This window comes from Spinacia oleracea, chromosome 6 (assembly GCF_020520425.1).
Source record: "Spinacia oleracea cultivar Varoflay chromosome 6, BTI_SOV_V1, whole genome shotgun sequence".
Classification (NCBI taxonomy): Eukaryota; Viridiplantae; Streptophyta; class Magnoliopsida; order Caryophyllales; family Amaranthaceae; genus Spinacia; species Spinacia oleracea.
Window position 1 is genome coordinate 140,508,455 of NC_079492.1, and position 132,053 is coordinate 140,640,507.

Consider the following 132,053-nt stretch of genomic DNA (forward strand, 5'->3'; position numbering starts at 1 on the left):
AATTTGTACCTATTGGGGCGGGGATGGGGATGAATTTTGTACCCGTCATGGGTGATGGGGCGGCGATGTGGATGAAAACTTTAGGCGGAGATGGGATGAAGGGGCCTACATCCGCCCCTCCCCGTTAACATCCCTAATCACCGTATCATATTTTGATATGGTACTCAAAGTGGCATCTCAATTTAGGTGCTTGAAGTTTGTTACAAAACATAGGTAATATTACCAAATTCTAAGACTTGTTTTAACCTATCAAAATGCAGCTGGAGAATTGGGTTAATTTGGTTTCCAAATTTTGTCAAAATAAAATAAAAACCTAATTTTAACTCATCAATTTCTTGTTGACGAATTATACAATTTTTTTTAAAAAATTAATTGATTATTGTAATGGTCCACCTTTGAAGTTAGATCGAATTCTCCCTTGAATCAATCAACAACAAAAAAAACCAAGACCAAAATTCAGAAGGACTAACACATGGTTGGTGTATTTCGTCTGTAATGACATCTTTTCACGTGTCGTGATAACTTGGCAAATGACATGGTATGTGTTGATATCCATCATCGAATTCATAACCTCTCCTATGTTAATGTAGAGTTTTATCCATCACTCCAACAATACAACTTATGATTGTAAAATAATTAAAAATGAAAAAAAAAAAAAATCATTCTTATAAATGTATAAAACTCCCCCCAAATCTAGTGTGAGAAAATCTATCTTTTTTAGAAATTTATTTAGATCAATTATGAAAAATTAATAAAGAAAAGGACAAAAAATACTTTTGTGTTTTCTTTTAGTTAATCAAATGTGTTTTTTCCCTCCAAAATATACTTTGATTTTGTAATCTACATATTTTCTTAGAATTTATAAGTAAAATACTACAAAAATAAAGTTTTACGCAACTAATGTAAATTACTCAAAATTTTAGTTTACCGATTATTTGTTAACCAATTTGATTTTTCAACTGCACACATAATGAAGTACAAAGAAATTTATAAATGAATTTGAAATTAGTAAAAAAAAAAAAAGCTATATACAATACTATAGGAATACCGCTCGGGTCACTAACTAATTTTCATATCATATCATAAGTTAGGTAAAAAATATACTTCGTAAATTTGGATTAGAAATGGTAAATAGTATTGCCCCCGTTTCTTAAATTTACAAAGTTAGACTTTACGCTTATCAACACGAAACTTTGAGTATAAATGTGACAAAAAGTTGATGTTGGAAAACTATTCATATTAAGAGGATTCTAATAAGATCTTATATATTTAGTGTTACCTTACGGATAAATCACCAATATTATAGTAACTAAAAAAATAAAAATTCACCAAATGGGCGGCAAGCCAACGAGCAACGAACAACAAATGGGCTGCGAGCTTGGCGTGAGAGGGCGCGGCAAGTAACTTAGGCCACAAGCTGTCCGTTTTCCTATTCTTACATACTTAAGAGTTTTATGATTATCTTAATACCTAACCTGGGATTATCCTAAAGTCTAAAGAGTTTGTGATTCACCTAAATCCTAATTCTACGGGTTTTGGTTATCCTAATTCTAGTAGGATACGACTACCTATTTTCCTATAAATATATAGGTCAAAAATTTAACACACAACTTGAATTGCCTATCACTAATAGTGAGATCCCGAGATAATACCTTAGACGATATCGTAGTTGGTTGAACCTTGCTGTGGACCCCGCAGAGGGGCGGCATTTGGAGCTCTGTATTGATTATGTGGCAATTAATTTGGATTATGGCAATTTATGGTTTTTTCGTATGCAATTAGATTGTCTATAACCTTATACTTGTGCTGTAAGACATGTACGATTCTCCTTGTTCCGTAAGACATGTACGGTTCTCCTTGTGCCGTAAAACATGGACGGTTCTCCTTGTGCCATAAGACATGGACGGTTCTCTTTGTGCCGTAAGATATGAACGATATTCTTTATGCCGTTAGACGTGGACGGTTCTCCTTGTGCCATGAGATAGGGTTCGACTCTCCTTAGACAAGGATTAGTTCTCCTAGTGCCAGGAAACAAGGCTTAGTTTTTCTTGTACCTTGAAAAGACATAACATTATCTTGAAACGACAGGACAAACATATTTGTTTGGTTTTCCTTGTACCTTGAAACAAATGGTCATTACCTTGAAACGAATGGATAATCATATTGGTTTCCTTGTACGAAACGAAACGACATGACAAAGATATTGGTTCAATTTTCTTGTACGAAACGACATGACTCTTTGAAACGACAGGACAACCATATTGGTTTAATTTCCTTGTACAAAACGACATGGCTCCTTGAAACGACAGGACAACCATATTGGTTTAATTTCCTTGTACGAAACGACATGACTCCATGAAACGACAGGAAAAGCATACTGGTTTTCTTGTACAAAATGACATGACAAACATATTGGTTTTCTTTGTACGAAACGATAGGACTCCTTATAACGACAAGACAAACATATTGAATTTCCTTGTACGAAATGACACGACTCCTTGAAACGACAAGACAATCATAGGACATAATTTTTTTTTATATTTCTCCAATCACAACGTTCGTGAAACTGCCGTTTCGATTACGGGAGGGTATTGCATGAAGATAACGTAGTTATCCTATGATAGATTATCGTATGTGGTAGAGTTGTGTTATATATGAGCTATATGATATAAGATAGAAGTATATACAAGTATGACTTTAAAAACCTACGAAAAGTAGGTTATATAGTTTGTAATATAAATAGAGGCGTACTCCCACGAATAACAACACAACAACGTATTTTCACTCAGTAATAATTTACATAATGGTTGTGATTTGTGAAATAGTACTGCTGGCCTAGAGACCGAATTAGTCCGTAGTTCTCTAGTCTATAATTGATAATTTCAGAGTATGTAGGTGTATAATATAGTGGACAACTGCACTACAACTGGGCTGCAACTTAACTTGCCCACTTGTTGCTTTTAATAAAGATGTCAACTTAATTTGCTAAAGCAACAGAAAAAATAAAAGTCTGATGGATGATTGTGATTATTGTAATGAAGTTGTGTACATGCCTTGAAGATTTCTTCTGAAATGCTTACTACAAGTCTACAACAAGTTGATTGCCTTTCGCTTGTTTCATAACGCGTTTCTGATACATTCTATTTTATGTTGATTTGAATTATTTGAGAAGGCAAATTTGTCAAAAACCACCTTATAAAAATATTGTAATTAACTACATTTTAAAAAAATTATGTTGTAAATATTTCCTTTGACCGAAATATAACGTTTGACTCAAAATTCTGGAGTGCACTTTATCATATTCATCTTACGTGTCATTTAATTATCCATTTACTGTAAGATATCATATCACTTGAAATGCACCTAGTAAAGTCATCATTCCTTTGGTCAGGTCATTCGTTGAACAGGCCAAATCATAACTAGCATTTTTTGTTACCCATTATCAAGTTCGTCTTGGTATGTGAAGTATTAAAGTAGTCTATTTTTTTACAGTTAGATTGAGTACTCCTTTGAATCAATCAACACTTATAGAACACAAGACCAAAACTCAGAAGGAAGGAACGTACTTAGCTTTGTCATTATTATTATTATTATTATTATTATTATTATCATTATTGTTATTATTGAAATGCAAATATATACTAGCTAGTTGGAAAGTTTCATCTGAAATTTCAGATATAAAACAAGCTTCCTTTATTGTTCTATAATGCATTGTAATAATTAAGGAGCTTTTTCCAAAAATAGAAAATGGCTTCCACCAGATTGTTTCCATACTATTCATACATTATCCTCTCTCTAACTATCTGCTTATTATGGCTTAATGCACCCATGAGTCAAGCTCATCAACATCACAGAAAGGTAAGCATACATCTTAATTAATTGATTATTTATCATACTAATCTGCAGATTTCTTAAATTCAATTATATTTTCAAATGTTTCGTTTTATGTAATTTGAATTGTACTTCGTATTTGATTTATGCAGACGTATATTATATACATGGGCGATCGAACTTACTCTAATCATATCTCTGCTAAAGACTTCTATTTGGGAATGTTGAGTACTATTCTTGAAGGGTGAGGTGCACTTAATTAATTACCATTTCATTTTTTGTGCATATCTATCATATTGTATAACAGACGAGTCCGGATCCTCTATTTTAATAAAACTCTACAAGATAGAGTTGTATCTAAACCATACATTTTAAAATCAATGGCTTATATCGATGAAAAAAAATAAGGGAAATTTTGGAAAGATAATATATGAACCATTGATTTTTCATTCAATGGTTGATATGCTCAAACTCTACCATGTAGAGTTATTTTACAACTCTAGAGGATCCAAAACCATAATAGACATGAAAGACAATGTGGATGTTACCATTACCATGAGTATATTCCCATGATATTTTCCTGAATTTTATGATGAGTGTACTTAACTAGACTTATAATCCTGTTTAGATTAATACATACATAATGTGACATTTTAATGTTCGAGATTTAAACAAGTACATCTACACCGGATATTAGAAAGCGAAATTTTTTGCGAAAGAAGTATAATTCTTGGATTTTGACTTGTTTAGAAAATTAGAATACATGAGTAGACAAATTTACCATGTGAGTATCAGGGAAAAGGCTACATGTACACCTAGTGTACAAGATTCTGTAGTACACCTAACACCGCCATTAATTTTTTGATATATCATTAAACCCACTAAAAAATGAGAACGAAAGACAATAAATATGCACCAATTTTTAAATGGACTTGGTCCACACTAAATTTATTGTGGACCATGCCTTAAAATAAAGTCAACAACTTGTTCCTAATTTATTTTGACATTTTATTAGGAATATTATGAAAAAATTATCAAATTAGTGTCGTTAATACATGGTGTGCTTGAATAATGTAATTTTAAGTCACTATTCACTTTTAAAAACATAGGGTTACTATGCTTTAAAAAATGGTTATTACGTCTAAGAAATTTGATGTTTAATTTATATAGTTACTATATGAACAATAAATGTCACTATGAGTACAATAAAGGTCACTATGAGTGTAAAAAGGTGCTATAGAAAACTGTTGAGTTTTGAGTCCACACTAATATTATTGTAGACTAGATCCACGCAAGAATAATCCATAAATATGTCATTTCAACCAATAGAAAAACATGGTGTACAAGATGCCTTGTACATTAGATGTACATGTAGTAGGATCCGAGTATCATGTGACAAACTAGCTTACGTCCGTAGTTGTAAATTTTATATAGGGGATTTTGTTTTAAGTAAAAATGGGCGTCCTTCAAAAAAATCAAAGGACATGCATGTTTGTTGAATATATACTGATTTAAAAAAAGGGTCATACATAATATGTTATGTATATACTGCGTACTCCGTAAAAAATTAAGCTGGATATAGTAGATCTGATTTCGTTGAGTAATTATCTTTTATCTATACTACGGTTCAATTGTCCTTGAATAACACGTAGTCGGTAGTACTACCTCCGTTTCAAAAAGATCTTTACGGTTACTATTTGCACGAACTCCAGTGCAACATTTGACTACTAATATATCCAATTTCGTATGTGAAAAAATTATAAAAATTTGATATTCTGAAAATACATCCCAAGACCAATCTAACAAGATCTTACATGTAACGTTTTGATGTATATAATGGTGAGAATTTACGGTCAAAGTTTTTATACTTTGGACACATTTTCCAAAGCGTAAAGAACTTTCTGAAACGGAGGAAGTACATGTTATTTCGGTATGATTGGATCCTATATTCCTATATACACTATGGTCTTCTGTGACTTTCTAAACACGTACCAAAATACATATATGTACATTACACCTTTTGTTTCTAAACTATTTTCACTTTATTTTCACGAAAGTATAATTGATAGAAATATTAGTATGCTAGATTTGTATCTTCATAATGAACTAGTGCATGTAATCCTAAATGGGTAAACTACATTATATTTGCAGTGTGCCTTCAAAACATACTTCAGAATATCTACTTTACACTTACGAGAACTTCCAAGGATGCGTCGCAAAACTAACCAAAAAGGAAGCAAAGAAAGCATCCAGTAAGTTAGCCTTGCTTAATTATCCATATTTTTTTATACATATATTACTATATCACTGATCCACCGCCCGGCCAATATTCTGTCAAACAGTTAAATAGTTACTTAATATGAACAAATATACATTGAATACTTATGTTCTACTATAATAGTACGTTATAATATCGATCCAACCCAACAGTTATGCCTTTTAATCAAATAGTTATCCCTTTTCATATTGACATTATCGGTCAAATGTGTATGACAGTCTTAAAAAAATACTACGTACGTAATTACTTATTTTCAATATTCGATCAAAGGTTTCAAATTAACCGTGATATAAAAAAGTAAAAATATAGTGTAACCATTATTTCGAAAAGATGAGTACCAAAGGAGTAAGGAGTGACCAATGTTTTCTTTTAGCCACCTCCTTCTATATTTATATTGACATAAAAAATTAATGATAGGGATCAAAGGCGTGGTTTCGGTATTTCCCAACAGGAAGAGCCATCTTCATACAACAAGGTCTTGGGATTTCATGGGTTTCCCTGAAAATGTTGAGAGAAGCATGATGGAGAGCGATGTTACTATTGGAGTATTTGACACTGGTATTTGGCCCGAATCCGAGAGCTTTCGAGATGAAGGTTTCGGTCCACCACCCTCCAAATGGAAGGGCTATTGTCAAACTTGCCATGATAACTTCACTTGCAACAAGTAAGCTTAGTTCTTCTATTTATGTTGTCTTTACTGTGTAAATGAATCGATACGTTTGTGAACAACTCCCGAACAAGCTCGTTCATTAAGAAAATAAACAAGATCGAGCAAATATTCAAGGCTCGTTTACTAAACGAGCTTTAATCGAACACCATCGTGTTTGGCTCGTTAGTATTCACGAACATCTCGTTTATAACTCATTAATAGCTCATACCACATCCGTTTCAAAATGATCTTTACACTATCCGTTTAAGTCCGTTTCATGATGTTATTTATACTTTGTTTTATTCGATCTATTTTGAACCTGAAAATAACTATCTTACCATTCTTACTTTACAATATTTACAATTTTTTACTCACTTTCTCTTACTTTTTTTTTTTACATCCACCCATCTTTTTATCCATTTTCTTACTTAATCTATATTTTATTATACACATTTTTCATTTTTGTCTTAATATATAATACTTGTTCAAATAATAACCATAAAAATCTTTATGAAATGGAGGTATGTAGTATATTCTAATAGAATAATACTCCATCCGTTCCTAAATAAGTGTCACATTTGGGCCCGGGCACGGTAATTAATAAAATTGTAAAGTGTGTAAGAGTTAATGATTGAGAATGCTTTTTTTGGGGAAAAGATAAAGTAGATAATTGTTTAATTGAATAAAGTACAAATAAAAGTGTATGTGGGAATTGAAAAGTGGAAAAGTGTAGTATGCGTAAGTAAAAGTAATTACTCCCTTCGTATTTTTTTAAGAGATACACTTGGTTGGGCACGGGTCTTAAGAAGAATAAAAGAAGTGGGGTTGGGGTAGATATTTTAATAAATAAGTACATTGGGGACCATGTCCTTTTGAACAAATGGAGGTGGGGGTGGGGTGGGTGTAGTTGTAAAATTATTTTTTAATTGGATGGTGGGTCATAAAGTGTAGTAGATAATATTATTTAATTAGGTGGTGGGGTTGATAAGTTACCAAAAATGGCAAGTGTATCTCTTAAAAAAATACGGCCGGAAAAGGCAAGTGTATCTCTTAAAAAAATACGGAGGGAGTATGATTTATAGAAAAGTGGGAAAAGTGTATGAAAAAGTGTGAAAAATGTATGAAAAAGTGGGAAAAGTACATGTTTAAAAATAGAAATGTGACACTTATAAGGAAAGGCTAAAAATGAAAATGTGACACTTATTTAGATATAGACGGAGTATGAAATATATTTTTTCCTAAAATCTTATAACTAAAGTCCAAACTGGAGTACTTGTTCAATTTTTTTTAATCTTCGTAAAAGGAGGATGAGTTGTAAAGTTGATTTATTAAAACTCTTTTTAAAGCTCGTTCAATTTAGAGATCGAACACGAAATACAAAGGAGCAGGCTCAGGCGGTATCCGAACAAGTATAAACTCCCTCCGTCCCGGAATAATTGAAACGCTTTTCTTATCGGGTTGTCCCGGATTACTTGAAACGCTTCTAAAAATGGAAACTTTACATAATATTTTATTATTTTCTCACCTTATATAAGGGCCCACCAACAACCCTACTATCCCAAATAAACATTAAAAAGTACCCCACTACCCCACACATCCCACTATCTATATTAAAAAAATACCTCAATACTAACTACCTTTCAATTAAATAAGAAGTCAATTATAATGAATTAAACTCCGTGCCGGTCAAACGGTTTCAAGTATTCCGGGACGGAGGGAGTATTTGCTAAAACAAAAATAAATAAAAGCATGTTCAAGCTGAGGTTGTTTTTTCGCATATCAGATATGTGTGGTAACATACATATCAACTAAAAGACAAATAGATAAAAGACAAAAAAGGAAGTACCATTCATGTTAAAAAAAGTATCATTCTGTAAAAAATTCTATAAAAAAAAGTACAATTTTTGTTTAAATAAGTACCATTTAATTTCTTTTTTGTCCTTTTGCCTATTTTGTCTTTTGTTCTGATATGTATTTGCCCATCTATATATTATACTAAAAGAGAGGAAATCAATGTGGTGATGACAAATGTCACTCATTGATTGGCCTCTCTTTTAGAAATAAAAAAATTATAAAAATTAAAACATTCTATAGTTATTTTGTTAACTTTCATCTCATAAGAATATTTGATTCTATTTTCCTTTAAAAAAAAAAATCACTCTATACATGGGAAATATTGTGTAAATTATATTTTCTATACTTTCATAACAAATATAACCAATTTAAGATTATCTTTTTATAAAAGGAAACATTACTATTGTATAGACATTTAGGCAACGATATAAAATCTCGATTTAGGTAGTACATCATATAAATAAAGAAATACGGAAACTCATTCGTTAAAATGTATACTAATTTATTTATAATATATTCAGTATCGATTAGAAAATTCTTATTTTAACACAATTAAATGACACATAAAAATATGATCAATTAGTACAAAAGATGTATTTATTTCATCAAAATAAACCAACACATACTTAATCATTCCTATAATAGTATATCAAGCTAGCTAAATAAGGTAAAACAAAATTGAATTGAAATATATAGCTAAGTCTAAAAAATAACTTAAATTTTTAAAATATATATTACCATTTTACTTAGGCATGTACTATGTATCTACTAATGTTTTAATTTCTAGCACCATTAAAAATTCGTGAACTTTTTATCTTACAAAAGTATGTACTCTTGATTTATTAATTTAATAACCATTTCCTAATTATATACTACGAACGTTTTATAGACAAATTTATCAAAAGTTGGTGGAAAAATTTGCACAAGGAAGTGTCACGTGTCACTCATGGTGTTTGTTTTAGTATAATGTAATAAACATTATACTACGAATAATTAATCCATTATATGGAGTACGTAGTAGTATTTTTATAAAAATTTAAGAGTAGTCTATTGATTTGTACTTACATAATTAAAATACAAATAAATAAGAGAATCAACCAAGTCTGAATAAGATTATAAGAGTGTATAAAAAAATTACTATAGTACTCTATAATATTTAAACAACTAAATTCGATAAATATAACCGCCAATTATTTTACTATTTTAATGTAGTATATTTAGAAACTAATTTCAATAATTATCACCGTCGTTGATAGTAATTACGTAACTTTCTTAAACATGAGTAAAAACTTGCGTAATCTAATCTATCTACTACTCTATTGCGCAATAATTAATATAATTCATATATATTTTTTCTAAAATCTTCTAATTACTTATGGTAATAATCGATCATACTACGAACTACGTACTTATTTATTTATGTCAATAAATTTCTTAATTTAAATATATATATATCTATATACTCCCTCTGTTTTTAAATATTAGTCATCTTTTGACTTTTTCACCCGTTTCAACTCAATATTTAAACGTAAATATCTCCAAATACGTATGTTAAAAAAGTATAAAATTTTGATATTGTACTAACCAAACATTGAGAAGAACAAAATAAAATATCATATAAATATGTTTTGAAATACGTATTGGAAATAAATTAGAAGATTTTCTTCGATTGTGAATAGTTAAAAGATTACAGATATGACTAATATTCGAGAACGGAAGGAGTACTCCATATATTATAATAAAAGAGAAGTAAATCGACGTGGTGGTGAAAATGTCACTCTCTAATTTTCCTCTCTTATAACGTGAATAGCCGAATATCATGTTTTGTTTAGAAATTGTGTCATACTACGTATAATGGATGTGAATAATGTATAATGAACGTTTACCTTTGATCGTTTACTATTTGTAATCCAAAGAAATTTTTTTGCATGAAATTTATGATAACCGATCGACATAGAAAATCTTATTATAGTTGAACATGTACTATCAATTAAATTATTATAATACTATCAACTTTTTAAGAATTTGTGTCATATAATAATCAGGATATGCATAACAAACGATAACTCTTGATTTAATATATTTGACAAGGTTGTTTCAAACATTTTATAATCCCGATGTTGACTAACAAAATGAGATCCCTAGCCACATACTTTTTCATGACGGGCCCTGACCTATACTTAATCTTAAATATCAAAAACAAAATTTGCCACATTCTCATTATCGTAATACTTTTATACGAAGCACGGATCATAATTTATCCGCTCATATTATTGAACTCTTAAGGGCATATTGATTATAATTAACTAATCGTAATCAATTATTTCCAAAATCATAAGACTTAGATGATTAACTTTACTTATTATTAATATGTTTGCAATAAAAAATATATTTTATATCTTAATGTAAATGATTGCAATGTCACATTAAAATTTTGTGCAAAATTAAATTTTTATATGTAAATGGTGCATCCCAATTGATGATGGCGCGAGTTTCAATTTTAGATTGGGCTGACTAAAAAGATAAACGTAGATGATTGCCTAATGTTGACCCAATGCTGACTAACAAATAGAGATTTGTTGTTGGCAGACGGGTATAAGGATAACATGTACACACTTTACTGATGGGGCGAGTTTGAATTGATTTGACTTGGGAACACTCACCCAATCTTAATTATTTATGTCACTTTTAAATATATTTGTTTTATCAATATTATAGCTAATACAATCAATTAAAATACTTTGTAATAAACTAATGTCAATACATTTAAAGTTAGTTGGAAGAAAAAGTTGATTGTTTATCGAATATAGGGATGTCAGATTGTTAGTGGGACGAATCTTTTGGAAGATCCCCCCGTAGATCCTCTCCAAGTGGGCAGGGATGGAGGAGAATTTGGTGGGTGGTGGGGGGTAAAAATGTATACGGCGTGGTTGACGGGGCAAAAATAAATTTTAAAATTGGACCCGCCTGCGTCTCTAATCTTTCATTTAATTGATTATGAATATATTAAATAAAATTTACTACTAACTTATATATTATATGTTTTTTTATTTACTCAATGTAATTACTCTAATTAGACAAATAAATTGTCAAATAATCTAGAATAGAGTTGTAAAATTCAAAACTCCTTTACCAAAGTTTAGTCTAGGTGTGGGTTTGAGGCGGGTGTAGATACACGCGAGGGGGGTGATGAAGAGGGGATGAATTTTATTTTAATTTGTACCTCTCGAGACGGGGATTGAGAGGGGTGGGTATCGTTCCATCGTGGATGGAAAATGATGGGTATGAGAACTTTAGGGGGGCACGAGTGTGCAGGCCCCGCTTCTCCTAAAAGTCATCTTTAACTTAGTAAAGTAAATGGTGTAGGTAGTTGTTAAGAGATCAGGTAATGAAGTTGATTGGGATATTTTGTGAGTATTAAGTGCGCATTACTATCGAAGTAAAGAGTGATGAGATAACTTATGATTGACACAAGTGGTGAATGAGAATGAAAATAATTTTATCTGTGTACTCTAATTTGTTTTAGTTGGTTTGATAAATGAGCAATGACAAACTTATCAGTAACTAATTTTAATTTGGAAAATATATATAATCTCTATTTTGTTATAATTTCCTAACATATTTCATACAAATTTATGTATAGATTATAAAAACCGTGCATCGCACGGGTACTATACTAGTACATATCTAATATGCGCAAAGACTTCCTCTGTTCAAGCTCGTGCAACAAGCATATTGTTCAAGTTAATTGGCTTGAGATTAATTTTGGTGCCGTATCTCGGGACAGTCCCAATTGTTAATTTTGATGTTCGAAGAAGAACGACTTTGACATTGTTAAAATCTAATGTATAAATGCAGCAAGATAATAGGCGCACGATATTTTCGAGCGAATGGAGAATTTACAGAAGATGACATAGTATCACCTCGAGACACAGACGGGCATGGAACACATTGTGCCTCCATAGCCGCAGGAGAAGCAGTGAAGAAGGCAAGTTTACTAGGACTAGGCCATGGAACTGCTAGAGGTGGTGTACCATCAGCTAGAATTGCAGTTTACAAAATATGTTGGGCAGATGAAAATTGCTGGGGAGCTGATATCTTGGCAGCATTTGATGCGGCTATATCTGATGGTGTCGACATCATATCTCTTTCTGTTGGAGGCGATGCTTTACCATTCTTTCAGGATGCAACTGCTATTGGAGCCTTTTATGCAATGAAATATGGAATTTTGACCTCCAGTGCAGCTGGAAATGAAGGTCCAGGCCTTTATACAGTTGGAAACTATGCGCCGTGGTTACTCTCGGTTGGAGCTAGTACTATGGACCGTAAATTTACTACACAACTGCAACTTGGTAATGGCATGTCTCTTGAGGTTAGTCAATCATTTTTTTGGTTAGCTTCTTTATCAAGTTTATTTTTCAAATTGTACCATTAACGACGGAAAATTTCGTCGTTGCGAACCCGCCATAAAAGAAATGAATAATCTCGTCGTTAATCTGTCATAAAAGACATTTACGACGGTTGTACCCGTCTTTGTTTGATTGTTAGCCCCGTCACGAATTAACACTTTTACGACGAGATTTTTGACCCGTCGTTATTAGTTTGTTATTGAAAATACAAATTTTTGTAGGGTTCGTTGAATCAAAATTACATGAATGGTACTTACTTCCTTCGTTGTGAATTAGTTTCGAGGCATAAGGGCAATAATTATTATAAATGGGGGAGGGGGTTAAAACTTAAATGGACAAAAATCCAAGATTAGTTTTATACTCTATCACACCCCTCACATGAAAGTTCTTAGGGTTTGAAGTGTGGATGATGCCTCTCAATATTCAGCGCTAAATATTCCACTTTGAAAGAAGGAGTTGATGAGATTTGAACATGTGATATTTGTGTCACGCTGGCTCGGATATCATGCATGTCAAATGACCAACTGAGTCAAAAGCTTAAGCAGATGGTCAAAGATTCAATATTGATTTTATACTCTACAATGAAGGATTAATGTTGTACAACAATAGTAGTGACTTCTAAAAAATAGAAGTTAAGTACTAATAATTGAATGTTTCCTTGATGCAGGGAGTTTCACTTAATACATTTGATGATAAGAGTTTCCCCCTAATATATGGAGGCGATGCCGCAAACACATCATCTGAAAATTCATCATATGCCCGGTAAATGATTAATTACAAAACATGCGGATGCAATTTTGCAGGTTTTGATCGAACAAGTAATCAACAAAATTGACTAATTAACTAATCACGTGTCACAAAATTGCAGGTATTGCTATCCAGATTCATTAGATAGAACATTGGTAAAAGACAAGATTGTGTTATGTGATTATTTTAGAGATGGGGAGGAGCCCTTTCTTGCTGGTGCAGCTGGGATGATAATACATGATATTTTACCCCTAGATGACCCGTCTTCCTTCCCTCTCCCTGCATCTGATCTTCGTGTTGATGATGCTGAACGTGTTCTCTCCTATACTAGAAACTTAGCAAGGTATGAACTCGATCGGATTATATATAATCTAGCCAAATTAATTACTTGATGTAACATATTAATTTCTCATTTATATATGTAGTACGCCAATTGGAACAATCAAAAGAAGCGTTCAAGTAAAGGATACATCAGCCCCTAAAACAGTCTCATTTTCTTCAAGGGGTCCTAGTCTATTCTCTCCAGGAATCCTTAAAGTAAGACTAATTACTGTGTTTAATTAATTTGTACCTTCAATTCATACGTCGTATATTATAAATACAAAATTAAAGGCATGCCAAAATTGTAATTTCTTAGCCAGATTTGACTGCACCTGGAGTAAACATACTGGCGGCATATTCACCGATTGCACCTGTTTCCAGTGTTAAGAGTGATCAAAGGTCCGTCCCATATAATATGGTGTCTGGAACTTCCATGGCGTGCCCACATGCCACAGCAGTAGCTGCTTATGTTAAATCATTTCACCCTACTTGGTCCGAAGCTGCTATCAAATCTGCTCTCATGACCACTGGTATACTCTACTCCCTCCGTTTCATAATATCCTTCTTATTTGAGAAAAATACAGGTATTATAGAAAAAACAAGTGTGTGGGGAAAAGTAATTATTAGGATATACTTATTGGGAAGAAGAGAAATTAAATTGTTTCTTTTATGAAAATAAAAGAGTGGATGTGGGGATGATCGCGTTGTACGTTGTTGTATCGGGAAGGGGAAAATTAAATTGACGTTTAATAAAAAAAAAAGTAAAACACAAAATGAATTTGGGAATCATTGGTGCATACCTGTCAAACAGGTCAGTCAGATCGGGTTATAATAAATCACTTTTGGGTTCAGGTTAGTTTAAGTCGGTCACTTTTGGGCTCGGGTTAGTTTGAGTCGGTCACTTTTGAGTTCGGATAAAATCGGGTTACATGTCACATAATTTTGTTAAAAATATAGTATTTTCGGGTCGAATTGATTTATAAAAGGTCTAATTGGGTGGGAAAGTACATGGCTTAAAATAGAAACAGAAACAACATTTTGATTTTTGATTGTCCCGATTAGGAAAACAAGAATCATATGATACAGTACGTATACATGAGAATTGTATCATTATAACTAATACTTTCAATCTTAATTCAACAGCCATACCAATGAGTAGTGCTAAAAACGACGAAGCTGAATTAGCCTATGGTTCAGGCCATATCAATCCATTAAAGGCTAAAGACCCTGGACTTGTGTACGACATTGACGTAGGCGACTACGTGAAATTCTTGTGCAGTCAAGGCTATGATGAGATTACAATCGGATACATCACAGGAGAAACTAGTTGTTGCCAAGGAAATGGTACAAATTGGGATCTTAATTACCCTTCTATTGCACTCCCTACAAGTTTAGGCCCCTTCGAAACCGTGTTTACCAGGACAGTAACAAATGTTGGTTCACCATACTCAACTTACAAAGCTATAGTAACAATGCCTAAAGATCAGGCAATTGTAATCAAAGTGCACCCATCAGTTTTGTCATTTAAATATGTAGGGCAGAAATTGTCCTACACTGTGAGAGTTTATGGGACTATTGGTAGGAGAGCTTTGATGTCTGCTTCTTTGGTGTGGGATGATGGTCAACATCAAGTTAGAAGCCCTATTGTTGTGTTCAATTTGTCTTAACATGGAAAAGATTTTTGAATTCTATTCATGTACAAATTATTTATGGAAGAGTCCTTGAATTACATTATTTTTTTATGTAAACAAAAAGTTCATGTGAAATATTGGATATTTGGACTCCTTTCTTTTTGTTGTGTTTGAAATGAGGGAATTCTGATTAGATGTGTAAAATAGTTTAGTGTGTAGGAAAGAATACTGTAAAATCCGAAAATGTGAATATAATGTGGGCCGAATATTTAATTTATGTAAGGCTGTGACGTGTTATAAAACACTGTCTTAGAAGCAAAATTCGCCTCGACTATGGTGCAATCGTAATAGGCGTTGCCCCCCAAGATTTTACACAGCAATTCGTTTTAACGTGCACTTGAATAAAACGAACTAGGAACTCATAATATGCTCAGAATAAAACAGAGAAGAGATGAAGAGGAGAATTGTATTTCGGTGTATCTCAACTGATTCCCAAAGTTGATTTATATAGGAATCAAAACTCGTAACCGAAAATCAGAATTTATTATTGAAATAAAAACAAAGGATCAGAATTCAAATGGGACATTTAAAACACTTGTAACCGAAAATCTGAAGTGTAATTCGTAATTAAAACGGAAGCGAGAATCAAGGAACCGTGTCCGTAATAAATGCGACCGTTACGTTTTTAATTGAAGAATGTGGAGTGAGCTACGTAACTGAACGGTCTCATAATTACTGGACCGTCAGTTACGACTTGGCCCAAAAAGAAGGCCCCACCCCACCGTGCACGTGCCACGAACACGGACACGGACACGGACACGGACACGGACACGGACACGGCCACGGCCACGGCCACGGACACGGACACGGCTGCGGCGCGCGTGGGGATTCCCTTCCTATCCCAAACCACTAGGGGAAGCACTTCAAGAAGTAAACAACACTTCCCTATATTTAAACAAGGAGAAAAGTTCATTTTCTTTCCATGTGGGACAAAACCCTTTTCTTTAAATACTCCACTTGAAAATGCCACTTTTCATTTCCACAAATGTGGGACTTTTTCACAATATGAAAAACACTCTTTCTTTGCATTGTTTCCAACATAGTGTACATGCATCAAAGCTACTTATACAGTTATGTATTGTATGGTTGATATGAAAAAAATATGAGAAGTGTAACTTCCTTAGAAGTGGAAGATCGTGGTGTACGTTGTTGGATTTGCAAAAAGGAAGTCACACTACTACTTCATGTAAAATGGAGAAAGTTACTTACCTTTATGATAGAGTATAAAACTAATTTTGGGGCTTCAACCGGGTATGAGGAGGCCTATGCTGCATCCACACTTCAAGTCCAAAGAACTTTCATGTGAGGGGGCGTGATAGAGTATAAAACTAATCTTGGAGCTTCAACCATCAACTTAAGCTTTTGGTTGAGTTGGTCTTTTGACTCCCTTTAGATAAGTGGAACTTCCCATATTCCATCAAATAACATTTTTTATTACACAAACAATGCATGTCATCATCTATTTCAAGAACAAATTATTCCCTAAACCTAAAACATCAACTTCCCACCAACATAATCTATTTTGCATTTGGCATGTCTTCCTACCAAGTTTGTTTTGTAGAATTTCGTTTGACTTTTAAGAATTGGTAAAACATGAGGGAGACGTTGAAAAGGACATTAGGGGTACTAGATCGATGGATAGAGTCAATTAATTCCCTTTGGTACTATTCCCTCCTTGCTACGGAGAATATATTTATTTATTGTTCGACAACGCTTTCATGACATTATTCTTATGCATTGATGATCACTTCCAAGCTTAGCCTTATACAAGTAGTCTACTTTACCGTTACAGCGCGTCTCCTGTGAGACCAGTCACACCATCAACTTGATGGTGTGACGAGCGCGAAACCAATAGCGTACCTCCCCTAAAACTATAAAAAAAAAGTAACAGACCTAAACTATAGAAGTAACATACATAAACTAAAAAAGTACCTCCTCTAAAATTATATATATAAAAAAAAAGTAACATGTCTAAACTATAGAAGTAACATACCTAAACTAAAAAAGTACCTCATCTAAAATTATTAAAAAAAAGTAACATGTCTAAACTATAGAAGTAACATACCTAAACTAAAAAAAATACCTCCTCTAAAATTATTAAAAAAAAAAGTAACATGTCTAAACTATAGAAGTAACATAACTAAACTAAGAAGGTATCTCCCCTAAAACTACTCCGTATAAAAAAAAGTAACATGTATAAACTATAGAAGTAACATACATAAGCTAAAAAAAGTACTTCGTCTAAAATTATAAAAAAAAGTAACATGTCTAAACTATAGAAGTAACATACCTAAACTAAGAAGGTATCTCCCCTAAAATTACTCCGTATAAAAAAAGTAACATGTATAAACTATAGAAGTAACATACCTAAACTAAAAAAAGTATCTCCTCTAAAATTATATAAAAAAAGGTAACATGTCTAAACTATAGAAGTAACATACCTAAATTCGCAAGTGTAAACTGGTCTCACCATCAGTTGATGGTGAGGACAGTCTCATATAAGAATTTGGGTTACCGTTATTATTTGCACAAATATAAAGACAAATAAGATAAGTGTATAAAAAGATTGGTAAATATAATCTAATATACATATATAAAGGAGGCATATTTGCTGAAAGATTAGAGCGCCACCTAGGATTACTAATGGTTTCGGCCAATGAAAAATAAGATTTCAATTTCTTTTTGAATTAAAAAAATCAAGTGCCACGTAGATAATTAATTAGGTGTCACGTAGATATTTTAATTAATTAATTACTAATATATACAACTCCATCGAAAAGCAAACACTCTAATAATTAAAAAATAATCGATTGCAACGTAGATAATTAATTAGGTGCCACGTAGATATTTTAATTAATTAATTAATTACTAATATATAGAACTCCATCTAAAATCAAACACTCTAATAATTAAAAAATGATTCTAGAATAAAATTCATCCAAAATCAAACAATAATCTAAAATAAAATAAATAAAATTCAATTCAAAATCAAACATTAATCCAATATTAGAGCGCCACGCAGAAAAATCTAATGGTCCGGCCAATGAAAAATAAGATTTAAAAATTAATATCGAATTAAAAAAGTCGAATGCCACGTAAAGAAATGATTAAGTGTCACGTAGATATTTTTTATTAATTAATTATTAATATTACGCATATACAATTTCATCCAAAAACAAACACTCTCATAATAAAAAAAAAAAAATCGAAAATGAAATTAAATGCAAAATAAAAAACTAATCTAATCTAATATATAAAAGTGGTATATACATAGGATTTTTATTTAAACATAACAATTTAATAGAATCTGTGCATCGCACGGGCTAAAATCTAGTAAAATATAAATAAGGTAAGAGAGAATATAAAAAAAGTGGGTGAGGGTAAGAAAAGAATGAATAAAGTAAGAGAAAGTAAGTGGAAAGATGTAAATTTTATGGGATAAGAGGTACATTTTCATGTCCAAAATTAGCAAAAACACAGTGTAATAAACATTATAAAATTGACTAAAACGAAAAGTGTAAAGATCATTATAAAACGGATATAGTATTAGCTATAAGCAATAGTTAATTATATAACTGAAACAAGTAGTTGGCCAGCTCTAGGACTTCTAGGCGTGAGGCCGGGGCTCGAATATCACCAAACTCAGTATAGGATCGTATTCCTTGATTCCCCTGCACCCCCTTCCCCTCGCGTCCTAGGATGGTTCTTCTACTCTTCTCCTTACCAATCAAATAGAAAGGAAAAAAGGGTAGTCTACAAAACTTTATACTTCATTCATTCCTTAAATATTGCACCATAGTTGGCTTTTACTCATAATACATTAGTTTGACTCTTAATATATCAAATTATGTATACGTAAAAATTGACAATGAAAATGATATTTAGAAAATATATATCGACACAAACCTAACATGATCTCATATTACTAAATTTTTCTTACTTATAAATTACAAACTAGTTTTTGTGCCCGTTCAAAGAACGGGCGGTTGTATAGTGGTTATTTAGTCTATTTTTTAAAGTTCTAATTTTATTGAGTTTGTAATTTAAGAGAGAATATATGATTTAAATAGAGGTAAATTTTGAAAGTTAAAAGAATACATTAATATTGAGTGTTAATCGGGAAGATGGAGTAAACAATGTTGAATGAATAGATTGGTGAATTGATGTTGTATGAGAAAGATGGAGTGGAAGAGGCGATTGGAATTGTATAATATATCAAACAACAAAGAAAAAGTAAAATAAAAAACTAAATTGATGGAGGAAAGATTGGATGACACGTGTCATCTAATCAAATGCGATTTTCTTTTTTTAAATACTAGGTATAGATTAAAAAAAATTCAAAGTTATAGACTTATAGTGCACAGAGGAAGTATATGACTTGGCTTAAATGGGAGCCTAACTTTTATAAAGTCCCGCTTAATTTTGTTTCTTAAATTTAATCTTCACCCGTTACTTTCAATCTATCTACTGGGGTTATAAAATAAATGTCAAATAGTTCCATGACGTAACACACCGCCCAATTAGGTTTGAGATTTTTGCTTCTAAAATGAATTTGGAAAAGGAAGGTTTTTTAGTGGCTACAACAAAATGGTAGCCACCACAATAAATTAAATTTGAGCCCTTCATTTTTGTTGACTCATCTAGGCCATTGAATAGGTTGACTTTATAATAAAAATTGTAATTTTTGTCATAAAAAAAATAATTAAAAATCCTTCATTCCCACGTTTAATTTTATTTATTTATTTTCTCTCTGTCTCAATAACTTCTCCATGTTCCTGTCAAAAAAAAATTCCTGTCAAAAAACAAAAACAAAAATATGCCTTCTCCCATTAGAGTATTTGTTTGTGGATGTTTTTTTTCTTCAATGTACGGAGTAGTGCATTTAGCGATTATCAATAAATAAAATTTGTTTACTCTGTATCAAGAATGAAATGTTGTGTTTGCTGGATGAACGATTATTAATGGTGTATTTTTTTTTATTATTATTGTGTTAGATGAACGGTTATCAATGGAGTATATTTTTTTAATTATTGTGTAGGCTGAATGATTATAAATAGATTACATTACGATTTTACGTCCCAAGTTGAGTATAAAGAACCGCTGAAAATGAAGAATAGAATCTAAGAGTTTTAGAAATTTTGCTCTTTTTTTTTTTTGATATGAAACTTCTCAGTAAAACGTAGATGAAAGTGAAGTTTTTTTTCCCATTTATTTATGGTAAAATATTATTTTAATTAAATTACAAAATAATAAATTAAAAGTCAACAAGATCAATGGTTTAAAATAGTCTACTCTTATTTAATGGTTGAGATTTAGTTTATTGTAGTGGCTACCCTTTTATTGTAGCTATTGTAAAATCTTCCTTTGGAAAATCTATTACATTTTATTAAAACAGACACTAGAATTGATACATGTCGATCATTTCCTGATGAAAAATTTTCTCGTCAAAACTATTTTTCCTTTTTTTTATTCATTTATTTGTTTAAATAACTTTTAATGGAAAAATTTAGTATATTTGACTAAAATTTTACCGAGCATTAATCTTTTGAAAATCTGTCAAATTTTTTTTTAATCCATACTACTTTATTAATTTGAACAATTCTTTGTTACTCAAATATTTTATAAAAAATGGTCAGTTTATAATTTTATAGCATCAGTTTGTGCACTAGATATAATCTAGTAAATATATATAGCTAATTTATATACCCTATGTTTCTTATTGATCTTCTTGTATATACTCCTTCTGTTCCTTAATAAGTGTCTACTATTCTATCTCAGGAGTTTCCTAATAAGTATCCACTTTTTATTTTTGGACATACACTTTTTCACTTTTCCGTAAATCATGATAAATCATGATTGATTTTTCTTACACATTCTACACTTTTTCCACTTTTTCATCACACGTCCACTTTTATTTGTACTTCATCAATAAACAATTATCGATCTACTTTATCCTTTCCCAAAAAATATTATCAATCATTAATTGTTCTTATACACTTTTCAGTTTTCTTAATTACCGTGAATTCTCTAGACACTTAGGAACGGAGAGAGTACTATATATACACTACATCTGTTTTATAAGATCTTTACGGTTACTATTTGTATAAATATTAAGACGAAAATAGAAAAGTTGTTTGAATTTAATAAAATATGTATAGAGTAACAGAAATGTGTAAAGGGTGGGTTGGTGTAAGAAAAAAATGGATAAAGTAAGAAAAAGTAAGTGAAAAATTGTAAATATTGTAGGGTAAGAAGGGTAAGATAATAAATTTTCATGTCAAAAAATAGAATAAAGCAAAGTGTAAAGAACATTATGAAACAAACAAAAACGAAAAGTGTAAAAAATATTAATGAAACGAACTAAAACGAAAAGTGTAAATATCATTTTGAAACGGAGGTAGTATAACGCATCCTTAAGTCCAAATTGAAGTGTTCTAACACGCTAGAATGCTTTTAAAATGTCACCATCTTTTTATTCTAATGTTTTATAGGATAAATGACTTCATAGTAAGATCAAGTATACATTTGAAACAGAGAATTGAATTAATCAATTACAAGAAGGAATAATAAGAAGTCATCGAGTTTCGTCGGGCAAACATAAAAAAAAATAGAACTATTCTTATGATTAAATGGAATAGTTTGGCTATTTCTTTTGAAATAGCAATATAAAAGAAACTTACTTCATACTAGTTTTTTGCAGCACAATACATAGTCCAGATTTAGGAGATCGAGCATGGGTTCTAAATATGTTTTCCTTGTTAGCCAAATTATCTGTTTATGGCTTCTTGCTCCCCTTACTCAAGCTGATCAACATCAAAGAGAGGCAAGCATCTTTTTTATCAATCTTTTTTTTTGTTTCACTACTACAAAAATGGCCAAAGAGACCCGTCAAAAATTGCCTAAGAGACCCCATTTAAGAGGGTCTCTAGATATGGGGGTCTCTTTTATAAAGAGACCCCCTCATCTAGAGGGGGTTTCTTTGTTAAAAATAAGAGACCCGTTATCTAAGAAAAGAGGTCTGTTGTGTTAACCATACAAAAAATAATATAGAAGGGGAAGAGACCCCTTATTAGAGATATGGGGTATGTTTGTAAAAGAATTCAGACCCAATATTTAACATAGGAGGTCTCTTTGAATTTTTGTAATATTATTTTATCCAAACAATTAAAACCCCATATGTAAGATAGGGGGTCTCTTTGAATTTTTTAATATTTTTATAATTAATAAATTTAGACCCCATATCTTAGATAGGGGGTCTCTTTGCATATTTTACAATTTTTTTTTATTATACCGGAGAGAGCTCTTTTTACACTTAACGGGTCTCTTTTCATTAATATTTATAAAAAAAAAATCACCATAAACAGGTCGTTTTCCGGCCAAAAAAATCAGCATTTATTTAACCAATTTCGTAATTCCAAAATAATTCTTACAATTACATTTAATATATAAAAAAAACATATATCCCACTTTACATCAATTGTAATTGTATTCGTTATCTGATGATGCACCCTTTGCATAATTCATGTACCTCCTGCCCTCCTGGTAACCGCATCCACCATCTCTTCAATAGACTCCTTCAACTTCACCGTCGCTTCTCATGCTTTCATTTTCTCCTCCTGCAATTTAGTAAGTTAGAATATGAGTATATATAAATTCTAGAAACTAACACCCAAAAAGTAACTAGAGCTAGAAATAAACGAAGACTATGGTGTTCACAAAACATATGTTCAATGATAAAGGGGCACAACTATTCACAATAGCGAAATGAATAATCTCTAATTTGACTACCGCAAAATCGACAAGAAATCAAAAGCACAACAAACCCAGAACCAAAGATCTAAAAAAGAAGATCTAAATCCAAAATGCATATTAACAAAACCCTAAAAATACCCCCATATGCATATTTCTTAACCAAAATCAAATCAATTCAAATTATAATTTTTTTCTTCAGAAATCGAAAACAATAAAAATAATTAGATCTTACAGTTTTAAGTAGAGATTCAATGTTCAAAACGGTTGACCACGAACAAGACCTTAGGTACCATCCATAGAAATAACCCTAACCATATTCTTCACCAAATCTTGCGTAACCTCAGAACCAATCGAGTCTCGTCGGTTAAAATCTTCCAATCGAACATCGACGGCATCGATCACTGGCAGACCTTTCCAATCGAGCATTTTTTGATGAATTCGTAGGTGGTTTAAAGGTTCCAGCTCCTCTGGATTTGGGGAAAGTCTGAGCTGCGGTAGCAGAGTAGGAGGTGTAGTAGACTAGTCGGCGACATGGTTGATAGAGATGAAGGAGAAGGAGAAGGAGATGGAAAGTTGTGAACTGGGGGGAGCAACAACGTGAGTAGTGAGGAGGGGAGAGAACACAAAAATAACTTAAAAGCTTCACAATTTTTTTCATTTAATTTAGGATTGGGAAGAGAGACCCGTGTTCTATCTTATTAGGTCTTATATATTTCCTTTTCCTTTTCTAAGCGCCGTATTAGTGGGCCCAACGCAAAATAGAGACCCGTTGCCTTACTTAAGGGGTTTCTCTCCTTTTAGATTTAATGTGGTATGCGGGGTCCATTATATATAAGAGAGCCGTTATCACTCAAATTAGATCTCTTGTATTAAAGAGATCCGTTATGTCGTTCAACAGGTCTTTTATTAAGGGTCTCTTTGACGATTTTTGTAGTAGTGTTTATTCAAGCTAAGAATTTTTATACTACTATGGCTAGACCTGGTTATTGGACAGGGTAGTCCAATGGATATAGGGTTAGGGTCAAGTTAATAGGGCTTTTATTGGGCAGGGCTCTTATTGGACAGGGCCTTTATTGGACAGGGTCATTATAGGGTCAAACTTATACTACAATTATTTTGAAAATAAAAATAGTAACGATACAAAAAATTACATGCATAGCTTCGTATTTACTTGTACTTGCACATGGCTCTTTTGTTTTTCATTTTTCATTGCTCGTTTATTGACCCGCCCAATAATGACCCGCTATTGACCCACGACCCGCTTTTGACCCGCCCATTACCGACCCTCTAAAAATGACCCTTTCAATACCCGACCCTCTTTTGACCCGCACCGACCCTGACCCGCCCCGCCCGATAACCAGGCCTAACTATGGCCCTTTCTTTTTGAAACTAAGAATTACTTATTGTAAGTAACACTATAAGAAATTGTACTATTAACGATGGGAAATCCCGTTGCGAAAGACCAATAATCTTTTATTAACGACGGGATTTCCTGTCGCGAACCCGTCATTAAAGGGAGCCGTCGTTAATAGAAAATCCCGTCGTTAACCCGTCGTAAAAGACATTTGCGATGGTTATTCCCGTCTTTGTTTGGTTGTTAGCCCCGTCGCAAAAGGCTTTTACGACGAGATTTTTGACCCGTCGTAATTAGGTTGTCGTTAAAGATACAAATTTTTGTAGTGTAATAAAATGATGTGTAGAAGTAAAATAAATAAATTGCGCGAGTCTTTTTTTCTTTTATAATAAATTAATTCATTGATAAAAAGTCCTACGAACTGAATAATCTCTTTAAGTAAGCGATAAGCCATTTGAATCGACTTGTTTCTCTGAAATCATGTAAGAAGAGATGAGAACATTAGCGCTCATTGTACCTCTAGGTTTTATACTTTTATCCATTATGGCATTATATTAGGATAAGTAATGAACGGATAAACTTATGTCAACCAAATCGTGGCGTGTATAAACACTAGTAAAGTTGAAATTGCTCCGTATGTATACACGACCTCTTAAAGATTTGTTATTTGGAGGAAATCAAATCGGCAATCAAGGATATATATTCACAAAAAAAGGCTCCACCCACACCCCACGTGCGCGCCGCTCACCCAAGCCAAGCCCGCGCGTGTGTGGTGGCATAGAACCCCTCTCTAGTCTTCTATCAAATATAATAGTTGAATGAAGATATATAAAATGGATAAAACTCTTTTTTTTTCCTTTTTTTTTTAATCACTGTGGGACAAACACACTTCTATTCTTTTGAAACAAAACTAAACTAATGGAGGAAAACTCCAAACACATACTCCGTATTATTACGTACTAGTAGTAGTATGTTTTACTAATTGTATTTAGTTTATTTGTGTAGACGTATATCATATACATGGGAGATCGGATTAATCTAGACATTCCTGCAAAAAGCCTTCATATTGAGATGTTAAGCGGCGTTCTTCATAGGTCAGTACTATTTTTCTACTCTATTTTATCATACGGTGTATTACTACTCCCTATGTCCCTTAATACTTGACCTGTTTTGACCGGACACGTTTGTCAATGCACAACTTTGACCACCAATTTCTTTAACTATATATTATATAAACTTATAAAAAAATTAATATGAAAATATATATTAAGATGAAGCCAACAATAATATTATATACTAACATTTGTTTTCATATACTAGAAATAAAATAGGGCCAAAGTGAATTATGTGAATAGTGCAAAAAGTCAAAACGGGTCGAGTATTAAAGGACTGAGGGAGTACTATTGAAGGGCTAAAATGGGTGTTATTTTCTCACTTTTCATTCACTCACACCACCACTGACCAAAATCATCCTCAAACTGTCAAACAACCACCAATTTATAACCACCAAGGCAAGCAACAACCACCGACTTAACCCATTTTCCTTTGGACAAAATTCTTGTTTGGCGGATTTTAACTCCTCAGACCAATTATATGTTACATAAAAAAAATATTAATAGTAAACTAAAACATAAAATTGGTTAAATTTGATATTTTGACATAAGACCGTACCTAGTCTTTTATTTGTTGAGCTTTTTTACACTTGAAACCGTGCGTGGCAAAACAAAGATATCTTATACGGAGTATATATAAGTTGCTACAATAACATATGAAATGCATCCAAGAGTATTTTTATGTCTGTGGGTGGTCCCTTTTATATTTTCTCCTTACATGTAATGTGAGAGGGTGCATCGAATATGTTCTAATAGCATATACAGAGTATATATAAGTTCATAATTTTGAAACTAACGAGTTGTTGGATCGTGCGCTAGCGCGCACGATCCCCCAAGGTATACAAAATTATTTTTGGAAAAATGTTACTTAAAAGCTAGGAACTTACAATTTATGGTAAATGCTAGAAATAATATGTTAAAGTTAGACGTTGGATTTACATGTAACATGAAATAGAAACCATATGCGTTTTAATTGATAGTTCGAAGGTACAATATATAGGAAATTATACCCAAAGAAAACAATACATTTTGTATAGCAATGGAAGGGTGAAACCGTAAATGCTCTATTGTTAAGAATAAGACAAAATAAAACAAAGAATGAAATGAGGGGCATGCACGTAAATGCACTATTGGGTGAATAGCAATCAAAGTATGAAGCTTTATAAGTGTTAGGATTGAGACTATTGATGCAATGACCTGGAAACGACGGTTATTTTAGTGGAGGTTGTTTTTTCGCATATCAGATATGTGTGGAAACACACATATCAGCTAAAAGACAAATAGCTAAAAGACAAAATAGGAAGTACCTTTCTGTAAAAAAAAAAGTACCATTCTGTAAAAAATAGTACAATTCTGTAAAAAAAAGTACCATTTTTGTTTTAAAAAGTACCATTTAATTTGTTTTTTATCCGTTTTCCTATTTTATCTTTTGCTATGATATGTATTTGCAAGCACATATCTGATATCCGAAAATACTTCCTCATTTTAGTGTGCCTTCTCACAAGGTTTCGGAGCACCTACTCTACACTTACGACAATTTCCATGGATGCGTTGCATTACTAACTGAAAACGAAGCAAAGATTATCGCTGGTACGTACGTACATTACCGTGACCTTTTTGTTATTCTACTTTTTCCCTTCATATATAATTATACACGTCCTTTTTTTAATTTCATTATTCTAATTGAACCTAATAAAAAAAAGTATAATCAATTATGATTTATGCAAGGCATGGATGGAGTCGTTTCTATATTTCCAAACGAAAAGATCTACCATCATACAACAAGGTCTTGGGATTTCATGGGTTTCCCTCAGACTGTTGAGAGAAGCAACATCGAAAGTGATGTCATTGTTGGAGTTATTGATACTGGAATTTGGCCTGAATCTCAAAGCTTTCGAGATGATGGTTTCGGTCCACCACCAACAAAATGGAAGGGCCGATGTCAAACTTCACTAAACTTTACTTGTAACAAGTAAGATTTCTCTCTATCATGCTAGGGCATTTGATGTTTTTGTACTTAGTTTTGTGAGAATAGCTTTTTAGTAAAAGATTCACGGTTCTCTAACTATATACGTAGTATAACACCATTAGATATAACATTTTAAAAGGAACCAAATAGGCTCTGATACCACCAATTGCTTGTTAATTCAGTTATGATTGGGGCTGAACTTGGTAGGGAGAACCGCGTATTCGATCCCTAGCAACAATAATTGGGAGGGGATTGAAACATATCCACCCATAACTCCCCCGAATCCGGATTAGCCATAGAGTGAACCGGGTGGTAACAAAAAAAGCTCTGATACCATGTAAAAATGAATTTAGTTAAATTAGTCGTTCAAATGTGGCCTTGCCTTGATTAGGGAGTCTTTGCGCTCTATATTAATCATACAATGTAAATATATCATAGTAAATGCTATCATTTATGCAGCAAAATAATTGGTGCACAATATTTCCGAGCTGATGGAAACTTGAGTAAGGACGAAGTAGCATCACCAAGAGACACAAACGGGCATGGAACACACACTGCCTCTACAATAGCCGGAGGAATTGTAGAAACCGCAAGCTTCCTTGGCTTGGGTGAAGGAATTGCTCGAGGGGGTGTCCCGTCGGCTAGAATCGCCGTGTACAAGCCGTGTTGGTCTGATGAGGGTTGCTTACAAGCCGATGTACTGGCGGCATTTGATGCGGCTATATCAGATGGAGTAGACATAATATCTGTCTCACTTGGGAGTCGATCACATGCGGTACCGTACTTCCGTGATCCTATAGCCATTGGAGCTTTTCATGCAATGAAAAAGGGAATCTTGACTTCTGCTTCTGCTGGAAATAAGGGTCCGGGTCTTCAAACTTTAAGCAATTTTGCACCTTGGTTACTCTCCGTGGGTGCTGCTACTATGGATCGTAAGTTTTCCACTAAGGTCCAACTTGATAACGGCATGGTGTTTGAGGTTAGTTATATACAAGTACTAGTAATATAGATTTATAGTAGGACAAAAGTTATTACTCTGTAACTTATAAACAGGTAAGATTCACATGGTACAATTAAGGTTATTTATTTGCTCACTGGAAGTAAATGAACCACGAAAATGATAAAGGTCACAACATGCAACATTTAAGGTGTCACAATGATCAAATGACATGTTTATGTTTCATGATTTAAATTGGAAACTAAAATATTTAACTTATCTAACCTATTATACATGTTTCAAAAAAAGGTAGAAAATCTTAATATTTTAATTTATTTCCTTCTTTATATTAACTATGGAGTACTCGTCTTTCCATTCCTTATTTACTTATTTTTATAGTAAAAATATTGTATTGATAGTAAAAATAGTCTGATGACGCATGACCTATGTGACGTCTATATGTAGCAATTAAACCCCGACACGTAAGATTGCGACACCTAAATGTAGTCGCAACTTGCGACCTTTATCATCACCCAATGAACAAAAAAACCATGATCATACCTTGTTAAGTACAATTAATTGTTACATGAATTTTCCAAAAAAAACAACACACCAAAAATTGAAGAGTTTAGTGAAATAATATTATTTGAGACTACAATTGATAGTTTTTCTTGCTTGAAATTTTACCACCGGTCTAATTTAGACAACGTTTGTTACTTTGTTTTAACGGAAAATAAATTTTCATGGAAAACAATTTTCAAAGGAAAAACACAATATACAAAGTTAAAAGCTGAGATCATTTTTGTGTATTTTTGTGGTTAAGCTTGTTGTTATTCATTGACAAATTAGATTCATCTAAAATTTTGCTTAATGTACTCTTTTAATACAGGGGATATCACTAAATACATTTGATCTCGAAAATAAGACTTTCCCTCTAATCTATGGAGGAGATTCCCCAGACAACATATTCTCAAACTCATCAGAGTCCAGGTATATACTATACTAATGCATGTTTATACGCAGTTGTCGTCGCTAATTGAGTTACATGTAATAATTAATTAATTGCAGGTTTTGTAAAAAAGACTCGTTAAACAAAACATTGGTGGAAGGCAAGATAGTAGTATGCGACATTTTATTAAGACACACAGAAGATGAAGTATTCGTTGATGGTGCAGCTGGGACAATAATGCACTTTGTGGAACCCCATTATTACGATATTGCCCTTTCTTTTCCTCTCCCTGCATCTTATATTCGTGCTGACGATGCTGCTCGTGTTATCTCCTACACTCGAAACTTAACCAGGTATTATTTCGAGGATATTTTGATATTTACCACCTTTTAAGTTTCATGTTTTTGTATTTACCACCTTATAAAATGTTATTTTATATTTACCACCTTAATCTTATGAAATATTTTAAATTCACCCCCTCTTAGCGGTTTTCATCAAATTTTCGGCCCATGTGAACCTTGTTTAACTAACTTCTTCAATTGAAAACCCACTAAAAGATGAGGAAAGTTAAAGAAGTTGGTTAAGTGGAGTTCACATGGATGAAAAATCTGATGAAATTCGTTAAAAGGTGGTGAATACGAAACTTTTCATAAAATTAAGGTGGTAAATATGAAATAACATTTTATAAGGTGGTAAATACAAAAACATGAAACTTAAAAGGTGGTAAATATGAAAAATTCCTTATTTCGACTATTACATATAAGACGTACTTACTCCTAGCTAGATATGGTTAATCTTGATTTAGTTTCTCATGATGTATGCAGTACCCCATTTGGAACAATACATAAAAGTGTAGAAGTGAAGGACACATCAGCCCCTTATGTAGCTTCATTTTCGTCAAGAGGTCCTCATCCATTCTCACCACATATTCTTAAGGTAAGTGATATACTTCCTCCATTTTTTTATAATTGCACCATCTTGGTTTTAGCACTATTCACACATTCTTATATACTTATTTTTTGTGATTTATATGTAAGGAAAAATATATTCATGTGGGATCTTGTTAGATTCGTCTCGAAATATACTTTCAAATTATCAAATTTTTATAATTTTTTAAAATGTATAATGAGAGATATTAGTGGTTAAAATAGTGCATTGGCAAGCGTGAAATCACAGATGGTGCAATTAAAAAATAATGGAGGAAGTATATATATACTGATCACCTATGGACCTAACCAAATATGAGTAGATAATTAAGAACTACGATCTATAAGTGCATAAACTTACTAGTGAAAACGTTGTGAAATTGCTAATTTTAGCCAGATGTAATTGCCCCTGGAGTGGACATTCTAGCAGCCTGGTCACCTGTTGGATCAGTTTCGCAAGTTGAAGGTGATCCAAGGTCTGTGCCTTATACCATATTGTCTGGTACTTCCATGGCATGCCCACACGCCACAGCTGTAGCTGCTTATGTAAAGTCATTCCATCCTACTTGGTCTGCAGCTGCCATTAGATCTGCTCTCATGACTACTGGTATATATACTTCTTTCAATTACTCACTTCGTTCCTTAATGTTCTTCCCATTTGGAATCTTGACACTATTTATAATGCAAGATAATCTTTTAAATTACGATAAACATATAAGAAAAAATAGTCATGTTGGGTCTTGTTTGATTCGTTTCAATGAATACTTTAACAATATGAAAATTTTATAATTTTTGGTAATACGTAATTAGAGATATTAACGATATAAAATGCGCATTGGAAAATGTGCCAAAGTGAAATGGGAAGAACAGTTAGGAACAAAGAGAGTACTATATTAATAACCGGCCATGCATATACTAATAACCAGCCCAAGCTGGTGGAGAGCTAAACTTGTGGGGTCACAAAATCGAGCCCCATCAACTACAAAATGCTTGGGAGTAGCTCAAGCGAAAACATGTCTAATTAGACTGTTTAACCTGTGATAGGTGATGGATTGGTAGAGTCTCTTCTTCTTACCTATTAAAAAAAATAGTTAATTTTTTTTCAAATATGTTTATGCAAATTTGACAGCTTTACCAATGAGTAGGGCAACAAACGAAGAAGCTGAATTAGCGTATGGTTCAGGCCATATTAATCCATTAAAAGCTGTACAACCCGGCTTAGTATACGATGCTGCAGAGGGTGACTATGTGAAGTTCTTATGCAGTCAAGACCTGGACGACATTGATATCAGACTAATAACAGGAGATAATTCTACCAGTTGTCATCAGGGAATTCGAAATACTACTAATAATTGGGATCTTAATTACCCTTCAATTGCCCTGACTACAAGTTTAGGCCCCTTTGATACTATTTTTACCAGGACTGTAACTAATGTTGGATCGTCTAATTCTACTTACAACGTCGTAGTTACTACGCCTCAAGATCAGGCATTGTCCATCAAAGTACAACCATCTGTTCTGTCTTTCAAAACTCTTGGGCAAAAATTATCCTTTACTGTGAGGGTTTCAGGGAGTATTGGTATAAGAGCTTTGATGTCAGCTTCTTTGGTGTGGGATGATGGTCATCATCAAGTTCGTAGTCCTATTGTCGTGTTTAATTTGTCTTAGAACTTTTTTTTTGTGCCGTGTGCATGATAGGTGTCAGATTCGATTCATCCCGCCCCCATCTGTAATTTACATTGCTATTTGTGGCTCATTTTTGGTTTTGTGTCTGTCAACGTGGTATTGTTCATAAAATAGTTGGTTTTGTGTCCGTAACTACTAAGTAGTGTTAAACTAGGTTAATACCCGTGCGATGCACGATTTATAAAGATCACATATTAATCTTATACTAATCTAAATATTAAGAGGGGTGATATTAACTTATCCATCCATAATTTACCTATCATAAAAAAATTATAATAGAGGTGATGATTCAACTTTAACGATTTAATATTGACCTACTCGCCAGTTGTCACAATAATAAATTTCGCATCATAAATTTATTTTAATGTTTCGTGTAATTTAAATTGCGGAATTAATTATTACTCTGTAAAACGTATTTGTTTTCGTGACATATTGTACACCCTTAGAAGAATGTTATTGCGTATGAATTCAATCTTTGTTTAGTATTTATTATTATACTTCTAATTTGTACTATGGTAATATATATTTTTAACTGTAGAATGAAACAAACTTTTAAAAATGATAAATTTATTATAAAAATATAAAAAGTTTTAAAAATTGATAAATTTATTATTAAAATATAAAAAGTAAGCAAAAGTCTTAATATATTGATGTGTCACATGGATTTTTTTTCAATGAATTAATTTGATTATAAAAATATATATATATAAATAGTTTTACAATATTAACCTTTAACTTAGTGAAATACGTGCCAAGATGATAAATAAGGTTTCTTTTTAACCATTAACTTGATATCTCGGGGTTTCTTTTTTTTGTTTTTGTTCTTCTCAATTTTTATAATTAAAATAGATATAAGAAAAATAAAATTGATTATAGCCTAGTAAGCGCATAAACATACAAAGAAATACTTAAAATATATATAAGAACAATCATGTTGAATTTTAACCATTAACTTCCTTCATCTTCCTTCCGGTCGTTGTAAATCAAATTGATTAGAGCCGAGTAAGTGCATAAAGATACAAAGAAATACTTATTTCGTTCGTTTTTACATTGCTATTTGTGGCTCATTTTTGGTTTTGTGTCTGTCAACGTGGTATTGTTCATAAAATAGTTGGTTTTGTGTCCGTAACTACTAAGTAGTGTTAAATGATTTATAATAATCTATATTATTAAAGCGGAGTGGTGGTAAGTATGAGAGCTCCAAAACTTCAATCCCCATCTATCATGCATTGTTATTTAAGGAAATTTAGGCGATTAAAAAATCAAAAAGCAAAAAAAGCTTAAATCAACAACATCTTCACGCACAATTAATTGGGAGACTTATTTGGAAATAAGAATAATCCATAATACTCAACAGGAAAAAAAATAAGGAAACACTATATATTTTACACATTGAAATTGAATTACACAAAGTTAACATCGTCATTTACTCAAAAAAATAAAAAAAAAGCTAACATCGTTCAATCGTTGTTAAGAGATTTATATTTTTTTATATTTTTTATACGTACCCGTGCAATAGCACCGGCATAGACTAGTTTAGTGTTAAAGTTTAAAGTTATGTTATGTTCGACTTATTTTTAATTATTTTAGATAAAATATGTTTATAAAAGTTCAGATAAGATATGATATAATAATTTCGAATAAAATAAGATAAGTCTAGATAAATTAAGATAAGATAAGAATATTAAGGTTAGAAAAATACCACCCAAAACATAGCTCACTCGATTCTGTAAACTTTGCTGGATCATACAACTGTTTGTCAAAGCATACAAAATAGTTTTTCATTTATAGCGTGTTGCAACTATTGTGATTTTTCTGTTTTAGGGAACTGTTGCAAATAAAAAGAAATAGAGATTATACTATTTTATACATTTTTGTAAATAGTAGTTGCAACTATTATACTTCATTATGCTCCATCTGTCCATAATGATGTTCTAATTTCTACTTTTCATGTTTTCCAATTCATATTTTGTATCATTTATATAGCTAACTTAACTATATATTAGCAAAAAAAGATAAAATTTTACTACGCACTATACATACCCCGTAGTACGCATGCATATCCATTTGAAACAAACATACACCCTAGTATATTTATTTTGATCATAACTTTATTTTAAGAAAATATAATTTTTGAGCAACCAAATAAAAATACGTTTTAGTACGGAGGATATGTATTTCATAAGTTAATTTAGTCCTAAGTTTTTGTTAAATATCTTATTGTTAGCTAGTTACCGTAAAAGTTATCAAATGAGTATATTATTCTGGTAATGTACATATATTTTGTCAATAATAGTTTTCATATATATATAAAAAAATAGATGGAGTCTTTGGAACAACAATTGGTATTTTCATTACATTAGCTAAAACTTTTTTGTTCTTGTTCATTCCTATCACAACAAGATGGACTTTACCTAGACTGAGAATGGACCAATTATTAAATCTTGGATGGAAATTTCTTTTACCTATTTCTTTAGGTAATCTATTATTAACAACTTCTTCCCAACTCTTTTCATTATAAATTCTAAAAACAAAGTATATTTTATATACTTACTATAATCTATAATTCACAATTTGTCACAAACAAGAGAAAGAAACAAAATCTTATTTTTTGATATTTACTCTATGTTCCCTATGGTAACTGGGTTCATCAATTATGGTCAACAAACAATACGCGCGGCAAGGTACATTGGTCAAAGTTTTATGATTACCCTATCCCATGCTAACCGCTTACCTGTAACTATTCAATATCCTTATGAAAAATTAATAACATCGGAGCGTTTTCGTGGTCGAATTCACTTTGAATTCGATAAATGCATTGCTTGTGAAGTATGTGTTCGTGCATGTCCTATAGATTTGCCCGTTGTTGATTGGAAATTGGAAACGGATATTCGAAAGAAACGGTTGCTTAATTACAGCATTGATTTCGGAATTTGTATATTTTGTGGTAATTGTGTTGAGTATTGTCCAACCAATTGTTTATCAATGACTGAAGAATATGAGCTTTCTACTTATGATCGTCGCGAATTAAATTATAATCAAATTGCTCTGGGTCGTTTACCAATATCAATAACCGATGATTACACAATTCGAACAATTTTGAATTCACCTCAAACAAAAGAGAAAGCTTGCGATTGAAGACTAATTTTCACTTATTAAGGTTCTTTTTTTTAAGTTTAAATTCAAAAATTTTATTTGTATTTACAATAGGTGTTCGGTTTACTGTAATTATTTTAAATAATTTTAGTTGAGAACTACCCTCTCAGATAAAAAAAGAATGGGATGGGTCCAATAAATTGACTTTACTTACATCAAGTCACACATTAGGATTTAACAATTAGCAACGCATAAACTTCTTTTTTCCTGTTCAAATCAATAAGATCATGAAACATTCCGATTTTTTATCTCTTATTTGACATATAATGGATTTACCTGGACCAATACATGATTTTCTTTTAGTCTTTCTGGGGCCGGGTCTTATATTAGGGGCTCTAGGAGTGGTATTATTTACCAATCCTATTTTTTCTGCCTTTTCATTGGGATTGGTTCTTGTGTGTATATCTTTATTCTATATTCTAGCAAACTCCCACTTTGTAGCTTCTGCACAACTCCTTATTTATGTGGGAGCTATAAATGTATTAATCATATTTTCTGTGATGTTCATGAGTGGTCCAGAATATGACAAAAAGTTTCAGCTGTGGACTGTTGGGGACGGGGTTACTTCATTGGTTTGTATAAGTCTTTTTGTTTCATTAATTAGTACTATTCTAAATACATCTTGGTATGGGATTATTTGGACTACAAAATCAAACCAGATTCTCGAACAAGATTTAATAAACGCTAGTCAACAAATTGGAATTCATTTATCAACCGATTTTTTTCTTCCATTTGAACTCATTTCAATAATTCTTTTAGTTTCTTTAATAGGTGCAATTGCTGTGGCTCGTCAATAATAATATATAATTTTTAAAAAATCAAAATAAATTTTCTATTTTTTCATTCAATTCTATTTGAATTTATTTAGAAATTTTTAGTTCTATTTTTTTGTTCTTAATTTATTCTATTCTAACTTGTTATATTCTAGTCAATCAAAGCGGTTTAATTGTTGTTCATATTGAAATGAATCGAGATTGATAAGGAGTTGGTCAATGATACTCGAGCATGTACTTGTTTTGAGTGCTTTTTTATTTTCTATCGGGATTTATGGATTAGTCACGAGTCGAAATTTAGTTCGCGCTCTTATGTGCCTTGAACTTATATTGAATGCAGTTAATCTAAACTTTGTAACATTTTCTGATTTTTTTGATAGTCGCCAATTAAAGGGAAACATTTTCTCCATTTTTGTTATAGCCATTGCAGCCGCTGAAGCAGCTATTGGACCGGCTATTGTTTCTTCAATTTATCGTAACAGAAAATCCATTCGTATCAATCAATCGAATTTATTGAATAAATAGTTATAGTATTTTTTCTTTTTATTATTTTAGTAAATTCGATTCTAAAATTTGAAATTTTAATATTTATCAATTCAAATTATATTACTATATATATATATATATATATATATATATATATATATAGAGGAAGGCTCTCGTGAGAACACCTCCTTTATGTGAGAACACAATCCTATGTGAGAATAGATCTTGACCCTTGAATCATCTCTAATCTAACAGCCTGAAATGAAGGATTATTAATGGCAATTTGGTAAATTCTTTTAAGATATATTCAGCCCATAAAATTCAGTTTTCACGTAATTAGTTTCTCTCTCTAATCTCTGCTTTCTCTCTCTGCTTTCTCTCTCTTTTTTCACGTAAATTCTTTTATGCTGCCGCCATTACAACACTTTAATCACGGTCCAATTCATCTCCAAATTCGCTTCAGAATTCAATTCAATTCTCGAATACATTCATCTACTTGATTATTTCAAGGTATTTTTTATCAATTTTCGCAATTTTGATTTGTGTTTTTTGCTTGATAATTTCCCAATTTCTGACCTAGTTTTGATTATTTATTCCAATTCCATTAGTATTGAATTGAAATTATTAATTGTTGATTATCGAATTCTTTATTTGCTGAATTTCGTGAGCTGCTTTTATAATTTGAATTTGTGAGTTGTTTTTTATTACCGAATTGCACTCATATTTGGTGAGTTGTTTTTGTTTTGTGTTTGATATTCTGATTTGTTTTTTATTTTGATTTTTGATTTTCATTTGTTATATATTTTAGATTTTTGATTATCTATTTGTTCCTTTCAATTTGTGTTTTTAATTTATGTGTTCAAATTTGTATTCAATCATGTAGTTTTTGATTTACAGATCAGTATTCTTTCGAGCAATGGCATCAGAATTTCATCATAGTTCGTCCTCATCATTGACGGAATCAAGTGAGTTTTCTTATTATTGTGTCTGATTTGTTAACGTTCTGAATAATCGCTATAAATGTTCTGCATTTGTAATCCAATGTTCTATGTACATATTATACATGTTCTGAATTGTTTTTTAATTCTTTTTTTGATCATGTTGTGAATAATGTTCACCTCTAATGAACTGCAAGTTGTAAATTGTTTTTGATGATGTGAATGATTGCATTATATCTTCTGCATAGTCGTTTAAATTGTTTTGAGTAATACTTGCTTCAAGGGTTTTGTATAGTTCTCTATTTTCCTGTCACATTCTTTCTGATGTTCTGAATTATTCTTACATTGTTCTCCACTTTTAACCCAATGTTCTATGTAAACTTTATACATGTTCTGAATTATTTTTTTGTTATTTTTTTCTAGATTCTGTTGTGGATAATGAACAATATGCAAGTTGTTCTAATTCAAATGTGGTTGTTACTCCTGAAGTAATTCCTATATTAAGTCCAGGGTGAACGAGAGAATGGATTCCATGTTGTTCTGATGAGTTAAAACCTGTTGTAGGGATGAAATTTATGAGTGTCGAAGAGGGTATTTCATTTTATAAAGCATATTCAAAAGCTGCTGGTTTTGTGATGAGGAAATCTACTGCTACAAAAAGGAAGGCACTAGACGTTATTGCTTTTCAGTATTGTTTATGCAACAAGGCTGGTTTCAAAGAAAAAGCAATAGTTAAGGTTGGAGGCATGCCAAATGTTAAAAAAGGGGAAGGTAATGAAGATAAAGTACCTATACCTCGAAGAAGGCTAGTTACTCGTGTTGGTTGCAAGGCTCGGATGGTCATGAAGTATAAAAATGAAGGTTTTTATGTGGTGACTGAATTCCGAGAGCCACATGTTCATCCTCTTTACACCCCGGGTTGTCTAAAATTTCAGAAAGCGGGTAGGAAAATGAATATTCTTCATAAGAAGATGATTATTGATAATTCGAAGGTGAACATTGGTCCGGTTAAGACTTTTAGATTGATGAAGGAGTTAGTTGGATCGTATGATAACGTTGGTGCATCCAAGCAAGATTTCAAAAAATTTCATAGAGATTTGAAGGCTTACATTGAAGGATCGGATGCCCAAATGTTTGTGAATAACTTTCAGAACAAGAAGTTGTTATGGAGTGCATTTTTCTTTGACTATGAGGTGGATGAAGACGAGCAACTTTGTAAAGCTTTTTGGGCATATCCTATATGTAGAAAGAATTATGAACTCTTTGGTGATATGGTTTCTTTTGACACCACATTTCAAACAAATAGGTAATTTCTTGTCATGTTCTAAATTCATCTAAATTTTGTTCTACATAATATTCATGATGTTCTAAGTTAAAATCTGCATGTTTTAAACATTACTCATCAAGTTCTGAATGCATGGTTATCTTGTTCTAATAACTGTACATATGTTCTAAATATTATTCAGCATGTTCTATATAACTATTCATATGTTCTGAACATTATACTGAATGTTCTGAAATTTGTTTTTAGGTATAATATGATATTTGGCCCATTTACTGGAGTTGATCACCACAAGAAGTGTGTTACTTTTGGTGTTGCTTTAATAGCCCATGAGGACATCGTGTCTTTTGAGTGGGTTTTTAGAACTTTCCTCAAGGCAATGGGAGGTAATGAGCCAGCTTGTTTGATTACGGATGAAGATCCGGCAATGAAAATAGCTATTCCTAAAGTGTTTCAGACCGCTGAGCATAGGTTTTGTATGTGGCATATAATGAAAAAAATGCCTGAGAAAGTCGGCCGTCAGATTACGCAAGATACCCTGTTTCTTAATAAAATTTGCAAATGTGTTTGGAGTGAAGAGATTGAGCCAACAGAATTTGAAGAGAAATGGGGAAAGGTTCTTGCTGAGTTCAAGCTTCAAGACCATGAGTGGTTGAAGCAGTTGTATGAGAAGCGTCAAATGTGGATCCCAGCATACTTTAGAGATTCGTTTCTATGTGGTATCATGAGGACTACATCAAGGTCAGAGAGTGAGAACAATTTTTATACAAAGTTTACCAATCCCCATCTCACTCTAGTAGAGTTTTACATGAGATTTGAGAGTGCATTGGATGCTCAAAGACATACTCAAGGTCAATTTGACAATGATTCTAAACACAAGCATCCAGAATGTAAGACTTCCTTTGCATTAGAGAAACATGCTTCTAAAATCTACACTGTTTCAGTCTTTTATGATTTTCAAGAGGAGCTCGAGATTGGTTGCTTTCACTGTGGACTTGAGGAGTACAAGAAAGAAAATGGGTTTGAAATCTTTACCATTAGAGAAGGATGTAGAATAAGAAAGTTCGATGTTAGTTTTAACCCGGCTAACCTAGATAGTAAGTGTATGTGCAAGATGTTTGAGAGGTTAGGGATTCCTTGTAGGCACATGGTTTGGGTGTGGAAGGCAAAGATGATTGAGTATATTCCTGATGCTTATGTGCTAAATAGGTGGACTAGTTTGGCAACTAAAACGCCAATTTTTGATTTAGAAGGAAATATCTTGGAGGCATGTGTTGACTTTGTTGATTGTAAAAGAATGTTAAATGAGTTATGGTCAGAAATTCACACATGTGTGAGTTTGGCTCAGGGTAATGAAGAAGATCTTACTGATCTTGTGAAGAATTTAAAAGGTTTAAGGTTAAACTTGGAAGCTAAGAAGAGTTCTAACAATCATGAAAACAATGGTTCTCCTAGCAAAGCAACAGACATCGAGCTACTGATTGGAGCTACCCTTCCTACTGAAATTGTGGTTAAGCCGCCTAAAATTTCAAAGAACAAAGGCACGGGGGTTCATGTTCCAGGTACAGGTAGTGACAAACGATTGAAAGGTGACAAGGAAAAGGCAATTGAGCAAAGCCAAAAGAAGAAAAGGTTATGTAGAGGTTGTGGAGAGCTTGGTTACCATGATATCCGGAATTGCCCACATAAAGTGAAAGAAAATTGTAAGTTATAAGTTTTTATAACATGGTTTGGATGTAAAAAATTCTATTACCTTGATGTTCTGAATAAATTATCATATATTCTAATTAATATACATGATGTTCTAAACTTATCACTATATGTTTTAGGGAATTCTGCATTCTGTTCTACACAATATTCATATTGTTCTAACCAATCTATATCATGTACTACACTTAAAACTGCATGTTCCAGGAAACTGTGCACTATGTTCTACACAATATACATAATGTTCTAAACTATAGAATTATAATGTTTTAATTTCAATGATGCTTTTTATTCATTATTTAGTTCCCTTGACACAATTTGTTTTGTTTTTTTTTTCCAGAATTGTCATTAAAAGCTTCTCGCCAAAGAATACACAATTTCATCATTCACCATCTCCACATAGATCCTCTCACTTTTTGAAGTGTTATTTTTTTATAGTTTATTTTTTTTGTGTTACGTTTTTGGACATTGTCATATTTTCCATGAACAATGTATATCTATATAGTTTTTTCATGGCTCTGAAAAATATACTTTATGTTCCTTTTGCTTAACTATTGTTTTCAACAATTAAAAGGTATCCCCATGCATCAGCGATATTGTTGATATTATTATTTTCGCCCGCATGACTTCTCATTTTAGCTTATCGTTGTACAAAAGTTCACTTCATTCATCTACAATACAAACACTAAACCAAATTTTAAGAAATAAAGTTAAAAGTTCGATGTTATGAGTAAGTAAAGTAATTGTTCTAATTCAACTAAGTAAATGTTCTGAATTCAAAGAGACAAAGTTCTTAATTTAAAAAGTTCTTAGTTCTTAAAAAAGTTAAAAGTTAGTGCACAAAATGTAAATGCTCTAAGTCAACTTACCATACGTTTTGAAATAACATAGTATTTGTTCCGAATCACGTTCAACAAGAAAGGATTACAAATTATTGGAATATATTTTATTTGTTTAATAGACTTGTTTCTATTTGCATTAATTAAATCAAGGATAACAACAAATTATGAAACAAAGTCATTGCATTGAATATTTAGTTTGACAATACTAAATATCGATAATACTAAATTTTGATAATGCTAATTCTCACATTTTTCAACTAATTATGCTAATACTCATAGTATTTATAATACTAACAAGAAATTCACATAAATGTTCTAACCACTTCAGAAATATGTTCTAACAAGAAAGCCAAAAATTCTAAGCATTTAAGCTACATCTTCAACACAACCTATTTATAACAAGTACGAAATTTGATGCTACATGTAAGCTACATGTTTCTAGCATTGATCTACAACTAGCTATTACAATTTCCTCAAATTTTGTTTTCTAGTGCCCATGTTCTTGATTTTGAAATCATTGTATGATGTTCATCATTCTCTTTGTGCGCCAATAACTTTCCACAATATTCAACTCTCAATCTCTTCATTTGCTCAAACTGCAATGACATCAATTTGAAGGTTAGAACAAAAAAATAGATGTTAAATACACTTTGTTTTAAGCATTTAATCCAATTGTTCTAATAACTAACCCTATATGTTCTAACAAATTCAATAATATGTTCTAAATATTTTCTGAACTCATTTAATATAAGTTCTAACAATCAATACACTTTGTTCTAAGCATTTCATCTAATTGTACTAATAATTAATCCTACATGTTCTAACCTGTTACGGTATATGTTCTAACAAGTTGAACATGTTCTGTATCAACAAGTATATGTTCTAACTAGTTAAGGAACATGTTCTGTATAACCAAGTATATGTTTTGAGTGTATTCCAATGTTCTAAACTCATGAGGCTTAGCATTAAATTTAAATTTTAAACACTTACGTTGTCTTTTTCCAGTCCCGGATTCCATTCCTTTGCACTCTCTCCATAATAAGTTTCCATGTGCTTCAGCAAAAACACTCCACAATCATCATAATTGGCGTTGCTTTTCCATTTCATATTCAGGTTTCTTGTTTTGAAATCAGTTACAGAACTTTTGTTTCCTACATTGTGTCTTGCAAAATAATATTCCGCGAAGCCTTTCAACTGTGAAATTGTCAAAGTGAGAAACATTATTTTTTCTGAAGTTTAGGAATATGTTCTGAATTTGTAGCACAATGTTCTAAATATTCTTTCTATATGTTCTGAATTTGGAAAATTTTGTTCTGACAATAATTAGTTAGTTAAAATCTATGTCATCACTTTAACACAGATTTAGATAGAAAGCGTACCATATTTCTTGGTTCATTCTTGTATTTTCCCAAATACGTCATAGGGGGTGTAATGCATTGGTTGTCAATCACGTCCAAACTTCCATTCATGAAGTTAATGCACAATAGATAGTAATGACCACCATTAACTATCGGAAAAAACACCTGAAAATTTAATGTTTAGAGTTATGTTGCTGTTTGTGAAAGTAGTATAATATTACGTCAACACTGTCACACATAATTAGAATCATACCAATTGAACTCTTTGCAAGCTTGTTACTTTAGCATGTGCTAGTTCTTCATCCATTCTTTTAAACAAAGCAGGATATCTTTCACTGAACTTGATACTCGAAAGAAAGTACTTATCTTTGCATAAGATGAGCTGAAAATGTTTAAATATTTGTCAAAAAAAAGTGCTACTCGAATTTTAATTTAGACATCATTTTATATGTATTAACTTACATATGGCTTTGTGCTGAAGAAAAATCTACTTTCTGTTCCTACACCCCGCCTTCTGTTTTCAACATTTAAAAGGTATGCCCATGCATCAGCTATATTGTTGAGCATATGATTTTCGCCCGCAAGACTTTTCATTTCTTCTCTTGTGATTTTGTTTAGCTTATCGTTGTACAAAAGCTCACTTCATTCAACAAAAACACAAATATTATATCAATTTTTGAGAAATAAAATTAAAAGTTAGATGTTCTGAATCAGGAAAGTAATTGTTCTAATTCAACTAGGTAAATGTTTTGAATTCACAAAGATAAAGTTCTGAATTCAAAAACTATGGAATGTACAAAATGTGAATGTTCTGACTTAACTTAGTAATTGTTCTAATTCAACTAGGTAAATGTTCTGAATTCACAAAGATAAAGTTCTGACTTAACATAGTAATTGTTCTAATTCAACTAGGTAAATGTTCTGAATTCACAAAGATAAAGTTCTGACTTCACACATATAAAGTTCTGAATTCACAAAGATAAACTTCTGAATTCAAATAATATATAAAATCTTAATAATGAAAGTGAAAATTTATAACTTACTCAATTGGTCCTTCAGCAAATGCATAATCAGCCATCCTTCTTTTAGCAACATTTACTCTCTTGAACGCTGCATCATGTTTGACCATGAAAGGCGATCTTAAATATTGCGGGAGCTTCTCAATGCATCTTTGACTCTTTCTACTTTCATCATTTCCCCTGTACAAATTATCACACAAATATATACTAAAATCAAAGTTCTAAATCATAACACTTTGTGTTCTAAAAAACATTAAGCATTCGAATCTTTAAACAATTCTGAAAATAATAATTGTTCTAATCCATCAAAATACCAAAATACAATTATTTCATTGTTTCACGGTTTTTCCAAAATAGGAATTACAATAAATTATGTGTAATTACCCCTCCTGCTCATCTATTTTCTGTTTTGGCTCCTCATATTTTGGCGAACCAGCTTGCTTTCCATCAATATCTAAACCAGTTGGTGTTTTAGTAGTTTCTGTTCCATTTGCTGATCATTGTTACCCAAAGTAGCCTCTGTTGGAACAACATCAGACGCTCTTTCCTTAGGGTCATCATCTTTACCCGAACTTGGCTTGTTTGTTGCATTTTCTGTGTCTGTTTGTTCTTGGCTTTTGACATTGTTTGCTGCATTTTCCAAGGATTTTTGAACTCCAAGTGCCAGATCCTAGTCCAAATCCAAATCCATATTTTCAAACGATTCAGCACTGTCGAGAGAAATCACTTCTGTTGGCTTTAATGCAGATGAAGATGGAATATCACTAAGGATCACTGGTGATTCTGATTCTGGAACAAAGATGTGTGTCGTTGTTGTAGCAAATGGGAGGGGTTGCTCTTCTTCTTCATCGGTTTGGCTTTGGGTCAACAATTTGAAGCCTAATATATCAGATTCATCTCTTGCCTTCTTTTTCTTTTTTGTTGGACGTGGCTTGACAAATTTCTTACTCATACCTATTCTCTCTTGGTAATCTTCCCATGCCTTAGCCATTACCACGTCCAATTCCTCAATGAATCCAGGTTCATCAAACATTTGTTTGTCCTGGCTAAGAACTGAAGGACTCTTGACTTTTTCTTGTGCTTCGGGCAGAATTGGCTCAGTTGGCTTATTTGTGTACTTGCTCCAAATATTATCGACCAGCCTTTTCAGTTCCTCTGCTGTATCGCCTTCTTTGAAAAGGTCAGATGCTTTATCTACCATAACATACATCTCGTTGATATTTGAAGCCAGTGCCTTAGCCAAATCCCCAAATTTGTCCAGAAAGCCCTTCATTCAAGTAAAACAGATTCATCAATTAGATATATGTTCTAAGAATTAAGTCTATTTGTTCTAAATATTCTATAATATGTTCTAAGGAATGTATTCAATGTTCGGAACTGTACTAAAACTATTTTTTGAATTCATTTAATATAAGTTCCAACAACCAATACACTTTGTTCTAAGTATTTCATCTAATTGTTCTAATAATTAAACCTACATGTTCTAACCTGTTATTGTATATGTTCTAACTAGTTAAGTAATATGTTGTAAGTATTTAATCCAAATGTTCTATTAATTACTCCTATATGTTCTAACATGTTACTGTATATGTTCTAAATTACCAATTACCATCAATCAAGGGTGAGAAAAATGGAAAATACAAAATCTCATAGACGGCAATGCATTCTAGAATCATAACCAGAGACTATCTTGTTCTATGGTAAAACAATTATGTTGGAATCACCAAACAATATGTTCTAACTAGTTAAGTAATATGTTCTGAATATTCTAACCATGTGTACTAACTTGCATGGTAAGTATTTAAATTCTATGTTTCCAGTTACTTACCATAATGTTGTAGGATGAAGTTGATGAGCCTGCTTGCAAGTGAGGATCTTTCTGGTATATGTGTTCTTCAACTTGTTCTTCTAGTAATCCTTCATAAGCTATTCTTTTGAGCACAACCCCCTTTCCAAAGCCCCTCTTGTTTTCAATCTTCATTCTTTCTTCTATCCTCTCACTGTTCCAGACTGAAAGGAGAGGGAACTCTCTTGGTTGCACAATCTTCTCCCTTTGCAACCGGTCAAAATATGTAATCTGTATAGAGTTTGAATATTTATAAATATTTTGCTTCAAGTAATTAAGACATAAGCAATTACAAAACTCTTTGCTAAAAGCAGAGCGACTTTCAAAACAAAGAAGGGCAACTTTTAATCCTAATCTGTAATAATCAAGCAAGTTTAAGACTTTAAGATCAAACTAGCAAATTCATAGGCTATTTCAATTAAGTAAATGTTTCATTGTAGATTGATATTCTACCAATTAAAATTATATGTTCTAACAACTTTATCAATATGTTCTAACAACTTAATCAATATGTTCTAACAAAATTATTTAACATGTTCTAACCTATTGAGGAATATGTTCTGCAACTTAAGATATATATTCTAAGCAAAAAAAGAATATGTTCTAAACATTTAAGTATGTGTTCTAACCAGTTAACATAATTGTTCTATACTTTTAAACTATATGTTATGGGCAGTGTACATACCAGTAAGAAAGGCAATGGTCCAGTGAAATAAGCATTTCCTCCTTTCCATTTTTCAGCAGTTATCTTCATATTTACAAAAGTGTAATGGCACCAGTCTAATTCATGAATTTTCTGTATGTCCATGCAGCTATACAGAAACTTGTATGCCACTTCCGGTCTTGATGTTGAGCATATACAAGTATTCACTACACACACCACGAAATGCCATAAAAATTCATCACACAAGTCTTTTTCACATAACTCATTCAACCTATCTAATACTTTTGACAGGTATGGACTTCCACTTTCCATGTTAAAGAATCCCCTCCATGTTCTCAGAAATGAAACCCATTCTTCATCTTCTTCCTTCTTCGGTTCCACTATTTTCCTTCCTCCTATTGGAAGCCCGTACACAAGGTGTATGTCTTTCAACTGAATATCTATTTCTTCTTTATTATCCATCACCAAATTAACTCTGTTGGCGTCTAAGCTTGTTACAAGTTCAGCAGAAAACGCAGACTTATGGGCACCAATATCTAAATCAAGGAAGGCACCAAAGCCTATTTTCCTAATGGCAGCTCTGTGTTGTCTCGGAATTTTAGGAATAAGTGCCATGAACCAATTTGGTGGTATTCTTTGGACCAAAAGTCTAGCCTTTTTCTTCTCCACCGGTTTTGATTTGTTATCCACTTCTACACAGTCTTTTGATCCCGAGTGCACAACAACTGCAGACTTGTGCTTCTTGACATCTCTAACAACAATTTCATTCCCTTGTTTCCTTTTTGCAATATGTTTCCTTCTTTTGTCATTCTTCTGATTCACTTCCTCTTGTTCTTTGTTTACATTGGCATTGGTTTCTTCATTGATGATAGGTTCAGTTTCTGCATTGGTTTGAGTTTCGGTTTCCCTGCAACACATGAAACAAATTAACTTAATGTTATAAATATGTTTATATGTTCTAACAATTGAATTTATATGTTCTAACAAGTGAATCTATATGTTCTGTACGTTATTCTTATATGTTCTAATCAGTTAAGCTAAATGTTCTAAGCAGTTAAGCTATATGTTCTAGCACAGTGAGAGGTGATGTTTAGAATTTATTTTGGATTAAACCTTGAAAACTACTTAAGTCATAGAACTACAAAACAAAACAACAATATAGGAACATCGCAACATGAACACAGATTATAACTATTATTAGAATCTTAAAAACCATTTTGGGAATGGGTATGGTACAAATTATATATAAAAAACATAGAAAAGTTTAGTAGGTCCCAGCTTATTGCATATTGATACACATGAATACCAATCTTTGGACAAAAATCAGATACATTCAACATACATATTATTGATTCAAGTCTAATTAATCTACTTGTTTTCTATTTGAGAGATTATGTTTTGTCTTAAACCTGACAGTCTCTTTCCGTCCTTTAGTGAGATTAGACTCTTGTTCTTGGTTTCCATTATCATTGCTTTTTTCATTGGTGTTAACTTCAGTTTCTTGATTGGTGTGATCTTCGGGATCCCTGCAATATATGAAACAAAATTAGTTCTTTTTTAAATAGGTATAAATATTTGAACAATTGAATTTATATGTTCTAATAAGTGAACCTATATGTTCTGTAAATTGTTCCATATGTTCTAATCAATTAAGCTAGGTGTTCTAATAAGTCTTTCAACCTAGTACGGGATTGTCATTTTGTTGTCATGTCACATGAATACCAATCTTTGGACAAAAATTAGATACATTCAACATACACGTTATTGATTTCAAGTCTAATTAATCTACCAGTTTTCTATTTGAGAGATTATGTTTTGTCTTAAACCTGACAGTCTCTTTCCGTCCTTGAGTGAGATCAGACTCTTGTTCTTGGTTTCCATTATCATTGCTTTTTTCATTGGTGTTAACTTCAGTTTCTTGATTGGTGTGATGTTCGGGATCCCTGCAACATATGAAACAAAATTAGTTCTTTTTTAAATAGGTATAAATATTTTAACAATTGAATTTATATGTTCTAATAAGTGACCCTATATGTTCTGTAAATTGATTTGGGAATCTTCTGCACAAATCAATCTTCTGCACAAATCAATCTCCCATGGTACTATAGCAAAGTGGTAAATCCTGTTTGCTAACCCCATGGTACTATATGCTCTCTTTCCAAATAGTTGTCAATCAACATTGTTTCAGACAATTGGACATGCATTTAACCTTGTCTATTATCAAGGTTACCAATTAACATACATCATCAACAAGAAAATTCTCAGCCAATTCACTTCAACATAAAACTACTTTACATTCCTCAAACTTATCATTTTGTATCCGCTACAGTTATCCCATGCTTAGCAAGAAAATTCATTTCCCTTGACAGAAATTCTCTAAAATATAGCATCCTCATATACCTATTCATTTTTTGTAAGACACTAGCAACATCATGGTTAGTGTAGTAGTCCCTGACTGCCTGATACCAGCTTGACAAAGACTGAGGAGATGTAGTAGGTTTTGACTCCTTTTGAGAGAAGAGATGAATTTATGAATATATGCGAGACCAAGGTTAGAATAGGGAAATGGAGTGAATATTAAAAAGGAATAAGCTGAAAGAGAGACAAGAAAATAGGAGATAGAACAACCATTTTGAAGGGAAAAGACAAAAAAATTGGGCAAAGACAGGGACCGAGTTGAGAAAATAGACGTCGAATAGCTTAAAATAAAATACTAATCACACACCTTGCAACAAGGCCAAAATTCAGCAACACAAGGAATGTACCTCCCAAAAACAATACTAAAATAGAAAATATGATGACTTAATACTCCTCAGCAACACAAAAACTTCAAAATCAAAGGTTATTTTTCATGAATCGAGATAGCTAAATAGGCCACAAGAAAGTGGGTAGAGGACCATAGCCAAGTTTATATTCATTTATCAAATTTGCAGCTTCTTCTTCAAATCTGGAAAACTGATATCCTAGTAATCCTACACATTATTCAATCGGGGATAACATCTCAATCTTATTACTATCAATCCTTGATGAACAAAGGAACAAAGAAGCACCTACAGTCCTTCATACACAGCCAGTCACAACTAGTAACATGCCTTCGTATAAATGGCTCACTCGCAACAAATTCGGCTCTATAAAACTAATGAAAATTGACTCTAATATTGCAACTAACAAATGGAGTGCCAAATATATTGGTAAGACTCTAATAATACCCCTAGGCTCAGCCTCTCCGCTCTATTTTGAGTCTTTCAACAATGCAGTATCATCACCGCCATAACAAAACCTCAAATCCATCATTATAACTACCGGGGAATCAACACCAAGCTTTTCTGATTAACAATGTTATAAATAAGTCAAGTTTGGAGCAATTAACTCCAACAAACAACAATATCAAAAGGAAAACTATGGCAATTAAACCACCCCATTATTCCTAAACATTGGATGATAGGAGCAATTAGAAAGCATTTGGAAACATTATGTAGATGAAAACATATAAATCAAGAAGTAAAACTTATATAGAAAAACAGTATTACTCAATATTATCATCAAACAAACATGATATATCTTCAACTAGAACAAGAAGCACCCAATTTCTATGATGTTCTACACAATGATCTATGATGTTCTACATTCTTAACCTTCATGTTCTAAAGTATTTAGAGTATAAAGTATTACTCTAAATTGTTCATGATGTCGTTCAGAAGTGATTGCGGGACAACTGGCTCCGTTTCTTTGGCGCGTTCATTCTTATTCCTTCTGTTTAAAATTTCAAATCAAAAATATCAAAAAATGTTGAAAATATCTTAAAATTCTCAAAATAATTCAAAAAATTACAAATTAATTTCTTTTAAAAAATACTGAAAATTCATTAAAAAATTTCAGAATAATATAGGATGGTGTTAATAAAAATTCATAAAAAATATCAACATCGCTAGAAACATACAAAAATTCGCAGACTAAAAATTACAAAAATAATTTCGAAAATTACGAAAAAAATTACAAAAATTACGGAATTAATAAATAAAATTCGCTACAATTAAAGCACCGAATTCTTACTCTTCAGTATCGACTGGATTTGTTGCTTGTTTGTCGTGTTTGTGTTTGCTGAAAATCGAAATTTAACAAAAATTATCTTCAATTAATGTATATATACTACGAACGAAGTTCGAAATTAGGTTACAAATTCGCTTACCTTCGTCGTTCGTATTGGTTTTGTACTCCAGTCATCTTCAATTGAAAAAATTAGGTTAAAATTAGAAAAAATTGTAGAAGGAGAGAAGAAATGTAGAACTATTGAACTCGAATTTACCTTAAATCTGCAATACACCGGCGGCGAAGGACGTTGATCGGCCGTTTTTGGAGCTGCGATGGCGGTTTTCGCGAGAGGAGAGAGAAAATCGTGAGGGAGAACAGAGAGAGTCTCGAACGGGAGAGAGAAAGAAGAGGAAAGGTTTTAGAGAGAGAAAGTGGGTGGGGTTTAGTGATAGAGACGTGGCTTTTGATGGGGAAGGTGGATGGGTTTGCTCACATTTAATCCTAGCCATTAGATTGAATCTAATCCTACGGATTAGATTCATTCTCATATAAAGTAGTATACTCACATAGGGACCTATTTTCACAGGATCTCTTCCCTATATATATATATATATATATATAGGGGAGGGATCCGGTGAAAATAGGTCCCTATGTGAGTATACTAGTATATATGAGAATGAATCTAATCCGTAGGATTAGATTCAATCTAAGGGCTAGGATTAAAACCAATTAATGGCAATATGTAAATAACCTTCCAACTACTAACATAATAAAACCCACGCCCCTTTCTCTCTCAAACTAATCTCAGTATTCACGCTCTCTCTCTACAAACGATTATCCTCCACCCTCTCTCTCACCATTTTCTCTCTCCTCCAGAAACAACCATTAAAGCTCTAGAGAACGGCGATCAAGCTCCAAAATCGCCGATTACTTACTGATTTAAGGTAAAGTCTCGCTTCATTGTTCTATATTTCTTCTCTTCTACTACAATTACCGCTAATTTTAACATAATTTTGTCAGTTGAAGATGAACGAAGGTGAATATTCAACAAATCAACCTGGAAAAAAAATACGAACGAAGAAGGTAAATGAAATACACAAAATTCAAACTATTTTCCTTGTTTTTAAACATTATTTTAGTTAATTTGTGATAAGTTTTGATTGTAAGGTAAAAATATAGAAAATTTGTAAGTATTTGAGTAGATTGAATGTTCTGATTGTAGTATTTGATGTTCTATTTGTTGTTTTATTTTTTCTGAATTTAGAATCAGTTTGTTCTGGATTTTTTTTGATCGATTTCTGAATCCAGAATCAGTTTGTTCTGAACTTTTGTGATTAATTTTTTAATTAATTGTTCATGTTTTTATTTTACTTTATTTGTGATCAGTTTTTGAATTTTTGAATTTTAGGTTATTAATTTCTGATTTTTCTAATCTTTAAATTAATTTGTTTTCTATATTTACTGATTTATGAAATAAACCATGATCTAAAACTTATAGTTACATGTTCTGAAATTTGAAACAGAGAAAATTCAAAGGACGTAAATGAGATTAAACATGCCAAAAATTCAGAGCTAAATCGAGCGCGTTGATAGTACAATTGTCGAAGAAGAAATCTGAAGGACATCATTGAAAAATGTTGGTAATATTTTATAATCTTAATTCTTTAGAACATGAAGGTTCAACATTTAGAACATAAAGGTTCATTGTTTAGAACAAAATTGTTTAATATTTAGAACATAGAAGTTACTTTTTAAAACATCAAAAATTAGGGATAGTGATGGTAATTTCGACATCTTATGATGTTCTAAAAGTAATAGTTATATGCTTTGCATTTTTTAACAGAGAACGTGAGAATAAATGCGCCAAACAACTATGAAAGATATCATGAGCAATATTGGGTAATATTTATGCTTTCAATACTTTAGAATGTGAAGGTTAAGAATGTAGAACATGAAAACTCATTGTTTAGAACAAAATTGTTTAATGTATAGAACATAAAAAATATTGGTAGAAACTAGATGTTATTTGACTACACTTACCATTTACTACATCAGGGAAGGTTCGGGCTAGAGTGAATGGAGTGGGGTGACTGGACGTCTGGACTACACTTACCATTATATGGCATAATGAATTTAGAACATGAAAGTTAAAATTAAGATCATGAAAGTTCACGATTTAGAACAAATATATTTAGTGGCTCATAGCGTCTATCGATCTTTTGGATCTTGGCAAAATTTTAACCTAATTCGAACTAATTCAAACTACTTTCTTTGTTTTTATACATTAATTGAAGTTATCTTTGTTAAATTTTGATTTTCAGCCAAAAAGAAATACTAAAAAACCACCAAAATATCTAGAAGATCCATGAGAGTAAGTATTCAATGCTTTAATTTTAGCGAAGTTTTTGTAATTATTTTCGAAATTTTTCGAAATTTATTTTTGTAATTATTTGTTCTGCAAATTTGTGGATGTTTCTAGCGATTTTGCTAATTTTTATGTTCCTTATATTTGATCGTTGTTGTAATTGTGGATGTTCCGATATGAATTTTTAGTATTTTGATAAGAATTTAATTTCTGATTTTCAGAATTAATTTGAGAATTTTAAGATATTTTTTCGATATCTTATGATGCTCTAAAACTAGTAGTTATATGCTCTGAATTTTAATGTTCACTGTAATTGCATATGTTCTGAACTATATTTGCATATGTTCTGAACTATATTTGCATATGTTCTGAACAATAAGTGCATGTGTTCTGAACTATAATTTTACACATTCATTGAATAGTTTAGTAACAAGTGGCTTCGTAACTTATCTTATTGTGAGCTTTGAGTGTAATTGTTGGTTCGGAGATTTCACTTTTGTTCCTCTCCATTTGTTACATTGAATTTGGAGACACAAAAGGCTCCCTTGGGGATGTAGTTGTGTAGTTTAGCTTTAGGTTTCTGTATAACTCCTACTTTGATTTATAACAGTGCATTGATTACCTCAGGGACACATATAGAGTAAAATGGACTAAGAGAAGTTCTTTCATGACCTGCATCTAATATTCAGTATACTAGAAGGCGCTTCAAGAGCTCGGTTTAGGAATGTGTCATATAGTTGAATTGAAAATGTAGTTGGTGGCCTGTTTCTCTGTTTTGAAAGTGTTTTTTATAAGCTTTGAACAAAAATTTCCAGCTTTGAACAACTAACTCATTTTTTCAGAACAAGAGATATTATGGCCGAATATTTTTACTACTCTATGTTAGGAAATGCTTGTCATAATATGTTGATTTTAGAGGTTGCCATGGGACAGGGATAAGCCCGGTTAGGGCGTTTTCCAGTTAACCTCGAAGCCGAGGTAGTTCAAGTCTGGAAATTAATGGACAAATTCATAATCAGTTGGTTCATGCCATAGGTTGGTTCTGGACTCGGTAGATATTAAAGTTTTAGGGTCTAGTCCTAATCTTGCTTATGTACTAAAGTATCATTACATATGTTCTAATCATTATTGTATATGTTCTAATTACAATAGCATATGTTCTAATTATTATTGAATATGTTCTAGTTATTATTGCAGATGTTCGTATCATTATTGCATATGTTTTAAAGGTTTATACGAAGTATATGGTATGGACTTTCATAGTTAGCTGCCCACACTTGTCGGGATTTATAGATTTTCACAGTATGCTTCTAAGCCTAATAAGGGAAATTGGAAAAGGCTTATGCTATATTATGATGTTGTTAACTAGTTGATAAGTTGGCTATTCTCTACTTTTTAGTGTATTAGGATAAGTATTTTTTATAAGAATTTAATTTCTGAATTTTTGAATTAATTTGAGAATTCAGAATTTTACTCTTTTTTTCTTCTTCTAATTTTCGATATTTTATGATGTTCTAAGAGTAATAGTTATATGTTAAACAGAGGAAATGAGAATAAACGCGCCAAAATAACGAAGAAAATTGTCCTGTCATCAATTATAAAGGACATCATGTGCAATATTTGGTAAAATTTTATACTCTCAGTACTTTAGAACATGAAGGTTAAGAATGTAGAACATGAAAGCTTACTGTTTAGAACAAAATTGTTTAATGATTAGAACATAAGTAATATTGGTAGATATAGATGTTATTTGACTACACTTACCATTTACTAGGGTAGGGGAGGTTTGAGCTGGAGTGACTGGACTACACTTACCATTATATGGCATAATGACATTAAAACATGAAAGTTAAATTAAGAAAATGAAATTTCATGGTTTAGAACAAATATATTTAGTGGCTCATAGTGTATGTCTTTTGGATCTAGGCAATGGTTAATACTAGTTGTGGCTCATGTTCTGACTTTACTAACCATTCAAACAATGTGGTCCGCTTATGAGATATGTGTAAGCTCTCATTCCTCTATCCACTTATATACGAATAATTCAAAAAGATCAGTCTTTCACATCTTATTTGACTAGGTGTAATATATGGCAGAGCAGGGGAGGTTTTGAGAGTAGGGTTGGGATAGGAGTAGGGGCTGGGAAGACTGAAAATAGACACGATGTTTTATATAACAAAATATATACGGATCTTAGTTTCCTAATTTAGTTTGTCCATAAACTATAAGAAGAGTTTTCAACAAGCCACATTTTAAAACATGGTAGAATACAAATAAGGTACATCAAAATATATATTGGTAGAATATTTGGGTAGAGTGAAAGGATATTTTTTTTTTAGTCCATTGCCTTTCTTACTGATGTGTACACTGCTTTGTAGAACATATAGCTTAACTTCTTAGAACATGTAGCTTAACTGATTAGAACATATAGAAATAATGTATAGAACATATAGCTTCACTTGTTAGAACATATAAATTCAATTGTTAGAACATATAGCTTCACTTGTTAGAACATATAAATTCAATTGTTAGAACATATAGCTTCTCTTTTTATAACATTAAGTTTCACCTTTTAGAACATTATTTTTTACAACGTATCACTAGTTTATAAAGTGATAAAACACCAGTGTCGGAGTCCATTTTTATTCCAATTATCGAAAAAACACTCTTAGCTGACATCCTTTCAAATATTGGGTAATATTTCATCATCTCAATTCTTTAGAATATGAAGGCTCGCTTTTAAAAACATTAAGTTCAACTTTTAGAACATAATTTTATACTGTTCTCTACATGTAGAAAAGCTATTATTTATGTATATTTTATGTTCTAAAATTCATAACAAGATGTTCTAAAACTAGAAATGTATGTTTCAATGTTCTCTTCTTGTATCAAATATATTCATGAATGTGCTTTAGGTCTGATTTTTGGCTTGTTTCTATGACAATTCAGGTCAGGTTAGCTATGTTGGGTTTTCATGTGCAAAATTATGGGCTAATATAGTTGTTGCATAGATTGGTGTTGTTCTTAAGTGGTTGCATGGCTGCTGGTGCATGCTATTTGTTTTGCAGGGAGGAATGTTGTGGGTGAGTCTAGGGTGGTATGATTCCTTTTATTGACTATATATTGGGCAACTGTTCTGCTATGTTTGGCTACTACTAGCAGTTTTGTGCATGTGGTGTTGTTACAAGTAACGGTTGTTAATGCTTGATGTTTTGGGACAATGCCTATTAGCTCAATTGGTAGAGCTTTGTGCGATTGCACAATGATGTAGGTTCGAATCCTATATAGGCAACTCTTTATATTCTGTTTATGATATTAATTAATTCTTCTATTTGATGATTCTTTACTTTTGAATCACTTATATTTACTTTTGGATTTGTTCTACTTACTTTAGAACATATGTATAAATTTTTAGAACATTAGCCTTGGTTTTTAGAACATAAAATCTAACTCTTGAACTAAAGGCAGTTGTTTGTAGAGAAACTAGTCAGGGGAGCAGGGAAGCATGACCGAGATGGCCAAGATGTATGACCAACATAATTCCTCATTGGCGGGGTCTGATAAGAAAGCACAGGGGTAACTGCTTGCGGGAAATCCGCAACATGACCTTTATGCATAGCATTTGACAACAAATTATCACGAGTTGTTGTCGATATATTCCAAAGAGGTGATGACAGAAGAATCATTGGAATTAAAACCGCTGATGGGGTGTCCTTGCCGGTGGCTATACTCTACCAACCTTTGATGCCCTAGCCCTAACAACGAAAAAAATTTCTATAAGATAAGCTAAGTTGATAGAGTTGCACTACCAAGCTTAAAAAATAAGATCATCAAGGACGAGGCTGATATTCTCGAGTCATGGGTGGGTGTTTAAGACACTTATCTTAGCTTGTGCTGGAGGGTAACTCTCTTGTAGGATCTATCCCTATAAGTATATTGGAGCTAAGTTGTGTGTTGTGAACAACCTATGTAGGATTTGAACCTACATCCATGTGCAATGGCACATTGCTCTACCATTTGAGCTAATAGGTTTTAACTAAATATTCAAGAAAATAATGATATTTATAGAAAATACAACAATTTGAATGTATGCAACAATATTTAGAACATATGCAACAATAATTAGAACATATGCAACAATATTTAGAACATATGCAACAATAATTAGAACATATGCAACATGCAACAATAATTAGAACATACGCAACTGGTTACCCTGCCAAATAAAATGGGATCAACCAGATTCATCATTTATCCATGCAATCATTAAGCCAGACTGTTGGCGAGCATTTTAGGGAGACAAGTCAAGAAGATTATAAATTGGGAGACCACATACATCATTGATCAACAGAAGGAAGAACCCGCACATTCTCAATGTTATAACCATATGATATGATCATAAATAATATAGATATGTTCAATTTCCTCCACTCTATGAAATTATTACAACTAAAGTGTAAACAGGGGGGTGACTATATCCATCATTCTCATAATCTTGTCACTATACATAACCCCCATCATTACAAAGTCCTATTGTGATTTGGGTCTTGCACCCAACACAAGTGATAACCCTTCTTCTAGCTAGTAACTTACACTTAGACTTCCTTAGTTTTTCCTTCTTTATTCAGCTTGGAAATATCATCAACCTTTGTCCTATGTTTCATCCTGAAACCCACTTATTGCATAAACAACATTGGAAAGCCACAATATCTTTTTCTTTCTTCTCGTAGTGACAAATTTCATAGTATTAAATCCAACAGTTGTAGTATATGTATAAGCTTTAGTAAAGTCAATACACTCATCAACACTCTTATATTTCATTCTTAGAGTAGCTTTATTTCATCCATTCTCTTATCCTGCAAGGGTAATGCTTGAGGAGTAATATAAACAATTGCATTAGAATAACTAGCACGTTATTCATTTTTAACAACTAATCTATAAAAAAAATTTAATATTAGTTCAGAACAAACATAAAAACCTTCATAAGAATCAGAACATAAGAAACTCTAATTCAGAACATAACCAACTCTAATTCAGAACCTAAGCAACTCTAATTCAGAACATATACACTACTAGTTTAGAACATAAGGAATGACAATTCATAATATAATTCCATCGACATAAATTAATAGGAATGGCAATTAATGGAATGTTGATAGTAATCATTATGGATTATAGGTTGAAGTTCCATATTTCAAACTAAGCAGATCATAACTCTACCTTGAATTATCAACCTATTATAATCAACATAAAATATGGAATCAAACAAAAAAAACCTAAGAACACGATACACAACTTTTCGGCAAACATGAATGCAAAATTAATTGAATTTTCATAACATCAAAGAAATCAAAATGAATTGAATAATAAACACGAAATATAGAAATTATTCAATCAAACTATCATCTGAACAATCAAATTAAGCACATGAATCATTAACTCAAGTTAATTAGCGGGATTACATAATTGAAAAGTAGACCCAAATTCGAAAGCATACCTTTAATTAAAACTAAAAATCACGAAATCTGGAAATTTTGGGGAAGATTATCGTTAATTCGGTGTTAAAATTGCATAAATTTAACCGAAATCAAAGGATTTGATGAAGATCAATGAAATTCCACAACTGCAATTTGGAGTGAAAGTTTAGAGAGAGAAAGAAGATGAAGCTGCTGCAAATTTGGAGAGAGAAAGGTCAGGCGTGAAAGTGGAAGGAAATTGGGGGTATATGTACTACAAAAATGCCATTACTATCCTAATATATCTCAGCGGTCAGATGCAAATCGATCTAAAGGCCTAGATTTATTCTTACATATGAAACTGTTCTCATATATATAGGGTGTTCTCACATGAGCTTTCTCCTATATATATATATATATATATATATATATATATATATATATATATATATATATATATATATATATATATATATATAGAGGAAGGCTCTCGTGAGAACACTTCCTTACGGTGAGAACACTTCCTTACGGTGAGAACACTTTTTATAATGGCATTTTTGTAATTTTTATAAACAAACAAACAATGTAATTGTTTTTCACGTTTTTTTTTTTCATTATTTCTGATTCTGATTTTCTGGCACTCTTTCTCTCTCTTCTATTCCTCTCTCTCTCTCTCCTATTCGAACACCACCACCAATCGCCGCCGCCGCTAGCCGCCGCCGCTGCTTACCTCTCATCGTTGCTTCTGCTTTCTTCTCGCCGCCGATTGCGCTCTCCTCTCGCCGTTCGCCGCTGGCCGTTGTAACTCGCTGCAATTTGAAATCCACGGTCGCCGCTCGCAGCAATCCGGTAAGTTAATGAAGGATTTTTCAATCGATTTCAATCAGCAAATTTCAATCTACGAGATTCGAGTATTGAATTGAGAAATCGATTTCGAAATCGATTGAAATCGATTTTGATTTTGTGAATTGAGAAATCGATTTTGAAATCGATTGAAATCGATTTTGATTTTGTGAATTGAGAAATCGATTTCAATTCAAAACTCGGACAAAATCGAACCAAAGTTTGAACGAAATCGCCGGTGTTCTTCCTAGCATTTCCGACGGCAGAAGCGGTGGCGGCAGCGGCGGAGTTGGAAGCGAGGGAGCCAGCGAAATGGAACAAAAAATCCGGCGAACTCGAACCAGTAATCCAGTGAAATCGATTTTTCTTAATCGATTCCTCGATCTATTTTTCAGTCGATTTCTCAATCGTTTTTTCAATCAATTTCGAATCGAAATCAGGTTTTCTCAATTCAGAAATTATAATCAATGTGAGTGTGATTTCTGATATGAAATTATAATCAGAAATTATAATCGAAATTCGTTTTTTCAGCCTTGTGCGGAACGTAATAAGACCAAGCCCATGGAGAATTTTTTTAGAGAAGAAATAGTTTTTAGAACAAATTTTTTAGAATAAATTTTTTAGAATAATTTTTTTTAGAGAAGAAATAATTTTAAAATAAATTTAGAACATGCTTGAATAATTTTAGAACACGCTTGAATAAATTTAGAACATGCTTGAAGAAATTTAAATTTAGAGCATGGTTGAACAAATTTAGAACATGGTTGAACAAATTTAGAACATGCTTGAATAAATTTAGAACATGCTTGAATAAATTTAGAACATGAGCTTACAAATTTAGAACATGGTTGAATAATTTTAGAACATGCTTGAATTAATCTAGAACATGAGGTAAAAAATTTAGAACATGAGTTTGAAAATTTAGAACATGGTTGAATAAATTTAGAACATGGTTAAATAAGTTTAGAACATGGTTGAATAAGTTTAGAACATGGTTGAATAAATTTAGAACATGAGTTTGAAAATTTAGAACATCGTTGAATAAATTTAGAACATGTTTGAATAAATTTAGAACATGCTTGAATAAATTCAGAACATGCTTAAATAAATTTAGAACATGAGCTTACAAATTTAGAACATGGTTGAATAATTTTAGAACATGCTTGAATTAATCTAGAACATGAGGTTAAAAATTTAGAACATGGTTGAATAATTTTAGAACATGCTTGAATTAATCTAGAACATGAGGTTAAAAATTTAGAACATGGTTGAATAAAATTAAAACATGCTTGAATAAATTTAGAACATCGTTGAATAAATTTAGAACATGAGTTTGAAAATTTAGAACATTGTTGAATAAATATAGAACATAGAGAGTGTAAAAGTGTTCTCACCATAAGAAGTGTTCTTACATAAGGAGGTGTTCTCACCGGATCCCTCCCCTATATATATATATATATATATATATATATATATATATATATATATATATAGGGGAGGGATCATGTGAAAATAGGTCCTTATGTGAGTACACTACTATATATGAGAATGAATTTAATCCTACGGATTAGATTCAATCTAATGGCTAGAATTATAACCGATTAATGGCAATAAGGTAAATAACCTCCCAACTACCAAACTAATAAAACCTACGTCCCTTTCTCTCTCCAAAACTAATCTCAATATTCACGCTCTCTCTTCAAATGGTTCTCCTCCTCCCCCTCTCTCTCGCCATTTTCTCTCTCGCCATTTTCTCTCTCCTCAAGAAACGACCATTGAAGCTCTAAGAAAACGACGATCAAGCTCCAAAAACGCCGATTACTTACTGATTTAAGGTAAATTCTCGCATAATTGTTTTATATTTCATCTCTTCTTCTATAATTTTTGCTAATTTTAACCTAATTTTTTCAGTTGTTGATGAACAAAACTGAAAATTCAAAAAATCAACATGAAAAATAAATACGAACAAAGAAGGTAAACAAAATACACAAATTTGGAACTGTTTTCCTTGTTTTTAGACATTAATTTTATTTAATTTGTGACATTAATTTTAGTTAATTTGTGATAAGTTTTGATTGTAAGGTAAAATGCAGAAAATTCGTAAGTAATTGAGTAGATTGAATGTTCGGATTATATATTTGATGTTCTATTTGTTGTTCTATTTTTTTTTCCTGGATTTGGAATCAATATGTTCTGAACTTTTTTTGATTGTTTTCTGAATCTAGAATTAGTTTGTTCTGAACTTTTGCGATTACTATTTTACTAATTGTTCATGTTTTTTTTTTTACTTTATTTGTGATTAATTTTTGAATTTTTAGGTGATTATTTTTTGTTTTTTGTCTAATTTTTGAATTTGTTTGTTTTCTATATTTTCTTATTTATCGATATTATGAAATAAATCAAGACGGTCTAAAACTTATAGTTATATGTTTTGACTTTTTAAACAGGGAAAATTCAAAGGACGTAAATGAGATTAAACATGCCAAAAAATCAGAGCTAAATCGAGCGCATTTATAGTAAAATTGTCGAAGAAGCAATCTGAAGGACATCCTTGAAAACGTCGGGTAATATTTTCTAATTTTTTGAATTAATTTGAGAATTGAGAATTTTACAATATTTTTCTAATTTTTGGTACTTTTTGATGTTCTAAAAGTAATAATCATATGTTCTGCATTTTTAAACAGAGAAAATGAGAATAGATGTGCCAAAACAACGGATCAAAATGTCCTACCATCACTTATGAAGGACATCATGAGAAATATTGTGTAATATTTATATTTCCAATACTTTAGGACATGAAGGTTAAGAATGTAGAACATGAAAGCTCATTATTTAGAACAAAATTGGTTAATGTTTAGAACATAAAAAATAATGATAAAAATTAGATGTTATTTGACTACACTTACCATTTACTACATCAGGGGAGGTTTGGGCTGGAGTGACTGGACTGGGATGACTGGACCACACTTACCATTATATGGCATAGTGAATATAGAACATGAAAGTTAAAATTAAGAACATGAAAGTTCACGGTTTAGAACAAATATATTTAGGTGCTCATAGCTTATGTCTTTTGGATCTTGACAATGGTTAATACTAGATGTGGCTCATGTCTTGACTTTATTAACCACCCATTCAACGTGGTCCACTTATGAGATATGTGTAAGCTCTCGTTCCTCTCTCCACTTATATACGAATCATTAAAATAGAATTTTTCACATCTTATTTGACTACACATACCATATGGTAAAGCAGGGGAGGTTTTGTGGGTAAGGCTTGGATAAGAGTAGGGGTTGGGAAGACTGAAAAGAGACACGATGTTTTATATAACAAATATATACGGATATTAGTTTCATAATTTAGTTTGTACATAAGCTATGTGAAGAGTTTTAAACATGCCACATTTTAAAACACGGTAGAACATAGAGAAGGTACATCAAAAGATATATTGGTAGAATATAATGGGTAGAGTAGAAGGATAATTTTTTCAATCCATTGCCTCTCTTACTGGTGTGTACACTGCTTTGTAGAACATATAACTTAACTGCTTGGAACATGTAGCTTAACTTATTAGAACATATAGCTTCACTTGTTAGAACATATAAATTCAATTGTTAGAACATATAGCTTCTCTTGTTAGAACAATAAATTTCACCTTTTAGAACAAAAATTTTACTATGTATATTAGTTTATAAAGCGATAAATTATCAGTGCTGGAGTCCATTTGTAGTCCAATTGTCAAAAAAACACTTTTAGTTGACATCCTTTCAAATATTGGGTAATATTTCATCATCTCAATTCTTTAGAACATGAAGGCTCACTTTTAAGAACATTAAGTTTCATCCTTTAGAACATATGTAGAGAAGTTAATATTTATGGATGTTTTATGTTCTAAAGTTCATAACAAGATGTTCAAAAACTAGAAAGTTATGTTCCAATGTTCTCTTCCTGTATCTAATATATATATTCCTGAATTGCTTCGAGTCTTATTTTTGGCCTGTTTTTATGACGACTCAAGTTAGTTAGCTATGTTTTTTTTCCTGTGCAATATTATGTGCTAGTATAGTTGGTGCACATAATGGTGTTGGTCTTAAGTGTTTGCATAGCCGCTGGTGCAGGTTATTTGTTTTGCATAGGAGGGCTGTTGCGGGTAAGTCTTGGGTGGTATGATTCATGTTATTGACTATCGGGCAGTTGTTTGGCTGCTGCAAGAACAGTGGCACTGAGGATCTCAATCCTCTGGATTAGCCACTCACTAGTATTTTTGTCGTTGGTTATTGATACGGAGTGTACTCTTTCCATCTTATATTTGTGATCGGTTTTTTAATCTCATTATTAGATTTATTATTGACAATATGTAGCATTAGTTTCGCCCTCCAAAGAGTTTTCACCAAAGAGGGAGTTTTCTCTGATTTGATTTTTACTTAATACTAGCATTTGTGACGTTTAACTGCGTTTGTATGGAAAATGTTGGTATTTATTATATAAAATATATAGTTTTGAAGTCAATCGAAGTCGTACTTGTAGAAAGATGGTTGTAGATGAAATATGATTTGTTGCTTGTTTTGATCACGTTTGGTTTGTCAACGCGTTCACATTTTAGATGAAACTGCACTATATTTACATTTCAGACTGACTACCAATTCAAGATTTTGTGTTCATGAATTACTGGAGGAGTGTACATTTGGATAAAGTTTTAGTACTAAAACTAGGTAGTTAGTCATAGAATTGGTATGTTCATTTCTTATTGTCCTTACCATTAGCACTTAGACAGTGTAGTTTTGTTGAGTTGAGGCAGAAGCTCAGCTTCTGACACATTTTTTTTGCTCTCCCGTCACTCACGTAGCTGGCAGCCTGGTATCATATTGTTTATTTGTTTTCTTAGTTTAACTTTGAGCATCTATTACCATTTGGAATTGCTGAGAAATTATACTTTTTTAAAGTAGTCTAACATTATACTATTTTATACTCTCATGAACAATTTAGAGTAATACTTTATACTCTCAATACTTTAGAACATGAACGTTAAGAATGTAGAATGTCATAGCTCACTGTGTAGAACATCGTAGCTCACTGTGTAGAACATCATAATTGCATATGTTCTAATTATAAGTGCACATGTTCTGAATTTGATGAGATCACTATTTCTCACCGTGTTAGAACATATAGCTTAACTGCTTATAACATAATGTTTAACTGGTTAGAACATATAGCTTAACTGCTTAGAACATAAAGTTTAACTGGTTAGAACATATAGGAATAATGTACAGTGGTAACAATCCAAAGAAAGGCGAGAGAAGCCATTAAGGAACATTAAGCATATTGTCTTTTTTTTTCTGTTTTCCTTTATGTTTGTCTTTTGTAAGCGCTTTGTAATTAGAAAGGAAGGGAAGTGAGTATGCATTCATGTGGATTATATTAGGTGAAAGTGGGAGAGTAGAGAACCTCTTGCTTATAACACTGATACAGGTAGGGACAAGTTCAACCCTAGATCAATCAGGTGGATTTTCATAGGTTAAGTAGTTGATGATCTTCAAACTCATAAGGACTTTTGTTACCAGAGATATAGCTTCAATGAAAGTACTTTCCCTTTTTTTCATAAAGAAGATCTAACCATTCTTAATAATGTTCCCACTGAAAAGACTTTCTTTTTCTCTTTTTTTTTTTTTTTTTGATGAAGATATTTCTTCTCAAACTGGTATTACTGTTCCAGAAAATTCTTTTCTAGTGACTAGACAAAATTTAAATTATATAACTTGATGTTCTAATTTATATAACATGATGTTCTAAATTATGTAACTTGATGTTCTAAATTATATAACTTGATGTTCTAAATTATATAACATGATGTTCTAAAGTTATCAGAAGGCAAACAAGCATCTGGAGAAACCATTTATTGTCAACAACCTGTTATAGAAAGTGCCCTCGGTTGTGGGTGGACCACAATTAAATCCCTCAATGTTCCAAAACACAATTTCGGGTGCCTAATCATACCCAAACTTCTAGTACCTTTCCCAAACACCTATGGAAATATTCTTTTTTTGTCATCTTTTACAACAATGACTTGTGTTCACATCTCAGTAACTCTCTTAATGACTTTTATAACACCTTCACTAGGGTTTGAGGTCTTTTCTAGAGAATGATACATTCCCTTAAATAGGTTTTTTAGAACATATGCTATGACTTTTTAGAACATTTTCTATGGGTTTTTAGAACATTTGCTATGTGTTTTTGCATATTTATTCAATTTTCGAACTATTTTTGTAGTTTTTTGTTGGGCAGTTGTTTTGCTCTATTTAGCTGCTAGCAGTTTTGTGTGCATGGTGTTGTTGTAAGTAGTGGTTGTCAATGCTTGTTATTTTGGGACAATGCCTATTAGCTCAATCGGTAGAGCTTTGTGCAATTGCACAACGATGTAGGTTCGAATCCTACATAGGCAACTATTTGTATTTCGTTTATGATATTAATTAATTGTCATATTTGATGATTCTTTACTTTTGAATAACTTCTATTTACTTTTTAATATGTTATATTTACTTAAGAACATATGTATACATTTTTAGAACACTAGCCTTGAGTTTTAGAACATGAAATCTTACACTTGAACTGAAGGATGCGTGAAACTTAAGTTATCATTTTGGAGCTCTTCTTCTGGGCCTTTTTTAATTCATGCAGCAGAACCCCGAGGTTTCAGAAGACGGAATCTCCAATGCCTATGCAAGCAAAACGCAGTATGGGATTTGATGATTTTAATGATGAAGACGATGATATTGATAGCTATGAACTAGATAATCAAAACATAAATCAGAAACAGGAACCCCCTTCTCTTACTAGAGTTGTAACAGGTGTATTTGAGTATCTGCTATTTAATTTTTGTCACATATGTCCCATCTCATAATATAATTAAGCGAACCTTCTGTGGAAAAAACAAAAAAATATGACTGGTTTTTATTGACTGACGGACTGGGGGGCACTGGGTGAATATGTCGTGGCGAAGGAAGGTAACTTTCTTGTAGGACTTATCCCTATAAATACATCAGAGCTAAGTTGTGTGTTCTCAACAACCTATGTAGGATTTGAACCTACATCCATGTGCAATGGCACATTGCTCTACCATTTGAGCTAATAGGTTTTAACAAAATATTCAAACAAGTTATTCATTGTTAACAACTGATTATGTAAAGAAACAGATATGAAATCCCAAAACACATATAAACCTCTAGAACATAAGCAACGTTAATTTAGAACATATGCAACGCTAGTTTAGAACATAAGAAAAGGGCAACATTGTGTGGGTTTTGATCTGATGCCACTAAGTAATATTAGCCTAACTCATCAAGACAAAAGAATATACAGAGTAGTGAAATATTAACACTAATTGGTGCATAAGGTTAATGTATCCCTTTCATGTATACTCACCCTGCCGAACTACATACATACACAAGCAAAAACCGAACCATTATTGTTGCACATGATGGTACAAGATTAGCAACAGTTACTTTGGAAGCAATATTAACAAGAAAAGATACTGCTCCATGCCGAACCTACACATGATGGTACATGACCAATCACAGTTACTACAACTTCTTACTAAGACCAGAGGAAATACAACTTCTTTACTAAGACCAGAGGAAGCCACAAAGATGCAAGAAAAATACAAACCTGAAGGTTTCCCCATATTTCAGTATCAAAAAATAGTCAAGTGTAGCCAAATCGTCCACCAAGAATAGCAAAATGTTGGTTTCAGGATGGACCTTAACATATCTAACAGATGGTTTTCGCGATGTTCACAGTTTAGAACATAATCGAGGATGATTTAGAACATAAGAATGGGTGATTTAGAACATAAGCAAGGGTAATTTCTTCCTCCTATTTCACGCCATTTTGTTTTTTGCTGATATAATATGTACATTGGATCAGACCAGCTATTAGTCCCGGTATTTCTGTATCGACCGACCTATTTTCTTACCAACCTATTAAATGAAGCTATGATAGTTGGTCTATATAAAGAGTTTTTTTAGAACACAAGGTACTCCTTTGTGATTAAAGGTCCTGTCTCCTGGGGTGGGGGGTGATTTGCTTATCTTTTAAAGAAAATGTTTCCCCTAGAGTTTCCAGGTTATTGTGTTTTGTGGATCAAAACTATTTTATTCCTGTTTACTTTTGTTTTACTCTTTGTCAATATTAAACTCATGTTCAATTTTTCAGACAAAAATCTCGAGAAAGGGGCAGAGAGAAGGAAAGGGAACGGAAAAAATCTCGTGATAGATCCCATGACAAGCCAAGAGATCGCGAGCACATAGAGGGTAGACACTATAGACATCATGACAGATGCAAAGACAAGGAGAGGAACGAGATCATGACCGTGAGCATGATAGAGGTAAAATCACCACCTAGAACAAGATATCAATGTATCAACATTTATTCTCTCACTAATCAAACAATAGGGAACGAGATATTGTATCATCCTTCATTCATCAAACCAATCAAATTAGCAGAAATTCAAGATATTATTATGCAAGATTGCAATCTAACAAGAAATTAAACTTAAGCAAGAAAACCCCTAATAAGGATAATTACTCAGAATACAACCTATTCATAAGGTTTGACACCATCACTATGGATTAACACCAGTTGAGTGTTATTATCCCTAAATTGTACTATTATGGAAAGACCAGTTTCAACTTTCCAGCTTCCACCTAACAATTTTGAACACACAATAGCTTTGAACATAAAAACAATAATTTAGAACATATGAATCATTAGTTTAGAACACCAAACACAATTTAGAGGATGATAGAGTTGTTCTTACGTCATCCGACTCTTCTTTCTCTTCAACCTTCTTCTCCTCCTTTGGAGCCTCAACGGCAACAACACCTCACCACCAACAGCAACAGATGACACGACGAATGCATCTCCACCAACAAAAAAAAGATACAGAACATAGTTTTAAATACTGCAGAACAAAAGATAAGTAACTTAGAACATATGCTAACATAGTTCAGAACATTGAATACATTGTTTAGAACACATTGTAGAATATTTATATAGAACATATTGTACATTGAATATAGAACATCTATTTTTCTTTGTTTAAAAAACGAATTGAGAGGAACAATTCGATAAATAAAAATCTAAAACAAAAACAAATCCAAATCAAAAAACAAAAAATAAAATTAAAAAAATCAGAAAATAAAAAATAAAACAGACCAATAACAAAATCAGCAATTCGATAATTAAAAAAATAGCTGACGAAATTCAAAATAAAGAAGCAGCTCACAAAATTCAGCAAACGATAATAAGCAATTCGATAATCAACAATTAGATAATTGTAATTCGATAATAATGAAATTAAATTCGATAATATATCAAAACTAGGTCACAAATCGAAAAATTCTCACGCAAAATACACAAATCATAATTGAGAAATTGAATGAAATTGATGAAAAATACCTATAAATAAGCAATCAAATGAATGTATTCGAGAATATAATTGAATTCTGAAGCAAATTTGAAGATCAATTCGACCTTAATTAAGGTTCAGTAATGGCGCAAAAGAAGATATAGAGAGAGAGAGGAGAGAAAACAGAGAGAGAAAAAGGGGTTAGAGAGAGAAAGAAAACAGGCGTGAAAAGTGATGAGATGGGTTGACTATATCTTCAAAGAATTTACAAAATTGCCATTAATAATCCTTGATTTCAGGCTGTTAGATTAGAAATGATTCAAGGGCCAAGATTTATTCTCACATAGGATTGTGTTCTCACATAAAGGGGGTGTTCTCACATGAGCCTTCCTCTCTATATATATATATATATATATATATATATATATATATATATATATATATATATATATATATATATATATATATATATATATATATATATATTTGTGGAAAAAAAGAGTCAATAGTAGCTTTAAAATAAATATTTATACCATATATTCAATAATATAGATTGTGATATACATTTAAGCATTAACGATAAAAAGTAAATTAAAAAAATATCACATATTACCACCACATTGAGGTACCCTCTCTTTTCGTATAAAAATGTGTTAATTTAAGAGATTAGAGTATATACAACTTCTTAACAAATGAATGTAAAAGAGACTCCAATCCGTATCATATAACTACCTAACATAAATTTGATATTAACACTACAAGAAATTGTACTATTAACGACGGGAAATCCCGTCGCGAAAGGCCAATAATCGTTGATTAACGACGGGATTTCCTGTCGCGAACCCGTCATAAAAGGGGGCCGTCGTTAATAGAAATCCCGTCGCAAATCCGTTGTAAACCCGTCGTAAAAGACATTTGCGACGGTTATTCCCGTCATTGTTTGGTTGTTAGCTCCGTCGCAAAAGGCTTTTGCGACGGAATTTTTGACCCGTCGTAATTAGATTGTCCTTAAAGATACAAATTCTTGTAGTGTAATATGATCGATTACCTTACATAAATATAAAAAGTATATTTTTTACATTTACTAATTATTGTTACCATTTTATCCTTGAGATTAAATTGTTATAAGTCACCTTCTTTAATTAAAATTTTGACATTATTCTATGAATATATTCTATAGATGTAGTTGAGATGATTTAAAAAATATTTATTTATATTAAAAAAGAGGGCAAATTAAAATTTGCCTATCATCACATGGATTTCCTCTCTTTTTGTGTATTATTTAGATGAGTTTAAAAGAAAACGTAATAATCATGGAAATGGCAATCTGTTGAGGATAACGTAGTTATCCTAAATGATAGAATATCGTATGGTGTATTTATCCTAGATAATAGAATATCATATGGGGTAGAATTGTATTATATGTGAGTGATATGATACAAGATAGTCCACAAATAACATAATACAACAATATATTCTCCCCTCATCAATAATATTTGTCACGATCCTTCTCCCCCCAACCCAATTACCCCTTTGGAGAAAACCTAAGATGGTAACCGTTCCCTAATCCCTATGACATAATCATTGAGATACTGACTAGAGTACCAGCAAAATATCTTATTCGTTTCAAATGTGTATGCAAATCATGGAAAACCCTTATAACCGATACTACGTTCGTCCACCTCCATCTCCACCGGCAAAAATCCGGCGCGAGCGGTGGTCACTACCTCATCCTCAATCACAGACACTCACAATCACAAGACCACATATACCGTGTCAACCTCAAAGATCCAGAGTCTCGTAGTACCGTCAAATTTTACCACCCAAAACTTTTTTTTTTGGTGCGAATGAGCCACAAGGGCAATATAAATTACAAATGGGGGCGGGGGATTCGAACCTGAGACCTATTGTACACAGACCCTCAGTCTTAACCACTAGGCCAATTTACCACCCAAAACATGGCTCACTCGATTATGTAAAATTTGCTGGGTCATGCAACGGTTTGATATGTTTATGCACATTTAATGCCTCTACAATTACCATTGATTTACTAAACCCTCTAACCATTAATTTCTTTGATCTTCCTATACTAGAAGACGTCGGCCGCAAGTGCAGAAGCGTCGGGTTTGGATATGATTACACAAATGACGACTATAAAGTTGTTAGCATCATTCAAGTTGGTGCCTCTATTTTTCTAAGGCCGCCTGATTATTATTATCGGGTCCCGTATTTCGCCGTAAAATTCATGGTGTTTAGTTGTAAGTCAAACTCTTGGCGGCGCATTAGCAATTTTAGTATTGGTGTCGATGATGATGATTTTATTATCAGTCGGCGTCTCTTCTTTCACGGTGCAGCTCTTCTCAACGATCATCTCCTACATTGGATCTTATATACACGTAAACATTGTAATCGTGTGATTATTGCATGTTTAGATCTTTGTTCAGAGGAATGGACTGAAATTATTGGTCCTAAACAACAGTTTCACGCTCGTGAATATTTTAATTTAACCGCGCGTTTACAATGAATGTTTATGTTTAATAGACTTTATGAGTAATTATAGATCAATTAGTGGATGGGTGATGAAAGAGTATGGGGTGAAAGAGTCATGGGTTAGGTTTAAGTATTCTATATCCCCGTCATTCGATAACTTTGGTTATCGTAAAAGCGCATTTAAATGGATCAAGGAAAGAAGAATCACTACAAGAAATAACCTAATTTTCGACCGCCAAAAGTGGTCGTTAAAATACGAAAAACGGTCGCTAAAAGTTTTGGCGACCGCCAACCGTCGCCAAATATCGGTCAGATTTCACTTGGTCGGTATTTGGAAGAACTTCGACTGGTAAACGGTCGCAAAACTTTAACGTCTGCTTTAACGTTGGGGTAGCTGTCGTTAAAATAACGACTGCTAAAACAGTCGTTAAAGTATCGACTGCTGAAGCAGTCGTTAATATTACGACTATATAAGCAGTCGGTCGTTAAAATAACGACTGCTTCAACAGTCGTTAATTTAACGACTGCTTAAACAGTCGTTAAATTTTCACGACTGTTATAACGGTCGGTAATTTGGATCTATTTATTTTACGCTAAAATTATTTGCGGTCGTTAACCTGTCTGTAGGGGTCGTTAAATTAGTATGCAAATGTTATTTTGCAGGACCTATTGTCGTAAGACAACCCTGTACAATCGTATGACAACCCTGTTCAAACTCAACCAACAAAATTCATGTTCCAACTTGTTAAACATATTGCAATTAGTTCAAACCTGTTAAACATGTTGCAATACGTTCAAACTCATACATACATAAATACTAAGTACCTAGCACAATTAGTTCAAACTCATAAATAAATTCTAACTACCTAGCACAAAGGTTTCCCGCCGCCACTGGGATCTCGAGGGTCCTGCGACTGCGAGAAAGGAAAACCAGAACACTGACTGAACATCTTCTCATAGGACTCCATTGTCCTTTTCAACTCGGCGACGTCCCTCTGACGCTCTAGTCGCTCTTGTTCTCTCTCCTTTCTCTCTTCTTCTCTCTCCCTTTGCCTCTGGAGTCTCTCATCATCCATAGCTTTTATCATCTCAGCTTTTGTTGTTTCAAACTCAATGGATTTTTGAGACAGTTGTTGTTGAGTTTCTTCCAAACGGGCTGAGAGTTGAGAATACATAGATGGAGTGTATGAGCTAGAAGAACTACCACCCCTTCTAGTAGATGGTTCATAATATAGAGCTGCTCCATTAATGCATTGGGAGTTTTATAAGTATCAAGTATGTGGGGGCGCGGAAATTTGCCTGGGAAGCCTTGTCACATTTGGAGATCAACATGGAGTAATTGTGAAGAAGAAGGAGAAGAAGAACGGTATAAGTAAGGGATTGTTTTATCTTAGAGGTTGTTTTGGGTCATGAAGAACTAAAGATCAGTGCCTAGCTAGGTGTGCGTTTTTTTTTTTTTACAGTTTGGTTTCTGGATGTACTCCCTCCGTTCCATAATGTTCCTCACTTTTTCATTATGTGCGGTCTTCAATGCACTACTTTGACCATTAATAGTTTTAATTTCGCATTAGTAAAATTTATAAAAACTTGATATTTAGAAAATTTACGTTGAAAGGAATCCAATGGGATCCCACAAGTCAATATTTTTTCTATTATTTATACTACTAATTATGGTCAAAGTTTTCTAACTTTGACCAAATGAATAGTAAACATGAGGAACATTATGGAACGGAGGGAGTAGTTAATTTGATATCTCCGAATCCTTCTGTATTTTGCTAGTTTTATAGTTATTTTAACTGGATTTTAGCCCGTGCGATGCACGAATTCTATTAAATTGTTAATTTAAAATATAACTCCTATATATATACCAACTTCTATATTTTATATATTCGATTATATTAGTTTTTTATTTTTATTTTGGATTGAATTTCATTTTAGATTTATTTTTTAATTATTAGTCGGTTTGATTTGGATGAAATTGAATATGCGTAATATTAATAATTAATTAATAAAAATATCTACGTGACACCTAATTATTTATCTATGTGGCACTCGACTTTTTTAATAAAAAATAATTTTGAAATCTTATTTTTCATTGGTCTAAACCATTAGATTTCCTACATAGCGCTCTAATATTATATTAGTGTTTGACTTTGTATTGAATTTTATTTTAGATTAGTGTTTGATTTTGGATGAATTTTACATTAGATTTATTTTTTTAATTATTAGAGTGTTTGATTTTGGATGGGGTTGTATATATAAATAATTAATTAATTAAAATATCTATGTGGCATATAATTAATTATCTACGTGGCAATCGATTTTTTTAATTCAAAAATAAATTAGAAATCTTATTTTTTATTGGCCGAAACCATTGAATTTCTTACGTGGCGCTCTAGAATTAATTAAACCTGTGAATGAAGGCACTATAGACTATTCTATATGAGATATCAAAAGATCATTTACTAAAATGACCTCAAAAGTTCACTTATAAATAGAGATATTGATCCAATATGAAATTAATCAAGGTAAATTTATTACTAATTACCCTTAATTAATAGAGAGATATTTTATAATTTGAATAAGTAATGAAAGAAAATAAAATGTATCACGATTTGTTAAAAAAAGAAACATATTTACGTGAGATCTTATTTGATCTGTCTCTATGACAAGTTTCAAAATACATAATACGTTTTAGTTTTGAGTACGTAGACCTCTTATGAGATTGTCTTATGCATAAGACCCATGGCTCATTGATGTCATCATTAAAAAAATATAACTATATAATGACAAAGTGTAATTATTTGATTAGCAACGCGTCTCGTGTGTTACCAGCCACACCATCAACTTAATTGATGGTGTGACGCGCGCGCGCAACTCCCTCGCATGCAGTTACTATGGATAAGGTTATCGACTTGTGCATGTTACTTGACTTTCTATGCAGTGTTACTTATACATTGTATTCGCTACTACTTTTCTTGTTTTACTGCATTTTCTTCAATTTCATGTTAGAGGCTTCTTGTATAGACCGGTGTTACTTGCTTTTCTATACTGGTGTTACTTATACATTGTATTAGCTGTTACATTTCTTCATTTGTTGCAGCTTCTTCAATTTCATGTTAGAGGTTCCTTGTATAGACCGTTGTTACTTGACTTTCTATGCTGGTGTTACTTAAACATTGCATTTATGGTTACTTATCTTCATTTATTGAAGTTTATTCAATTTCATGTTCGAGGTTCCTTGTATAGACTAATGTTACTTGACTATCTATGTTGATGTTACATATATATTGTGTTCACCATTACTTTTCTTGTTTTATTGCAGTTTCATGTTAGAGGTTTCTTGTATAGGTTGGTGTTACTTTATTTTCTATGTTGGTGTTACTTTTAGATTTCGTTAACAAACACGATGGGATTTAAACGCGTTAGGTTTATTTATAAGTGTGAACACTTATAAATAAAGGGTGGACCCAAGTGGAGGATCCTTTTCTAGGTCCAGGAATGGAACTCAGTGATTTTGAAAGTTTTCTATTTATGCCTTGTTTTGATATAACTTTTTATAAAGGAGAGTTTTATGGTATTAATTATTAGGAAGACTTTTCAATGGCTACACTAAAATGGTAGCCACCATAATAATACATTAAATCTCTACCCTTCATTATTGTTGACTCATTTAAGCCATTGAACCTGATGACTTTTTATGACTTAAAAAAAGTGTTCTTTTTATTAAAAAAAAAAAAAAAACCCTCCCCGTTATACTCCCACGATTTTTTTTTTTTTTTTTTGATATTTTTTCTGTTAATAACTTTTCTTGCTCCTGGAAATTACCGGCTACTCTGCTCATCCTTTACCAAAAACTATCAACGAATGCTTCATAAATTTATTTTCACTTTTCTCCATCTAACACAAAATCAAAATTTAACAACTCAGATTATTCAAGGGAATCGAATAGATGACGATTCTACCCAAATTTGAAGAACATCCAGTACGAAACCAAGTTTCAGAAATTTTGTTCAACGAAACCACCCGAATATGAAGATCCCAAATCGTTAATTTCACAACAATAAAATCAATTTTGAATACAACAGTTCCAGAAATTTTGGTTCATTGCTCACGTCGTGGATGATAGGCATAGGAAAGTGGGGTATTTTTAATGTATTTATTTTTATTGAAAAACTAATTTTAATTAATAATAAAATACTTTAAAGTCAGCACAATTAACGGTTTAGATTGGTCAATTTTATTTTAATGGTTAAGATTTAATATATTATGGTGGCTACCATTTTATTGTAGCTATTGCAAAATCTTCCTAATTATTATGGAAACGTTGTTAAGTTTGAGACAGCTTATGGAGATACTTTTTGAGTTTTTTCGAAGAGGTTACAAACTCATCAGATGATTATAACTTTCGTAATGAGTTCGAGATCTGGGTTTATCGTTTGGTTACAGAAGAAGTAGGATGCGAGATACATTATGATTTTGAAATTAACTTGGTTTTATTACTTGGTTGAATCAAAAGGTCAATTGTTGGTTATCCGTCGAGTCACATTGATAGACTGTAAAGGTCGTCGTTGTTGCACGACAAGATTTGACGTACTTGAATTGAATGTTAAGACAGGAGATGTTAAGCAAGTGAAAAGTTTAAGGAATAGATCAATTTTCATTGGTTTAAACTCGTCGTTTTCTGTGGAGGTTGATCGTTCCCTTTCTCATGGCGGATTTAAGGCTAATTGCATTTACTACACTGATGATCAAGTAGAATCAAAGTATACAAGAAGTGCGTTTGGTTGTGGTTTCAAAGATTACGTTTACAGTTTATCAGATGAAAAGTTTGATTCGTTTTATCAAGGTCCGTCACAACTAATTATTGGAGAATGGAGAACAAGCACCACTTACATGGGTCGAATCTCCTATTTCTATATGATCATCTTATCTTTTACATGCACGTACTAAATACGTACGTGATGCATTGGTTAATTTTTTTAGGCTAATCCTGAAATTTTGTTTTAAAGCATATTAGTACTTACGGAGTATTATGTTACTCGTATTTATTTTATCTTATACTCCGGCAGTATCTTATTCACTTATTGTGTACTATAGTAGTTGATTGTTTCGTTCTGCAATGATATGTGTTATAAATAAAGGACCTTTTAGGCTTGAATGTTGATTTGTATGACAATTTGATGTTTGAATAATGAGAATAAATAATTAAAGAAATTAAAAACACACACAAAGATTTAAGGTGGTTCACTCTTCAATGAGCTACATCCACCATGGGGGAGGGTTTGGAGCTTGTATTACTCTTCAATGGAGAAAGGATTACAAAGAGGAATTCTCAAAGGTGAAGAAGAGAGAATTCTTAGATCTAGGGTTTCAACCTCACTTGTGTTTCTCTCTCTTAATTCTGAAAATCTCATTACATTTGGTATTTATAGTGTTAGACATCAAACCAATCTAAGGGACAAGAAAAGGCCACGTCGATTGTACCGTGCGGAGAAGAAAACAGATTACCCGCATAGTTCGGTCGAACCTTCAAAGGGTTCGACCGAACCAAGGTCAGGTTCGGCCGAACTTACCAAAAAGTTCGGACGAACCTCCAAAAACATAGTTCCTGATTCTCTTCAAGTTCGGCCGAACATTCTAAGAGTTCGGCCGAACTTCCAGTAGGTTCATCCGAACTTACCCAAAGTCCGGCCGAACCTCCAAAATCATAGCTACTGACTTCAGGTTCGGCCGACCCTCCAGCAGGTTCGGCCGAACTTCCCCTGCTGCATGACAGCTTCTCGTAAAACAGTTATAACTCCCTCATTTCTCATCCAAAATGAGCTTATGACCAGGCGTTGGAAAGCTATTGAGCCAAGCTTTCACCTCCAACTTGAATCAACTCAATCTAATGAGTAGATCATGAGATATGTCCATTTGAATTCAGACAATAACACCCTAACATCCTTCAAGGAAGATTCAAGGCACACATAACAATATGGTTTGGCCTACTTTCAATAGATTAAGTAAACGAAAGTGAATTGAATTTCATATACATATATTGACAGACACAACACACAAGTATTAAGGAAGCATAATTGAATTTCATATAATAATGATGTAAGTGGGATAGTTGACAATAAAAATATTCCGTATAAAAAATAATCCGGGTGTAAAAGTTACCAAAAATAAAATTAGCTATGATTTAAGCGGGTCATAGAAAAGTATAAAATAAAAAATAAAAAAAATTGAAAAGTAGATGTAAAATTAACAAAAGTAAAATGTGTCTCATAAAAATTAACGGCCGAAAATAATAATCGTGAGTTATTTGTGAATGCTAAAAAATAATGGCCGAAAATTATAATTGTGAGTTATTTGTGACTGCTAAAAATAATAATTCTGAGTTATTTGTGACTGCTAAAAATTAACGGTCGAAAATAATAATTGTGACTAAAATAAAATATGGAGGGAGTAGTTGTGACGAAAAGAGCTGGTGAACCAAACTTGGTAGATATGTTCACATTTTGCTCCCCTCTCAATTCAAACAACCCCACTGACCCACTCTCAGAGTCTCAGCCCCCTCAAAACAAAACAAGACTTTTAAAATTTTGATTTATTTTTAGTTTGGCGGTCGGTGCCGCGCATCAGTTTGTCAGTTTCCCCGGCGACCTTCTCCGGTGACGGTATCACTCCCCTGTCAGTTCCTCTCTTCTTCCTTAGCTCTCTCACGTTTTTTTTGTTTCTCTTTAAAATTTTTAATTTTGACATATCATTCATGTCTATGTTCTCTGCTTATTGATCATATTCATGTAGTCTACTAAATTTTTTGATTAAAGATTTTATCTTTATCATCACCATCTATTGTTTTTCATGTATGTTAATTGCATCTACTTTGTAAAGCTTAGAATTTATTTAACTGGGGTTTTCATTGTTTAAGTGATTGTTGGAGAAATGAACTTTGCATTAACTATTTGAAACTAATTTTGAAGAAAAATAAAGTGGGGTTGTATTGATTTATTTGAGAATTTCTAATTCTAGATGGAGTGAATTATGGAATAATGATTAGAATTTCTAATTATTTGGGCTTCAGTTAAGTAGAATTGTGGAACTGTGTATTTCTTATGTAGTCCGATTTTGTTTCTATGCATCTGTATCACAAGAAGGTACATCAATTTATTCAAGTGAAGATTTAAATTCCCTTAATGGTTAATTGAATCTCTTTTGATAATATGTTCTTTTTATTAACAATATGTTCCTTTAAGCTAAAATATGATTTGATCTACATGCAACCGGGTGTACCTTCTACCGATTGCAAATTGAATCATATCTATAATGATAATAATAATTTTGTTCAATTATGTGTTCTACTTTGTAATTTATTACCTTCATTGTATTTTGATCTCAGAAATATAATTCCAGCATATGCAATTGGCAATCTATTGGCTGCATTTGCAATCCCACTTTGCTTGTGAATTGAAGCACTTGACTCTAATTAAGCAACAATGCAAGCTTCTCTAATAACACCGTATTCAAGCTTAAACCTTTCAACCCCAAATGTCTCAAAAAGGGTAGTCATTCCTGTAAGATGTCTTTCTGTAAGAGCATCGTCTGTACCTTCGACCCCGACTACTCAAAGACCGCCTTCTGAGATGTCCGATTCCTCACTTAAGCTCAACAAGTACAGCTCTCGCATTACTGAACCTAAGTCTCAAGGTGCTTCACAAGCTGTTCTGTATGGAATTGGACTTTCCGATGATGACATGCAGAAACCCCAGATTGGTATTTCATCAGTTTGGTATGAGGGTAACACTTGTAATATGCATCTATTAAGCTTGGCAGAAGCTGTAAAAGAAGGAGTTACGGATGCTGGATTGATTGGGTTTAGGTTCAATACTGTTGGTGTTAGTGATGCCATTTCAATGGGTACAAGTGGGATGCGTTACAGTTTGCAGTCTCGAGATCTGATTGCTGACAGTATTGAGACTGTTATGTCTGCTCAATGGTATGATGGCAACATCTCCGTTCCTGGGTGTGATAAAAATGTAAGCATTTGACTAATTATTCTTCCTAAACAGCTATCTCTATTTTATTCTGATTGTGTTATTTTTATACTGTATTTCTTTTCCTTTTGTCGTAAATTCTTGTTCAGATACTTATATGTGTTGATGTGAGATCATTTCTATGATCTGATTCTGAGTTATTTCTATGATCATTTTTTGGTCATTTGCAATCTTCATGATTTGGGCTTTGGTGAAAGACTGGTGCTTGGTGGTTTTTTATGTTTGTTTAACAATCTGTCTCATGGTTATTTGTGATTGTTGTCAGCTAACTGTTTTATGGCATATATTTGATTCAATAATCTTGTTCTCAGGCAAGTTATCTTGTTGGATTTGGATCTTGAGAAATTTCAGCTGTTACTCGTCCAAAATTATGTGCTTGTGATTCTTTCTTATTGCAATTTCGATACAGTAATTATGTCTGTTGATATCTGAAATTTTCAATAAATTTGCTATGCAGTAAGGTGGTACATGATATTGTTTGGTCTGTTACTGATTGCAATAGTATGCAGATGCCAGGTACTATCATGGCTATGGGGCGTCTCAATAGGCCAAGTATCATGATATACGGCGGTACTATCAAGGTTTGCCCTACATTCTTGATGTCGTTCTAGCTTGCTCCTAAACTTTACCTATTAGACTTATTTTTCAAGTTGGACTTGCGGTCCCAAAGAAAGGGTTAACTTTCTATTTTAGTGTTTTTTTTTCAACTTTACTCCTTCAAGAAATGGTTACACCTTCCATTTAAAAAGGGTTTCAACAACTTTACTCTGTTATTGTTATTAGAGAAGTCCAGCTTTGCTCCTTTAAAGATAAGTTGTTTGGACTTTAGCCCATTCGCTCTTATTTTCTAACAGGTTGATATTCCCTGGCCCCAACATTATTGTGTAGAGACTCCAGCAGTTAGCTGTCTCTTTCCTTCCTGCATCATCGTGTTTATCTCTGCTTGAAATTGAAATAGTAATGGCTAGTTTCCCTTTTAAGTTGTGCTTCTCCTGTTCTTCTCTGGATTGTTCCCATTTATGTGTATGGACTCTGTCTGTTGAAAGTAGTTCAAGGATTGTGGCAATCCAAATAGTACACTCAAGTAATAATAGAAACGCCGCAACACAAAATCAGGAAATATTTACAAGACAAGGATTTTACTTGAGTAGCTGAGAATAGCAAGATTAACCACAGTATAATGCAATAGGAACTTTATTTTGGATGTATTTGATGATGTATATAAGGTGATGAGAATTCCTCTGTTGCCTCAGTTACTCTCGTCCTCTAACTCTTTAATCCTTGTGATTATATTTATGGCTGTAAATTAACATAATACAATAGGGTTTTAATAGGTGTATAATCGTGTTAAAGATCCGTAGAACAGGACTGCTGCAAAAATCCAGTGGTACGAGGCAGCAAACCTGTCAGTAAAACTCCCGGCACTCTGGCAGTAGATACTGTTCTGTGTATGGCTGTGCCACTTCTTGCACTGTCATGCCAAGTATCATGGAGTAGCTCTCCGCCTCACACTCCTCAGCTTACATCCTTAAGGCTTTCTGAATAATCTCTACCACCAACAAATGAGTATCAGTAGTTAAACATATGTTGGAAAAAGTTATGAACCCTGCTCTTTGGACATCTCAAGATATTTCCTACTGAAACATATTGTTGAAATGATATTAGTTATCTTCAAACCTTAGATAGTGAGTAGCTGGGCAATAGAAAGGTTGCTTCACTTAATATTTTGTTGATGACTTGATGCATGACCATATTGTGCACATTATCTGAACACGGGGCTGGCTTTTTATAGCAGGCTAGCAACAAACTAAATGAGTGAACTGTGCCTGACACATCGCATGTATTTGTAGTAGAATATAATAAATCAGACTAGAATATCTACCTATCAATGATGTAATTTCCAAGGTTAATGAACGAGTTTTGTAGCCAATGAAATTTGTATGTAAGTGCCATGCAGTTATCTATCTATTGATGACAAATGTCTCTGTTTTAGAATGATACTAGAATCACGAACTCATGGTTAGCTTTTATACATCAATGTCTCTTTATCAGAATGACGCTAGGACCAGAAACTGATGGTTGGTTTTTGTTCTGAGTTGCAGCCTGCTCATTTTCAAGGACGTACCTTTGATATTGCAAAAGCTTTAGAGGTATCTTATTTTTCACTTTAATTGCGGAGTATTTGTGAATTTCATCAAGGTTGTCCTATTTGAAGCCAAAATATTTGCTGTAACATGGCTTATAGTATTTTCTGTTGCATATTTATAAGTTGTCTTTACTTATCGAATAGATACAGTCTTTCATTGCTACCTATATGAACACAACTTTGTAAAGTAAAAGTTAATCTGTTAATGGCTTTATATTTGTATTAAATTAACATGTTAGAATTCCATGTCTGGATTTACGTCATCTGCTTTTAACACTGGTAGTCATTTGGACTTCCTGATGTATTTTTTTTACCTGGTATCTAGACCATATGAATATTTTTCTGTTACTGTCTCTTGGCTGTAGGTTTTTTCAGTTATCTCTTTGGTTTTCAACTAAATTTGTATCCATCTCCATATATGGTGAAGCGAACTTTAAGCTCCTGCACTTTACCTTGTGTCCAGTATTTTCACATTTACCCCCCTTCTGTGCAATAGTGTTATGGGGAGTATGTTAGCGGAGCTATTACTGACGAACAGAGAATGGATGTTGTCCGAAATGCCTGTCCTGGAGCAGGGGCATGTGGTGGAATGTATACAGCCAATACCATGGCATCTGCTATTGAGACAATGGGAATGACTCTTCCGTACAGGTACACTATATCAACATGTAATTCTATGTGGAATTACTATGCACGGATTTCTGATGTTTCTTTTCGGTTCCCTTCTAAGTTCTTCAACACCAGCCGAAGACCCTCTAAAGTTGGATGAATGCCGTCTTGCTGGAAAATATATCCTTGATTTACTGAAGATGGACTTAAGACCACGAGACATAATAACCGAGAATTCTCTGCGCAATGCAATGGTTATGGTTATGGCCCTAGGTGGGTCTACAAATGCTGTACTCCATCTGATTGCCATTGCTAGGTTAGAGCCATTGCCCCCACATTTCGTCCCTTGCTTAGAACTAAAAATTTCTAACAGGGTTAATGTTTTCTTTTGCAGGTCTGTTGGTCTAGATTTGACTCTCAATGACTTTCAGAAGGTTAGTGATAAGATTCCACTGCTTGCCGATCTTAAGCCGAGTGGTAAATATGTCATGGAAGATTTACACAAGGTAAGTTTATAGCTTCTCTCAGTTAAATATGTCCAACCACTTTTGTGAGGATAGTCTATGATTTCTTCTTTTGCGTGGGCCAATGCAGATTGGTGGTACTCCTGCAGTGATTCGCCACCTTCTTGAACTGGGATACTTGGATGGGGATTGCATTACTGGTATATGTATTAATATCATTAGTAGTGCATATTCTCAAAATGCAATTATGGATCCCTTATTCACTCTTTTTCTCTGTCATCTTGTCAAGTTACGGGGAAAACACTGGCCGAGAATGCCAAGCTCTTCCCAGCCCTGGCTGAAGGTCAGGTATGAAGTATAAATGTATAGTGTGAATTTTCTTGGATGTTTAATCAGATAAGTATTTTCGGTTTAAAATATAATTTTAAGTCTTTCATACATCTGGTGGTATATTCAGCAAATAATACGGTCCCAGTCAAACCCCATCAAGCAAACAGGACATATCCAGATATTGTATGGTAACCTTGCTCCAGAGGGTTCTGTAGCAAAAATTACTGGAAAAGAAGGATTGTATTTCTCTGGTACTGTCATTTTTCTTTAATGTTTATTACTTGTTGGAAGAAATTACATTTTCTACCCGTTTAGTAGGCAGTTATAACGTAATCTGTTGGGAAAGTCTCATGTGATTATTAAGGGGAAATGGAAAGTTATGAAGAAAGTACATGTTTGGGATAGAGTTGCATTTTATACTGACATGGGAATTTCCTTACGAAGTTAGTGACATATAAGTTCATGAAGACTACAACCATTCAATACTGCCTACACGAAACAAGCCGTTTGTCAAGAAAAGATACTAACTGATTGCATGAAATCAGGTCCGGCATTTGTTTTTGATGGAGAAGAAGCTATGGTTGCTGCCATTTCAGAGGACCCTCAAAGCTTTAAGGTTTCTATGCTGCATTTTCTTTTAATAAATGCCGTAATGCTTTTCATTCCAAACTTGAAATTTTGTTGTAGTGCTTAAATATATTTTCTTGCCTGCTTTTGTCTTTTGATTTATCAAATGTCTGCAATTCATTGGCCAATTCTATGAGTACTACTTTCCAGGGAAAGGTTGTCGTTATTAGGGGCGAGGGGCCTAAAGGCGGACCAGGCATGCCTGAAATGTTGACACCAACTAGTGCAATAGTTGGAGCTGGCCTCGGAAAAGTATAATAATGCAACCATTACAAATTTACAATATATCATCTTCTATTTCATCATGTTTCCATTGATGGTCAATGATATTTCATTTTGTTCAATTGTTCTTTTAAATTTTGCAGGATGTGGCTCTGTTAACAGATGGAAGATTCTCAGGAGCTTCACACGGGTTTGTTGTTGGTCATGTGTGTCCAGAAGCACAGGTATCTGTCTTTTCAATCTTCTGAAGCAATCTCAGCTCTATACAGTACTGTAATTAACAATATGTTCTGATTTTTGCAGGAGGGTGGACCAATCGCTTTCATTAAAAATGGAGATATTATTACAATTGATGTTCTAAAGAGGGGAATGGATGTTCATTTAACAGGAGAGGAGATCAGAGAGCGAAGGGAGAAATGGAGTCCACCTCCTTTCAAGGCAAATAAAGGAGTCTTGTACAAGGTACATGCAACTATGTTGAATTTCTGCCAATAACTTTGATGGAAATTAATTGAAAGATAAATATGATCAACTTGATATAAGTTTTGGTGTTCCCATATAATTTTCCTACCATTTTTCCCTAACAAATTATAAGGGCTTTTATTTTGCTTGCTGATAGTTGTTTTCTTCATTGTAGTACATCAAGAATGTCCAGTCAGCTTCCAGGGGTTGCGTAACTGATGAATAGAATAGCAGCATGGAATCGAGTTGTGGAAACTGCATGCATCGAATACTCTTCGAGAACTACTGTAAGTTTTACGGTTTCCTTTGTTGTATGTTGTCATATGTACGATTATATATTGATAAGATATGCCCATGAAAAAAATAAAATGAAGGTAGAAGCAAATGGCTTCCCTGTATATAAGTAGTAAGTGTCACGTACGTGTTGCTCCGTATGTATGTAGTATTGAATAATATTGTTGTATATCCAAATATTTTTAAGTTTGAGGGCCTCAATATTTTACAAAAAAATCAAAATCTTGTCTTGTATTTAAGATGATTAATTGAGATTTTTTCACTAGGAAAATTTTCTAGCATAACCAAGCTTAGTCCATTTATCATACAAGCTTTTGAGAATCATATGCTTCTTCTAGGAGATGGCCCCCTCACATCGTTGGGGTAGCCTCTGTTGGTGTTTAGAAAATTAACCCACGTGTAAGTTGTAACTAATTGTCTTATATGAAAGAAATAGAGGGAGATTACCTATCACCAATTGGTTTTAGGATGGAATCTCGTCAGACTTATATGTGGTCAAATTCTTCTCTTGGGTGGGCTTATGTATGACTTGGTGAGTTTATGGTGGTATCAGAGATGACGTTCCTAGCTAGCTCATTGCCAATGCCACCAATCCTTCATTATGTATCTAGAGTTCTAGGCGCGTTTTAGTTATATTGTTATGGATGAGATTGAATGGCTAGCTACACTTTATTTGCTTTCTTGTAACTTCTAATCCTTAAGATTGGTTATGTTTTACAGAGTTCGATCGATCTAAATCATTTGTGGATGTCAACCAACTAAATTAGCTAGTTGCTAATATAGACACGAGTACCTCGTAAATATTCTTCAAAAAATGAATCATCAAACAGAAGAATTATTGTATGACAATGTCAATATCCTCGATCAAGAATCGATCGATCCATTGAAAGAAGACGTAACACGTAACACGTACGAGTATCATGATGTCTAGATTAGAGTCACTCCCAACAATTTGCAGGTCCGCCAACAAACATATTATGTCCAAAGTCACCTCCAACATCTCCATTATATATAGCCTTGTAACAATCTGGTATACTTGATCCTACGCGTAGAGATGTATTATTAGGGAAGTCTTGACCTACCAAGTTTAGCCTTGATATAAGGCAAGATTTTGAATATCCTTCTTCTGGGAAATGACCATTTCCCATCGGCGGAGAGGCATGCGTTGATATGCTGTATATTTCTCCTCCCCAACCACCTCTTGTCGCCCCGTTCGCCATCGTACTGAACAGCTCCTTTGGATAATATCCTATTTGCTTGTCACCTATCAAAACCCACCAGTTCTTTGTATCTTTGTCCTGTTTCAGTATTAGACTATTAGGACAACATTAGATTTTGATCTTGTTTCTAGTAAAGATTCCAGAATCAAACATGAAAAAAGCCAATTTGACTTTTTTGTATGAAAGCCATACCATAGTTGACTTTTTATGGGACAATCTTTGTGAGTTTCAAGTTTTATCTTTAGGATTTCGAAATTAATCTATTTCTGTCAAAAGCAACAAGGGTTCTATTCTTTTAGATTGTATTTGGTTGAAATGAACCGAAGTGAATGGTGTTTAACCAAACTGAACTCTCAGATGTTTAGTTAACCAAGTAAGTTTAGTAGGCTACACAACCTAATTGATTTTACAATAGAATCTTAATTAAATAGCTTGTACATGGTCAGATTTTCCTTATAGGCTCGAGTAAAATTTGTCATGGTATCAAAGTCACTCGAAAATCATGGTCGATCCCACGACTGCCTGAAGAGGATCAAAGAGCACATTAATTTGGAAAATGCACATCTGTAGAGGATTATGTAACCAATTATCTTATTGTAAGGACAAATACGTGTTATTTACTTTATAAATAAAGGTTAGGAGGCCCTCCTTAATTATCAGGGAAACTAATAATGATATTAAGTACCTGTTGAATGGTTATTGCCATAAAATATTGACGGCCTGAATACGTTGATACTGGTGTTAGGGCTACGCCAAGAGGAGTCTCTTGACTGACTTGTACAAATCCTGGACAAAATCCATTGAAACACCCTGTGCTTTTCCCACTATCTTTCTGCAATATTCGTAAATCATAAAAGTAATTTTTCGAGATTAAATCTAAGGTGAATATATACAGATACTATGTACGTAGTACTACGTATATCTTATGTTACGTTATTAATAACGTAACGTACTTATAACTTATATAGGTGAAAACAAAAATTAAAGATTGGAATACTTACGGTCCAGTACGCATAAAGCCTAGTGGTGTTCTGGTATAACATGGGATGTACCTGAAAAATATTCATTTGTCGAAATGGTCAGTTACTATGTACATTGGCATTTACGTTTTTAAGGCAAGAAATGTTACGTACCAACCAGCCTACTTGAATAACATTACTAGCGGCACCATCATCAGTTGCAACAAAAGCAGAAACCTCTGAGAATTCTTCAGTTATGACGTCAGGAGTCCATACGTTAATAACGGCAGATACTCCTACGTTGTTGGTTGATGCTACAAGATTTGCAATCTGCACAACAACACTTTCATATTTATAACAACTTCTAGTAAAACGTCGAGGAAATCTTGGACGTACAATAGTCCGTTGCGTCCATTATTACGTCTAAAATGGACACAACTGGGCTCTTGTTTCTAATCAGTTTGTTATAGGATTTGTCAGTACCAACAAAGCATAAAATCTACTATTCCGTTTCTGAAAGTTTTTTACGCTTTGGAAAGTGTGTCCAAAGTATAAAAACTTTGACCGTAAATTCTCACTGTTAATTGATAATGATTACTTGCATCTCACATGGACAGAAGTCACTGTTGATTTAGCCAATTAATTTCCATCTTTTTTTTTTTTTTTTTTTGGAATTTTTACTTACTTGGTATCCAGGTAATAATTCCTCGTCTGGGGTGGTAGAGTGGGAAGATTTATTTGTAGTCGAAAATGTGGTTGTTCCTAACAATGGTGAGAATTTATCCATGGCAATTAGTTCCACCTCTTGAATCCTTCTAACAACAACAGTACCTCTGGGACATCTTATGCTTTTCGGTAGAAGTTGTGAAGGTGACAATATTGTAAAAGAACGGGCAGTTGATGTTGTTTGCTTGGAGACCTTGAAGTTAGGTTTCATCTGTGTGTAAATTTGGAATCAGCAAATCTTAAGACTATAATATATGTCAAATTAATAACAAACGCAAGAATGAAAAATTAATGAACAAACCTGTATTGTGTGATTTCGAAGTAATGGATTGTCAAATGCAAATTGCTTATTGATCTCCACACAATCCAGGATGTCACCATTCTTCGTCTGGTTGACAACGAAAAAAGGTAACATGTATGATTACTAATCACACATATTGCACTAAATGTTCATAAATTTTACGAAACTACACATATAGTGTCCGTTTATTTCAACGGAAAACGTAAAATAATTTTCAACATCATGGAGAAAATAGTTTTCCTTTATTTGTGGACAAAAATTCAATAAATCGATATGGTATATGGTGTATTTAATTTGAATGGGAATATCACAATATTGTACTTTAACTCTTAAGCACGGTCTTGCTTGTGTCATGTCGTGTTGACGGTTGAGTGCTTCCATACATCGTACAGAGCTTGTCCCCTGTGGGCCACATGCCTCCATAAAAATAATTGTTGAACTTAAATTTTATTTTATTTTAGATTTTTTTTTGTCCAATTGGCAATTTTAATTTCATACTTCCCCCGTTTCATATAAGTTGACACAATATTCTTAGGCATGTTTGGCAATGCATGATTTCTAACATTTAGTAAATCTTCTATTACCAATAAGAATAAGTTCTAAAAAAGTTTATATTTGAAAATTAAAATTGAAACCCATCTAACAAGACCTTATCATAAAATGTGTTTTCTTTTAAGTATATACTTCGTATATACTACGTAAATCATGAAGTGAAGTCAAATAACTTACGTGAATAGTGCTTAAAATCTCGAGGTATGCCAACTAAAAGAATCAAGTATGAGATTCATTGTCTCATTTCATTACCATTTGCAAACAAAATAAGCAAAAAAGAATTCCGAAAGCTGTTTGCCCAATTGAAATTTGAGTGTACGTGGTTATACATTGATGCACCCCGAATGAAATTTGAGTGTACGTAACTATCAAAATTAACATTTAACAATAGAGGGAATAGATGACCAATTGTATGCAAATATCTTTCATTTAATGTGTGTGTAGTGTGTAGAGCTGCCAAAACATGTCATTGGGTCCGGGTCGGGTTATTTCAGGTCTCGAGTCATGATCAGGTCGGGTTATGTCGGGTCACTTTATCACTCGGGTGCAGGTCGGGTTGGGTTCGGGTGGTTTTCGGTCGGGTCATGTCGGATTTTTTCCCATTTCGGTTACAAGTCGGGTTCGGGTCGAGCCATGTTTGAGTCGAGTTCAATTTTGAGTTTGGGTCTTATATAATCGGGTTTGTAGTAGTTAATCTCGGGTTTGGGGTCAAGTTCGGATTGGATAATTTTCGTGTCGGTTAAAAGTTAGATCAGGTTCACTCTCAGATGGGTTATGATCTAGTCAATAAAGAATTTGGTCATCTCAAAATATTCAAGCGTAAAATATTTACTACACGGGTCGAGTCACCAACAGGTTAATTATGTGGTGAAAATCTGGTTAAGGGCATTGTCGGGTTGGGTATCGAATCGGGTTCGGATCATTGTTCGGTCAGGTGAAGTCGGTTATCGGTAATCTTTCGGTCGGGTGTCGGGTTCGGATTCGGGTCATACAAAATCGGAGTTAAATCGGTTATCAGTTTTTTCGGGTCGGTACAGGTCGGGTTTCGGGTTACCTGTTTTACAAAACTTTCGGGTCACATCAGTTACGGGATCGATCAGTTCAAGTCGGGTTTTCTGGTCTTGTCAGTTTTTCTAGTTGTGTGACACTTGTGTCTCATCCATTGTTTCTCCTAGATTACTATTGTTTCATCATCTTACACCACCAAAAAAAACCAATTTCATAAAACCAGTTTTTACGAGTTTAAACAATAACTTACTAGTAGATATCAAGATTTAGGAGCTTGGTCAAGCGCTGCCAAGTATACTAATACTAACTTGGAAAAACCCCTAAAGTATATAAAGGGGGAGGAAAAAGTATAGGGACTGATGAAGTCAAAACACAATAAAAGAATGTTACGATTTTAAGATTAACATACCTGAAAACTCTTGATGGCTGGCTTATTTATTAGCTCGAGTCGCCTTCTTGCCATAATTTTTTCATCTTGAAATGGTTCTTCTTCTAATCCTTGTATCAAATTCATACCTAGTTGTAGCAAAACTAACATAATCAACAAAGTTTTCTCCATATTTGTCAAATTGTATTTAACCAATATTATATTAAATTAAATTATTGGCCATACCAACAACGTCGATGACATACAACAAATTATATATTGGTCCGGCTCGAAAAACGGCTAGTAATCTTTTTTGATATGTTACTAATTGTATTTTCCTTTATTAGGAATAAAGAGTCATTAAATGAATATACAGACCCAACACCAAAATCATTTACTTCTTTTTTGGATTTTTATATTTGTTCCCTTGATTCCATGAACTTAAGTAGAGCCTGTAACAGGTTGGGTAGTTGGGTCGGAATTAGGTTGACGCACTAATAAATGGGTTGAGATTTTTCAACTCGACCTGTTTATTTAAATGGATTGAAATTCTCAACTCAACCCAATCTGCTTATTATTTATTTTTTCTCGTCTTCATTCATTGTTACTCCGTGTTTAGAAAATGACCATAACTCGGTTGCTTTATTTGTTGATGTAGATAATACGTACATAGAGAATAAATCTAAGTTAAGAATATATATTTGAAATGAGGTAGGGAAGATAAATATGGAGAGAGAAAAGTAGGTAGATGAGTGATGACGGCTACGTCTTAGTTTATACGTAGTTCATATTTATAATTTTTTAAATCTAAAAATACCCAAAACTAAATTTTTATACGGATTCATCTTATTCAATTAGTTAAATGGGTTATGGGGTTTTTTTGGGGTTAAAAATCTCAATCTAATCCAATCCAATCCATTTAATTAAACGGGTTGGGTTGATCCATTTAATTAAACAGGTAGAAAATTTTAACTCAACCCTTTATTATTGGGTTGAGTTCGAATTGGGTTGGCGAGTTGGATTAGGTGTTGCCAACTCTAAACTTAAATGTATGTTTGGTACTCCCTCCATATTTTTTTTAGGAATCACAGTTACTACTTTTGACCTTATTTTTTTAGATGTCACAATTTTATTTTTGATAATTTTACACCCACTCCTCAATTGTTTATTATTTTTGACTTTCTTATGAGACAACTTAAATCATAAATAATTTCATTTTCCGTAACTTTTACATCATACTTGGTTTTTTTTTTTTCATTATTTATTATCAACTACTCAACTTGCATCATTATTCTATCAAATTCAACTATGCTTCCTTAATACTTGTGCCGGTCAACATGTAACTCCTAAAAAATAGTGAGGGATCGAGTATCATTTTTTTTGTTTTCAGTTTTTAGTTTTTAGAAGGAAAAAAAATGTAATTTTCAGTTTTCTGTTGCAATTTTAATTTCAACGGGAGTATTATAGGGACAACAAATTTTGAATTCATAATTCAACCTAAATTATAAGGTTTTGAAAATCATAAAACTAAAAAGGTTTTGAAAATCATAAAACTAAAAACTGACAGTGAATTTTCTTTTACGTTTTTTTTTTAATAATATTAGTAGTCATAATTGTTCATTGCATGCCTATAGCCTATAAGCAAACTTATAGGCATGTTGTTAAATTGTGACTCGATATTTGAATCTTATTCTACTTGTGATCATAAAATACGTGATTAATTCAAATCTTGAGTAGAATTTTAATTATAAAATCTTACGATATGATTCTATTAAGATAAAAACTTAAAGTACTAGAATCATAATACAATTTTACGATCTTTTAATGCAACGATCTAATCCAACAATGAAAAGTTGATACGCCATAAATGTTGCTTACTTATAAAAGTATATTAAAAAGGTTAGTATACATGATGAGTATATAATGATTCCCCGCCTATTAGATGAGTAATTACCTAAATACTTTAGGCCCTGTTCTGTTCACCTTATTTCCACTTATTTCAGGAAAAATAAGTTCAGATAAGTTCAGTTAAGTTCAGATAAGTTCAGTTCAGGAAAAATAAGGGTTGACCAAGTACAATTTATAACTAAAATAAGTTTTGATAAGTTCTAATAAGTTCAGATAAGTTCAGTTAAGTTCAGATAAGTTCAGATAAGATAAGTTCAGGAAAAGTAAGTGGAAATCAGGTGAATAGAACGGACCCTTAATCTTAAGTTTGGAGTCTATTTGAAAATGGGTAAAAAAAAAAAAAAAAAAAAATTGAAGGTGAAAATGGGTAAATTAAGAGTTTATAAATTTATAATATAATCTCACTTCCACAAAATACGTAAAACCTTACGTCTCGATGTTACAATCCTATTCAGACAAACCTTTCTAATTTAAAGTAAAATCGCAAATTGGATAAGCTTGTTTATGGAGTACCAAGAGCACATGGACTAGACACATAATTCTCTTATATCATAACTATTTTAATTTTTAAAATTATTGCTAATAAACGAGCAAGGAAAAAAAAACAAAAAAAAGCTGTGTGCGAATTTAAGTGAATAGAAGCTAGACACATAATTCTCTTATATCATAACTACTAGATTAGATCCCGTGCACGCACGGATTTTGATAATTTTTTTCACAAAATATTTAACTGTTTATCTCCCAAACTATTGGATAGTTATAACATTTTTAACATACTCGTTTAAATTTATTCATCTAATGTGCATATTTATAATGCTAATATGGTAATTTTACCAAAATATTGAGTGATATATTTTTCATTATTAATATAGCGATTTGACTAAAATATTACCCATTTAAAATAATTATTATTACGTCGTATCTATTATTGCCATAATTTATAAACTAAATTTTGTTTCCATACATAAATAGTTTATAAAAAAAAGGTAGAGAATAAAATAAAATAAAACAGATACACTTTTTTTGGGAAAGTGGTTTCTGACGGAGAAAAATCGCACCAGGAATTGACACGTGTCATTCCTGGTGTCTCTTTTAGTATATAGTAAAATATATTTTAATTTTCAAAATTATTGTGTTATAAGTTTGACACTATATTGACCATGTCCAATGACAGTCTTATCCCAGAGTGTACATATAACATCGGTGTAATATTTTCCTGATAAAGTAATTGTAAGATTGAAACTAATCAAGTATATATGAGTAGCTTGATACAAGTATTAAGTTAAAGATGTACAATCTGGAGGTCCACCAAAGTACATATAACGACCAAATTCACCAGCAGCAATACCAGCATAAATAGCCCTGTAACAATTAGGCTTGCTTAATGTCGTAGTAAATTCATTTTCTTTAGGTATCACACTACCATACAATGTTAGCCCATATATCACACAAGCTTTTTTAGGTCCTTCTTCTGGGAAATGACCACTTCCCATTCCCGGTGCAGGCGCCGTTGCTAGGTTTGATATTTCTCCTCCCCAACCTGCTCTTGCTGCACCGTTCGCTAGGGTTCCGAACAACTCCTTTGGCCAATATCCAACACCTTCGTCCCCGTAAAATAGCCACCAGTTTTTCGTATTTACTTCCTGTGCCAATAATAATAATAATAATACACGACGTTACTAATTAGGTCACATGTTAGATCACATGTTAGATCTAAAAAAATGGTCACATGTTACAAATCTAATAATCCTACAATGATTACATATTTTTATACATATATATTTCAAAAGAGAGTCCCATGTGAATAGGAGATGAAGGACATGTCATGTGGTATGACAGTTAGTTATTTTTCGGAGAGTAATTTAGAAGAATTTGTGTATTTATAAAGAAGAAATTGGATTACCTGTTTAATGGAAATTTTCATAAAATATTGATCACCGTTATAGGTAGATACAGGTTGTACAAGAACGCCAAGGGTAACCTTTTGACTAATTTGTACAAATCCTGGACACAATCCATTGAAACAACCTGTGCTCTTCCCACCGTCTTTCTGCAATATTTGAATATGGTGAAGTAATTTCGGATTTATCAAGAAAATTAACATATTATTAGTGCTTTCTAGATCGAGATAGAAAGTTGGAAATACTTACTGTCCAGTATCCAACTAACCGAGAAGAGTTCTGGCCGAACATAGAGGGACTTACCTGAAATGTATTAGTTGAGAGTATTAGACACAAACAATTATTAGGATACAGAAATTAAAGAAAAACAACAACAATATATGATGAGATGGAATTACAATAACTTATCACGAGGTACCATCCAAAAAAATACACGGCCAACTGTATAAGATTTTGCACATTATGAGTGATCGAGCACTTGATCAAGCAATTTCAGTTGTAATTCTTGAACGATGACATTGTTCAGGAACTAAAATTATTTTATGGTATATTGGTATGTGACTAGACCTTTTAAACGAGTCAGTCGGATCGGGTTATAAAAAAATACCTTCGGGTTATTTCGTCGGCCACTTTCGGGTTCGGGTTATAAAAAAAGTTACTTTTGGGTTTACAAATGTTTGTTCAAGATCTAGAACTTTCGGGTTCGGGTCGAAACAACGGGTTGAGAGAATTAAAAACACATATTATGTTTTCATTAATTTGGGTAATAATACCTATACAAACTATATGCATAAATTAACAAATTTTCATACACATCAAATTTATATTTAGTCAAATTCAACCACTGTATAATTCAAATTAAAATCATATTACACCCAACAATAGTAAGTAGTAACAACAACATGTTTAATGTGCTTAAAATTCTTCGTAATCTCATTTATTACTATAAATATAAAGAATTCTTCGGTCGGCTTTTGACCCATTACTTTTGGGAGTTTTCAGGTTCGGATAAAATCGGGTTATGGGTCACAAAATCTTGTTCAAGATCCAGTGTTTTCGGGTCGGTTTTTGACAGGTGATCTATACGTGTATGAAGTAGTATATATATGTAAGAAATTAAGAAAGTAAGAGTGAATTACCGCCCAGCCGGCAGCAACACCATTAACACCGGAAGCATCATCACTGGAAACAAAAACAGCAGCGTTTGATAATTGACCCTGTATTACATCAGGACTCCACACGTTAATTACGCCGGATGCTCCCATGTTCGGCGTAGGTGATATAACTGCTGCAGTCTGCCAACATAAATTAATTCATGGATTAGAGATGATAAATAAGCTTAATTGTATGAACTTAATTGGTATTCGATCATTTCCACGTACTTGGTATCCAGGAGGAGCGTCGTAATTGCTAGCGGCGGTAACAGAATTTGTAGTCGAAAATTTCATCCCTGAAAATGAAGAGTATTTCTGTAGTGCAAGATCTTCGTCTTGGATCCTTTTGATAAGAACACTTCCTCTTGGACATCTCATATGTTTTGGTACAAGGTGTGAAGGCGTTAATATTTTTGAAGACTGACCAGTTGATGTTGTTTGCTTAGAGACCTTGAAATTAGGTTTCATCTGTATGTAAATTGGGGTATAATTACCAAAACTTTTGTCATGTTCTAGATCTCTTCAACTCGGTCATAAACTTAGATTCAATTAAAACGAGTTCATAATTCGATTAAAAAAAATTCAATTTTAATGGACTAGAAATATTATTGTAATTTGCATACAAAAATCAGGTGAAAATAACAACACGTGTTTTAATGTTACCATGAAAAAGTCAGAGTGAGTCAAGAAATGAACAAACCTGTATTGAGTGATTCTTAAGTAACGGATGGTCGAATGCAAATTGTTTATTAATCTCCACACAATCCAAAATGTCACCATTCTTCGTCTGGTCAACAACAAAAAGGGCAAAAAAATAAAAATTAAAGTGATTAATTAAGCATACAATTCAAAGTCATGCTAATTATTCCTCCCAATAATCGTAATTATATGTTTTCATAATTCGAAACATATATCTTTACTCATTAATTATTTAACAATATCACGTACTATTAGTAAGACCCACAATATATTAAGAGGTGGGTACCCGTTTCAACTCCAGAATCATAACATATATTAAGAGGTGGGTATCCGTTTCAACTCCAGAATCATAATATGTACGTTAATAAGGGACGATGGGTACCAATTGAGGTTGGCATGAGTGGTTAAGGGTATCTTGCTCCTTAACCAAGGTTTCGGGTTCGAGTCTTGGAAATAGAAAAAATCTTAATTGGGAGGGATGCTGCCCATCGAGGTACCCATGCAAACTCCCGCGGGAGATTAGTCCACTCGCCGAAGGCGGTGGGAACTCCTCGTAGTAGAACCCAATAAAAAAAATTTAAAAAAAAAAAAAAAAAAAAAAAAAAAAAAAAAGGGACGATGGGAGTATAAATAGGAGGAGCGTACAATACTAGCTAGAGGCCTTACGTACCATGAAACTTTTGATTGATGGCTTGTTGATGACCTGAAGATAATTATTAACCCTTGATTTCTCATCTTGTGATGATGTTGCTTCTAATCCATTTACCAAATTGGTCGCTAACAATAACAAAGCTAAGAAGATCATTAATCTTCCTTCCATGACAACGTGGATCCTCATCATGGTAACAAATATAAGAAAAATTATCAATCTATGAGTATAGTAGTATATATTTGTGTAGAAAGATAAATAAATAGTTATTAACAATTTATTTTTGGAATATTTTTTCTATATTTTAAGATAAAGTTTAGGAAACAAATCAAATAGTCAAATACAGAATACTACCTAATTGGAAAGCTAACCAGTATTGAGGCAAACAATGTGAACAATAACAAGAAATGTGAGTACTAATAAATAATGAGGTTGATAAACTTGGTAGTTTTATAGATTTGTTAAAATTAATTTCCAAATTTCGTTTTTTAATCGTAATAATTCTTTGATTTGTCACCAAATGCGTCCGACTTTATTAGGACATATCTTTAAATTTTGATATGGTCCAACACTAAAGTGATTTCCTTCCTCTTCAGATTTTTGTTCATAACTTAGGTATCTCTTGAGATTTTAATGTTTTCCCAAAAAATTAATATGACATTTATGATGAGGAATAGGGGAATCACAACTCTCAAAGACAAAACTTATATACTACTACTACGTACATAGTAATAGTCATCACAACTCTCAAAGACAAAACTTATATACTACTACTACGTACATAGTAATAGTCATATATTGTGATTAAATGGTTATGTTCAATAATTATACTTTGTTAAATTACAAATAGCGAATGAGCCGAAACTCTCAATAAAATAATCGGGTTCGGCCTCAGTTAAAACTCATTTATTTAATAAAATGAGTCGAGCTTGAACAACTTTTGAAGCTCGTTTAATAAACGAGTTTGAACATGAACATATGCATGCTCGGTCATTTAGGTTCATGAACAAGCTCGTCTATTTGTGTTCATAATCAAATTTGCCATACATAAATTTTTTTATTATTATTATAGATAAAAAAAAGTATTTTGACTTTTAACATTCAAACAAAAATATCATAGAATAAAAATATTTTGAATTTAAAATTAAGGCAAAATTAGTGCACATTCAAAATTATATTTTCAAATGGTTAAATTCTAAAGCGCAAAGCTCGTTTATAAATTCGGCCCGAATAATAAACGAGGTGTTCATGAGACGTTCACGAACGCAAAATCTCGTAAACGAACTGAACTTGAACAGATTTTTGAGCTCGATTGAAAACTCGAGATTGGGCTCCAGTTCGTCTAAATTAAATGAATATGAACAAAAACAGGGTAGTACTCGATAATTAGACTCGACTCGGCTCAGCTCGTTTTTGCAGGATAAAATCTATGAGATAATGTTAGTTGTTTTTTGTGTTCTTATATACAAAACTACGTACTCCATATCAAGTCGGTCAATATTTATTTATTTATTTTTAAACTTTAAAATGGTTGTCGATCATGTGTTTTTTAAAATTGAAACACCAATCAATCACGTGCATATAATTCCAGTTTTGCAGAATGGGAGAACCGGAGAAGTAGTACCAGTCTTTTGTCAATGGTTTTGATTACGTGAGATTGATGCAAAGTATTCCTAGTTGCCCATTTTAATTTTGCATTCTCCAACATTATATTAGGATTAAATCAGGAATAATACTAATACTCCGTACTAATTAAAGAAGAAAACATATATTCTAATTTAATAATTAATCATACATTTATTTTTATACTCCATATTTACAACCAAGGGGTCCACCAAAGTAGATAAAATTCCCCCAATCAGCAGTTTCTTCATCAACGATACGAGTAGATTTCCCATACCAAATGTCGTAACATTTAGGCCTTGTCATAAGATATTTCAAATCTTTCGTATCAGGAAAACCTTGTGGACAACTTAACTTTAGCCACTTCATAAGACAAGCTCTCGCATAATTTTCCGCTGAGAAATGACCACTTCCCATTGCAGGAAGTGGCTCCGTCATCGGGCTTTGAATTTCACCACCCCAACCCGCTTTCGTCGCCCCGTTCGCTAACGTCGTAAACAGCTCCTTCGGCCAATATCCGACGGTGTCGTTTCCGAATAAAAGAAACCAATTCTTCGTCTTTACATCCTACACGTACGACGATCGAGCATATAGGTAAGTACGTGATAAGGTTAATTTCGAGTACGTTAATTGAAAGTTGGGATTAATTTGGATAACCTGTTGTATGGTAAGGTCTACGAAGTATTGGTGACTAGATCTGCGTGATATAGGACTTAAAACTTGGCCTAGGGTGACTTGTTGACTAGTTTGTACGAAACCTGGACATAGTGCATTGTTACAACCTGTGCTCTTCCCGCTATCTCTCTGCAATTTTATTTTCAAGTCACGTCAAATGTATAAACAACATACTATGTATACATGTAGTACGTACGGAGTACTACCTCCGTCCCGGAATAGTCAAAACGGTTTAATTTTTTGCACTATTCACATAATTCACTTTGTCCCTATTTTATTTCAAGTATATGAAAACAAATGTTAGTATATATTATATTGTTGGCTTCACTTTAATATATATTTTCAAAATATTAATATTTTATAAGTTTTTATATAATGTGTAGATAAAGATATTGGTGGTCAAAATTGTACATTGACAAGCGTGTCCAGTCAAATCGTTGGGAGTATTTCGGGACAGAGGGAGTATTATATTACTACATCCGTCACATTTATTTTATTTGCTTTATTTGACCAACAAGCAAAAAATGTGAAGTAAAAGATTTGGTCATATGAGGTAATAAGTAAAGTGAGACGGAGAAAAAGCTCAGTGTGATATAAAAGTGTAAAAGATAATACTTCGATATAAAATTGATATAGGCATATAACACTTTACCGTCCAATATGTATACAGTCTAGTACTGGAGTCGGAGTATAATGATGGATTCACCTGTAAAATTTCAATCATTTGAGATACATACATATATACGTAATTAAAAGGGGTATATGGAACAACAAATTGTGAAAGGGACTAGAGTTAATTATTGGTTGTGAAATACTAGTCAAATTATTAAGTACGTACATTATTAAACATAATACTTCGTAATTAATTAGTACGTAGTAGCACTTACCGCCCAACCTGTAACTATACCGTTACCAACTGAACCATCCTCACTTATAACGAAGAAAGAAGCATCACTATATTGGCCTGGTTTCACCCCTGGGTTCCATAGGTTTATTATGCCTGCTGCTCCTGTGTTTTGGGTCGATGTTACAAGAGCCGCAATCTGCACATTATATTAAAAATTTCCCAACTTTTAGCTTTAGGCATGATAATGGTGCCATGGTGGTTCATACGTGTTGGTATAGACAGACCACCACAACAAAATATGACATTGGGCCGGACCCAGACCGTTCAGCCCAATATGAAAAGGCACGGTCCGACCAGGCATGAGCACGAAGTCGTGGGCCGTTGGCTGTCACTGTCAGGCAATTTTTTTTAAAAAAAAAAAGCACGACACAACAAAATCACGTTAAATTGAGTGAAAAAACACGTTAAAAAGAATGAAATTGTGTCGTGGTCTTGGGTCGTGTCTGGGCCACATTTTTTAAAATTCTGGCCCATCTCAGTCTAGTATGTAACATGTAGGCTCGATGAGGACCAGGCCCGTTTAGGGTCAAAGCATTTTGCCTAGTTCCGATCCCACCCACAACATCTTTAACCACAAGGTCGGGGTACAATAGTGTAGCCCTAACAACTAACAAGGGCTTATCAAACAACAATGTTCAAAATCAAAATTGATCATTAAAAAAGAAAAAGAAAAAAAATTTACTTCATGGACCATTTGTGGATCATCATTAGGGTAAACAAAGTTAGAAGAATTATTAGAAGTTGGAAATGTGATCCGCATCCGGCCTAACGAATTTGAGAATTTCTCCATGATAAGATCTTCCTCTTGGATTCTTTTGACGAGGACTGTTCCTTTCGGACATCTCATGTTCTTTGGTAAAAGTTGTGAAAGCGTCAACACTGATGAAGATTTGTCATTCATTTTTCGTCGTTCCAAAGTATCGAAATTAGGTTTCATCTGCACTTACATCATAGGTTAAGCAATTACGGAGTAGATCAATTGTAAATCATGCTATATATCAAATGACAAAAATTGGGAACTGATGATATATAAAACCTGTATTGAGTGATTCTTTAGCAAAGGATGATCAAATGCAAGTTGCTTTCGAATCTCCACACAATCCAAAATATCACCGTACTGACTCTAATCAAACATGAAAATGAAGGGAAATTGGAGTTATTCAATGACACGAATCAAACAAAACATCACATGAATATGTTTTTTCTTATATATTGGAATCAATTTAGAAAAATCTCCTCCATTTTAAATAGTGTCAAAATTATAAACTGGAACATTGTTATTATATGTACTTACCACAAAACTCTTAATTGCTGGTTTGTTGATAAGCTCAAGTCGCATTTTCGTGGACAAATTTTGATCTAGTGACAATGCAGCTTCAGATCCTTGTACCAACTTATAAGGTACTACTAGTAAAACCAATACCATTAACAGAAGTATCGCCATTTGATCCATTGTATCTTACCAAAGATCAGAAATTATGTGTTGAGTTACTTGAGGAGTGAAGATGTTTTGAAAGCAAAATATAACGCATACATTTATATATAAATAAATATTACCAATTGCCTGTTGGTTCAATGGTGATTGGGGTTGAACTTGGTAGGGAGAACTCGTGTTCGATCCCCCGCAACAACAATTGGGAGGGGACTGGAACCTATCCACCTAGAACTAGCCCCGAATCCGAATTAGCCCTAAGGGTGAACCGGGTGCTAACACCAAAAAAAATATATAAATAAATATTAGCAAAAGCTTTTATTTACAAGGCCACTTGGACAATAAGCATTACTACCTCCGTTTCAGAATGTTCTTTACAGTTACTATTTGCACGGACTCCAATGCAATATTTAAATACTAATATATCCAATTTCGTATGTGGAAAAATTATAAAAAGTTGATATTCTGAAAATACATATCGAGACCAATCTAACAAGATCTTACATGTAACGTTTTGATGTATATAATAGTGAGAATTTACGGTCAAAGTTTTCATATTTTGGACACATATTCCTAAGCGTAAAGAACTTTCAGAAACGGAGGAAGTAATTTGAAATGGTTCTATCCTTATTTTGGAATTTTTCATTTATTATAGTGTAATCCAATAGATATTCTCGATAATAATTATGAGTACAATACAGTTACTTTTATTTGTATTCTTTACATATATTGTGCTACGTACTTGAACTTTGTTCAAGTGAATAAAAGCATATGTAAAACAACGGCTGGATTGATCGGAGCTACGGAGGTAACGATAATAGTCAATGAAAATATGAATGAGGTTGAGAAAGACGATAAATTGAATAGGGTAATCTATACGGAGTATTGAAATTTGAATATGAGTTTCAAATTTCGAATAGAGACAGAGAAGGTCGATCTTACACAATACAAATGAGTATTTGAGTTAGAAGAAGTTCAATTGACTTTACGTAGTTAAGTATTTAATTTGTGTTCAACATCTTGGATAAGCCTTCTTGTATGCTTCTTTTTTTTTTATAGAAATGATTTACATATGTTAAAATTTTAAACAAATAAATGATTAGTTAAAAACTTATTTTTCCTAACACCGTACATATAAATTAGGCATGCCTAATATTTAGTTAGGGAGCACTAAAAAACATCAATGGGCTTGATATATAATTTGGTATACTTGATATAAACATAAGCATAATTCATAAACGTTCAATTGATTCTATGTTGGGTATGTAATTTTCATGAATCATCTTAAATAACTCATCTTGGCATATAATTTCATAGTTGAAAAATTAAATAGGGAAAAGTTTTAGAGAGGATGAACATTACGAGGGTAAAATCGTAATTTTTCTTCTTTAAATGCGGGCGTTTTTAGAAAATGTGGGTGTCAAATAACGATACACAAGTTTTATGGATGGCCAAATACATGTGAAGTACGTATTTACCAAAGCAATGGGAAAGATTCTAGTAGGGAAGTTTAGAGGCAATTTACCAATTCGTAGACTATGGACAATGGTGCAAAGTGAGCATGGTGCACCAAAAGAACATATGTGCATAAACAAAAGAACATGACACTACGACAAAAGAACATGCGATATAATATTTTACTTTTTTGTTATAAAAAATAATATATTGTTTCTCTATTTGTTAAAAATATAAATATAAATATATTCATGTTCTTTTCACGTAACTAGATGTTCTTTTAATTATATATTAGTGTTCTAAAGGTGCACCATGCTCATTGTGCACCATAGTCCACCTTCTAAATTGCGGCAATTTACCTGTGCTTATTAATTATCAGCCTATCATAGTGTGCAGTAAATTGAAAGAACCCTTCCCTGACTGGGTTGAAGGTTGCAAGTACATTATCAACTTTCTAATTTGTAGTTCCTCCATTCCGATTAACATATCCATTTCAATTTATATACGGAGTAGTTTGTTAATTATTCGCAATTAAAGAGTTGACATTATTAATTGGAGAATCGTTAAAGATTTGATTTCAAAATAACACAAACTAGGGATGAATGTCTGTCATAAAAAATCATGAATTTTTTTTAGGTCATTTACAACTCTATTTATACTTTCAATCTTTGTGTTAATTTTTCTATTTTTTCCCTGTTAGTATTATTATTTACTCCGTTTTTTTTAATCTTTGCACCTTAGTACAATAATTCTCTTAATTAGTATGAGGGAGGGTATTTTTATCACCTCAATTTTTGTACTAGTTTACTACGGTGTAAACTTTTACTAAATTAGATCATTAAATAAAAAACTAATTACTTTATTGTAAGACGTTTTAATCAACAAGGGGGTGTAGCTCATATGGTAGAGCGCTCGCTTCGCATGCGAGAGGCACGGGGTTCGATTCCCCGCACCTCCAATCTTTTTAGTTAATTTTTACTGATTCTTGTATAGTTGTATAGTCTAATAACATCTCCATTTTAATTAGTACGTGAAATTATGAAAAGAAATCAAGATTTTCTTATTTCTTTCTACATTAGCGTGTGAACATAATCTTGATGAATGGCTGATTACATGAACCAGGCAGTTACTTTTATTCCAATTATCATTTCTTGATTTTCTACCATTTACAGAAAATGCATGTATAAACACTTTTAGTAGTTGCTTTTTTTCACCAAGTAGAATTTTCGCCAAAATTCACAGAAACGGTCATAATCTTATACTACCTTATGTGATGATCTGATGTTACATAAACAAATAGATAAATACTAGAAGAAATTCTAATCTTTTATTATGCTTTCACTATATGCTTTGATTTTCCATCAACTGTTTGAATCTTCTAAGGTACGAATATCACCAAAATTCTTCTATGATGCTTCTGTATATATCGTCTTTCCAATTTCTAACGTATGCTTTCGTAATCCATACTTGAAGGTTTTTCTTTTCCTCTAATACGAAGTACGAAGTACATGTTACGATTCATCTAGTTATACACTTATACTCGATCTCAAGCAAGCGAGTTTTTGGCCTTGAAGCTTTTGAATTGATTTTGAGTTGCATTTATCAGCAATTGCCTGCATAACTGTATATAGCATGAAAAGTTTATGATTTTTACGCTGTTTTCCCTTTTAATGAATGCAGTTCTTAATTACAACAGAATTGTTCTCAGTTTTAGAATTAACTACATGTTACTGATGTTAATTTATTTATTCAACCTCGTTGTATTATTGTGTTCAAGTGGAAAAAAAAAAAATACATTAGACAAATCTATACAAGATTTGTATTATTGTATATACATGTAATTTTCTTGTAGGTGTAATTTTCGTAAGGTCATTATTTATTAATGGTAACCATGTACTTAACAAAAATCTTTCCTTATCAGTTATCGCGCTGAAACTGCTGAAGTGAGGTTGGCCAGAAAAACTGTTGGTATAGAATGGGTGATCACTGATCAGTATCAGCAATTTCAGCACAGGTGGCAGTTCACAACAGCAGAGAAATTTTCAGATTCAAATAGTAATCCTCATCATCAGAAAACCATGCTTAACCCTGCATCATATCCTGTAATTAGTGATGCTCATCACTGGAGGCCAAGTTCTGCAAGTGATCCGAAACTTATGATGCATAATAAGCTGGCATCTAATGTACTTCATATGGAGGGAAATGACCAGAAAACCATGTTTAGCCCTGCATCACATACTGGAGGAGAAGACAGAAATCACTCGAGTTTGATCGAGGAGACTAACAGAAAGAAGAACAAACCAGGAAAGGCACATGAGAGAAAAGCTCGAGCAAAAAGACCTAAGAGAACATCCTTTAAGAATGAGCCTTCAGATGCTGCATTGTTGGGGTTGAGAGTGCATATGGAATCTCTGGTGAAAGAAATGAAAACCACTAGAGAGAGCTTGATTTCATGGATGGACAGCAAATTGAAATCGGATGATTTCGATTTCTTTAAGCCTAGTGGGACAAGAAATGGACAAGAACAAAATATGAAGAGAAGCAAACCTCTGAGAAATAGTCCAAACAAAGGGAAAAGAACATCAAGTGCGATTACTGATGATTGTGAAGAAGGGGATTTAGGAAGGAGATTCCCTTCAACTAATGGAGAACTTGTCATACCTCCAAAGGAAGAAGAAGAAAATAAAGAGAAACGGAAGGGTATAATAATATCAGGGTTTTCTACCAAGAAGCAAAAACTGGTTGGGAATGAAGCTGATCAGTGGACTAATTATACTGCAGGAGGTGCAGATGATTATCTGACACTGCCTACTGTCCTGCCTCGAAAACAATCAGAAAACAGTGATAGAAATCCCTTAAAAGATGGGAATGAGATAGACTTTGCATTCAATTCAGGGGTCAATTTGATCTCTAATCAACTGAAATTTAATCCAAGAGCCTTGCAGAATGATGCAGTAATTGCTCAGAACAATCTGCAGAATTTGACTGATTATCAACTGAATACAGGCTCATGTTCAAGCTCAACAATGGGTAATGGGAATGGAAATGTGTTTTCTTTTGCAGTACCTCATCTAGGATCAAACCATGGTATAGGAATGAGAAACATGTCAAGTCAATTTGGGGTACAATATCTCACTCAAAGCACCATGATATCAAGAATGTACAGGGAACTACCTCCTGGGTTTTCTAGTTCTAATGGGAACAATTCTTATATGGGAAGTTACAGTGCTTTGAATCAACACCTGAACTTTAATGCACAACAAGGTGGAGTGGTCATGGCGGTACAGCGCCAAGATGTTACAAAGGGTACCTTCAACCAAAAAATATCTTAGCTGGGTTTCAACTTTCATGAGATAAGGTGAAATGTTTGCAACATGGATAAAATTATAAAAATGTTAATTTATTTTGATAGATAATACATATGTAATGACTAATGAGCAATCAGATCGAATTCTTGAAAAATCAAATTAAATATGTCACCATGTGTATTTTTACGTGGCAAATGATCAAATGTGTTAAGTCAATATAATACAACTAAAAACAGAGGATTTCAATAAATACAAAAAAGAAATTAGAGGATCTTGGGTTTATGACGAGTAAATTTTAGGTTTTAACTGGCTTTGAAGCAATTTCAATGTCTCATTTGTCGGATTCTGACCAATTAGCAATACATTATAGCATAATGGGTGTTTAGTAGGGTGAGCACAACAGGTACCCTGTTAAAATTTTAAGAATCGGAACCTATTGCAATAGGTTCCTGAAAATGAGAACCGGAACCGGTTACAACAGGTTCAGTATTAGTGTGTACAGTGTACCCTGTTCCAAAAAATTGAGAACCGGAACCTGTTACAATAGGTTCCCAAATTTATTATCCAGAACCGAAACCGGAACCTGCACAGGTTCCTAACAGGTTCAGATTTCGATTTAGGATACCCTGAGTTTTTGCTCACCAATATGCAACTAAACCAATTAGAAGATGAAAAACAATAGAGGAAGATGGAGACGGACAATAACGCATTTGGAAACTTACTAGATTCCATTATTAAACTCGCCTTAACATCTCAAATTATTTGAGACATTCCTCCCCTATCCATTTCAATTGTTTATTTATATAGTACACATTAAATGAACGAACGAAACGGAACTGTACAATGTGCCCCAAAACCCCCCAACCTATCTCTTGCTATGTGGTATTACCATCTAAATGGCTACAACATCCTATTTCTATTCATATTACAATAAAATAAGCTTATCCATTTTCTGACATATTTGCAGAAAGGCAAGGGTATGAGTCTTAAAAAAACAGGAAAAGTTGTATCTAAAACTTGAAGCTCCACTTCGCTGCACTTCAATAGCTTGATATGGCCTCGATAATTCCTGATGGTGTATAGATTACAAGATGCAAAACAAAACTTGATATGTACAGCACCCTCAGTTCAAAGTTCAACCTCCTGAAGATCATCCCCAGAATTGTCTTTATCAATGTGCAGATTACCAGGCAGTTGATCACTAGGGATAAACGAAAGCGGGGAAGCTTTCATCTCAGTTATTGGAGGTGGAGTATACGTGTCACTCTGAATTGAACTCCATGAGGCTGTACGACGAGATTGGGGCACAAGAGGAACCTTCCCACTTTCCATTGTACCATTACTAGATATTGTGTCGACACTTGAAAACCTCTGCATTGTTCCAACGGGTGAAGGTGTTAGATTTTGGAAAGGATCATTCATGGACATGGAAGGATTTTCTCCAATTTCAGAAACTTCATTTCTGGTTCCAGCTTCTGTGCCGATAGTTTGTTCATTTGCTGGTGCTGCGGCGGGAATGAAGAACTTGGCGCCAGTGAGTTTAGGTGGTTGAACTGATGGAACTGACGGTGCCTGGAACAGATTTGTGGAAGCCCCGCCACCCTTGTTGAAAGTATCTACATACCTATTCAGAGAAATAGACAACACATGCTTTACTGAGACTAAATACAAACTTCACTTCAGAAAAAATAAAAGGGAAATTCGACATGGTTGCGTAGTGTTTTGCAAAATTCTATGTGGTAGGGAAATAAAGTTCTATTTTCTAAAGTGACCCTGTGTTTTGCAGAAGTGTTAAAGTAGCATAAATATTCGTGGTTTTTTTTTTATCCACACAAACGTGCATGAGATTCTTTTTCTTTTTTTTTGTTCTTAATTATGAAGTTAACAAATTAGACGGAAAATGCACAGAAAATTGTGTGGGAAATTTCCCAAAAAGGAAGACTAAAAAGATAGAACGCAAAACTGCTGGTTGTAGCAAAAAGTAGGGTAGACAACTTCAGGCTTATAAGTTTCAACTCCATGAAGTCTATAGAATCAAGGGTACTCCGTAGTACTTTTCGATGGAGGGGTGATGGCAGCAATATGCTTGATAGTGCAACCAGAGCACAGGATAGTTGACCTGAACTGAGGATAATTCCAACAAAATATATCCCAAGCAGGGCAACCACTTCAAAATTCTTAAAGCTAATTATGTGCCACAATAGTTGTTCATAAATTTTACTATGATGTATTAACACAGAAAGTGAAGGGTCTCTACTCTCTAGTGAAGACTAAAATCAACAGATAGCTAATTCCTGACATACCTGGATCGTACACCCATCCGGCTGCGTGCTGAAAACTGATTTGAGCTAGGCAACGTAGATGGTATACCAGGACTGCTTTCAGGAGTTGAATTTGTAGATGCTGGACTACCATTAACGGCATGCAATCCATCATTTAAAGAACTCTTCAAGTTATAATCCGATTTTCCACTTTGGAAAGCTGCAGTCATTGGTGGTGGTGGCAAAGCAGATTCTTCAGTAGTTGGTTCAGCACCTTCCTCTACCCATCTCTTAAGCTTTTCGTCGTAATAGAATTTGTTTGTGTCCCCCAATTTAGCCTTACACAAAATAAGCATAACCAATCACTATGAGTATATAATTCATATATGTTGTACCGGTAAGGAAGAAATCTAGACACAAGTATAAATGGTCTTACCTGGCGGCCTTGAAGAGGCTTTAAGACCAATCCAACAGTCTTTTGAAAGATCTGAGCACCAAAGTTCAAACGACCAAAGCGAGATGTTCCTGTCGAACCAGATTGTTTTCCCACTGTGCTGGAAGAAGTTGCTTCTTTCGAAGAATCGACCTGATCCTATTTCACATAAACATTTGAAAGAAAAACTTGTCAATGGACTACAGTAAGCGCTTAATAAAATTGCATCTAACATGAATACATGATCAAATAGAAAGGACAAGATGAAAAGAAAAGCAAGCACATATTATCATACCGGCCTAGTTCTACCAATATCTGGCTCGGATGCGCTTCTATTTTGCAATGTCATTTTACTTTCATCTACTGCCCATTGGCTTATGGGCTCCATGGATGCTGATGGCGTCATTGACGACATACCCATGTTTGATTGACTGCTCATTATATTCAAGGATGCTGGTGGCGTGAGCGATGAGACACCCATGTTTAATTGACTGCCTGTTACCATAGGGCTCAGTGCCTGAAATTGATTTTCATTGCCTTGAAAACTACTTTGTGTTGTTGAAGATGAAGGACCGGGTGGCGGGAGACCTCCAACAACGCGATGAGCTGTACTATCAAAAAAGTTGAGCAATTTACCCACTATCTTTCCTGGAGCCAAGTTAGCTGCATATCCACTCTGAAAAGATACAAAATGTTAAGAGACATTGTACAGCACACTGGACTTCTTAACTAGAGAAACATGAGGGAAAACCTGTTGGTGTGTCCTAATCCTCTCTTCAAGAGATGATAATAACTGTTTCAATGTATCTGCTTCCGGTGATCGTCCAATTTTGAGAGATTTGTAAACAGCTTGACAGTATCTGAATTATGCCATCATGTTAAAGCAAAGCAAAAAAATAAAAAATGTTCAATTAAAAGAAAAATGTAGGCTCCAGTACATACTTCAATGAATCCGAAATCCTTCCAACCTCGGCCAGCATGTGTGCATATACAAGTTTGTATGACTGGAGTTGAAGCAGAGAAAACTGAGAGTTCCCAAGAACCTTTGCATATTCAAAAAGCTCTGTTCTCTGCAGTAACAACCAAAACAAGACGGTATCTTAATGATCATTTTTACTACTAATTATTTCACTCCAGAGACATAGATTTACCATACAAGCATAGAATACATAACCGCCTAGAATATCAACAGTAGAGGACTACTGTAACCAAAATGATTCACATAAATACTACGGAGTAATATGTTAGCTATCCACTTTAACTCGTGGAGACTAACTAATCTTGTTTCACCAAGAAACTTAGGGCACAAAAGGACCACCGACAGGACCGCAGAGCCAGCTAGATGAAATAATTCTTGATTAGGTTTAAGAAAAAAGCAACATATATGTTTCTTGCAGCTATTAGAACACGTCATACAGCATTACATAAATAACAAACTCCCACATTAATTTGTACAGTTAATTTCTCACATTTTAAGCAGACAAGAAACCATCAGCATCAGAAAGAAGTGGTCAGATAGTGACCATAAACAGTTTATCAATATCAACTATCAAGAGTACTTATCTCTTCTGACTGCAGGCTTCTTACTCCTAACTATAATTTTATGACAACTAACACATTCCTGGAAGAAGTCAAATCAGTGTGAGAATGGAGGGGATGCGCCACAATCAAAGGGTTAAAACCAAGTTCCTCCACCCATCCAGACACCCAGTACAAGGTACAACTGTACAACTATGAGTAGAGACATGGCATGTCAACTAATCCACATTTCCATGGGTTTGCAACTTCGTGCTGGTGGCCGTGGTAGGTATGCAGAATGCATCTTACTAGACATGATCACATTTACTGGGACATACAATGAAATCAGAGAGAGATTCCGTATAAAATTACAAAAAGATAAAAAGAATAAGCTGGGTTTCCCAAAAATAAATGTCCTTCCTGCCTTAAGAGAGGAGCATTTAACTGGGGTACAAAGCTGTTAAGGCTATCTGATAGCCCAACTTTTATAGCCTGAAAGCCTATTTAAATGTAGATAGGTACCCACTTCTTCCTTGTTCGGTAGGTGGAATTGGACAAAAAAATCTTTGGGCATAATTAAAGAAGCAAGCTTAATCCTGATACCACTGGTTCTTCTTTACCCCAAACCACATGTCATTCAAATTTGAAACCAAGTTTACACTAAGTCACTAATTGGTTATGACTTATGACATCCAAAATGAGTGTGTAAACAAATTTAACACCAAACCTACTGTTGATTAGCACAATGGTTTTCAGTCTTTCACAGATTTCAATTTCAGAGAAAGAATAGATATTTCAGAAACTACCGTTACTCCATCAGACTCTCTGAGAAAGGTGTGGGCATACCTTAACTCATACTAATCAACCTAAAATGAAGCAAGTAGCTCGAGTTATCATGTGACTAATGTTTATGATAGATGGCATTGGACCCAAGTTCGCGTCCCATCTAAGAGTAGTGTTCTTGTCGAACTTGAGGCTCTAAGGAAAGGAATATAATTCAGAAGGAATCTAGACATTGATGGTCACTAGTGAGGGTGAAAATCACGTTATAGACTAAAGGGTGACAAATAAACATCGAGAATATAATTCAATTAGTCAAACTGGCGTACCTAAATGTGCTCGAGTATTTAGAAGGAAACATGATTCTTTTTTTAAAGGGAAATTTATTTTAAGAACCTTTCTTTTGTCCACTTCTAGAAATAACTACCTTTCAAAATATCAATTGTATTTAACTGCCTTTCTGTCATTTCCGGTTATTGATTTAGCTACCAACTGACGGATTCTGTCCAAATAAGTCTATCCAGTATACCGTCGTTGTATTTTATGCACAAACTATATACATTCAAGAAAGTATTCAACTAACTCTCCTCTTCTTCATTGATCACATTCAATCTCTCACCCACTGACCCACCATCATCTTTTCGCCTCTACTGCTTTCACTCTCCTACATATTGGTCACTCAACAATGCCACTTGCGGCTCGTTTGGTAGCCGGTAATAAATGGTGGTAATAGGAATAGATCTAAGTGTCATTTGGCAAGAAAAGTAACACCTTAATGTCTGTGGTAATAAAACCTTATCTCAAACTTGGTGTTCTTTTTCCCCATAAATTTGCATCCCCACCCAATACCAGTATACCACTCTCCAAATGGTAATGGATGGTAATGAAAATTTATGATGAAAAAATAGATATAATTTTTAGTGAACTAGCATTAACATGGGCTGCAAAACCTGACGCTAGTATTCGTGGCAGGGAAGGGGTGGAGGAAGATATTTGAAGCTACGGTTTACAACTCCAATATTAATTCAATCCACTAAGTCAGCCAACTGTTGTAATTTGATTCGAAAACTACCAAACATTATGTTTATGATGAACCCCCAATTTCAGAGAACCCTAATCTTTCCCACTTGTTCCCTTCAGTGAATGGAGTTGCCCTCGTCAATTCCAGCATACGAATTGCTTGAACCCTATTTCCCCAAATTTCTACTTGATGTTTATACATGTAGATTTGCTTAAGATTTGGAAGATTTCGTGGAAGTCACAATTAACAAGGCATTATAGTAATAAAAAAATATTTCAAAAAAAGCATGAAGTGTGAAAGAAACAGGAGGGAATTGCATGTGTGTACAAAAATTCCAAAAAAAGGAAATAATAAACATTGGACCTTTTTCTCCTCTTAGTTTGTAAGACATTGGAAGAAAGGTCTAACTGCATGCATGGAGAATACAGTTTAACTTATAAAGGGAATGCAAAGAAACAAAACAATACCTGAATTGCCTCAGGACTAGCATACGTTCTTGGAAAGTTCCAATGGTCTGCACCAATGAGACACAATCGTGCACTATCTGAATATAACTCAAAACTAGCCTCCGCGACCAAGTAGCAGATATGTGCTGCAGTAACCTGTACAATTGGTCTCGTCTAAGAATGAAGCTAATGAAACTTTCTCCTATTTTTTCTACAGTTTTAGAGAGTAAGGAATGGCGATATTTAAGTTCCAAACAAAAGAAATAAACAAAAAGTAACTGCCAACAGCTTTCATAAAGAAAGTGAGAGACATACATCATTTCTTTCCTTCAGTAGACAATCTCCCAGATGGATAATCACAAGCTCATCATTCTCTGTTCTATTTGCAGTTATTACAGCCAAATTCTCCTCCCAGTTGTCTAGCATGCTACAACCTGCATTCTGTTTAACATACTGGGACTTGAGATTGACAGCAACAGTTAAAACTTAAAATAATTCAGTACACAGTTACACACCTCAATTAACCGTCACTAAAGCTAAATCAAACAATTATATGACATTCTACATGATACCCTTGTACTATTGACACCTCTTACCATTCTGAATTCTGTCATGTAGGTGAAAATAATTATATTACACATAATACATGGTGAAATTTTGGACAAGGTAAAGACATGACTTTAAATGTAATGTCTCGCTATTTTTCCAATAACCTCTTTCTACGGAAGCCCCTTCCCTCTCTCTCCTGCCAACTCCATTGAAGCCCCTTCTTCCTCACACATCCTCGTCCCCTTCCATGGCACCCCTCTTCACCATCCCACTTCAACATCCCCCTCCTCGCAGGCCTTGTCTATCCTGTATGTATAACAGTACAAGTAGGGTTCTTTTAAGAAATTGTTAACCCATAAGCTGAACTTATGTTGAAGAAACCTAGAAACTTTTCTGTTTGGATGATTAAATTTAGTTACCGAATTTACTCAGTTGGTGGTATTACGTGAAATGAATCTCCCATTCATCTTGATATTTAAGTGTTATTTGAATCATGTTTGTCAACCAAGAATAAAATTATGTTGGATACCTGGACAATTGAATGTTTCAAAAAAAAAATTACAGGTAATAGTAAAATAGGTACAGCTAACAAAAATGGAGCCTGAAAGTGAAGTAATGAACAAAAATTCCTAAAGATTGCGGCATTTGGGAAAAAATGACCAACCATTAACAAAACATATAAAAGAGAAGCAAGCTAGATAGTGCATCTAGACATCAATCTGAACCACCAAAAAGAAAAATGAAGCAGGATTTCCATGTTACATATTGGAAAAATTGAGGAAGGAGGTCAATGCATGTGCATCCAGATGCCAATCCCAAATCCCCCTACTTCCCTGAACTAATGACTACAATTCTCTCCATCAATTTATTGATAAGTAAAACTAGTATTCAAATTTCTTTCTCGAAATGTTCTAAAGCAATAGTAATGGAAGTTATCTACCTGCACAGGCTGTGGCAACATCTGTACTGCTCCATACACATCAGAAGGCATCATGTTATTGGAGAAAACCTCTTCTGGTTTTCTAGCTACCAAAAGGCACAAAGTTCTCAAAGGTGAGCCAACGACTAGCTGGCTAACTGCCATTTGCTTCACAGTATCAGCATAAAGCTGCAAATTATTGCAACCATCAACTGATTAAGTTCATTAAGCAAAGTAGTTAGGGAGTGCCCCTAGACTGACCTGATGAGAGAATATGAGAAGAATGCAAGTACAAACCTGATCACCAAGTTCTCGGGCAAGAACTAGAGCAAACCCCCAGAACTGGCCTTCTTGAGCTCGTTGCAAAGCCTCCATCTTTCTACCTGATACCAGAAGGTTTTGTACCTCGGTAGCAGTTGTCTAAAATAGCAAATATCCATTTCAGTCTTTCACAGAAGTCTAATACCTCTATGTTAAAACATGAAAGAAATGTAGGGAGGTCCAGTATACCTGAGTGTGTGCTTCAGAAGGTAAGGTCATCAAGCACTTTGGAATTGGCTTATAATCATTGAACTGGCCATCATTCCTCTTGGCAGATGCAAAGAGTTTGGCAACTGCTGATTCTGGAAGGTCATTTTCCTAACATGAATCAAAGAAACCGCATTTATTGAGAACTTTTTCTTAAGAATTGAACAAGTAAAACGACCAATGAGGACCACACGCTTGACCTGTTTAAACCCCCCCCCCCCCCCCCCCCCCCACACACACACACACACAGAAAGAGAGAGAGAAATCAACACTTGGATGTCAGGAAATTGTGACAAATAATAAGACAATAAGAAACCATTCAAATTACAAGCTGTGCTTCTGAACCTAAAATCTGATTTGTAAGAAAGAGTAAATTAAACCAAGTAACACTTGTGTCTACGTGAAAAAGACTCCCCAAAACACATCGGTAAATTCAGAATTATTTTTCAGTTTCCAGTCCCCAACTCCCCATGGTCTTATACTTTTGTATAAATACTGTTTCACGCGGCATTTAGTTCAAGTGCAAGATATGAAATGGGATAATACTATAATAAAGAGGGATGAACTGATGAAATGAAGACAAATTTGCAACCAAGTCCCCAGACAAAGTTGTTTGGCTTCCAATAGAAGGAATCTCCTAACCTCAACTTTTGATTTTCCCGAATCAAAAACTCTCTTTCTTTTTATCCCTCTTCCCCACCTTCATTTACCCCAAGCCATATCATCATCTCGATTCTCTCTCTCTCTTCGCCGCAGTCAGACACGCCTCAAAACCACAACCTGATTGTTCACCGTGATAATCAGATTTAGAAAGTGTCACTTGATCTACCAGCGGCGATGCTAGAAAAAGACCATCTCAACCTCACCAGATTGAAGCATCATGAGTCCAGATTCTCTCAAAAGAAAAGGGAAACAGCTCCAGATTTAGTCGAGATGCTGACTGCACATTTCAGAAGAAGTCCCAAACTTGGATTATCCCATCAAATTTCCCAGATAAAGAAATGCAAAAGAAAAATACCAGGTATAGGTTTTATTTCCAGTAACTCTTAACCTAATTCTAAACTATGACAAGCACCCGCTTCTTAATATTTTTCAGCATATGGGAGGGCTGCCTTTTGTTTCAAACCAGTAGCTCCCAGATACCAAACCGGGAAACTTAGAGCTACCATGCACCAATAGCTAAAGAGCCCAAAAATATATAAACATAATACACTCATGGTTGCCAAAATTGAAACTTACCATATTGCTTGTTTCCCTGCACATGCCGCTCAAGCATTTTATTATGTTTCAAATTTATCCCACATGCCCCCACCCCTGAATATATACCTAGAATCACCTTAACTTACTCTAACCAACAAAAGGGCAAACTCTATAAGGACAGTCAAAGAAGCAGAAGTGGGCAAACTTTGCACAAGCCACTTGGTAGTTCAAAATTAAAGTTGAGAGTGAAGCAAAGGGTTCATACAATATGGGGGTTTGGGGGGGAGGGGGGAGAGCTAGATGAAAAAGTACCTTCGGCCCTGAATCTCCCCCAAAGGAACGAAATTTTCCATAGTGTTGACAAGCTATTTTTAGCAAGGAAAGAAGCAACTTCAAACCTTGACCTTTACTGTAATTCATTTCTAGAGAATCGCAGTTTGATATCCTCTCATCAATCCATTTATTCAACTCTTTGTTTCCCACATTTCCACCAACTAAAGGACCAGGAAAGGATTGGTGACACAAAGAATGGAAATAGCTATGAGCACTTGTCTCAGTGCTATAAGGACCCTTGCTCGAACTCACAACTTCCATCAAATTGAGTACAGATAAGAAGCATCCATCGCCACTCTGCAAGAGGGAGAAAAGGAAAAATAAACAAAATAAAATATGAAGGTGCAAGGATTTCCAGGATGGAGACTACATTAACTTGACATATTAGGAGCATAAATGAGTAGCTATACCTTGCTCCCAAGTGCTGAAAACCCACTAGCATTATTATCTTTCATTACTACAAGCTTCCCACCAAATCCAAATGTAACTAAAGCATGAGGAGGACGACCTGCAGATGACCTTCCCTCACTTGGTGAACGAGAGACATGGTGGCCATTGGAAAATAAAGGTTGGGCAACAGTAGCTGCATGTTGACTGGTGTAATGACCAGTTGGGTATTGAGCTGGCTGTCCATTTTGCATAACTTGTTGAGCATGATTAAACAACTGAATATCATTGTCAGCAGAAAAGTTGTTCAAACCACTAGCCCAATTTGAATTATCATTACTCTGACTTGTTTTCTCGTTAAAACCTCTGGTAGAATCAAAGGAAGTCTGCTGGTTCACTTGACTATTAGTGAAACTATTGAAATCACTAGGGCTTTGCCACGATGGAACCACACTAGTATTGGCAGCAGACCTGCTCACCATCTCATACTGAGCATTTGCACCCTGTTGGTCATAGTTTACAGAGGATGTAGCCAAACTTTTTCCCAGGCCGTCACCTCTGGCACCTTGTAGACCATTATTGATTCCCTGACTACTAGCATGAGAATAACCTGTTGAGGAGAGGAATCCATTTTGTGTCGGCTGATTAGAATTCTCCTCTGTTGACTGAATTGATGCATGATATGCTTCCAATGAACACCATTGTTCAGCTATTGTATCGTAATACCAACCAGGGTACTGAGGGTCAAAAATCATATGCACTGGATACTGATATTCGCCAGTCTGTTGCAGAACATAACTCTGGCCAGTTGAATTTTCAGTTTTACTTAATTGACTTATAGTTCCAACAGCGGTTTGAGCAGTTTGTTGTGCGTTAAAAACTTGGGATGACTGGACATTAGAAGGTGTCCATATACTGTCTCCACTTGCTTCAAAGGTTCCTTGTATATTTCCAGCAGGGACACCAAAGCTTTCCTGCCCATTTGCAATTCCATCACTACTGTGCAACTGATACCATTGTGCAGTATTTGAATCATACTTCCATCCAGGGTAAAGGCTTTCCCAATACTCAATGCTATTTGTTTCTGCCCCATTTAGAGGTTGTTCAGTAGAATCTCTAGTTATACCTTGATACTCAAAATTACTATGTGAATTCTCTATAACTGCATTCTTGCTTTCTTCATTTCCAGGCACAGCGTTAGCTTCAGTCTGGAAACTCCCCGTTTCCCCTTCTCCTATTTCAGTAAAGAAATCATCATAAAATCCAATCCCACCACTACCGTGCATAGCTGAATCAGTGATGGCACTCCATTGGACCTCTTTAGCACCACTTGTAGGTGAACAACTAACCTCGCTCCTCAAATCTGACTTAGCTTCAAAAGCCGTAACCCCATCCTCCGATACAGGCCCATTATCCAAAAGTGGCATATCTGACGATACTAATGTAGAGTTAGCCTCCCCGTCAACAACCTGTTCAACACTCTGCGTCTGCAGAATATCATTGCTTCCCTTCACCCCCATTGTTTCCGAGCCAGTATTACCACTACTTATCTCACCAATGCTTAAATCAGCAAATGCTTTTAATTCATCAGACTCATTCCCATCCAATGAAACATTGGCATTAATCAATCCAGTGGTTTTCGAGCTAATATCATCATCATCGTCGTCGTTTACTAGCTTATCAAAGAAATCCTCATCCGTCTGATCCTCCAACTCAAATGGAGGATTTGACGCCATTGAGTTAAAATTAAATCCCTAACAAATCACTGTAGAACGACAACAACCCCAATTCTGCAAACCCTAAACCCCACCCCCCCCCCCCCCCCCCCCCTAAATTTCCTGCTCTCAACGAATACTACTGAAATTGGACACCAAAATTAAGATCCGAAAATCGCACAGAAGCAAATCAAATACCAAAATCGAACAAAAATAATTGAACAACGCCCTAGTATGAATAATTGAACACAAATCTCTTTCTACTCTTCCTCCTTGTTGTATAAAATCAAAAACTGCAAAATTAATTGCAAATAATAAGCTAAAAATTGAGTTAATTGTAGCAGTATAGAAGTCAACAGAGACAGCAAAATTTGAACTTACAGATCAAACTTCCATAGATGTACGGAGTATACAATATTTGATCGCATCAACGAAGAAGAAACTAATGGAAAGAAAGAAGAGAGATAGGAGTTATTGTCGTCGAAGCAGAGGCAAGAGTCCAACCAAAACCAAAACCAAAACCAACCCCACACAACCTTTAAATTTGTACGAGTGTAGGCTATTCGACTTAGGATCGGTTTATTTTTACTTATTTTTATTTATATTTCAAAAAAAATGTAGATAAATTGGAATTCGATAAGGTTAAATAAATCTAGAAAAAATTAGTTCAACTTAATTCGGATAAATATAGGTTTCAGGTAATTAATGTCGGACAAAATAAATATTTTCAAATAATTTCATACAAAAAAGTTTCATAATTTAACACACAAATAAATTTTTTAAATAAAATAAAGGAATTTTTCAAAATTATCGCATTATAAAGTCCACCTTTTCAAAGTTACCACCTTATAAAATTTTAATTTAAAATTACCACCTTATGAAATCACAAACCTTCAAACTTACCACCATGTTTATTTATGTTTTTCCACCAAAATTTCCACTTTTGGGTTTAAAATTACTAAGTTACCACCTGTTAACGTAAAACTTGACAAAATCCGTTAACAAGTGGTAACTCTGAAGGTTTGTGATCTTATAAGGTGGTAATTTTAAATTAAAATTTTATAAGGTGGTAACTTAAAAAAATGGACTTTATAAGGTGGTAATTTTGAAATATTCCTAAAATATATTCAAACAAAAAAATTAAGTTCAGATTAAATAAAGGATAAATTATTTTTACCATCTAAAAAAGTTGAAAATTTGTTTTTTACCACCTAGAAAATTAAAACTTGTATTTTACCACCTAAAAAAAATTTAATCTTGTCTTTTACCACCTAAAAAATGGAAAAATAGATGAAAATGTTATGTGGTGAGCCACAATAACGATAATATTTCTGATATGTTCTATTCTTCCACGATTTCATGTATTTAACTATTTTCTCTTCTCCCGCTTCCTTATATTTCATGAATTTACATGATTTTTCACCACCATTAATTCATAAAATTGACAAATTTTAGTGAGAGTAAAGAGAGAAGGTTGAAAGAGTTAAAGAAAATCACACAAAGAGTGTAAACAATTGGAGGAAAATTCATACATAAAAGTTTCATCTATTTTTTCATTTTCAAGTGGTAAAAACAAGTTTTAGTTTTTTTTTTAGGTGGTAAAATACAAGTTTTAAATTTTTATGTGGTAAAAAATACTTTTTCGATTTTTTTAGGTGGTAAAAAATAATTTGTCCTTAAATATATTCATATTTTTCAGTCCAATAAATTGAATCAAATATAGCCAAAAAGGAGTACTTACTTTGTATATAGAGTTATCTTAACTCATATAAATTCTATCTGAAGTTATTTTATCTGAACTAGAGTAGTTGGGACTACATTATGCAAAAGAGTCTTCTACTCAGTAATTTGAAAACTATGGCCCTGTTCTTTTTTGTTTAACTGCAGTTTCAGGACTTATCTAGCAGTTTAGTTTAGGATCATTCAGTTTAGTTCGGTTCAGTTCATGAACATTCAATTCAATTCATTTCAGTTCAATTCAATTCAGTTAATTTTAGTTCAGTTCAGCTCTAAAAGAACATGGTCTAACTGACACATTCTACATTAATATTAGTCTTTAGTTTTTGGTTTATTTTAATTTGAAAGTCACGTGATTTTGAGGGAATCGTGAAATAAAAATTATCCACACTTATAAAAATCATGTTAATCCCAAACCTTTAAAATGCATGAACTCAAAACACTATGCTTAACAATAGTGTATTGAGTCACATTTGGGTGAAATTCACTATTCATAAGGAAAGTTTTTATTTTCCTTCCCTTTGAAGGCTCTATCAGCCTTGCTCCATCAACCAAGGTTCGATTCTTGGTCCTTGCATATTTCCAAAATTTTTTGCTATCCCTTTTCTCCTTTCCTTTCTTTCTTCTGATCCACCTCCTGGATCATTTTCAATCTATCTATATATTATACTAAAAGAGAGGAAATCAATGTGGTGTTGACAAATGTCACTCATTGATTGGTCTCTCTTATAAATATAAAAAAACTAGATTAGGTCCCGTGCACGCACGGATATTTAAAAATTATTATTTGAGCATATTTTTTACTTAATATTTTTTAATTAAATTATTTATCCCTTAAATCTATTGCGTAATTAATAATCTCGAATGTACTCATTTTATCATATAATATAAAACTTTAACCTACTACGTATTATATATTTAATATGTTTAATATGATGATAAAACTAAAATATTTGATATATTTAATATGCTAATTTGACCAAAATATCGAGTAATAATATTTTCTATTATGGATATGACAGTTTAACTAAAATATTACCAAAATTTTCTAATAATGGCATATTCCATGATCCCTATATATATTTTTTTCCATATATTAACATTTATTACAAAAGGAAAGAAAATAAAAAAAAGAATAAAGTAAATATGCATGTCTTTTTAGGAAAGTGTTTTTGGCGGGAAAAATTTTCACCAGGAAGTGACACGAGTCATTCCCGGTGTCTCTTTTAGTATATAGTAATAAATATTATAAAATTAAAATAAAATACTTGATTCTATAATTATTTTGTTAACATTTACCTCAAAAGTATATTTTATTCTATTTTCCTCAAATTAAAAAAAGATTTCATTCTATATATAAGGAATATATTTTAAAATTATAATTTTTTTATATTTGGTAACAAATATAACAAAAATAAGATTATCTTTTTATAAAAAATGAATCCATTATACAGAATATATTGTATAATTTTTATAAAAATTTAAGAGTAGTCTACTTATTTGTATTCCGTACTTACCTAATTCGAACTGAAATAAATTACAAAATCAATCAAGTATTAATAAGAGTGTGTAAAAAAGTTACAATAGTACTCTATAATATTTTAACAGCTAAATGGGATAATTATAAAAAGTCATTGATTGTACGCAGTACTATTTTATACGTAGTGTATTTAGCAACTACTCCGTATATAAGATATATAATTATAACCGCCCTTGATTGTACTATTTATACCTAGTACATTTAGCAACTAAATTTGATCATTATCACCGCCGTTGATAGTACGGAGTAATATTTTACTATTTTTATAAAATTATGTAAATTTTTTAAACATGAGCAAAACTTGTGTAATCTAATCTATCTACTACTTTACTAGGTAATTCCTAAATTTTTTAGATGCAACTATTTCATTTTTACACTAGCTATTATATTCACATATACCTCTACTTTTTCATTTTTTTGGTGATTATTAATACTTTGTGATGAACATAATCATGTACTCCGTAGATTTTGTTGGATTTGTCTAATACTTACATAATACTAACATTTTTCAAATAATTTTTACTGATTGATAATTTAAGATATTAATAGTTGAATTTATTTACTAACAATCGTGAAAATAAAATTGGTTTATCCAAAATATATGGAAGAAGTAATAAAGAAGAAAAATGATTCGTGGCTAACACGTAATCCTCTCTACTTAAAATAGATCTTCCAAATATGTTAAGCTAAACAATTGACTTATATTTTAGTCGACTTTTAACAAACATTTTACACAGAGTATTATACTAAAAATGAGAGAAATTGATGTGGAGCTGACAAATGCCGTTCTGATTTGCCTCTTTTATAATATTTGTAACTAACCTATGATAAAATAATTAATATACTTTGTATATTTTAACCTAAAATCTTCTAATTACATATGATAATAATAGATTATACTACGAGTTATTTATTTACTCATGCCAATAAGTTTCTTAATTTAAATCTACATACTTTGTGCATACTAAAAGAGAAGAAAATTGACGTATAGATGAAAAATGCTGCTCTCTGATTTACCTTTGGATTTTATATTGGTCTGACAACAAAGTTAAACGGAGATGATTTTACTAATGTTGACTAACAAAAAGAGATTTTTGATGGATGGGTATAATTAAGGGTAACATGTACCCATCTTGGTGATGGGGCGAGTTTGAATTGATCGGATTTGAGAACACTGACCCAATCCTAATCATGTATGTCCCTTTTAAATTATTTTTTTCGATGTTATACCTAATACAATCCATTTTGATAATTCGTAATAAACTTATGTCAATAAATAAAAATTTAGTTCAAAGAAAAATTGGATTATTTATTGACTATAGGGATGTCAGATTGTCAACGGGACGGGTTTTTTGGGAGATCCCTCTGTGCATCCCCCCAAGTGGGCGGCGATGGAGGAAAGTTTATTAGGTGATGCGGTTAAAAAATGTATTCGTCGCGGGTGAAGTCCATAACGATGATGGATTTAGATTGGACCCACCCGAGTCGCTAATACTTCATCTGATTGATTATGAATATATAAAATAAAGTACTACTCCGTATTAAATTATATATTATAATGTTTTGTTTGAATTTACTCAATAATTTTAATCAGACAAACGAAAAACGAATTTTCAGAGGCTCTATGTAATAAAGTTTAAAGTTCAAAACTCTCTTACAAAATAAATGTCGAGCATAGGGGTGTTGTGGCTACACATGAAGGGAGGTCATGAAGAGGGGGTCGAATTTGATTTTTTACCTCTCGAGATGTGGGTTGGGAGGGGTGTTTTTCGTTCCTATCGTGGGTGAAGGGGATAAAGATGTAAATTGTGGGCGGGTGCGGGTGTGCAGTCCCTGCCCCGCCTCAAAGTCATCTTTAACTCAATAAAGTGAATGGTCTAGATAGGTGTTAAGTGATCGGGTCATGAGGTTGACGGGGCAATGGTGCGAGTATTAAGTGGGTTAGTGAAGGGCGGGTGAGATACCTTTATGCTTGACACAAGTAGTGAATGAGAATGAAAATAATTTTATCTATGTACCCTTATTTATTTAATTTTTTTTAATTAAGACACCAAATGAGAAATAACAAATTTATCAATTAATTATTTTTTATTTGGAAAATATTTATAAACTCTGTTTTGATGATAATTGTATACCAGATTCATACAAATTTATATTTAAATTATAAATTGTACATTGCACGGGTACTATACTAGTTTCTAACCTAAGCTCCTCTCACCTCCGCCCTCTCTCCTCAAATCAAACTCCACAACGAGCCACCAAATTCCGATCTTCCCACCACCATTCATGTGCCGTTCGTCACAGACTCAACCAGGTGGTGGCGGTGCTGCGTTCGAGCTGAATCGTTTCTTCGACGGCGGATTTTTTTTCCTGTTGGAACACCAGGACGCAACTCTTCCTTCTCTCTCCAACTCCGTCACACACAGCAAGACTTGTTCATCGAAAAACCCTAATTCCTCCGAGTTCATCTTCATCAACATCAATGCGATCCTGAATTTTCAGCAAATTCTCTCTCCTCCTCTGCCATGGCTGTCTTATGCAGGCTCATTCCCTTCCGCCTCCGTGTTTTCTCTCGGACTTACAGTACTTTTACCCTTGAAGGTTTTTTTTCAGTTTCTCCTGAAATTCAACTTTTCTTGTATCGAATTTGGTTATGATGTGAGTATTTTGATTTTTTGATGAAATGAGTTCAATTTTCAGGAATTGGAGGGAGTTTGCGGCATTTCAGTGACCAGAAAGTGCTGAAGATCGAGGACGAGGTGATCGAGGATGAGGTCAAGAAAATTCGGCGTGAATTAGATGCTGCCAAGGAGAGTTTCCTTAGAATTCCACATGCTCTTAAGTCTATGCCTAAGATGAATCCTGAGGGTATGGTACTACCTCCATTTCAGATTAATTGATCACGTAACTAACTTTTCAGAATTTTAGTTCGTATAGTTTGCGACTGAAAATATATGCATTTTGTTCATTTGAGGGGGGGGGGGGGGGTATGTGCTTAACATAGTTGGGGTGATTATAGTGCTTAGCTTCCCCACCTATCCCCATGTTAGGATAAAGTTTGTCATACGTGCAAGGAAATTAAGAAAATTTAGGAAATGCATCCTACATGTGTGGGCAGAATATCAGTTAGAGACTGCCTTGGGCAAGAAGTTGGTGAAATCCATTGAATATGAGAGCAAGTTGGTTGGAATTAGGAATTATAAATTAGGGAGGCAGTTATATCTTGTAAGAGAATGGCTTGTTGATTATTCTATTTTTTCATTTTCTCTATCTCTCTCTACCTAAGTCGCATCATTCAAAGGGGACAAACTATGGGCCTTACTGTTTGATCATTACTTAGTTATTGCATGCTGAATACTTGTACTAGGAAGTAGGAATGTAAAATTATTGATCCTTAGAAGGATATACAGTGTTATCCCTCTTGTTCTGAACATTTATGCAACTCATGCGAGGGATTCTCATGAATCTGGTGGTGAATTTTCAGCTGGATATGGTAGGTTTTAATGTCTCTGTGTTGCTAGAGTTTATGAGTTACTGAAGCCTACGCTCCCTTTAAATTAAAATTTGTCATCAAGCTGTGCAGGAAAAGTTGTCAATATCAGGCGTTGTGCATTCTTTGAGTTATGGTGGACTGATGCTATGAGTCCATTGGAGTTCTATTTCGATCTATATCTCTTGCTTGCACTATCTCGCCCATGATTCTCGGCTACTGAACTTATTATGTTACGTATAATCTTGTTATGGAATTTGATTTCATTTCTTTGTGATCTGAACAATCAAATTAGCTTCTGTAGAAAAATTATGTAATGTTTTTATACTGTAACTTGTTTGCTTATCCTTATTTTTTTTTCAGTGTGAAAGACGTGCATGCTTTGAGTTATGCTGAACTGATCGTGGGGATGTTCGCTTTCGACCTGTGCCTTTGTCTCGGCTACCAAACTTAGTCTGTTATAAGGTGTAAAGATAATGGTGGTTAGTTTGGTACAAAGTTTGAGGTAAACTCTGTAACTCTGTTTCACTTGTTCTGGTAAAAGGGTTGAAAGAAAGTTGTGGGTTATTTTGGTGTGGTACTTTACTTTAGAACTGTCATTGTGGGTTTTCATATAGACATATTCTATATTGATGGAGAAGACAGAGGTGTTGGTAGGATATTACAATTTCCTGTAAGGTGAGAGTGATGATAAATTGTTGATAAGGAATGCTTGGTTGCTGTAGTTTCAACTTGATATTGTGTTTGTTGATTCAGTCAATATATTAGCTGTCAGGTTTAGGAGTTCAATTACCTTGTTTCTGGTGGCCTTGTTTTTTTTGTGTGGTTTTTGTGATTCCAAAAATGACACCCTTTTCTTGTTATGGCACGAGTATGGAAAAGTCGACTCGGTACTAATTATTGGTGTACCTTTGTTTCAAAATCTCTGATGGTCGTGGGGAGGGAGGATAAGCCGACACTTGGTTTGTGGATTGGTAATTTCGTGCACACATGTGACAATCAAAGTTGATACATGTCCCTCAGTGCGTGATTAGTTCGTCAAAACACTGTGCTAGGTGCCTCACCCCTCAAGGGTTCTGTGTAGACTCTTAGGCCCTGTTTTGTTTTCCCTGGACTGAATGTTACTAAACTGCAACAAGAAAAAACAGGGCCTTATTGCTGTAATGTTTTGCACGGATGCATACAGACTGTGGTTAGGTGCAAGCAGGCAACTTTGATCTGATGCCTTGTTACTCGACGAGGCAACTTTGATCTGATGCCTTGTACTGGCAACATTTTTTTTTTCACTTTCTCTCTTTTTGTCTCCTTTTCTCTTTCTTACGTCGATTTATTCCTCATATTGACCTGGTTGCTTCTCTTCTTCTTTATCTCCCCGTTTTCAATTTCTGTTCTCTCATATTGACCTGGTTTCTGTTCTTGCCCCTTCATGCTTGCTCCCCATTTTAACCTCTCTTCTCGCCCCTTCCTGCTTAATCTGATAAAAAATGGAAGAGACGGAAGACAAGGATGTTTTACAGACACATCTCGCCCAGAACCAGATCTCCAAGGTAAGGGCTTACCTACTTTTCTCGATCTCCTATTATCTCGGTTCTCATTTTTTTAACTACTAGGGTTATAAAGATTTATGAAGTTTAGGTTTTTTAGTTTACATGGATGATAATTTTATTTTTGAATTCGTTCTTTTTCCCGTCAATTTTCAGATCCAATTCTCGATTCTTGAAGTCTACTGTGTTTGATTTTGTTTTGGATTTTCTGAAATTTAAACAATTAAAATCATTGTACGGAGAATGCTATGATTTAGTTTAGGAAGATTGAAGGAGAATGCTGCTACAATTAAGAATGAGTGCTAATGTGGCCTTATCTGCCCAATGGAAATCAAATGTTTCTGGCGATGAACACACCTGGGTCACTTTAAGAGCAAGGTCAATTTTCTCACTTGCCTGTGGATGAATATTCGGCTATTATTGATTAATTTTTCGATATCATAATTGAATATGTTGTGGATCGAGTATTGATTTGGGGAACTTGGTGTAGTACGCATACATGATTGTATGCTTTTAATTGATATTTTTTATTCCCTTAATGTTTGAAGGACTTTAAGAATTAGTCCATCATATCGGAATGAGACATATATAATCATGATAGGAGCTATTATACGAGCTTTTTGTCTCTTTTTATGCTGATGAACTAGGGGTTAAAAAAAATTCAAGAAGGAAACTAACATTTTCAAATTTCATGGTTCTCTTTGTGGCTTATCAATCCTTGTTCAGACAGTTCTTTTGTTTTCCTACCTAGGTTAAAGTATTAAAGAACATTTTAGATCATGTCGCTTCATAGAGAATGTTTCTGGTGTCCCGGAAATATTCTTTCACAGTCTCACGAAAGAGCAGTACACTCCAGGCTTCCTTTTCCTGCCGAGTTATGATTTCAGTGATGTAATTTTCTGAAAGTTATGTGTGTTTAGTTGTCTATTGACTTTACAATGATCTAAACTTGAAGCTTCCCTAGATCTAGATATCTAAATAAGCTCGTCTTCAGTTTGGAACGTAAATGGTTAGACTATATATATAAGAGAAGCTTGCATATGTAATTAAGATATGATATTTGCTGATGAGTACATAGAATGCGAGCTCTTGATTCTCGTCATTGTTTTGGTCCTTCACAAGCCTCAAGCTTACAGGCACTTGCTCTTCAACGTGCTCCACCGCAATAATTCAGATTTTGACACCTTATTGTTCAAAGCATCCTTCTTTTTCCTCTTTGTTGATGCTTACAAGTTATGGATTTTGAATGAGACCTCAAAAGAGTTGTCGGTTTTGAGTCTTTTGACATTGGGATTGAAAACTTTGGGATGTTCCCTTATAGGGAATCTGGTGTTCTTTTGTGTTCTTTTTGTGTTTTCAAGGAGATTTTATACTTTTATAGAGGATTTTTCTGGGTTCAAAGATGTGTTGCTCACCGTGGTTGCTTCAAGTTACTTGAAGATTTATATGTTGTCCATGTTGATCTGGGAATTCCCTGCTTCAATGGTTCATATCATTGATTTGTTTGTTATGTCGTCTAATCTGGTAGCTCTACGGGTGATCTCTGAATCATCTTTTACTAAATGTGTCGGGTTGTGCCTCGGTGCCCATGCCATTAAGTTCTTTGTAAACTGGATGCTAAAATAGTGACGATGTTGCTGTTGAATTCTGGGTCATTCACTCATTCATTTACAGGATTCCATACTTCTATTCTCGGTTATCGAGATATAGTGAGTTGGGTGCCTTAAGATCTATTCGCGGTTAATGAACATGTTTAGAGAGAACACTCATTTTTTATTTTGACTGAATGAATTATCTGGTTTCCTTGATCTAGAATAAAATGTGTTTATTATGTTGCACTTTGAGCACAATTTTTTTAGTAGCAGGTTGGTAACATCTAACATGGATTCCTAGAAGAATCCAGCTGAAACTAAATCATCTGCTACTGCACCAACTCCAGCAATTGCTTCATGTCGGAGGAAGAAGAAAGATGATGCGACTTTCCTAGAGGATTCAAAGGGCCATATTGATGAGTTTATCGATGCTTCCATGGATGAACATAAGTCATGCTTCACAAAAACCATTCAAAAGGTATGTTTTTTTTTTTATTTCTATTAACCGCATTTAGTGATATGATGTTTTAAATATTTTGTACTTAATTAATGCTCAAAACTCTTGTGTGAAGGGCAGATGTTTTCAATATCGAAGGTAGTGGCACAAAGGAATTCTGAGCAGCAGGAAGTAGAGAGTGTTCTACCACTTCAGACTACAGTCTCAAAGTAGACCATCTGAAAATACCTCTGTTTTTTTTTGTACCCCTGTTTAGGGTTAGTTTTGACTTTTGAACACCGTTATAAGTTAATAACGTATATTTATGATATTCTATCATCTAGGATAACTACGTCATCTTCAACAATATACTTGTGACTTATATTCACTTACAGAAATGTTTACTTCTTTGCAAATATGCTTCCTTTGTATCATGTGCTTTAAAAATCTGTCTAATTCTGAGGATATTCTAATTTGTTGTTGGTATCTTTTGTTTGAGGAACTCTTGGCAACATCTACTAAGGTTGTTATCACTTGGGCGCAAAGTGTGGCTTCAGAAGGTACGCTATGTAATCCGAAAGAGCCTTATTTTATCTGCATTTGAATGTTATAACTTATGAAGTTCAATTTGGAAATGGACTCAGACCACCCGCGAACCACAGGAATCAACTGTAGACCGTCGCATTTGAGGAACAACCTGAAATAGTACACTACTTATAGCACTATGACAGGAGTTGTCATGATGTAGGATAAGAGCTCCAAGGATATGGTCCCCCAAAGCAATAGGATTGTTACATTGTAGTCAGCTGATTGTAAATGGTTATATGAGGGTAACACTAAAAAATGTTACGGATGCAACAAAAAAGATGGTTTAATGTTGCGCTTAAATAGTTATTTATGTAGATGGATCCAACCATGACATTTTCCGTAGTTATTGATGAATCATGTAATTCTTGTTTAATTAGTATAGTTTTTGGCTAAGTTCCTTCCTTGGTTATTTTTCCTAATCATTTTGATTATTTGCTAATTTAATTTTACCAATTAATTTCAATATCTTGGGGGACCGCGCGCGTTAGCGCGCGGTCCAACAACTAGTTTTGAAAAAAACAAAAAAACAAAATGGAAACCAAAGGCACTTTCGGAATTTACCAAAATTGGAAGTTTTATGGGTTAAGTTCATTATGAATGCAATTTGGGGTCAAAACAAAAACCGTATAACACGTTATTTGTTCTTTCGAAACATATATTAACTATAACTTCGTCTATGTAAAAGCCTCAAACAGTTAGGGTTTGTTTGGTTCGCAAAATTTAGGTATGAGGTATGGATTTAGAATGACTAAAACTCATACCATGTGTTTGGTTTGCAAAAATATGAATTTTAAACCCATATTTCAAATCCACGGGGTATGGGGTTTAGAAACCTTGGTAGGGGGGGTGGGTTTGGCTCATACCACTCTCCTAGGAATCAAAATAACAGAAGGGGGTGGAACGAGAATAAGCACGATATCAGTCGCACTACTTTTTTGCATGTTTGATTTCATTTTCATTGTAGACACCATTAATTCACATAGTTCCCTAGTTTGCATGTTTGATTTTACTTTATCTCTCCTGTGTTTTTCCGGTATTTCACACTATTTTTTTGGTTAATTCACATTTTACTCATTTACTCCGTAATTTGTTGGTTTGCATGATTTTTTTTTATGCTATTGGTTAGCAAGATATTTGTTTCGCATATAATTTATCAATGGAAGCATCAGAAATTGAAGAGGGTAATTATTTGTAATATTGCTTGTGTGTGATGTTGGTGATTCCTCAAACTTGATTCATAAAACTGATTATTTTACAAATTTTTTAATTTAATTTTATTGGGTGTAATTAAAATTGTTATTTAATTAAAAACAAATCAATAAAATTAAAATTAATTATATTTGATTCCCCATCCCTGTAATTTGAACCAAACAATAGTAAGGGAGTGAAATTCATTCTAAAATTGAACCAAACACATGGTTTGTGGAATCAAGTTCCAACCCCATACCTCCCTGGTTTCATTCCTGATTCCAAACTCATACCACTCTGCGAACCAAACGCCCCCTTAATGGTCTTTGTCGTTTAAGTCAAAATTTTGCGGAAAAAACCTTAGCACCCCTTTTCGTCTCCTATGTTTCCATCCACAACAGTCATAATTCATAGTCAACCATCAATTTTTATTTTATTTTCCAATCAACTCTTCCAATCCAAAATTTATATTTCTCCACCAAATTTAATAATCATGAAATTTAAATTTCATAATGAATTTGAAGAATTAGAAAAACAAAAAAACATGAAGAAGAGATTAACTTGGGACATAATTGATTTCCGTATTTCGTTACTCCTTTATTTTGAAACTCTTCAACCATCATCAAACGTCCCAATTTTTTCCCCACTTTAGAGCAACATCAAGGGGGTTTTATCTTAAAACTTTTCTCATATGCCATGTCAGCTTTCCACTATATTTAATTAATTAAACTTTGTTAAGACTTCTTCAGACTCAATCAAATTCAGTTCTTCACCCCTCAAACTCATTTAAAACATCTCAAATAATATAACATCTTAATTTTTTTTTTTAATTTAACTCACGTATTGAGTCTTAAGTTGAGTCTTAGCTAGTTTTTCGAGACTCGATTTAAAACTTTGTTAAGACTAACCCACTTCAATGCTACAAATTGAAATGTATGATCTTAAAACTAGGTGAGTCATATGCCATGTCAGAAAAATTCAAGTCTTAAGACTTGGCGCTGATGTTGCTCTTACATCACCACAACCGCAAATTTGATGGTGCAGGCGTATGCACTGTTCTCTAGGTGCACCGGGAACAAAATGACATAAAAGTACACTAAACGTGTGTGTTTCATTAATTCGCTTAATGACATAAAAGTACACTAAACGTGTGTGTTTCATTAATTCGCTTGAACAAAAGAACATTAAAGACTATGTTCTTTTCAGCTATGTTTTTTGCATTTTTATTTGATTCGATGTTATTCTTTCGATGTATATTCTTCTGAATTTTATGTTTAGAATTCAAACTGTGAAGATGAGAGAGAAAGTGTGAACTAGGTTTTCTAAAATGATTTTTATAGAGATAAAGTAATGAAAATTCCCAAAAATTCGTTGATTTTTCTACTTCAACATCAAATTAAATTGATTCTTCTTCTTCAAATTTGAATTCTACAGTTGATAATCAGATTTTGGGAGGTGATTTTTCAATTTTGTAATAATAAATTGTATATTTTGATGATTTTGATTTTGTAATAATCGTGCTTTTGATGATTTTGATTTTGTAATAATCGTGTTTTGTTGATTTTAATGAATCAAATTATGTAATAACACGTTGATTTTATTGAAATCGTTGATTTTGAAGATTTTGATTATGTAATTACGATTTTTTTCCCAGAAAAGAACATATGCTCGTATTAAAAGAACAATTTCATTATAGTAGAAAATTATACCATTTGCGTTTCATAATTTGTTCTTTTATTTTATTGTGTTCTTCTTTTTTTATTATTTTCAATTTCATTTGTGTTTCATAATTTGTTCTTTTTATTTTATTGTGTTGTTTTCCGTGTTACTTTTTATTTATCCTTTGTTCTTTTGATTGCGTTCTTTTTCTTGTTATTATACGTGCTAACTATTATTTTTCAGATATTGTGAATAATGTGCTCGATAATTCATTACAGAATGATGCTAATGACGATTCAGAATCATATGTTATTGTGGGACAAGGTACTTGACTTGTTCTTTTAGTCTCTCTATTTGTTCTTTTAGTCTTTTCATTTGTTCTTTTTATATTCTGTTAAAATAACAAAATAAAAACCCGTGCACAATTCTCATTATGCACTCTTTAAGAATTTTTCTTTCTTCTTCTCTGTTCTTCTTTGATTCTAATTCCTATTTTTTTCATTTTCTATTTTTCAGCAACTATATATATAATAATTGTACTTATGAATTATAATCGTTAGTCATTTTAGAATTTTAGAAATACATTTTAGAGAGAGTAAGAGGAGAGGATTTATATTCTCTCAACATAAAAGAGATTTTTTGAGAGAGAAAGAGTGAGATAGTGAGTGAAAGAGTAAAACATACATTTTCTCCTTATCCTCTCTCTAAAATTCATTCTGAATGTTTCTACTTAGTTGAAAATGAGTGAATTAAGAAAAATACTAGTTCAATTTGGCTAGTTTGCGAAGCAAGAGAATCACATAGAGCATGATATTTTCCGAGGATTGAGATCAGTTTTTGAAGATTTATTAAAAGATAATGATGCTCCTAATAAATGTTGATCAAGTGTTTAAGGTACGTTTCCTTGTTCTTTCCTCTAATGTTGTTTTCAAATTGTAATGTTGTTTTCATAACTTTACTTTTATTTAGCTTGTCATCAATACAGATTGTTCTTTTAAATCAACATAGTTTGTTCTTTTATTCT

General features: G+C 33.3%; 11 protein-coding genes, 2 long non-coding RNA genes and 1 other non-coding gene across 16 annotated transcripts; 8 read left to right on the top strand and 6 right to left on the bottom strand.

Moving 5' to 3' along the window:
- Positions 1-3,691: 3,691 nt before the first annotated feature.
- On the top strand, positions 3,692-15,874 carry LOC110778110 (cucumisin-like). The gene is made up of 10 exons (XM_021982671.2): positions 3,692-3,858; positions 3,984-4,075; positions 5,983-6,083; positions 6,527-6,773; positions 12,471-12,984; positions 13,689-13,783; positions 13,890-14,111; positions 14,194-14,305; positions 14,406-14,619; positions 15,233-15,874. The coding sequence occupies exons 1-10, from the start codon at positions 3,748-3,750 to the stop codon at positions 15,754-15,756; spliced, it is 2,232 nt and encodes a 743-aa protein (XP_021838363.2). The 5' UTR covers positions 3,692-3,747; the 3' UTR covers positions 15,757-15,874.
- A 6,521-nt stretch (positions 15,875-22,395) lies between these two features.
- On the top strand, positions 22,396-32,696 carry LOC110778122 (cucumisin-like). Its single transcript, XM_021982680.2, has 10 exons — positions 22,396-22,603; positions 25,892-25,980; positions 27,488-27,588; positions 27,727-27,970; positions 28,427-28,946; positions 29,794-29,894; positions 29,973-30,206; positions 30,678-30,789; positions 31,173-31,386; positions 31,909-32,696. Exons 1-10 carry the CDS (start codon positions 22,514-22,516, stop codon positions 32,445-32,447), a joined length of 2,244 nt encoding a protein of 747 aa, XP_021838372.1. The 5' UTR covers positions 22,396-22,513; the 3' UTR covers positions 32,448-32,696.
- A 5,100-nt stretch (positions 32,697-37,796) lies between these two features.
- On the top strand, positions 37,797-40,814 carry LOC110785218 (protein FAR1-RELATED SEQUENCE 5-like). The gene is made up of 3 exons (XM_056832859.1): positions 37,797-37,845; positions 38,383-39,124; positions 39,350-40,814. The coding sequence occupies exons 1-3, from the start codon at positions 37,797-37,799 to the stop codon at positions 40,812-40,814; spliced, it is 2,256 nt and encodes a 751-aa protein (XP_056688837.1).
- A 3,524-nt stretch (positions 40,815-44,338) lies between these two features.
- LOC130463662 (uncharacterized) lies at positions 44,339-47,454 on the bottom strand. The gene is made up of 3 exons (XM_056832860.1): positions 46,558-47,454; positions 45,855-46,103; positions 44,339-45,293 (listed from the first exon to the last, which is right to left on the bottom strand). Exons 1-3 carry the CDS (start codon positions 47,452-47,454, stop codon positions 44,697-44,699), a joined length of 1,743 nt encoding a protein of 580 aa, XP_056688838.1. The 3' UTR covers positions 44,339-44,696.
- Positions 47,455-47,820: 366 nt separating this feature from the next.
- Positions 47,821-49,185, bottom strand: LOC130464374 (uncharacterized). The gene is made up of 3 exons (XM_056833908.1): positions 48,937-49,185; positions 48,363-48,479; positions 47,821-48,062 (listed from the first exon to the last, which is right to left on the bottom strand). The coding sequence occupies exons 1-3, from the start codon at positions 48,942-48,944 to the stop codon at positions 47,900-47,902; spliced, it is 288 nt and encodes a 95-aa protein (XP_056689886.1). The 5' UTR covers positions 48,945-49,185; the 3' UTR covers positions 47,821-47,899.
- An 11,784-nt stretch (positions 49,186-60,969) lies between these two features.
- On the top strand, positions 60,970-63,735 carry LOC130463792 (uncharacterized). 2 transcript variants are annotated; one of them, XR_008923948.1, is made up of 4 exons: positions 60,970-61,067; positions 61,144-61,206; positions 61,680-61,796; positions 63,351-63,735. It is a non-coding gene; the product is annotated as an uncharacterized lncRNA (long non-coding RNA). The 2 variants fall into 2 exon arrangements; XR_008923949.1 differs by lacking the exon at positions 63,351-63,735 and adding an exon at positions 61,917-62,053.
- Positions 63,736-67,723: 3,988 nt separating this feature from the next.
- LOC130463937 (uncharacterized) lies at positions 67,724-69,022 on the bottom strand. Its single transcript, XR_008924168.1, has 2 exons — positions 68,045-69,022; positions 67,724-67,955 (listed from the first exon to the last, which is right to left on the bottom strand). It is a non-coding gene; the product is annotated as an uncharacterized lncRNA (long non-coding RNA).
- An 8,564-nt stretch (positions 69,023-77,586) lies between these two features.
- On the top strand, positions 77,587-84,543 carry LOC110788312 (dihydroxy-acid dehydratase, chloroplastic). Of its 2 annotated transcripts, XM_021992937.2 has the most exons (15): positions 77,587-77,803; positions 78,513-79,149; positions 79,677-79,748; positions 81,270-81,317; positions 81,810-81,964; positions 82,044-82,238; positions 82,317-82,428; positions 82,517-82,586; positions 82,676-82,734; positions 82,844-82,967; positions 83,262-83,332; positions 83,494-83,595; positions 83,709-83,789; positions 83,869-84,027; positions 84,203-84,543. In XM_021992937.2, the coding sequence occupies exons 2-15, from the start codon at positions 78,610-78,612 to the stop codon at positions 84,251-84,253; spliced, it is 1,839 nt and encodes a 612-aa protein (XP_021848629.1). In that variant the 5' UTR covers positions 77,587-77,803; positions 78,513-78,609; the 3' UTR covers positions 84,254-84,543. The 2 variants fall into 2 exon arrangements, with proteins under 2 accessions (XP_021848629.1, XP_021848630.1); XM_021992938.2 differs by lacking the exon at positions 83,494-83,595 and having other exon boundaries at positions 77,609-77,803.
- Positions 84,544-85,259: 716 nt separating this feature from the next.
- LOC110788303 (uncharacterized) lies at positions 85,260-87,770 on the bottom strand. The gene is made up of 6 exons (XM_056832861.1): positions 87,528-87,770; positions 87,186-87,437; positions 86,675-86,830; positions 86,543-86,593; positions 86,227-86,373; positions 85,260-85,619 (listed from the first exon to the last, which is right to left on the bottom strand). Exons 1-6 carry the CDS (start codon positions 87,639-87,641, stop codon positions 85,260-85,262), a joined length of 1,080 nt encoding a protein of 359 aa, XP_056688839.1. The 5' UTR covers positions 87,642-87,770.
- Positions 87,771-92,505: 4,735 nt separating this feature from the next.
- Positions 92,506-100,453, bottom strand: LOC110788304 (uncharacterized). Its single transcript, XM_056832862.1, has 14 exons — positions 100,265-100,453; positions 100,007-100,093; positions 99,583-99,907; positions 99,195-99,301; positions 98,951-99,106; positions 98,046-98,192; positions 97,586-97,955; positions 95,787-95,893; positions 95,118-95,204; positions 94,646-94,885; positions 94,403-94,558; positions 93,513-93,566; positions 93,266-93,412; positions 92,506-93,005 (listed from the first exon to the last, which is right to left on the bottom strand). The coding sequence occupies exons 1-14, from the start codon at positions 100,421-100,423 to the stop codon at positions 92,640-92,642; spliced, it is 2,508 nt and encodes an 835-aa protein (XP_056688840.1). The 5' UTR covers positions 100,424-100,453; the 3' UTR covers positions 92,506-92,639.
- A 2,289-nt stretch (positions 100,454-102,742) lies between these two features.
- Positions 102,743-102,815, top strand: TRNAA-CGC (transfer RNA alanine (anticodon CGC)). The gene has a single exon. It is a non-coding gene; the product is annotated as a tRNA-Ala (tRNA).
- Positions 102,816-105,874: 3,059 nt separating this feature from the next.
- Positions 105,875-117,792, bottom strand: LOC110788313 (protein transport protein SEC16B homolog). The gene is made up of 14 exons (XM_021992939.2): positions 117,637-117,792; positions 115,564-117,548; positions 115,133-115,450; positions 113,603-113,731; positions 113,390-113,512; positions 113,114-113,281; positions 111,940-112,065; positions 111,646-111,780; positions 108,802-108,929; positions 108,611-108,719; positions 108,155-108,535; positions 107,863-108,018; positions 107,469-107,764; positions 105,875-106,789 (listed from the first exon to the last, which is right to left on the bottom strand). Exons 2-14 carry the CDS (start codon positions 117,274-117,276, stop codon positions 106,294-106,296), a joined length of 4,278 nt encoding a protein of 1,425 aa, XP_021848631.1. The 5' UTR covers positions 117,277-117,548; positions 117,637-117,792; the 3' UTR covers positions 105,875-106,293.
- Positions 117,793-126,619: 8,827 nt separating this feature from the next.
- Positions 126,620-127,565, top strand: LOC110788305 (protein ARV 2-like). Its single transcript, XM_021992929.2, has one exon. The coding sequence runs from the start codon at positions 126,620-126,622 to the stop codon at positions 127,190-127,192; it is 573 nt and encodes a 190-aa protein (XP_021848621.1). The 3' UTR covers positions 127,193-127,565.
- Positions 127,198-127,855, top strand: LOC130463663 (uncharacterized). The gene is made up of 3 exons (XM_056832863.1): positions 127,198-127,275; positions 127,460-127,636; positions 127,736-127,855. Exons 1-3 carry the CDS (start codon positions 127,198-127,200, stop codon positions 127,826-127,828), a joined length of 348 nt encoding a protein of 115 aa, XP_056688841.1. The 3' UTR covers positions 127,829-127,855.
- Positions 127,856-132,053: the final 4,198 nt, after the last annotated feature.

What these genes read in the sequence shown, in the direction of transcription:
- LOC110778122 (XM_021982680.2), top strand. Translation starts at nt 22,514, where the DNA reads ATGGGTTCTAAATATGTTTTCCTTGTTAGCCAAATTATCTGTTTATGG. An exon ending in TCAAACTCATCAGAGTCCAG is followed by an intron (nt 29,895 to 29,972) that starts GTATATACTATA and finishes AATTAATTGCAG; the next exon opens with GTTTTGTAAAAAAGACTCGT. An exon ending in ATCTGCTCTCATGACTACTG is followed by an intron (nt 31,387 to 31,908) that starts GTATATATACTT and finishes CAAATTTGACAG; the next exon opens with CTTTACCAATGAGTAGGGCA.
- LOC110788305 (XM_021992929.2), top strand. Translation starts at nt 126,620, where the DNA reads ATGATATTTGCTGATGAGTACATAGAATGCGAGCTCTTGATTCTCGTC.
- LOC110785218 (XM_056832859.1), top strand. Translation starts at nt 37,797, where the DNA reads ATGGCATCAGAATTTCATCATAGTTCGTCCTCATCATTGACGGAATCA. An exon ending in CTCATCATTGACGGAATCAA is followed by an intron (nt 37,846 to 38,382) that starts GTGAGTTTTCTT and finishes AACCTGTTGTAG; the next exon opens with GGATGAAATTTATGAGTGTC. An exon ending in ACCACATTTCAAACAAATAG is followed by an intron (nt 39,125 to 39,349) that starts GTAATTTCTTGT and finishes ATTTGTTTTTAG; the next exon opens with GTATAATATGATATTTGGCC.
- LOC110788304 (XM_056832862.1), bottom strand. Translation starts at nt 100,423, where the DNA reads ATGGATCAAATGGCGATACTTCTGTTAATGGTATTGGTTTTACTAGTA. An exon ending in TAAAGAATCACTCAATACAG is followed by an intron (nt 99,908 to 100,006) that starts GTTTTATATATC and finishes ATGTAAGTGCAG; the next exon opens with ATGAAACCTAATTTCGATAC. An exon ending in TGAAAATTTCCATTAAACAG is followed by an intron (nt 93,006 to 93,265) that starts GTAATCCAATTT and finishes TTATTGGCACAG; the next exon opens with GAAGTAAATACGAAAAACTG.
- LOC110778110 (XM_021982671.2), top strand. Translation starts at nt 3,748, where the DNA reads ATGGCTTCCACCAGATTGTTTCCATACTATTCATACATTATCCTCTCT. An exon ending in TATACTAGAAACTTAGCAAG is followed by an intron (nt 14,112 to 14,193) that starts GTATGAACTCGA and finishes TTATATATGTAG; the next exon opens with TACGCCAATTGGAACAATCA. An exon ending in ATCTGCTCTCATGACCACTG is followed by an intron (nt 14,620 to 15,232) that starts GTATACTCTACT and finishes TTAATTCAACAG; the next exon opens with CCATACCAATGAGTAGTGCT.
- LOC110788303 (XM_056832861.1), bottom strand. Translation starts at nt 87,641, where the DNA reads ATGTTACCTTTTTTCGTTGTCAACCAGACGAAGAATGGTGACATCCTG. An exon ending in TTATTCAAGTAGGCTGGTTG is followed by an intron (nt 86,594 to 86,674) that starts GTACGTAACATT and finishes AATATTTTTCAG; the next exon opens with GTACATCCCATGTTATACCA. An exon ending in TGGCAATAACCATTCAACAG is followed by an intron (nt 85,620 to 86,226) that starts GTACTTAATATC and finishes ATACTGAAACAG; the next exon opens with GACAAAGATACAAAGAACTG.
- LOC130463662 (XM_056832860.1), bottom strand. Translation starts at nt 47,454, where the DNA reads ATGTGTTGCAGGGAAACCGAAACTCAAACCAATGCAGAAACTGAACCT. An exon ending in GACCATTGCCTTTCTTACTG is followed by an intron (nt 46,104 to 46,557) that starts GTATGTACACTG and finishes AACTCTATACAG; the next exon opens with ATTACATATTTTGACCGGTT. An exon ending in CTTCATCCTACAACATTATG is followed by an intron (nt 45,294 to 45,854) that starts GTAAGTAACTGG and finishes ACTTGAATGAAG; the next exon opens with GGCTTTCTGGACAAATTTGG.
- LOC110788312 (XM_021992937.2), top strand. Translation starts at nt 78,610, where the DNA reads ATGCAAGCTTCTCTAATAACACCGTATTCAAGCTTAAACCTTTCAACC. An exon ending in CAGCCCTGGCTGAAGGTCAG is followed by an intron (nt 82,735 to 82,843) that starts GTATGAAGTATA and finishes TGGTATATTCAG; the next exon opens with CAAATAATACGGTCCCAGTC. An exon ending in TTGGAGCTGGCCTCGGAAAA is followed by an intron (nt 83,596 to 83,708) that starts GTATAATAATGC and finishes TAAATTTTGCAG; the next exon opens with GATGTGGCTCTGTTAACAGA.
- LOC130463663 (XM_056832863.1), top strand. Translation starts at nt 127,198, where the DNA reads ATGTTGCTGTTGAATTCTGGGTCATTCACTCATTCATTTACAGGATTC. An exon ending in TTCTCGGTTATCGAGATATA is followed by an intron (nt 127,276 to 127,459) that starts GTGAGTTGGGTG and finishes ATGGATTCCTAG; the next exon opens with AAGAATCCAGCTGAAACTAA. An exon ending in TCACAAAAACCATTCAAAAG is followed by an intron (nt 127,637 to 127,735) that starts GTATGTTTTTTT and finishes TGTGAAGGGCAG; the next exon opens with ATGTTTTCAATATCGAAGGT.
- LOC110788313 (XM_021992939.2), bottom strand. Translation starts at nt 117,276, where the DNA reads ATGGCGTCAAATCCTCCATTTGAGTTGGAGGATCAGACGGATGAGGAT. An exon ending in AGGATTTCGGATTCATTGAA is followed by an intron (nt 108,720 to 108,801) that starts GTATGTACTGGA and finishes GGCATAATTCAG; the next exon opens with ATACTGTCAAGCTGTTTACA. An exon ending in AGCCTCTTCAAGGCCGCCAG is followed by an intron (nt 107,765 to 107,862) that starts GTAAGACCATTT and finishes ATTTTGTGTAAG; the next exon opens with GCTAAATTGGGGGACACAAA.
- LOC130464374 (XM_056833908.1), bottom strand. An exon ending in GGACGGAAAGAGACTGTCAG is followed by an intron (nt 48,063 to 48,362) that starts GTTTAAGACAAA and finishes CATATATTGCAG; the next exon opens with GGATCCCGAAGATCACACCA.